The sequence below is a fragment of the Moschus berezovskii genome, chromosome X, assembly GCF_049115385.1.
Source record: "Moschus berezovskii isolate FMDL1 chromosome X, NW_MosBer_1.0, whole genome shotgun sequence".
In the NCBI taxonomy this organism is placed as follows: Eukaryota; Metazoa; Chordata; class Mammalia; order Artiodactyla; family Moschidae; genus Moschus; species Moschus berezovskii.
The window spans coordinates 122,449,750-122,593,928 of record NC_142488.1 but is presented as its reverse complement, the minus strand read 5'-3'; the positions used below and the strand labels follow the sequence as shown (position 1 = coordinate 122,593,928).

Sequence of the window (144,179 nt, the reverse complement as noted above, 5' to 3'; positions counted from 1 at the left end):
TTATGACCAACCTAGTTCAGTTCAGTTCAGTCGCTCAGTCGTGTCAGACTCTTTGCGACCCCATGAATCACAGCACGCCAGGCCTCCCTGTCCATCACCAACTCCCGGAGTTCACTCAAACTCATGTCCATCAAGTTGGTGATGCCATCCAGCCATCTAATTCTTTGTCATCCCCTTCTCCTCCCATCCCCAATCCCTCCCAGCATCAGAGTCTTTTCCAGTGAGTCAACTCGTTGTATGAGGTGGCCAAAGTATTGGAGTTTCAGCCTAGATAGCATATTAAAAAACAGAGACATTACTTTGCCAACCAAGGTCCGTCTAGTCAAGGCTATGATTTTTCCACTGGTCATGTATGGATGTGAGAGTTGGACTGTGAAGAAAGCTGAGCGCTGAAGATTTGATGCTTTTGAACTGTTGTGTTGAAGACTCTTGAGCGTCCCTTGGACTGAAAGGAGATCCAACCAGTCCATCCTAAAGGAGATCAGTCCTGGGTGTTCATTGGAAGAACTGATTTTGAAGTTGAAACTCCAATCCTTTGGCCACCTGATGTGAAGAACTGACTCAGTTGAGAAGACCCTGATGCTGGGAAAGATTGAGAGCAAGAGGAGAAGGGGACAACAGAGAATGAAATCGTTGGATGGCATCACCGACTCAATGGACATGGGTTTGGGTGGACTCCAGGAATTGGTGATGGACAGGGAGGCCTGGCGTGCTGCAGTTCATGGGTTCACAAAGAGTCGAACACGACTGAGCGACTGGACTGAACTGAACCGAACATGCCCTTGAAGAGGCGGGGCTGTAATCGAAGGGGCAGGGCCGAAGTTTCCAAGGCGGGCCCCCGGCTAGGGACGGGAATCAGGGGATGTGCTCTAGAGTTTGTTTTTTGTAAAGTTCATGGGTTTCTCCTGGCAAGTATACTGGGGTGGTTTGTCATTCCCTCATCCAGTGGACCATGTTTGGTGGCTCAGGTGGTAAAAAATCTGCCTGCAACCCTGGAGACACAGGTTCGATCCCTGGGTTGGGAAGATCCCCTGGAGAAGGAAATGGCAACCCACTCCAGTATTCTTGCCTGGAGAATTCCATGGACAGAAGAGCATGGCAAGCTATAGTCCATGGGGTCACAAAGAGTTTTACACGACTGGGCGGCTGAACAACAACAGCAGCCTAAACTTTGTGCTGTAGGGCCCACAGCACATGGAGAAGAAAACAGTTCCTCTTCTTGGAGTTGAACAGTTTTTCCTTTTCAACCCATCTTGTCCACTCACTCCAGTATTCTTGCCTGGAGAATCCTATGGACTGAGGAGCCTGGCATTTTACAGTCCATAGGGTTGCAAAGAGTCAGACACAACTGAAGCAACTTAGCTAGCTAGCTAGCGAGCCCCTCTGCCCTAGCATATCCTTTGCCCACCTTCGGACTGGGACACCACTTGGGTGCAGTTCTTTGAACACATTTTCTTACTTATCCATGCATCTCTCAGCTGGAGAAGTATCTCACCACTGATTGTAGGTGTGGTTGCTTTTCGCCACACCAAATATTAGTCAACATAGTTCAGAGTAGCATATTCAAGGGCAATGTACCATGACCAATGTGAAGAGGGTCAAATGATACAAAAATCTCTTAATCTGGTATATTAAAAGACCAAAAGAAGTTTATCAGTATAGAAACCGAAAGACAAAAGAGGTGTTGGATGCTTTCCAAATATGATGGCATACATTTCCATACATGAGAATAAGGGGAAAAAGTAACTAAGACATTAACCAATTGAAAGAGGGAAAACTAACCATTACAGGTTATATCTGAATTCATTTGTATGGCTGAGTACAAAATTAATATATATTCCATACACACTTTCATATAATTCAGTAAATAATCAATTAAAATAGATAGTTCTGTTAATGACTCAATTCAGAAAAGCAATTCAAAAGAAATAGTGCCTAGGAATATACTTGAAATATCCTAAAAGCCACTTAAAGAACATTTTGAAATGTGAAAGGAGGGATCCCACTGCTGGGCATACACACTGAGGAAACCAGAATCGAAAGAGACACGTGTACCCCAGTGTTCATCGCAACACTGTTTATAATAGCTAGGACATGGAAGCAACCTAGATGTCCATCTGCAGACGAATGGATAAGAAAGCTGTGGTACATATACACAATGGAACATTACTCAGCCATTAAAAAGAATGCATTTAAATCAGTTGTAATGAGGTGGATGAAACTGGACCCTATTATGCAGAGTGAAGTAAGCCAAAAAGAAAAACACCAATACAGTATACTAACGCATATATATGGAATGTAGAAAGAAGGTAACAATAACCCTGTATGCGAGATAGCAAAAGAGACACAGATGTATAGAACAGTCTTTTGGACTCCGTGGGAGAAGGCGAGGGTGGGATGATATGGGAGAATGGCATTGAAACATGTAAAATATCGTATATGAAATGAATCACCAGTCTGGGTTTGATGCATGATACAGGGTGCTCAGGGATGGTGCACAGGGATGACCCAGAGGGATGGGATGGGGAGGGAGGTGGGAGCGGGGTTCAGTTTGTGGAACACATGTACACCCGTGGAAGATTCACGTCAATGTATGGCAAAACCAATACAATATTGTAAAGTAAAATAAATTAATTAAGTTTAAAAAAAGAATACTTAAGCAAACACAAATGCAAACTCGGGTCTGAAATAGGATGGCACAACATCTTAAAGATGCTAATTTTTCCTGTGTGAGGAGATAGAGGAGGTGTGAACTTGTGTGCTGCCTCATACCAACAAGGTGATAGCAAATTTGTCTCCACTTGTTTGAGTTGCAACAGTGCTTGGTGATCTCATGATCTTCAAGTGTAAAATCTCCTGTGGACCAGGCTATTCCAGAATTATCCACAAGTAAAAAAAATTCAAATTATATGAAACACTAGTTTTGTGACATTGGACATCAGGCAGCCACAGTAATATTCCTAAGTGTGAAAAAAATACTTAAAGTGAACCCTAGTATTGCCTCAGTTTACAGTCAGGAGCAAACATCCAACTTGCCTGTTTGTTTATGAGTGTGCATTGGCTTGTTTGTTTACTCTTACTGATCCCAAATGGAAAGCAGATGTGAAAGGTCCTCCAAGGCTCCCAAAGTTTTCTCTTGATTTTTGTCTTGTAGATCCTAACTTTCTTTTGAGGATGTTTAACATCCCCTTCCCATTATGTGTCTTTCCCCAAACCTGGGCTCTCTTCATCCAGAGTGGGCACTTCTTTTTGCCACGAGTCCCGCTGGGGGAGTTAGAGAAGGAGAGTGAACCAGCCCCAAGCTCTCCCTGGTCTGTGGACGGTGACAGCTCAGAGAATCTCCAATAACTGGGGGAAGACAACACACACTTGGCTGAGCAGGAGTGGATCCAGTCATCCAAGCCACATCTGAATGATGACAAAGATTCATTCCTGGATTCCCATCACATGCTCGGGAAGGCCATCTGTTGCCACCTGTGGCTGTTCTAGGCTGAAATGGAGTATAGTTGGTAAGAATACCCCAAATGTTACTGACCATCTGCTCATCAAACTCATTTCCTTAAAAGCTGCTCACCACCCAAAACAGCATTTCTGAAAATCTCTAGAGAGGTATACACACTGAAACGGAGCAGGACCCTATAGTCCTTTCCCCCGACTCCATGTCTTCCACCTAACTTTTGTCTTTAGAAAAACTTTAGTCAAAGAATAAATTTAATCAGAGAAGTGAGAAAATGTAAAAGCAAAGGAAAACAATCTAAAAGGACAAAATAATATTAATTTAGTCAAAAGTCAAGGACCTTTATTTCCTCCTCAAGGATTGTAGAGAATATTCTGAGCCATATCCTTTGAGCTGTCTTATAGATATACTGAAACCCCAACCAGGTGGAAGAAGTTAAGTACACGATGACAAAACTGCTGCTATGACATAAGCTGCCACAATTCTGAGAACTGGTCTCAAAGATATGGTAATAAACTAACCTTGGAACTGACAGTAAAGTTGAACCTAATCAGACCACTGCATGACAAATTTAAAGATTACTGTTAGAGCTGATTGTGCTGTTTCTGCATGTAGCCCCATCTGTCTGCCTATACATCCCTGAAACTCTGGTCCACTGATTATCAGTGGTGGGGAGTCAGCCTTCGGACAAAAGTGCCCCGCCCCTCTCTGTTGCCAGCCTTTGAAATAAAACAAACTCCTTTCCACCAACCTTGCCTCTTTACTGCCTTCAGAGCAGTGAGCAGTCAGACCCCACTTTTGATAACAACACCATGGAGACAGTATACAGTTGGGGGTGCAGTGACCATAAGCGAGTGGGAGTATCTCACACACTCATTCTTTAACACAGAGTTTAATAATAGGGCTAGAAATAAAGTTCCAAGTGCTATGGGAGACCAGGGGAGCTTCTCTGACTTCTGCATGCTGAGGAACCACTCGGGCAGGACATGACATGTTATACCTATCTTGGGGCCCTCTAGACTGGATGACAAAAACTGAGTTGTGGATACCTGCAGCCTAAGATCTTCATAAAATCCCAGGGAGAGACCCGTGCCTACTCACCGAGGACATTTTCAATCAGGACAGACCACAGAGGTCTTGCTCTTTTTCCCTAGAAGAAGATTTTATGGTCTATAATATAAACAATACTTTGTTGTTGTTGTCATTTAGTCTTTAAGTGGTATCCAACTCTTTTGCAACCCCATGGACTGTGTAGCCTGCCAGTCTTCTCTGTCCATGGGATTCTCCAGGCAAGAATACTGGAGCGGGTTGCCATTTCCTTCTCCAGGGGATCTTCCCGACCCAGGGATCCAAACCCACATCTCCAGTGTCTCCTGCATTGGCAGGAGGATTCTTTACCATGGAGCTACCTGGAAAGCCTATAGGCAGCTGAAAACTCATCTGACAATTCTCTGGGACTGGGGTTCCTGAAACTTGAATACATGCTCAGCTTGAGAGAGGAAGTGTAATTCCAGTTTATTGAAAATTTTACACAGACAGTAGGTAGAGTATTGCAAACAATGTCAAAAAGATTCTGACCTTGACTTATGTATTTTGATTCTGGTTCTTCAAAGCCAGGTCTCACCTCAACTCCCACTAGGCTGCTTTCTACAATCACTCAGGACTCTCCACTTCAGGGTTTTTCTCCTCGCCATTGGCACATGCTGGATGTGACCCAAAGTCAGTTGGAAGTGTGAGAGCTTTATTATCCCTGGAAGCAGCTTTGTTAAATAATGGTTGGGGTTTTGGTGGCTGCATACTCCAGCTTCCTTGTCCCATACTTGAGATGGATTTGAGGTGCATTCTACAGTCTCCCATCATACTCCCCCCATGAATAAGCTCTAGTTTCCCCTAGTGCCAACCTGCTAGATCATCCCTCTTAATTGGCCGCCTTCCTTATAAGTTTCACTTCCCCACACACTGCTCTCTAAGGTTCCCTCTCAAGTAAACTATTTATATTCACAGGTTTGTCTCAGGGTCTACTTACTGGAAATGCACACATAGACACTGTATACATGAAAAATGCATTTAACTTACTCTCATACTCAAATGTTTGGCTGGAAGTAGAATTCTAGGTTTCAAATTATTTCCCACCAATATTTGAAAGATAGAGCCTATACCATTATTTTTCTCTTGGGTGTGACTGCTTGCATTTTTGATATATAAGGTCTCTGTGTGTACATTTCTGGAAAGTAGACCCTGAGACAAACCTGTGAATATAAATAGCACTTCCAGCTGGCCTTGGGTCATGTCCTTCTCTATTGATGAAGTACATCAGGAATATGGAAATGTATGGAATGTATGGGAAACAGTATAAGAAATGTCTGTATACTCATCTCCCAGCTAAGGAAATAAAACTTCAAACACAGTGGCTCCATCTGTCCCTCATGTAAACACTATCCTGGATTTGGGCTTTGCCATTCTCATGTCTGTGGAATGATTATGTAGAGCAAGTAGGGGTCAAAACCCCAAAATTATGGAGCTTCCAGATTGGTGAACCCATGGAGATGCAGGGAGAGTGGCCTTCCTGGCGAGGGCACAGAAGCTCTGTGTCCTTTCCTCATACCTGGGCCTATGTATCTTCCATCTGGCTGTTCCCGCATTATATTCTTTTATTTATTTTTTTTTCACTTTCTTTTTTTTTTTGGATTTTATTTTATTTTTTTTATTATTATTATTTTACAATATTATATTGGTTGGTTTTGCCATACATTGATATGAATTTGCCCCGGGTTTACATAAGTTCCCCCTCCTGAACCCCCCTCCCACCTCCCTCCTCCCTTTATCCTCCCTCTGGGTCATCCCCGCATGCCAGCCCCAAGCATCCTATAACATGCATTGACCCTGAACTAGTGATTCGTTTCACATATGACAACATACGTGTTTCAATGCCATTCTCCCAAATCATCCCACCCTCACCCTCTCCCATTGAGTCCCAAAGACTGTTCTATACATCTGTGTCTCTTTTGCTGTCTCGTATACAGGGTTATCATTTGCATCTTTCTAAATTCCATATATATGTGTTAGTATACTGTATTGGTGTTTTTCTTTCTGGCTTACTTCACTCTGTATAATAGGCTCTAGTTTCATCCACCTCATTAGAACTGATTCAAATGTATTCTTTTTAATGGCTGAATAATACTCCATTGTGTATATGTACCAAAGCTTTCTTATCCATTCGTCTGCAGATGGACATCTAGGTTGCTTCCATGTCCTGGCTATTATAAACAGTGCTGCAATGAACATTGGAGTACACGTGTCTCTTTCAATTCTGGTTTCCTCGGTGTGTATGCCCAGGAGTGCGATTGCTGGATCATATGGCAGTTCTATTTCCAATTTTTTGAGGAATCTCCATACTGTTCTCCATAGTGGCTGTACTAGTTTGCATTCCCACCAACAGTGTAAGAGGGTTCCTTTCTCTCCACATCCTCTCCAGCAACTACAGGCCAATATCACTGATGAACATAGATGCAAAAATCCTTAACAAAATTCTAGCAATCAGAATCCAGCAGCATATTAAGAAGATCATACATCATGACCAAGTGGGCTTTATCCCAGGAATGCAAGGATTCTTCAATATCCGCAAATCAGTCAACGTAATACACCACATTAACAAACTGAAAAATAAAAATCATATGATTATCTCAATAGATGCAGAGAAAGCCTTCGACAAAATTCAACATCCATTTATGATAAAAACCCTCCAGAAAGTGGGAATAGAAGGGACATATCTCAACATAATAAAAGCTATATATGACAAACCCACAGCAAACATTATCCTCAATGGTGAAAAACTGAAAGCATTTCCCCTAAAGTCAGGAACAAGACAAGGGTGCCCACTCTCACCACTACTATTCAACATAGTTCTGAAAGTTTTGGCTACAGCAATCAGAGCAGAAAAAGACATAAAAGGAATACAAATTGGAAAAGAAGAAGTAAAACTTTCACTGTTCGCTGATGACATGATCCTCTACACAGAAAACCCTAGAGACTCTACCAGAAAACCGCATTATATTCTTTTAAAATAAACTTCATCTAGCACTGAAAACCTCCTGTGTTTGGTGGTTATGAAGCAGAGAGACACTGGGGAGAAATTACTTATAATTTACCAATCAAACAATGGTATTTTAACAGCAGTGATAAAATGTACAGTATTGGAGACTTGATTATTCACCTCTTAAACCTTACCATAGGCTTCCTGGTTAGCTCAGCTGAATCTGCCTGCAATGCGGGAGACCTGGATTTGATCCCTGGGTTGGGAAGATCCCCTGAAGGAGGGCGTGGCAACCCACTCCAGTATTCTTGCCTGGAGAATTCCATGGACAGAGAAGCCTGGTTGGCTATAGTCCATGGAGTTGCAAAGAGTTGGACATGACTGAGCGACTCAGCACATATCCCCAAACAAATATACAAATGTTAACAGTACTAAAAGGTTTGCTGAATTTTTGCTATGAATGAATGAAATCATTTTCAGAATCATGGAATTACTGGAAAGGAAATGGTGAAAAGTCACTGTTGTCCACACAAAATAAATATATATGGAAACCAAAGTCCAATGTAGTCTTTTATTTTCTAACTATTGAGTGATCAAGACATATTTTAGCTTTACAAAGCAGAGAAATTAAACTGTGTTCTATTTCTAAGAATGCTGATATACATGAATGCAATTAAATGATAAATTTTCTTAAATTTAAATCTAAGTGATTTAAGTGAAGCCTTTTTAATTACTCATGATCTTTAATTCTAAACTTCCAGAATCATTGTTTAAGTTAAACGGCCTTATATAGGATTTCATCCTCCTGTTCTTTTATTTAATGACATGGTTCAAAGTTACCACTGCCATAAGCATTGATTCATGCATGCTTCATGTTAACTTGGCTATGTTAATTCTGTATCACTCTAATTAGCCAAAATCCATCTTTACTATTCAGTTAAAAACAATAAATTCATGTTGTTCCTATGTAAAAAATGTGTTTTCTTTAGTCCCTGTGAGAAAGAGAAAACAATCATTTTTCCATTAAAAAAAAAACAATAATTTTGTTCTCTAACCCCTCCCAATGCCCTCAGGTTCTTCTTTCTCTGCTCCCCATCATCAGTCCCAGGGTCAGCCTCATGATTTTTTGGAGCACTCTCAGATAATAGAATGTCTTTGGTGACCTTAGTATTCCACACAATCAGTGTTCAGTAGTTTATATGTCCTGTTCAAGGTAATAATCATAACTCTAGTCAGACTTTATTTTTTTGGGCTCCAAAATCACTGCGGATGCTGATTGCAGCCATGAAATTAAAAGACACTTACTCCAAAGTTATGACCAACCTTGATAGTATATTAAAAAGCAGAGACATTACTTTGCCAACCAAGGTCTGTCTAGTCAAGGCTATGGTTTTTCCAGTGGCCATGTATGGATGTGAGAGTTGGACTGTGAAGAAAGCTGATCGCCAAAGAATTGATGCTTTTGACCTGTGGTGTTGGAGAAGACTCTTGAGAGTCCCTTGGACTGCAAGGAGATCCAACCAGTCCACTCTGGGGGAGATCGATCCTGGGTGTTCATTGGAAGGACTGATGCTAAAGCTGAAACTCCAATACTTTGGACACCTCATGCGACGAGTTGACTCACTGGAAAAGACTCTGATGCTGGGAAGGATTGGGGGCAGGAGGGGAAGGGGACGACAGAGAATGAGATGGTTGGATGGCATCACCGACTCGATGGACATGAGTTTGAGTGAACTCCAGGAGTTGGTGATGGACAGGGAGGCCTGGCGTTCTGTGATTCATGGGGTCGCAAGGAGTTGGACACGACTGAGTGACTGAACTGAACTGAACTGAATCTTCTTTAAGTGTCAAAGCCTCTCCCTTCTCAGGCCTGGCCCAGGCTGCAGCCTGCAGGAAGGGAAAGGGAAGCAGGGTGTAGCATGATGCTTCCACTGGGGCTCAGCCAGTATCTGCTTCCTTCCCCCTTTTCACCTACTTGTCCCCGAGGGTCTGTTGCACACAAGAACAAGGTCAAGATTGCAACCAGTCCCCCTATCTGGATCAAGTTTGTGGTGGTGCGGTGTTTAGTCGCTAAATTGTGTCCTACTCTTTGCAACACCATGTTGCAAACCCCATGTTGTAACACTGTTAGGCTCCTCTGTCCATGGGTGTGAAGTTTAGCTGCTGTTCAAATCTGACTGTTTAAATTTTTTCCCTTGGCAGGGTCTTTCATAGCTACTTTAAAGACCACGTCTCTGGGCCTTGATGTATGTAGTTCCATATGTATGATAATGTACATATGTAGTTCCCTGACATACAGCTTTCACACAGAGGAGAGCTCCCCCTATCTTCCAAGTCTCTCCCATTTTAAATTAATTTGTGGTTCTGACGTCTTCCCAGTCTCCCTCACACCTCAGGGGAGACAATTCAAGACCCCCCAAGTGGCCTTCTTGAAGCCCTACTGCTACTGCTACTGCTAAGTCACTTCAGTTGTGTCCGACTCTGTGCGACCCCATAGATGGCAGCCTACCAGGCTCCCCTGTCCCTGGGATTCTCCAGGCAAGAACACTGGAGTGGGTTGCCATTTCCTTCTCCAATGTGTGAAAGTGAAAAGTGAAAGTGAAGTCGCTCAGTCACGTCCGACTCATTGAGATCCCATGGACTGCAGCCTACCAGGCTCCTCCATCCATGGGATTTTCTAGGCAAGAGTACTGGAGTGGCTTGCCATTGCCTTCTCCGTCTTGAAGCCCTAATCCCCCCTAATAAATTAGGCCATTTTTCACATGTAAATGCAACAGATTTTCCAACTTCTCTCAAGAGGGCCCCTCTAAACTGAAATCCCCTCTAAGTGAGTCAACATTCTCCAAAGGTGAGTAACCAGACTTCACATGTTTGTGGCCTTTGGGTAGCAGGGAGAAGGGTCAGAGGTACAGGCGGCCCATGAACAAAAAACACATCAAACCAGAAGAGGTGAAAACACAGCTTCAATTTTAATGGTCCCATCAGGGGAAAGATTTGTTGATCCACACCGTTTTCGAGTGTTTTTCATAATCCTCAGGGACCATAGGTGGGTAAGTCACATGATGTTTAGGTAAAGGCCAACTCCACCCTGGTGTTTTTTGTGTCAGCCCCCACAGCCACTTTGTCAGTGCTTCATCATTTCTGTGCCTCCCTAGTTGCCTACCAATTAAAAACATCAGCATGTTTCTGGAGGCCACAGTGGATTTTAGGTATTCATCTGCTATCCTTCTGATGATGGGTGTGGGCCTTCTAGGACTGACTTCAGAAGCTCCTTTATCCATGACTGGTTGATGCCACAGATGGGCTTCAGCAAGAGAACACAACTGAGAAAATCTGTGAAAGATAATGGAATCCAGAATTACCAGTAGGAAAAATACCAAGTGGTTCCAGAAGCCCCTCTGCATTTCCATCTTCCCCAACAGACACACGTGCCCATGCACACACACACACACACACACACACACACACACACAGTCATAAAAAACTGCCTTGAGGCAACATCTGATTGCTTTATCATTTAATTCTCACATATATATGAAAATATTTTTAGAATCTCTATTTTGTTCCATTAACATATTTATTAATTCCTGTTTCAACTGCTAATTCTATAGAGTAAATTTTAATATACTGTATGGCACATGCCCCCACCCCCCACCCTGGACTAATCCCTCACATTTTCTCTTCAAGGTATTTTTATCATCTAGTCCTCCAGTTCCACATACACAATCAAAATCTTGTGATTTATGACTGAGATTGCACTGAATTCATAGATTAATTTAGGGAAGAATTGATATCATTCCAAAAATTAGTTTTCCTTTCCAAAAGAAAGTTACTTAAAAATATTATGAAGTGTCCACATAGGAAATTCATAAAAAGTTTCATGTATGTTTTCCCTATGTTTTTTAAAAAGTTAATTATATTTGTAGATGTTTTACACTGCTTGATACCATTTGAATAGGATACTTTATTTCTATTATATTTCCTAATTATTAGAAGCATTTGCAGAATCTATTTTTTATGTGTTTAGCTTATATCAACCATCTTTCCTGTTCTATTTGCCTTGAATATTCCAGGAAGGCAATACCTTAAGAAAAAGACAGTTTGCTACCTTTTTGTTAATAAAATACTGTACACCAATAATAGCTCTCATCCCTCTGCAATTTCTTTTAGTCTCTTTCCATGACTCTATATGAGATGGGAGGAAATCTGGAAGACAGAGCCTCTCAAAGAAGGGTGTGTGTGACCTGGGTCCATCTCACAGACCTCCCTGCCTCAGTTTCTTCAGTTGTCACGTGAAATTGACCACAGTAGGGTCACCAGTGTAGGAATATATCAAATTTCTTCATAATACTCATGCTAGACTCTTAGGAAAGCACTATAAAAACAAAAACAAAAAACACTACCACCACCACCAACAGAGGCCTGTCCTCACAATTACCCCTCTTACAGCCTGTGAGAACTAAACAATACCCACTTGGATCACTCATCAATGTCAACTATATGGTTGTTCTGTATCAAAGACTTGCAAGGTAATATGGTATGAGAAATATGGCTACTCATTGTCAAAATTTCTACAATTAGACACCCCACTTATGATGTAAATTGTGCATTTCAGAGTTGTGGCCAAGGCTGTATCTAGAGATTGAGAAAGAAGCATAAAATTCTACCAGAGGCCAAGTTCCTGTTTGGCACTTGAGGCCAAAACTGCTGAATACTGCCCAGAAGACCTATGGATATGCAATGGGTGTTTTAACTCCTAACACAGGAAACGTTTCATGGGAGAGATTTTGAATGAGCCAGGAAAGATCTCTGAGGCCAAGAGAACTGAGTATCCTGTCAGGGAACAGATATGAAGATGGTACCCAAATATGGGTAGTATTTTCCCCTTTTTCTAGCACCTCTTAGTCACTCACTGTTCAGCCTTGCACCAGAGATAACCTAGCTGGTGGTATCCATGGCACCGAAGTCAGAAAGTTCTGAGAGGCATTGTGAGTCATCATGACTCCTCCTGGGGCTGACCAATCAGGCTCTTACACAAGGTATAAGACAGGGAGAAGAGAACATACTTCGGTTAACTTCTGGCAGTCTCTTCAGGACTCTCCTTCCAGAGAAACTCGAGTGGTCTGAGTGATCAGCTATCCAGACATACCGAAGTAAAGTAACATTGTTTTTTACCATCACCTTACTAGTCCACCTGATAAACTCCAACCCTACAAGTAGGGGAGGGTATGGGACTGTCATTTGCTCTATAGAGAAGTGATGTGGAGCACAGGCTCTAGAAACAGGCTTGGTTAGTCCCAATCCCAGCTCTGTGTAACCTTGGACAAGTCAGACGAGACCCCAAAGGAATCTTTTATGAGCACTGCTGGGAACGTGTGTGTGTGTGTGTGTGTGTGAGATTGTGAAGGGAAGAAGACCCTGGGTCCACTGGATTAAGTGCATTTTATCATCTTTTTCAGGCCTTCTCGGTTGTGCTCTCTTGCTGAAGACTGTCTGTGGCATCAACCATTCATGGATAAAGAAAGCTCTGAAGGCAATTCTAACACACCTACATTGGACACCAAGAAGGAAGAAAAACACCCAAAATCCCGCAGGGTCCCCCAAAATGTGCTGATCTTTTTACTTGATAGGCAACTGGGGAGGCACAGAAGTGATGTGGATTTGTCCAGATGGGTGTGGATGCTGACATAAGCCACATCCAGGGTAGAGTTGGGTATTGCCGAAAAGTCATAATATCTGTGTGGTTATGCATGCCCATAATTTTAGGAAAAAAAACACAAAATAATGTGGAATAACAAACTCCTCCTTTGTTTCAGCTGTTAAAATAAAAGCTAAATTTTCACCCCTTTTGACTCAATATGTGTTTATGCCGATACAGTTTTCCTGGGTTACACTGGAGGGGGGATTCTGTTCATCCTAACAGTCTATGCAGAGGCTCTCAGACATAGCAGAGATGGTGAGATCACACTGCATGTCCGATTTCTTTCACTTTTAATTAAAAAAAAATCAAGGGACATTATATAGTTCTAAGACACTCAAGGACCCAAGACTCCCATCCCCTAGGCCTTTTGGAAAGACACCCACTGTGTTGTGCTCTAAAACGTTTGCTTACTTCACTCTGTATAAGCCAGAAAGAAAAACATCAATACAGTATACTAACATATATATGGAATTTAGAAAGATGGTAACCTTAACCCTGTATACGAGACTGCAAACGAGACACAGGTATATAGAACAGTCTTTGGGACTCTGTGGGAGAGGGTGAAGGTGGGATGATTGGGGAGAACGGCATTGTAGCATGTATATTATCATAAGTGACCAGCCCAGTTTCGATGCATGATACAGGATGCTTGGGGCTGGTGCACGGGATGAGCTGGAGGGAGGATATGGGGAAGAGGGAGGTGGGAGGGGGGTTCAAGAAAGGGAACACATGTACACCCGGGGCGGATTCGTGTCAATGTATGGCAAAACCAACCAATATATTAATGTAAGGTAATTTGCCTCCAATAAAATAAATTAAAAAAAATAATAATAAAATAAAATACACACACACAAAAAAACCTGTTTGCTTATCCTGGTGAGAAGACACTGTTCAAGAACACGCCATGAGGTGGGGAGTGGTGGCATCTAAGACAGTATTTTAAAAATGTTGCTGCTTATATCATTTAAATATTCTGCAGCATCAAATCGTCTTTGTTGGCTCTATTTACTATAAAAAAATCACAACACAAGGCATTTAAAATGGGAACATACATTAAGAGCTTTCTAACGGTACTACTTGTCATTGTCCCCAAAGAAGTGGAATCCTCAGGTCCCTTATCTGCACCATGTGAAGTATACCTGTTCAGGCCACAGCTGGGTGAACAGAATCCACTGTACTGAAGTGATGCCAGCGAAGATAGCTCCCCAAGAGATGTGCTGGGAAAGCCATGATGCCCACTGGGGTACATTGGAAATGGGAAGTTTGGAAATTGGGCACTCAGAGTGGGAGCTAAGCTGAGAGGAGGACAGGTTGAACTGAGAGGCAGGAGCTGTGGGGGTGTGGGAAAGCCTGCTGACCAGTTCGGCTGGGACTCTTGCCCTTGTTGGACTTGGCAGACTCCCCAGAATGATCAGTATCCATACTGCACATCTTCCAAGGGTTGTCTGACCATCCACGGAAGACTGACGGCTGACAGGGGCATCACATGCACTTATGTGACCTCTGACTTCTCACCCATGGAGGGGCGGGCTATGGACTCACATAAGAGTCTAGGGGGCTTCAAGCCCAGAGAGGCCCTCCTCACAGAGGTTCAGAGATGTGCTGAGTTTAAAAGAGGCAAATATCCCTTATGTACTGGGAGCATGAGCTCTCAAGATGTCCGCTTGGAGGGCTTGATTTGTTTCTCCAGAAGTCAGAATCACAAATACGAAGTTCAAAAAAAGGTAGAAAAGGGTAGAAAATACTAAATTCAAAAAGGCTGGCAGAAAGAGAGACAGAGAGAGACATACACAGAGATATGGCTGGGATCCTCCTAAAGGAGTTTTTACCATGAGATGTTTGTGGAGGCTATATGCAGCTTTAACAGAGGATCAGGATGCAGGTGAGGCTCAGAGACTAGGCTAATTGGAGAGCGCCTCACACAGTGCCACAGAGAGACATACTGTTTCCTTAATTTCTTCATGCTGCCTCTCATTGGCCAACGTATCTGCTAGCCAGAGAGAAAGAAAACCATGGTAACAGCAGTCTATGGATGTCAGCCTTCTAGGGCACAGAGCAGTGGAGAGAAGGGAATAGGATTTATCTGGGTGGACAAACAGAATAAACAATCTTCCACTTTTTCCACAGGCAGCATCTACCATTGGTTTGCTCAGGTGAAGGAACACTTTGCCCAACATAGCCACCTTATCACTGAAAGGTGAGATTAATTTGGCCTTAGTCCTGCCTGGAAGCTAACATATAACCTTAGTGGCCAGCTGTTAGTTTTGTAGCCCAAAGACCTAAAAGTGGACAGTTAATGATCCACCGACCAGGGAGTACTTAGAGCTCGTTCACCCTGCTACCCTGACTCCCCCATGGAGACCTTAAATGACAATGAGAGGCTCTCAGCCCGGATGGAGAAGGGCAGGAACTGGAGAAAGAGAGCACAGGGGGACAAAAGGTGTGAAACTCCCTCAATACATTATATTCCCTGTATACATATTTTCCAGATATAGTTAAGTTGGTACCTTAATTATTGAAATAATTACTGATAATAACAAACTCATCATTTCATTCAACACATATTTCTTGACAATTTGGTGTGCCAGCCACACAACAATGATCAAAAGATATAATATTCCTGCCCTCATTGAAAGAACTTCCCTGATAGCTCAGTTGGTAAAGAATCCGCCTGCAATGCAGGAGACCTGGTTCAATTCCTGGGTTGGAAGCTTACATTATAATTAAGATTTATTGATTTCTCAGGTCCTGTGCCAAACACTTCATGGGTACTGTATATTCCTTTCAGTAATGCTGTGGAGTAGGTATTCTTAGCTAGTCTTTCAGCTAAAGAAGTTATAATTCAAATAACTTCAACAATTTGCCTAAGATGAAACACACTACTGCAGTGGGTAGCCTATCCCTTCTCCAGGGGATCTTCCTGACCCAGGAATTGAACTGTAGTCTCCTGCATTGCAGGCAGATTTTTTTTTACCAACTGAGCTATGAGAGAAGCCCGTATTTTGCAAAAATAGATTTCAAACCCAAGCAGAGCTTCACCTAAAATCAGTGCTCTTAAATACTATGTTACTATTTATATTCAAATTAGCTTGATAGTATATTAAAAAGCAGAGACATTACTTTGCCAACAAAGGTCCTTCTAGTCAAGGCTATGATTTTTCCTGTGGTCATGTATGGATGTGAGAGTTGGACTGTGAAGAAAGCTGATCGCCGAAGAATTTTGATGCTTTTGAACTGTGGTGTTGGAGAAGACTCTTGAGAGTCCCTTGGACTGCTAGGAGATTCAACCAGTCTATCCTAAAATAGATCAGTCTTGGATGTTCATTGGAAGGACTGATGTTGAAGCTGAAACTCCAATACTTTGGACACCTGATGCGAAGAGCTGACTCATTTGAAAAGACCCTGATGCTGGGAAAGATTGAGGGCAGGAGGAGAAGGGGACGACAGAGGATGAGATGCTTGGATGTCATCACTGACTCAATGGACATGGGTTTGGGTTAACTCCGGGAGTTGGTGATGGACAGGGAGGCCTGGTGTGCTGCAATTCACGGGGTCGCAGAGAGTCAGACACAACTGAGCGAATGAACTGAACTGAACTGATAGCTTAATATCAGAGAAGGCAATGGGAAGCCACTCCAGTACTCTTGCCTAGAAAATCCCATGGACGGAGGAGCCTGGTAGGCTGCAGTCCATGGGGTCGCTACGAGTCAGACATGAATGAGCGATTTCACTTTCACTTTTCACTTTCACACATTGGAGAAGGAAATGGCAACCCACTCCAGTGTTCTTGCCTGGAGAATCCCAGGGACAGGGGAGCCTGGTGGGCTGCCATCTATGGGGTCGCACAGTCAGACACGACTGAAGTGAGGCAGCAGCAGCAGCATAGCTGAATATATGGTCATAGAATATCCACATGACTACTGAGTATTTAAGTTTTATTCAATAAATGAATAAAAGTATTTAATGAAACTATTTATTTAATAAATTGTCATTCCTCAGAGTCAGTCATTCACATGAATATTAAATTGTAGAACTCATTTTGTATTGCCTTTGATAGATTCTTTCTGTACTTTGTAAATTTACAGGTGGCAATGTATGACAATGTATGACAACATAGATAAGTTTTCAATTAAACTTGGAAGAGACACAGAGATATTTGCTAAAGTTTTGTGAAGATAAGAAGAAATTATATCACATATCACTCAGTTAAACTTGCTAAAAATAAACCTCTAGTTTCCCAAATTTCATCTAACTACTGCTAGATTTATCGCCCCAGTATCAGTGTCTTCTCTCTCACAGGTTCCCCCAACCCTCTCCCAGGCCACTTTACACCCTCAGAATTTCCCTAGTCCTTTATAGCCTCTCACCAAAATTTGCTTTGCCAGTCTACCTATTAATAATAGGACTCATGCAAGCAATGAGATTTCAGCAAAGCAGATATGCTTGGCAGGCACTCTCTTTGTGTCTCAGGCTAGTTTCATCTTAACACATTACATTTTACAAATATTTTTACAGTTTGAATTTAATAGCTTGACAATTATATCTTATGTTTTAAAATAATTTTATTTCAATGGAAATTTTAAACAGTGAAAAATGTAAAAAAGGAAACTTCTATAATTGCATCCATGCTCAAGAATTAACCAGAATTAAAATTCAGAAATATATTGTGGCCATGTTTCCATATGATTAAATACTTTCCAGATCACACAGTCTTTTACTGACTGAGTCAACATATATTCATTGATTCATTAAAATATATTTTAAAAATATACTTTTAGACCTCTACTTACGTGCTCTTAACATGTGTATGGTGTTTTTGACAAATTATATAGAGTAAATAATAATTTTTAAACAAAATTTCAGCCGTATACCTTTATATTGATCATTTGTGATTTAGTACATTAGCTTTGGATTTTATGCTGCCGCTGCGCCTACTGCTAAGTCACTTCAGTCGTGTCTGACTCTTTGCAAACCTATGGACTGTAGCCCTTCCCCCCAGGCTCCTCTGTCCATTGTATTCTCCAGGCAAGAATACCGGAGTGGGTTGCCACTTTCTCCTCCAGGGGATCTTGCCCACCCAGGGATGGAACCTGTGTCTCCTGTGGCGCCTGCATGCAGACAGATTATTTACCACTGAGCCACGGGGAGACCCTTAGAGTTTATAGAACTAATCAAATGAAAATATTAAGATAGAGTATGGAAAAACCATTGAATACATTTTTAAAAACATGGTTACGTAATTAAGAACCAAAATATTTATTTTTGTTGCAGATTTTGATTTTTCATTAAGACAGTAAAACTAGTCTCTGAAATATGTACCTTTGAAATGAAAGTCATCTTTGAAAAACATTGTCATTTTTGTTGAGAACATGTATGCTTGGGGAAAACATAATTGTTTTGTTTTGTTTCTAGGCAGCATATTATGCTCAGAGACTAAGATTGTCTTTGACAATTTATGTAACACAGGTTCACTGCAGGAGATAGAGTAATTTCACAATCCAGTAGCATACAGGATAATGTCTCTTAAAAAGCCAATAAAGAAATAAGTAATTAGCCTACAATTAAAATAAATAAATTAAAAAAATAAATAAAATTCAACATTCAGAAGACAAAAAAATAAATAAACAAAAATAAAAAAGAAAGCAAAAAAAGAAATAAGAGTTCAAATCAATACTAGAGTAATGACACTATGGTTCTGGACAAGAGGGAGATGAATAAAGTCCAAATTTAGTTGAGCTGCACCTTTCTACAGCAGGCCCTCCAGAGAGTGGGCTTAGTCAACCACAAGCAGATGCCCAGCTGCCAGGGCAAAATGTTGCTAGACCACGTTGCTAGGGAAGGTAGAAGCCATGCTGGAGGACAGGGCACGTTGCTAGGAAAGGAAGACACTATATTGGCAGCCAAAGCGATCTCCTTAGGCTGCTGAATGCAGGCAGAGAGCCATTTCGTCCAGGCAGGAGCTTTCATTCACCCATACCCAACTCCTACCCACCCCTCAACACAAAGTCTTCAGAGAATTATTTAGATCCGCAAAGAGCTCCCTTGCCCAGACCGAACACTCTGGAGATACTGTTCACACCTCTTGGTGTTTAAAGCTTAAATAGTTCAGTCCAAATCTGAAGGTCAGAAAAGATCAATGTCTCAGCTCAATCAGGCAGAAGGGGTTCTATCTCTCTCTTTTTGTTTTAGGAGGAATTCCCTCTTACTCATATGAGGGTCAATGGTTTTGTTCTATTCAAGCCAACCACTGATTAGATTATGGCCACCCACATTATGAAAGGCAACCTGCATTACTAAGTCTACCAAATTTAAATGTTAATCTCATCCAAAATACACCCTCACAGACACACCCAGAATAACGTTTGACCAAATATCTGGGTAGCCCATAGTTCAGTAAAGTTTGATACATAAAATTAACCTTCGTATTTAGCTTCTGTTGCATCACTCTGATCTCTGCCTTCATCTCCACATGGTACTCTCCATGTGTACAGATATGTATCCAAAGTTCCCCCTTTTATAAGGACACCAAGTCATATCAGATTAGGGGGCCACCTTAGTCCAGAATGACCTCATTTTAATTAATTACACCTGAAACAACCCTATTTCCAAATAAAGTCACAGTCTAAGGTACTGGGGGTTTGGATTTCAACACATGAATTGGGGGGGGATCAAAATTAAACCCATCACAGAAGGCATATCAGTGACTTTTCTCAGAATTAGGAGAGAGGAAATATGTGACACAGAAATTGTAAAGCTTTCTAAGCAGGGTCTTGAGTTGTACAACTCCAGAGGACACAGTCTCAGAGACTGCAAGGTGAGTTGTGTTTCTGGAGGCACCATGCACACCTCATCCTAGGTGACAAATGCCCCCTGGAGTTACATACAATGGGCATTCGCCTGTTTTGCAGGCAACAGGAAATCTCAAACATGCACTGACACAGAAAACACAGGCACCTGTGAACCTGGCTTGCAAACCAAAATCAACCACTACCTAAAGGAAAATGATTTATGACTGGATGAACAATTATATTAAAAGGACAATGGTATAGTGGTTGGAATTTTGTAGAATAAAAACTACCCTTTACTTTATAAAAGTATATACTGTTCAAATATTTTTATATTAAGCTCATTTTATACTCAAAAGCCAACTTTAAAAAGTCATTTTGTTTTATTTTATACTAAAAACCCAATTTTTAAGTCACTTTGTTCAGTTCTTATTTGAGTTAATGATAGTAAATACAAGTCTCTATAATTCAACACTATTACTGTTTCCTTTTGTTGTTGTTAGTCACTCAGTCTTGTCCAACTCTTTGTGACCCCATGGACTGTAGCCTGGCAGGTTCCTCTGTCCATGGGATTCTCCAGGCAAAAATACTGGAGTGGGTTGCCATTTCCTTCTCCATTGTTTCCTTTGAACAACATCAAATATCACCCTAACAATTTATATTTGTATACTGCTACAGAATTTAAAAAATAATTTTATAGCATCATTCTATTAATTCTCACAGCAACCTAATTTCATTGGAGCATGTATGTTATTTCTGTTTAAAATATCTTGCCTCGGGCTTCCCTGGTGGCTCAGTGGTAAAGAATCTGCCTGCCAATGCAGGGGATACAGGTTCAATCTCTGGTCTAGGGAGACCCCACATGCCATGGAACAGCTAAGCCTGTGTGCCACAGCTACTGAGCCTGTGCTCTAGAGCCCAGGAGCCACAACCACTGAGCCCATACGCCGCAACTACTGAAGCCTGCACATTCTAGAGCCTGTGCTCCCCAACGAGAGAAGCCACCACAATAAGAGGCCCATGCACTGCAACTAGAGAAAAGCCTGTTTAGCAGCAAAGACTCAGCACAGCCAAAAATAAATAAAATTATTTTAAAAATAATAGTGTTAGGAAAAAAAAGAAGAAGCTGGCCTTATATAAGGTAAGACCTCAGATCATCTGGTTATAAGACATGAACCCAGAATCCACTTGGTACATAATTCATTAAAATATGTTTAAAATATTTTGCTGAATTTATGACTGTGAAAGTCTTGGATAAAATAGAAAATTTTGGCTAAAAAGAATATCCAGAAATGTATCTCAAGATGCTAGATGTGGGTGTGGGTGGACATCAGTATATAAAAGTTAACTTTAAATCAGCATCCAAACATTCTCTCTTCCGTAAGTCTTTTCTTGGTTTGGTTTTACCACGTTTTTTACTTCTGTTGAATTGCAACCTTATTTCAAAAAATGGAACAATTTGAATAAACTCATGTTTGTTAAAGAAATGTCCATCTTTGAAATAAAACTAAATTGTCTTTAAATATGAACTTTACACAATCCCGAATCTATCTCTCCCCTGTGAATACCAAGGAAACAGTGCCCTAAATTCAGTTTTTAAATTATTTTGTCATTTTCCAGGATGTTTAGATAGTAAGATATAGGTAACTGAGGATTAATATACAAATTCAGGGCAAAGAAATGAAGATGATAAAGGTGGGATTTGCTAGACAGGCTAGTGGGATGGATCTTTTGTGTTGCACTAACGGTGTTGGTGGGGATCTAATTCACTGTTGTCATGGAGACCTTTGCACCTGATTGACATCTATTATTTTCTTTATTGAGATGGCAATCACTTAGCTTGTGGGATCTCTGATGCATCTTGCTTTGCTTTCTCTTAAACTGTTTGTGAATGAAAGCAGACATTAAAATATGCTAATGCAGTGTCCTGCCTTTGGGAGCTGTTTTTCCACTACATTCGTAGTGGAAAAGCTCACCTATGGTTCATTTTAGCCATGGTATTGGGAGGAAGAAGCAGACAAGTAGGATGCCTGAAACTGCCTGCACTGTTGCCTGGGGGACAGGAAAGTGACCTTTCATCTTTGTTTGCCTAGACTATAGTTTTCAACTGTTTAAAGACCATTTCTTTCCAGACAATACAGCGAGAGTCAAAAATAAAAGTGAAAATTACATTATTTCATTTTTAATGTTGTTATGATGATTTTAGCTTTATTTTAATAATTCAAGCTGAGGGTTATGTGTAGGAAACAGTAATAATTTATTTCTGGCCCCATAGCTGTCAGTTCACCTTAGTCAGTGACTCACATATTGATAAAGTAAAAGCCAAATAGTCAAATTAAACAAAAAGCAGTTTTAAGGAGGATGTGCCATTTCCCATGAGCCAGTTTTATCAAAGAAACATTGTAAATATTTATAAATGTTTTTAATAAAAATTGACAGGTTATAAATACTTTAGATTTTATGAAAGTTATGATTATCCATGGTTAAATAGCAATTTATAACTCAGTAAGAAGTCATCCAACTAGTGTCAGTGTTTAATTTGATAATGCTTTATTATACAGCATTTGGTGCTACATTAAAGAAAACCAATTTTCTCTTCTGCATTACTATATCAGAAGCAGAAAAAGCATCTTTCCTATCTGTCTCTACATCTATTGTTTCAATATCAAGAATATGGTATTGTTGCAAGAAGGGGAACCCCTTCCAGGGCCTGAAAGTGGGCTCTTGTCTAACACTCAGAAATGAATTGTCCGAGGAGATACATGTGCTGACAAAGCAAGAGATTTTATTGGGAAGGGGCACCCGGGCAGAGAGCAGTAGGGTAAGGGAACCCAGGAGAACTGCTCTGCCAAGTGTCTCTCAGACTCAGGTTTATGATGATGGGATTAGTTTCTGGGTTGTCTTTAGCCAATCATTCTGACTCAAGAGTCCTTCCTGGTGGTGCATGCCTTGTTCAGCCAAGATGGATGCCAGTAAGAAGGATTCTGGGAGGTGGTTAGACACATGGTGTCACTTTTGACCTTTCCTGAACTCTCCCTGTTGGTGGGGGCTTATTAGTTCTGTGTTCCTTACCAGGACCTCCTGTCATAAAACAACTCATGCAAATGGTGACTATGGTGCCTGGCCAGGGTGGGAGGTTTCCTCAGTGTGCTTCCCCTAACAGTATGCAGTTGTTTTGCTTAGCAGACCTTCAACATAAATGCAAGTAAGTCAGGTCCCACAGCAGCATAATGACTTGTAGTCAAATACAGGTGTGACAAAGAGAACTTTTAACACATCAAAGCAGATTCTTGCTTTTGTCCATAAAAAGGGAAACTTTTACAAGCAAATACCTAACTGTTGGTCACAGCAGAAAGCCAGACTATTTTTTTTTTTTTTTGGTAGCTAAATTAGTCCCTGACAATAACTCTCTATAGAAAATAGTATTTTATATATTACTTTGGTAAATCTAAGCCCCATAAGTCATAGGGTAAAATTGAGGACCTTAAGACAAAGTTATATACTCAATAATATAACTGTGTCACCTTCCTCAATAGCTAATGCCTACAAAATATTAATAAAATTACCCTTCTTTGCTCACCCATAAAACCAAGGCATAATTACTTACCCATCCTTATTTTCTGGGGTTCAGCCCACTCAAAGAGTTATCAGTGGAACTTCCAAAGTGGTCCAGCGGTTAAGAATCTGCCGGCTGGCCGCGGCCTCCCGGTCCCCAGCCCGTGGCCCGACTGTTCTGCTCAGCCCGGGCATCGGGGGCCCGCGACTCTTCTGCCACGTGAAGCTGCGTCTCAGCAGCCCAGGGCGCTGGAGAGCAAGCGGCCCGGCCTCGGGTCCCTTTTCATTGTCGCGAAATGCCGTGTGCCCCGTAACCGGGGCGATGGGTGCCAACGAAGACCAGGAGATGGAACTGGAGGCATACGCTCTATTTATGAAGGAGATGAAAGTTTCCGGGAATTAAATCCAGTTTCATTTCAATACAGGGTGAAAAAAGGGATCCCAAAGCCTTCCTCATAGAGATTTCCTGGACAGAAACCTATCCTCAGACACCTCCCATCATATCCATGAGTGCCTTTTTTAACAATACCATATCATCAGATGTAAAACAGAGCATATTAGCCAAATTACAGAAAGCAGTGGAAGTCCACCTCGGGACGGCCATGACCTACACGTTGTTTGAATACGCCAGGGACAAAAAGGAGCAGTTCATGGAGAACGATCATCCCGTTCATTCTGCTACATCCATAAGCAATATCATCTCAGTTGAAACTCCTAACACAGTTCCATCAAGTAAGAAAAAAGATAAAAAGGAACAACTTTCAAAAGCCCAGAAACGTAAACCGGCAGATAAAACTGATCACGAAGGAGAACTTCCTCAAGGATGGAACTGGGTTGATGTGGTGAAGCATTTGAGCAAAACTGGCTCTAAAGACGATGAATAACCCTTGGAATCTGAGACGAGGGAAGAGCATCCTTTAGTAAGTAAAGGGGGTTCAAAATCTTTCATTACTCTTTTCTGGTACTGACGTGGATTTTTTATAAAACAATTGTTTTGTATGTTTCTCAGCTTGGGTCTGAGTTTCTAACGAATAGTCAACTTTTAAAGACGTTTCCTTAGTAAAAGAGCAGATTGTTGTAGCCATGGTTTTTGCTAGGTTCACATAGGCGTCAGTTAAATCACTTGAATTCTAACGTAAGTATAACTACAGTGAAGAAGCTCAGTCTCATTCTTAAATGCTGAATCACATTTTTATTGCTTGGATTAATCCAATAGAGACATCAAAATTCAGGATCACTGGAATACACTAACTTTTGTTTTCATGTTGTGTGCGTTTTTGTTGCGCCAATTTGCTTTGTTTTTTTTTTTTTTTTAGAAACTGAAACTGCTACATCTGCTAGTAGGAAAAAATGCTTTGTTCTATGCAGAAGATTCTGAAATTATTCAGGTGTGTCGTGGTTCATAGATTACAAAGAATAATGCTAGTTAAATGCCAATGAACTATTTTTACTCTTTTTATATGAAATGTACAAATTCTGGGGGCCGGGGGGGAGGGGGGCGATGATGGCAGTGGTGCCTCTTACTACCTTTTTAAAATACTTGAACATCCTCATCAAGGTTGCCATCATCCCAGTATATTTTCTCAAAGTCTGTTTACGTAAAATTGTATGGAATGATGTAATAAGCAATAAAACCTGAATTTCACCCAGAAAAAAAAAAAAGAATCTGCCTTCTAATTCAGGGGACACGGGTTCAATCCCTGGTCTGGGAACATCCCACATGCTACAGATCCCAACTATTGAGCCCACACTCTAGAGCCTGTGGGCGTCAACAAGAGAGGCCTGTTGCCAGGCAGCTAGGGAAGCCAGAGCATGGCAAGAAAGACCCAGCACAGCCAAAATAAAAACTAAATACAGAAGTATATTTTTTAAGTGTTTCCATTAAGTATTCCTGAGCATTGAGAGTGGGACCTGCTCACCTGTGCTCTGGAACATGCTGCTTCGTGGCTTGCCTGGACTTCTATTGTCCCCAAGCCTCTGGTGCTGTTGATAAGGCAGAGACGTGCCTGATCTTCCAAGAGCAGCTGTCGTTCCTCCACAGTGGATGGTCACTCATCCTCCAATTCCAAGTTGTGGGACAAGTCGCTGCTCTGTTGAGTTTCTCACAGCACATATTTCAGGGAGCTGAGTGTTTTAAAGACCTTGCTAGTGGCTTAGGGAAGACCCCCATGAAGAAAACGGCTTATATTCACTCCCAGACATGGCTGCTCACTGACCACCAGCCCGGTTCAAGCAGCCCAGTTCAGCCTTGAGGTGGGGAGCACTGGCATGCCACATCACCACGACCCCAGAACCCAGAACATTTCGCCACAGAAAAAGAAGGAATTCTTTCCCCCTGAAAACAACTCCTTTTCTGCCTCTGGATGATGGAGTTAATACTTTCATTTTTCTTAGAGGGAGCCCCATGCCCATCTCCACGGAATGGACTCTGGATGCTATGGCCTAAACAAGACCACTCACAATACACAGCATTTGGCCAATGTTTGGCCTATTCTCAATCTAAATTACACCACAAAGGGCTCCTATAGTCCAGTTCTATAGTCCAGTGCTGTCTATTGTGATGGTCTTGTTCAGGCCAGGTTACCTGGGATCAATGCAGTCTAATTTCTAGCCACAGGTTTTCCTTTAGTGACAAGTCAAGGTAAGATCAGACCTCTTATGCTCCCCAATTTGCTGAAAACTGTTCAGAATATTTATGGACATCTTTCAAACTCAACAATGATCTCAGGCATAGGACGCATTTTGTCTATGTGTGACTCTGCCGAGGTATAATCTATTTTTATTTTTTTTTATATTTACAAATTTTATTATTTTTTATTCCAAAAATACATATAAATGAAAACCTGCTCCTCAAATGCAGGGAGGCCTTTACCTATAATATTGTGTTACATTTACGTCACAAAACATTCTCATAGGAAAATCAGTATGCGGCTCTTTCACACACAATTTTTAAAATATGTACATATATACATACACACAACAGATGTAAGCAGTTGTGACTTTTCTACTTACACATAGTCCTCTGGTGGAAAATTAGAAAACTGGGCAATTCCCATACTTTTCAGCCTTGGGAAGGTAAATACAACCTCTCTGAATGTTGTTTTAAAAAGATGAAACATGTAAACTACATAACCGTCTTTTGACATGTATATGTTGTTAGGATAAAGCAAAGACCCTGCTACATAAATGACTGTTTCTCTCAAAGAAGAAAGAATGGAGATAATCTCTAAATAAAAATGTGAAGTTCAAGAACAGATATGATGATCAAAATTGTTCTGTACATGTTCAGTGGAGAAATCAGAGTTCTCTCCCAGGAAACAGATCCATGACCCATTTCGGCCTCCTGTGACATGCAGTCAGCACCTGCTGGCAGTGGCCATGGTCCTCCTGTACAGTCATGAGCTGAAGCAGGCTCCATAAAATATCTGTTTGAGTCCAACAGTCAATAATGAGGTCATGTGGTAAATCCCACCCACCCACCCAAACCAACCAAGTGCAAAATCAATTTCTGTGACTCAAGAGCTCAACCAGGTCAAAGCTTTGGTATACTCTGGAGGCTATTTTGGTGATAACCAAAGCTTAGTAAGATTCTCTGTTCAGGGGTTTGCCCCTGAGATAAAAACAAACCCGGGCCACAAAGCTTAACAACTATATAAATAAAGTAACTGAACAAAGAAAACAAGCCACAATTCCCCCTTAACCAAGGGTTTATAGTTTCCTCGGCAGCAGTTCTGAAAGCACCAACTCAGGCCATGATGCTTCTACTAAAACACGATGTGTCGGTGAGACTGTTCGGAAAATAAATGCCCACAGGCATGTGGCCAACGTGTCACAGAAAGAAGTTCAACCAAACGTGAGTCATTTTTTTTTACACTGAAACATAAGCTGGTCAGCAACAGAAGAAAGACTTAAGGCAGTAAGAGGCATTACAGAGAGCACAGTGGTGCCCCGTGAGTCAGTCCCAAAGCCTCTGCCGAAAGAAAAGGTCTCTCTAGAGTCTGGGTTGCTTTCAGTTTGCTAGCTGTCAGACACCTCCTCCTCTTCCTTGTCATCCTCGTCTTCTTTCCTGTCTACTTCAGAGGTGTCAGAGGACTCGTGGAGCAGAACATACTCTCTACTGCTGAACCCAAACTTAAGGACATCCTTTTCCTTCAGTTCATAGTATCTCTGTGGCTCAATTCGCTTGTTGTTCAGGAATGTTCCGTTGCCTGAGCCAAGGTCAATGATGTAGGGCTTCACCCTGCGGCCAACTGTCCCATCAGCACGGGTATACTCCACAAGTCGGTACTGAAAGACAGCATGCTGCTTTGAACAGGAGGGGTGATCGATGGGAATGTCTGCGATGCGGCCCTGCTGGCCCAGGAGATAAGCGCTCTGCCGGTGGATGTACATCACTGGAAGCACTTAATCATTTTTAAAGGGGTAGAGACGCCACCGTTTTTTGGGGATACGTGCTTCTGGGGGCTCGCTGTATTTAATAACTACACCCCGAAAGGTGTTAGTGTCCTCAAGAAGTGCCCCAGAAAGTTCGAAGCTTGGCTTCTCTTTAACAGGCACCTCTTTGTCTTTGTTGTTGCCTCCAGGTCCAGGCCGAGGCAGTGCGTCCTGAGACGCATTACCGCCAGCGCTAACTTCATTCTTCTGGCGGTGCTCGCGGCGCCGGGTATTGTGGAACTCCCGCTCTGCTTCCTGAGCCTGCAGGTTCTGAGCATCTCGATCACGTCCCTGAGGCTGCCCGCTGTCAGGCCTCTCGCCTGAGCTTCTCCTCTGGTGGGAATGGCCACGGTGCCTGTCTCGGTCACTGTTCCGAGCTCGCTTGTGTTCCTGTCCTGAGGGTTCTCGGTGTGGCCGATCCTCCCGGCCTCTCCGAGGATGGTCCTCACGTTCCTGCTTTACTTTGATTGCTCAGTAGTGAGGACTTCGTCTTCTCTTACTCTGGGGAGACTTGCTTCTTCTCCCTGAGGATTTGTTTTTCTTTTTGGCTGGGGACTGGCTACCTCCTCGGGCTCGGTTCCCGCGGTGACTTGGGCGGCCCGACTCGCCGGCCGGTGGGGACGGGCTACCGCTGGAGGAATCTGGATGGTGGTGGACCAGAGGCGCGGACTCCGGGCTGAGTCGCTCCTGCTTCACCACTACCGCCGGCGCCATCCCCACCATGTCCCTCCCGGTGCCTTCGCCGGCTCCCCCGCTCCCGTTCGCTCTTCACCTCCTTCATGCCGAGAGATCTTTTAAAACGTGGGAACTTCAGATGCCTTCCACTGAGAATCTTCCCCAACCCTTCGCTAAGGAGTCAGACGACTCCCCATTTTGCAGATGACAAAATCGAGGGTCAACGAAGGTGGTAAGCATCTAATTCAAATTGCGAGCTAGACGCAGCACAGGGATTCAGAACTGATGTCTTTCTCCCTGCTTCCAAGAGTACCAAGGCGACCTGTTGAGCAGGTGGTCTGATAAAGTGAAAGTGAAATCTCTCAGTCGTGTCCGACTCTTTGCGACCCCATGGACTGTAGCCTACCAGGCTCCTCAGTCCATGGAATCTTCCAGGCGAGAGTACTGGAGTGGGTTGTCGTTTCCTTTCTCCAGGGGACCTTCCCAACCCAGGGATCAAACCCAAGTCTCCCGCACTGCAGGCAGACGCTTTAGCACCTATAATCTGTTTTTAAATACACCAATTTATATTACTAAACAACACAAAATCTTGTCTGCAGTACCTTCTGAATTCATACTTGCCTACTGTCTAAATGACTTATAAGACTCACCAAATTGATCCCACCCTAAAAAAAAGGAAGGCTTCTGTAAAATCAAATTCCGTTTGTCAATGTAAAATGCTGGAACTGTAATCTTTATAAATGCGGCATTCCAGCTTAAAAAATTCCAAGATACCAGCCCCAACAGGCCCCTCATTCGTGACAGAACCATAAAGTTATAATTATCTCAGAATATAAGTCAGTCATACCAAAAGAATGACTGTATGCTCCAAAGGGAACTTTAACAAGAGTGAGCAACCTAAAAATGTGTCTATAAACTTACTTTTGTTGCAGTAGTTGATTTTTGGATGTCTAAGTCAATTTTTATATGTATAAGTTTATACTATCAGATCAAATATTTGATCAAGTTTTATGGAAAAAAATGGCCTTTTAAAGTTTTGTTATATATTTCTTAAGTACTGTAAATTAAATATTTTCTATTTTATTTGTTTCGAAAAAGCAACCAAATGGAAACTTCCATTTATAATAAGGAAACTAACTTCACTCTCTTTCAGGTCATTTGTTTCATTTAATGCAATTTTAATCAAGGTTCTTTTTTTACTCATATCTATTTTTCATAAAAATCTCTTTTTTGCATAAGAATCTTTTAAAAATCTTTTTACTTATCTCTGAGACAGTGAACTGAAAGTTACTTAGTACTTACTCATTGGTATGCAGGTAAATAGTTGCCAACTGGCTCTCTTTCTCTATATATATATATATGAAGGCCCTGATTTGTAATGTTTGCCAATATAAATACTTTTACTTTGGTCAATTTCAACCCACCAACATCACGTCACTAAATATACAATCAGTTCCTGGCCATTGTGAAGTGGTATACTCTCAAAAACTAGTGTCAACTAGTTCCAGCACATTGCAAGATCCACTCTCTAACTTTCCTGAATAAAACTGAAAACACTCACAAATATATCAGTTTCTGCAAGTAGAGGGTACAGAGTGTGTATATTGTTATTAAGAGATAATCTGGTTTTTTTATGACAGCAGTTCTGATCTATTGCTGATTTATGGACAAGAAACACAGTTTTCTTCCTTTGTTCTCTTAAGATTGTTCAGTCCGCACAGAATACCTGCAGATGAGATGGGAAAATGTATTTTTTCAAAATACTAGTCATTTTTAAGTACACTCTTCCCTTTAAATTGAGGCTATATGCAGTGAACATGAGTTTGAGTAGGCTCCAGGAGTTGGTGATGGACAGGGAAGCCTGGCATGCTATGGTCCATGGGGTCGCAAGGAGCTGGACACGACTGAGCGACTGAACTGAACTGATTTTTTACTTGTAATAATGGAGTCAGAAAGCAAAACTAAATGGTTTTTAAGTTCTTGAAAAGCATTATCTTTCTTTCTAAAAACGTGACTGAATCTTCAAAAAATGAAAATCAGAGCTACCAAATGATTCAGCAATCCCACTTCTGGGTATAATCCAAACAACTGAAAGCAGGGTCTCAACAAGATATTTGCACACCTATGTTCACAGCAGCATTATTCACAATAGCCAAGGAGAGGAAGCCACCCAAATGTCCATTAGTGGATGAATGGATAAAACAAAATGTGATATATTACATAATGGACTATTACTCAGCCTTTAAAAAGGAAGGAAATCCTGTCGCATGCTGCAACATGGATAAAACTTGAGGACAATATGCTAAATGAAATAAACCAGTCCAAAAAAAGCAAATACTGTATGATGATTCCACTTATATGGAGTTTTTAAAGTAGCCATATTCATAGGAACAGAAAGTAGAATGGTGGTTACTATGGGCTGGGAGAAGGGACAAATGGGGCATTGTTCAATGAATATAGAGTTTCAATTTTGCAAGGTAAAAATTCTGGAGATATATTGCACAGCAGTGTGAATATACTTAACACTGGTGAATTGTACATTTAAAAATGGTTAAAGGACAAAATTTATATTTTGAGTTTTTTACCACAATTTTTAAAAAGGTGATTGAAATGTTATGATTTGTAGTGCTCTGGTTCTTTTTCTAATCCATCAGTCTTCAGGAAGACAAGGTACCAAGTTCATGGAGAGAGTTTGGTCTCTGAAAATTTGGTTTAGACACAATTTGGTTGTCATTATGGCTGCACTGTGTGGAGGCAAGGGGATAGATCTAAAGGAAAAAGACAAGTCAAAGTGTCAAGTGGGCCATCACTTGAGCTGTGGACTTTAGGGCTTATACAGAGAGGAAGAAACTGCCAGAAATGGAACAGGACTGAAATAGGAGCAGTCAGAAGACAGCGAATGCTCAAAGTCAAGAGATATGAGAACTTGAAATAATTCTCTTGTAGGCAACAGGACATTTTACATGATTCCTACCACTGTAATAGGAATATGTGAATTATCCCACACAAAATGAGCACACTTTTATCCCACACACTTAATTCAAACTCATTTGAACTCTGGTCTTTATATTTTTGACTCAATAAATTTATTTAGATTAAAAAATTTATTTAGATTATAAATGGGTCAATGCTAACTAACAACTTTTGGGTTTCATTTTGCATGATTTTGAAAAATGTATTTTCTGTCACATATTTTACAGAGCATTTCAAACTTCCATTATTCATAATTTAATTTATATACTAGAATACATTCATACATTTATTCATTCATCTTTTAACCTATCAGCCCTATGATTTATATCAAGGTAAGTAAAGTCTTCAATTAACTTAATCTATTAGAAGAGACAGACATACACAAATAATTATTAAACATAGACAAATAGGTGTTTTAAGCTAGTTTTAAAGAATATCACAGAAACTTGCATATTTGAGTGTAAATTATAGTCAGGGACTGAATTATCTTTGCCAATAATTTATCTAACACAGGTTCACTGTGGGGATTATAATAATTTCACAAGCCAATAGAATATAGACCAAAAAAAGTCTCTTAATAAGCCTGTGAAGAAATTATATACTCCAAACCAATATTAGATTAATCACACTATGGTTCCAGGCAACAGGGAGATGAAAGGAATAAAGTCCATATTTAGTTGAGCTGCATCTTTCTTCTATAAGTTGGATTTTCTACAAGTAGGCTAAGGCAACCAAGGACTGACATTCAGCTGCACACACACACACCCCGCCCCCGCCCCCCACAGCTGGGAGGGAATTTGCCATGGTAGCTGGCAAGATGATCTCTTTCTAGGGTGTTGCTGCAGGGTTTTCACCACTCCAAGCAAAGAGTCCTTCCCTTCCCCCATCTCCTCAAGGTTTTCATAGAACTATTTAGATCAGCAAAGAGTCGCCTTGCCCAGAATGAACACCCTCAAGTTACTGTTCACACCTCTTTGTGAAAGTGAAATGACTTTTGTGGCCCCATAGACTATATGGTCCAGGGAATTCTCCAGGCCAGAATACTGGAGTGGGTAGTTTTTCCCTTCTCCAGGGGATCTTCCCAACCCAGGGATCGAACCCAAGTCTCCCACATTGCAGGCAGATTCTTTACCAGCTGAGCCACAAGGGAAGCCCAAGAATACTTGAGTGGGTGGCCTATCCCTTCACCGGCGGGGGGTGGGGGGGAACTTCCCTACCCAGGAATCAAACCGGGGTCTCCTGCATTGCAGGCAGATTCTTTACCAACTGAACTATCAGGGAAGGCCTTGGTATTTAAAGCTTAAATGTCCCCAGCCATAGTCCCTCCTCCATGTGTTCTTATCGATAAACTCCCAGCAGTGCTAAAGCTGAGCAATTCAGTGCTTATAGTCAACCACAGATATCAGTGATGACACGCTTCCTTAATGTAAACAGCTTCTCTCTTAGATCAAAACAAGTGGGTTGGAAATCATATTAACAAACACACAGCACTGGAGAGGGAGCTCTTAATTCAAAAGAAGTTTATTAAGAAAACCAGGTTGAAGAATTGGTACAAAATTCAGAAACTGAAACAGTGTATTCTACAACTAAAGAATACCAGAATACTAGACTACCAGAACTGTGAGAAAATGTGCCAGGTACAGGGAAACAGTTGTCTTCCTGCACCTGAGAAGCCCGCCCAGTGAGAGAGGAAAATGAAAGTGCGGGTTGAGTCAAAATCTGAGTGTTCAGAAACCCGCACTTGATTCTTTAGGCAAGAAGGAATCAGTGAAAGTTTGAGTCATTTAAAACTGTTCATATTAAGTAGGAACATTATTGGCAACAGTCTGATGAATGTATTACAGGTAAAGGGAAACTATTACGGGCTAGCAAGCTACAAGGCAATCCAAATACAATATCCCAGTTAGAGGCCTATCAGTGTGGTCCAGGTGAAGGATGATGAGAACCCCAACTAGGTTGATGACTATATGAAAAGAAGCAGGACACAGTTCAGTTTTAAGATTTAATGAAAACAATTTTTTGGACAAAGGTTAGCAATTCATTAGACTCAAGGATTTAGAAGAAAGTGGAAAATGACTCAGAAATCAATTACTAGCCTCAGTGGCTGACACCGTGGGTATTTATTTAACTGAAGTAGGGCACAGAGAAGAAGAAACAGTTTTTGAGTTTAAGGTAATAGAGGAAGTTTTGGACAGATTTAAGGTGTTTGGGAGACATCAGTGAGGCAATACCTACCAAGCAGTTGAACAAAGGTGTTATTCATAGAGGGATTACTATGTGTTGAGCACTTTGCTAAGCCCTTGACATGCATTATATTACTTAAAACTTACAATAGCTTTACAAAGCTTCTTTTGCCATCATCTTCCCTGGTAGTTCAGAGGGTCAAGAAACCACCTGCAATTCAGGAAAACCCGGTTCGATTCCGAAGTCGGGAAGATACCTTGGAGAAGGGATAGGCTACCTATTCCAGTATTCTTTGGCTTCCTTGGTGGCTCAGAGTCTGGTAAAGAATCTGCCTGCAATGCAGGAGAGCTGGGTTTGATCCCTGGGTTGGGAAGATCCCCTGGAAGACCATGGTAACCCACTCCAGTATTCGTGCTGGGACAGTCCCATGGACAAAGAAGCCTGGTGGGCTACTGTCTATAGGGTTGTAAAGAGTTGGACACAACCTTAGCACACACAGCACAGTCTTATTTTATAGCTCACCGCATTGGCCACCGCCCTATATCAGCTCCCTAAAATGTAGATTTGGAGCTTGGGAGAGAATCAGGGCTAACAAAGTAGATTTGGAAGTTTATTCCACAAGCCTATATTGAACTCTTGCCAAGGTCCAAGCACAGTGCTCTGCGTTGTAAGCACATGAATGCCATCAGTATGACTTTAGAGTGGAAATTAAACAGTGGACTGAATCAATGAGTGTGAGCAATAGGAAGAGAAGAGGCTGAAAGTTGGGCATATGAATAGGTAACAGTCAAGAAGAGGGAAAATAAGCAACAGTCCCTCTGTATCCCTCCGTATCTGTAGGTTCTGCATTCACAATTACAGAGGGCTAACTGTACTAGCTGCAGTCCATGGGGTCACTCAGTCGGATATGACTGAGTGACCTCACTTTCACTTTTCACTTTCACGCATTGGAGAAAGAAATGGCAACCCACTCCAGTGTTCTTGCCTGGAGAATCCCAGGGATGGGGGAGCCTGGTGGGCTGCCATCTATGGGGTCGCACAGAGTCGGACATGACTGAAGCGACTTAGCAGCAGCAGCAGCAGCAACTGTACTAGACCATTTTATATAAAGGTGGATTTCGGTCTCCACAGGGCTCCTGAAATCAACCTTCCTCAGATAGAGGGTTGACTGTATAGTTACTGAGGTTTTGATAAGTTTACAAACTTATGATAATTACACAGAGTAGTCATTTTTTCTACAAGCATTATATGTGAACTAAGAATTGACTTCACCCTCCTAAATTGTGTGCTGGGCCTTCAGCCTTTTGAGTAGCTTTGTTGTTTGTTTTTATCAATTTTGGGATACCAGACAATCAGAAAATTCTCTAGAAGTTGAAATTGTTTGTGCCAAAGATAGGAAGGGATATTCTTATTCCGTCCCAAATACAGAATGTGCTGTGCTGTGCTCAGTCCCTCCAGTCATGTCCCAACTCTTTCGCGACCCTATGGACTGTAACCCACCAGGCTCCTCTGTTCATGGGATTTCTCTAGGCAAGAATACTGGAGCATCAATCCTTTGGCACTCAGTTTTCTTTATGGTCCAACTCTCACATTCATATATGACTACTGGAAAAACCACAACTTTGACTAGAGGGACCTTTGTCAGCAAAGTAATGTCTCTGCTTTTAATATGCTGTCTAGGTTGGTCATGGCTTTTTTTTTTTTTTGGATAAGAAGATATATTTCTCACTCTCAATGAGGCAATAGAATTCTCACAGACTCTTGCTCCTCCTTTATGTTTTGCACTATTTTACATACACATTATCTCTAATTCCCAGCTTCTATGATAACATGAAATAGAGGAACAAATAACATGATGGCCTCAAGAAGTAACTGGTCAAACTCAGAATGTGGGAGATTCTTTAAGAATAAAAATCTCATTCTTTTTTAAAAATTTTTATTCATTTTTAATTGGAAGGAAAAAAAAAAACTCATTCTAAAACCAAATCAATAAAAAGGGGTATCAGGAGCAAATGACTGAATGAATGAAAGAGAGGCAAAAAGCAAAGTAACTATGTGGGTGTTATTTGGATCTTCATTTGGACAAAACAAATAAGAGAAATTTGAATATAAACTTGGGACTTAAATGATATTAGGTGATTTCTTTTAATTGGCCAGGGAATCACTATTCATTGGAATGTGGCATATCCTTATCATTAAGTGATACATAATGCAGTGGTCATGAATAAAATAACATAATGTCCTGGATTTGTTTTGAAATACTTTGTCAAAAGAAACCAAATGTTCATCAGCAAATGAATAGATAAAAAATATGTGGTATGTATATACAATGGAACATTATTCAACCACGGTAGAGGAAGTTATTTTCCATTTGTGACAGCATGGATGGCTTTGAGCACATTATGCTAAGTGAGATTAAGCCAGAGAGAGAAAGACAGCTATGGTATGGTATCACTTATAGTAGAATCTAAAAAAGTAAAACTTGTGGAAAACAGTGAAACTGTGGATATGAGAGAATGGAAGGGGGTTAAGAGTGATGGTATTTAAGGGTATAAACTTATAACAGGTATAAATAAGCCATATAGATCTAAAGCACAGTATAATGAATACAGACAACAATATTGTACTATAGTTGTATAATGTGATAAAATATAGTCACACATATTCAGTTCGGTTCAGTTCAGTTCAGTCGCTCAGACTCTTTGCGACCCCATGAATCACAGCACGCCAGGTCTCCCTGTCCATCACCAACTCCCAGAGTTCACTCAAACTCATGTCCATTGAGTCGGTGATGCCATCCATCCATCTCATTCTCTGTCGTCCCCTTCTCCTCCCGCCCCCAAACCCTCCCAGCATCAGAGTCTTTTCCAGTGAGTCAACTCGTCGCATGAGGTGGCCAAAGTATTGGAGTTTCAGCTTTAGCATCACTCCTTCCAATAAATACTCAGGACTGATCTCCTTTAGGATGGACTGGTTGGATCTCCTTGCAGTCCAAGGGACTCTCAAGAGTCTTCTCCAACACCACAGTTCAAAAGCATCAATTCTTCAGTGATCAGCTTTCTTCACAGTCCAACTCTCACATCCATACATGACCACTGGAAAAACCATAGCCTTGACTAGATGGACCTTTGTTGGCAAAGTAATGTCTCTGCTTTTTAATATGCTATCTAGGTTGGTCACAACTTTCCTTCCAAGGAGTAAGCGAAATTATAAATGTATGTAATCTTAAACTTGAATGATGATACATGTCAAATTTATTCAATTAAAAATTTTAATTGATTTTCAAAAAAGAAAGGAAAAAAAATAAAGGGAGGGATAAGTGAAACAAAGTGGTCAAATGTTGACAGTTATTGAATCTGGGGAACAGATCCAGGAAGCTCGTTAAACTTAACTTTTAAAAATTATGAATGTTTGAATTTTTATATTAAAAAATTAAAAATTAATTGAAAGCAAGTTAATGAATTAAGCAGTAATCATGCAATCACCCAGGCTCTCATTTTATTTTTGGCTGCCACTAAGTCCATAGGACCGGAGAAGGCAATGGCAAGCCACTCCAGTACTCTTGCCTAGAAAATCCCATGGATGGAGGAGCCTGGTAGGCTGCAGTCCGTGGGGTCGCTAAGGGTTGGACATGACAGAGCGACTTCACTTTCACACATTGGAGAATGAAATGGCAACCCACTCCAGTGTTCTTGCCTGGAGAATCCCAGGGACGGGGGAGCTTGGTGGGCTTCCGTCTATGGGGTCGCACAGAGTCGGACACGACTGGAGTGACTTAGCAGCAGCAGCAAGCCCATAGGACACGGGAGCATTAACTAGACAAGGACAGGGAAAACTGATTCTCATTTTCTAAGAATCATTTTGAGACTCATAAGGTGTCCATAGATGTTTCAGGATAGTCTGAACTCTATGTAATTATACACTAAATTTTTATTTGAAATTGTTTCTAGGGAAGTTGTTTATAGGTTTCACTGCATTCTCAAAGTCATTAATGATTCAAAGAAGTTTAAGATATACTATATTAGAAAGTTTGCAAAGCCTCTTCCAGGTTTAAAATTCTACAAACCTGAAGGGGATGAGAACATGCCACTCCAAATATGCCACTTTGGCATAAGAATTACTGTGTGTGTGTGCGCTCAGGTGTGCCCGACTCTTTGCAACTCCACGAACTGTAGCTCGCCAAGCTCCTCTATCCATGGGATTTCCCAGGCAAGAATACTGAAGTGGGTTGCCATTTCCTCCTCCAGGGGATCTTCCCAAAACGTGCATCTCCTGCATTGGCAGGTGGATTCTTTACCACTGAGCCACTTGGGAACCCCAAGAATTATTCTGAGTTTCACACAATTGAGAAAAAGCAAATACAGGAAGAGCTCTTTGCCTTTCTCCTATGTGCCTAAAGCAGGACATAATTTTTCCTTTCGAAGGTGTCCCTTCTCCTCTAGTACTAGGAGGAGGAAAACAACCCTTATCACTGGACATGAAACATGGCATTGAGATGAGTCTGCACACACAGAAAAGAATTCCTTACTGAAATACCTTTATCTTTATAATTTCCCATATATTTCAGTTCAGTTCAGTTCAGTTCAGTCGCTCAGTCGTGTCAGACTCTTTGCGACCCCATGAATCACATCACGCCAGGCCTCCCTGTCCATCACCAACTCCCGGAGTTCACTCAACCTCATGTCCATCGGGTCGGTGATGCCATCCAGCCATCTCATTCTCTGTTGTCCCCATCTCCTCCCACCCCCAATCCCTCCTAGCATCAGACTCTTTTCCACCGAGTCAGCTCCCATATATTTCAGTTCAGTTCAGTTCAGTTCAGTCGCTCAGTCGTGTCCGACTCTCTGCGACCCCATGAATCACAGCACGCCATATATTTACCTTCCTCTAATTTACTGCCCCTAGAGCCCAACACCCCTCCCCAACTTTCCTTTGTCCAGTCACTTCATAATTTATCACTTTTTGTTTCCATGATATATAAACTGCCAAGTCTAACAGCTTCCTGGATTTTTCACTTCCTTTCTGTCAAACCTCTGTGCACATATAATTAAAATAAGTTTGCATGCATTTTCTCCTGTTAATCTTGCTTTTATCAGTTTAATTTCTATGTCCCAGTTACAGAACATAAGAGAGTAGAGGAAAAGTTTTTTTCCTCTACCAACCCATGTAAGAACAATGTAATTGTCCTATAAGAAAAACTCCCTGCACAGTGGAAAGGACTCTAGATTTCATGAACAACTCATTTAAAATGCATTTATGTTCTTATCTTACAATGATGCTTAAGTGCCATCAGATATATTTTAATGAAATCACAGATACTAGACCAGTTCAATCATTAACAAATGGCAGTATATCAATGTAATTTTCTCTTTTGTAGATGCTTATCAATGTCACCCAAAAGTCTGTATGGTAAAATCTCACCTTTAAAAGTTTTGTTTCCCAAAAGCTCTTAAGAAGTGGGAAGCATTACAGCAACAAAAATCCCCTGGCTAAATAGTAGAGGAAATATAATGTTTGAGTGCCATTATCTTATTGACTGTGAAGAAAAAACATATTCTAGATAAGACCTGAGGTTTCTCTAAGCCATAAATTGAGAGCATGAAGGTTGTAGCTTGTCAGTGCAGTTCTATTTGCTATTGTATTGTGCTATTATCCTACCTTTTTTAAAAGTAAAATAATTTTGCAGGATAACTGAAATATGTTGTATAATGACTTTATTAAAAAGTCTGGAGCAGTGCAGCCAATAATAGCAGCCTGGTTTAAATTCAGAGACAAAATTACTATCCAACTGCCTATCATCTAGTGTTATAGTTAATAATCATGCTTTACATCCTGCATAGACTCCTAGTCATCATTTTCCTGTTCTTGTTTTAGTCAAGCCTGATGATGAACCAGTGCAGAGCAGATAGTGTGTGCATGTGTCTGGGTGTATTAGTGAGGGTCACTTATTTCTGTTAAAAGTCTGTATTAGCTATTGCAACAGTAATGTCCCAAACTCAGTGGTCTATGATAACTAGCATTTATTTGTACATTTACAATTCTGCACATTGCTCATGAGCTAGGGTTTCTCAGTTCTTGCCTAGGGAGCCATGTTGCAGATATGAGTTGTCTGGGTTTGGCTCCAGCTGCAGCCTGGATTCAGATCAGCTGTGTGCTATCACTCTGGGCCTAGGATGAACTAGGCATGCGTTTTGCATGGTGGATCACCAGAACATCAGAGGCACTTACATCATGTCCTCTCATATCCCATTGACTGTATCAAGTCATTTGGCCAATCCCAAGGCTTTTCAAGTCTTTAAAATGCACCAAAGGACTTCCCTGGTGGTACAGTAGCTAAAACTCTGCGCTTCTTATGCAGGGGGCCCATGTTTGATCCCTGGTCAGGGAACTAGATCCCACGTGCCACAGCTAAGACATGGTGTAGCCAAATATTTTTTAAAATGCACCAAGCTTTTTTCTGCTTCAAAATCTTTGCATATATCACCCCCTCTACTCAATATGGTCTTCCCTGACACCTAAACTTACATGGTCCCCATCACCACTATTATATCACTTTCAGAGCAGCCTATTTCTTCCTTCCCAGGCCATCATAATTTTTACTTTCATGGTTACTTAAGTGATCATATTTACCTTTCACATTAGATCAACAGTGTCATTGACCAAAAGGCTAAGCCACAACCTCTTTTTCTCAGTTTTGCATTGGGTGTATTGTATCCAGCCTGTTATTTTAAAAAGGCCAGTTAAATGAATTAAGTGAAAACCATTAGACCCCTGCAGGGAGAATTTCCACTTTTCAAATGTACTGAGTTTTCAAGGTTGGAGACAGACAAGCATGATTGATTCCCAATTCTATATATTTGTTAAAAGGCCTCTGTCCTTTATAAAATCACTTGACTTTTCTGTGCCTGTGTTTACTAACCCTGTACTCCCTATCTCTGACTGTGCTTTTGAGGATTAAATGAGATTGTGGATTTAAGTTCCTAGCCCAATGCTGTGAGGATGTTGTCTGTCAAAATTCATGACCATTTTGCTCTCTTCACCCCACTCCCTGACAGCAGAGCCCCAGTCCCATTCTCATACCAAATGGCCAGCATTTTAGAGTGTTTGTCATACATTCTGGTTAATGTAGTACAAATAGTGCTCTTAGATACTATAAGAAAGCAATATGATGTGTGGAACTTGGAACTAATGAACAGTATCCTAACTGATACTCTGTTTACATGTCTATTTCACATATGTTTCCCTTGAGCCTAAAATAGATGTAATTTTTACAGGCAAAAAAAGGAACTGTAAAGATTGTAGGGATGAAACTCTTAAGAGTGAACAGCATCAGCAAGAATAATGCAAAAGGAAACCATGAAGCATGTTTTAAGAGTAGTGCATGTCACCTGTGAATGAAGAATTTGCTGGTCCTAGTCACTAGGACATGGAATATAGTGAATCCAAGGTGTTGCTCCAGAGATGGCAGGTGAAAAGTTGTTTATGACAGTTGAGTTTGAGCTCCAGATAGACTGCAGCAGGTGATTGGTTACACATTTAAGGAATGTAGGCAGCATACCTGGGTGGGAGCGGACATTTGAAATTCAGATTTTAAGTGGCATCTGATACCATCTATAAGTGTGACCACTTGAACGTTTGCAGTTGGGCCTCAATGCTTATAGGGTTTCAGAACCTCTTGAAGAGCTACCTTTATTTTTTAAATTTACTTATTTTTGGCTGTGCTGGGTTCATTGGCTTCATTGCTGCATGCAGGCTCTCTCTAGTTGTGCCAGATGAGGGATACCCTGTAGTTGTGGAACGTGGGCTTCTCATTGCAATGGTTTCTCTTGTTGTAAAGCACAGGCTCAAGGGCACACAGGCCTCAGTAGTTGTGGCACATGGGTTCTAGAGCACAGGCTCGATAGTTGGGGTACATGGGCTTAGCTGTCTTGTGGCACATGATGGGATATTTCTGGACCAGGGATCAAACCTATGTCCCCTGCATTGGCAGGTGGATTCTTAACCACTGGACCACCAGGGAAGTCCAGAGCTAACTTTAAGATGTCGTGAATGGAGTGAATGTGTCTATGACTGTATCAAAAAGGTGAAATATACAATCTGATTTTTATTTCTGATATGGGGTGTTTTTAAGTAGGGGTGAAAATGTCCTAAAATTGAGATTGTGGCAATGGTTGAATACCACTGCACATATACTACAAACCACTGAATTGTACACTTGAATTGGGTGAATTGTATATTATGTGAATTCCATCTCAGTGAAAGTGAAAGTTGCTCAGTTGTGTCCGACTCTTTGCGACCCCATGAACTATACAGTCCATGGAATTTTCCAGGCCAGAATACTGGAATGGGTAGCCTTTCCCTTCTCCAGGGCATCTTCCCAACCCAGGAATCGAACCGGGGTCTCCTGCATTGAAGGCAGATTCTTTACCAGCTGAGCTACCAGGGAAGCCCTCCATCTCAATAGAACTGATTAAAATAAAAAAGGTTTTAGTTCAGATTTGGCCCAAGGACTGTAGTTGGCAGCTCAAGATGATTGCCTTATTTCTTTTCCTGTTGCTTGTATCCCCTGAATGAGCTGAAGGGAATCCGCATATCAGCACTTCTGGTTGGGAAGCTCTACCACACAACACTGGAGTCCCAGAAGTGTGTGGTGACAGGTCCCTGTGTTTACATGTAACTTATTAAAAGCCCATTTCTAATATAAGCCAGACTCATACTTTCTGCTCCCCAGTCCCAGCACCACGATGTCATTCAGTTAGGGAGACCAGGTGTTGCACTGACGAGAACCAGATGATCAAGGACCCTGTATCCTTGGTGGCAAAGACCTCAGAGATGACACAACCCTGAAGCACAATGTCCAAAGTAAAGGGCTGCTGGGCCAGCTCTGTGAAAGCGGACACATTCTGGAGTTTGCTAAAAGGATGAAGGAAAAGTATTCTGCTCTTTCCCCTACTCCCACCACTGCACGCCAGGCGCTGACATGATTCACTCACTCCATTGAGGAAGTCTGTGAACTAGCAACTAGGATCGAATCACCAACAACCAGATTTACAACAATCCACTGTCACTCTCCAAGAACAGTCTTCTATGTCAACCAAACAGGAGAATTCAGTGGGGAGCTGGCAGAATCCATGGCCCATGCGTCTTTCAAGTCCAGTGGTGGGCTTTTCTGGAATTCCCACAATGTGTGGTGTTGCTTTGGAATAACCACTTTCTTAGGGACCTGGAGCCACAGCAGCACCCACTGGCCCCTTTCTGTCTCCAGACTCCATAGGTCAGGAAGCCAGGTGGGCATTCACAGAACACAAGTTCCATCAGGGCACAAAATTTTGGCCATTGTATTCAAGGTTATAACCCTAGCACCTAGGAGTCAATCACTATTTCTGAAGTGGACCAATGGGTGACTATCTAAAATCTAGAAAATATTGACTCTAACTACCCAGTCATAAAATGGGGAACTAACCACTAGATGGTAGTCCCACTGGACCTATAATACAAGCACATGAGTTCTAAAGAAACACTTCTTGGATTAGAAACTCTGAAAGGTGAAAAAAATCACAGAATGTAGATTAATTTTTAAAAATAAACACATCCACTAAAAACAGAAAATCATGAACATAAATTATTACAAGGGATGAAGATGAAAAGTCTTTAATCAATAATGAAAAATGCTAAACACCCTCCAGAAGATGCATTCCATTTAGCTAGACCACAGAGGATTTTAAAGGTTGTCTTTGAAGTAATTGTTGAGGTTTACTAAACTATTTTTTTTCCAGAACACATTTAAACCAAGCCTTTTACTGCCAAGAGAAGAAAAGATGCACAGGGAATAAAAACGTTGCTTTCTAATTATCCCCTTTTCACTAGAGTCATAGAAATTGCTCTCCAAACATAGCAGGACTGAACACTCTCCACCACGACTGCATCGACCATGTCAGACACTCGAGGTACGTAGCCATCAGGAAGTTTCAGAGATTCCAGGGTGAAAAAGATAGTATCATCTAGCACCCCATTTCTTCCCTGCAGGCTAGTAATGCAGACCTGTAATTAAAAATAATGCAAATGTTTATGTAAAAGGCTCGTGCACTTTCACAAGGTCTGCACCTCCTCACTTAGGATTTAATCTGTTGTTTAGTCACAAAGTCCTGTCTGACTCTTTGCGACTCCATGGACTGCAGCACTCCAGGCTCCTCTGTCCATAGGATTCTCCAGGCAAGAATACTGGAGTGGGTTGCCATTTCCTTCTCCAGGGGAATCTTCCTGACCCAGGGATCGAACCAGTGTCTCCTACATTGGCAGGCGGATTCTTTACCACTGAGTCACCTGGGAAGCCTGGATTTAATCTGTAGGTCACTCCAAATCAGTGATTCCCAACATGGCTGGCACATTTGAGACAACAGAATGGAGCGCTTTGTAAAACTACTCATGCCGAGACCCCATCTCACATCAATTCAGTCAGAATCTCTGTGGATTCAAGCCTAGTATTAGAAACCCTGCTCTAAATATAACATACTCTGTCCATTAACCTCCACAGTTACAGTGGTGAGAGTGAAAAGGATTGAGTAAGAAAGGAATGTGGTGGCAAATAGAACAGGATTTCCCCCACTTCCTCTGTCACATTTCAAGCTTCATCTATGAAAAGTGAAAGTGAATGCCGCTCAGTCGTGTCCAGCTCTTTGCGACCCCATGGACTATACAGTCCATGGAATTCTCCAGGCCAGAATACTGGAGTGGCTAGCCTTTCCCTTTTCCAGGGGATCTTCCCAACCCAGGGATCGAACCCAGGTCTTCCACCTTGCCAGCGGATTCTTTACCAGCTGAGCCACCAGGGAAACCCTGAAAGCTGAATTCCTGTTAGTCTCCACGACCCAAACCACACCCAGCGTTTACTGCAAGATCTAGTCCCTTCACCCATGCCATTCATTCTTCCCTAGCAATTCCCTGAACATGATTTGTTTTCTGTTCTGTTGCTCTCAACATTTTAATACCTCTCATATAAACTGTATAATTTAGATCTTAATTACATATGTCTTCTATATTATTAATTATTTCCTTTCAGAAGCACCACCTTTTCAATAAAAAAATAAACTCTTTGGCAAAGAATGTTTTTTCTTTTAGATTTCCCAAGCCAACCAATAGAATCCCAAGCAGCAAATTATCACCACAAGCAGGCTAAGCCAAAACAAACAAGGGCAATATCAGATGAATTACCTTGTCCACGTGCTTGTGTCTCAGAGGCTTCACTGAGAGGGCCTTTCTGCTTTGTGTGTCTGGCTGGATGGAAAATACAACTTCTACTCGATCACCCTGATAAGGCTCAAAATCTAAAACCACCAGGGAGAGAAATCAAGTTGGAATTATCTCACAATGTTGTCATGTGAAATTTCACAAGTTACTTTGATGCTGGAATACCCTAAAGTAGATTCTATGACATTGAAGGTCCATTTTAAACATTTAAAAATGGATAACCTGTAAGTCTTCCTTTCATAAAGGAAGTTTATAATCTTTTAGGCATTGATTCTCTTTCCTGATTTCAAGTCAACTGGGGAAAAGCATTGACTGTGCATCTCAAAGCAATCTTTGTTGAGAGCAGCACAGAACCTGATCAAACTGTTGGTCACATTCACACTCCTTCTGGAGAGGAAGGAAAGTATGTAAGAATATGTCTACTGCTGCTGCTAAGCCACTTCAGTTGTGTCCGACTCTGTGTGACCCCATAGACGGAAGCCCACCAGGCTCCCCCGTCCCTGGGATTCTCCAGGCAAGAACACTAGACTGGGTTGCCATTTCCTTCTCCAATGTGTGAAAGTGAAAAGTGAAAGTGAAGTCGCTCTGTCATGTCCGACCCTTAGCAACCCCATGGACTGCAGCCTACCAGGCTCCTCCATCCATGGGATTTTCTAGGCAAGAGTACTGGAGTGGCTTGCCATTGCCTTCTCCGAAGAATATGCCTGCCTGAGTTCAAACCTTAATACTGCCCCTTCCTCAAATGACTTAATTCTCTGGGCCTTGATTTCTTCATCTGTAAAATGAGAAGCATAATAGTAGTACTTACTACATAGAATTGAAGGGACAATTAAAGCTCATATAATAGTATTTGGCACAGAAGCAACACCAAATACATGTTGATTGCTATTAGTGGGGCCACAGCAGAAGATGGTTGGATGGCATTACCAACTCGATGCACATGAATTTGAGAAAGCTCTGGGAGTTGGTGATGGACAGGGAAGCCTGGTGTGCTGCAGTCCATGGGGTCACAAAGAGTCAGACACAACTGAGTGACTGAACTGAACTGATAGCAGAAAGAACTTGCTACAGGAAGAAACAATTTTCTCAAGTGTTTTGGACCAATGATGAACTCTATATAATAATTTACATTTTCAACTGTCAACAAATCTTTACAGATTTTACACAGGTTAAAAGCGAGTCACAGGACCCAAATGTACCATGGAGCATTTAAAGACAATAGAATTCTCAAATACTGCTACTGAAAGTGAAACTTGATATAACCACTTAAACATTTATGTACCCTATGATCCAGCATTTTCTAGTTCCATCATAACCCTTTCTTTGTTCTCCTTGGTTCCATCACAACTAAATTTTAGAAGGACCGGAGACTACACGAGGGACCTCTTGTCTCCTTTCTCTCCACATTTCCTTTGTGAGGCTTTCTATAATATCCATAGGCTGATAATTCCAGTAACTGGAGCAATTTCTAAGCAATTTCAGATTCATATATCCAAATGTTTACTCAAATTATTATGTCTAAAGCTGAACTCTTGCTAGTCTTCTCATGCACCCAGTTTTGCTCCTTGGTCTTTCCATATCTCAAAAATGGAAACTCTACTCTTACCATTGTTCCAGTGAAACACTTAGGAGTAACTCCTGACTCCACTTTCCTTCACACCAAATGTCCAGTCCATCAGCCAACACTTTCGTTTCTAACTTCAAAGTATTTCTAAAATCAAAGCAATCCTTACAGACTTCCTTTCTACCAATCTTAGCCAAGTTTCCATCATCTCTCACCAGGACTATTGTAATAGATTCCTGACTTGTATTCCCAATTCCATCCTTGTCCCATGTAACCTGTTCACAGCATGACAGCCAGAGAAAACACCTTAAAACATAACTCACTTCATATCACATCATTGTTCAAAGTTCATCCCCCCTGCAAAAGGCCAAATCCTTAATATGATCTATAAATCTCTGTGTAGCTCACTTCCTCACTCTTCTCTTTAAGGTCTTTATTGAAACTTTACCTTTTCAGTAAAACCATCCCTAATTTTTCAACCCATAGCTCCCTAGATTTATCATTATCCTGAAACTATGATTCAGCAGTTTCAAGCCTAGTCCTAAGAATCTAGCCCTGACAAAGAAAATCATAGGTTCACAAAAGACTTGTATAAGAATGTTTTTTAGCAGCTTTATTCATAATAGCCAAAAGCTGACAGCAGCCAACATGACCTTCAATAGGAAAATGGAGAAACTGTGATATACAGAATGAGCTACAGACACATGCAACAACATAGATGAATCTAAAAATATCCGAGTAAAAACGTAGTAAACAAAGAAGTATATGTGTCTGATTTCATTATGTCTGTAAAATTCTAGACTGGTATATTAAATATATGGTGGGAAAAAAACCTCAAAACTGTATTTTGCCTTGGAGATGGGGGCAGGGGTTGACTGGGGAGAGGCATGAGGGTAATGTTTAGGCACTGGATTTGTAAAAACCCAAAGACACTCCGAAAAAAACTAAAACAATGGACTTGAGCTGCTGACACACATGTTGCTGACACAGATATGATGTCTACTCACGATGCTCCAGCCATCCTGCCCCTCCTTCTTTTCCGAGGAAATGCCAGAATTTTTTCTGGAAATGTCAGGACTTTTCTCACATTTCTTCCCTGTGAAATATTTTTCCCAGGTGGTTCCTTCTTCTCCCTCAGGTCTCAGCTCATGTGTCACCTCCTCAGAGAGGCCTCCAGTAATCTGCTGTCTATAGTAAAGCTCACCTCACTCTACTCCCAGTTTTACTCTCACAATGCCTTCCTCAAGTCCTGGAGAGCAGAAAACAATCTGTATCTCTTTTGGGAGGGGGGCTGGGGGAGGTTCACTTGCATATTGTCTGAGTTCTACCTCCTTCTACCTCATTAGAATATAAGTATTATGAAAACTGTACCTGGAACAGAGTGAGGTACTCAAGAATCTGTTGAATGAACATAAACAAGGAAAAAACATACACAGACTCAGCATGATGTGGAACAAACAAAAAGAATCAACACAATTTTTCCTTCTTTTAGATTCCTATTATGTTTTAAATTGTAACAATTTTTTACCATTTTCATTGGGTTTTATAATTAGATTAAAAACAGCTATTCTGACATTTCTAAATATGACTGGTTAGGTGCTCAAGTCTTCTTTTTCATCTACTCTCTTTCACCTTAGACAGTCTATTACTTCAATTCACTCGATTTTATTTTGCAGCAGTAAATCCCTCCACCTGTGCTTTGAGTCCCAGCCTCTCTTTACAACCAGGGACTGTGTTTTATCAGTCCTTCCTGCTCTCTTCTTCACTCTCAATTAATCCCTTTGGCATTACCAACATGTTCAAGTGTTTCCCATCTTGAGAAGAATTCTCCTAGCAAGGGCTATCATTGGTGGTGACTTCCTATTGACATGATTTATAGAGACCAAGAGATTGCCTTTGGAGCTTAGCAATCCAAGGGGCCTCTTCTCTTCAGTTCAGTTCAGTTCAGTCACTCAGTCGTGTCCGACTCTTTGTGACCCCATGAATCACAGCACGCCAGGCCTCCCTGTCCATCACCAACTCCCGGAGTTCACTCAAACTCATGTCCATCGAGTCGGTGATGCCATCCAACCATCTCATCCTCTGTCGTCCCCTTCTCCTCCCGCCCCCAATCCCTCCCAGCATCAGAGTCTTTTCCAGTGAGTCAACTCTTCGCATGAGGTGGCCAAAGTATTGGAGTTTCAGCTTTAGCATCAGTCCTTCCAATAGGTATTTCTGACTAAATGCGTCTTAAGATCCTAGCTGCCACCAGACAATTATTTTCGGGGACTTATCTTTGGACTTAGGTACAATAGTTTTACTTATATTCATCTTTCAAAATCCAGCCTGGCAAGGGGTTGCAGGGGTACGGACACCAGCTGGGAAAGCACCTCACCCAGGCAGCCTTTCCCAGTTCTCTCCATACCAGTCAATCATTCTCTTTCCTCTACTCAGTAATGTGTTTTTTTTAAAAAAAAAACAACATTCTTTTAATGTTGGTTTCTCACAATTGAACTATCAGCTCTTTGCAGGCAGGGTTTAGTAAAGTCTTAGTTATCTTGGTCTTGCCAATATCTAGCACTCTATCTTGAGAAGAATTAATAAATTGAAATAGCATCAACAAACTAACAAATCATTGCTTTAGGCATAAAATAACAAAATGTTACACCTGATAGTTAATGGACACACACATACACACACGTTTGGAATGTGTTGGAGGAGGTTACTGAGAAGATGTAACCACAGTTGACCCACAAACTGGACCTGGGCACTTGGAGGCTCATCTCTTCCATGGTCCTTGGAATACACGTTCCACCTACTGTTCCCATGTTTCAAGGATACAGCCTTGACAGAGTAAGGTATCACTGAGACCATTTGGGTGGTATTCGTGACTGAACTCTGTTAAGGCCTCTGTATAAAGTGTTGAAATTATGGCAGGGGAGGGTATAGATCTACTTGGGCACTCAAAACAAGGCTCATATGTTAAACTCCCTTGCTTATTAAACTTGCTCCCTACCCATCTAGAGTGGCGTGCCTCTTTCTAGGTCTCTCCTTGTTTTCCATGTACAGGGCCAGTTTGTGAACCAACAGAAAGGTACAAAGCTACTTCCAAACCTTATTTTAAAGCTTTTGAAGAATAAAAAAAACATTATCCCTGTATACTTGTATTAATAATATTTTTCAGTTAGATTAGAAATTCAATGCCTATAGGAATAGAAAAATTACACAAATAGTAGTGATTACATCTAATAAATGACAATGCAACAAATGACAGGATGAACTTATAAAAATATAACACATCTGTCCCTTGCGTTATATAACTCCAAAAGTCCACCTCAAGTATTAAAGAGCTTCCAGTTGGAGTGAAGGACAATGGAGAGGTAATTAAATCCTCTTACTAAGTAGTGTTAAGCATGTCACAAATTTGACCCTGGAAATGATGCCTATAACCATCTTCAAATGCAATCTATAAAATTAAAAAATAGGTAAAACCTAATTTTAAATTTTTAACTTTTTTGGCTGAGTCCCTTTGCTGTCCACTTGAAACTATCACAGCATTGTGAATCAGTTATACCCCAACATAAAATAAAAAGTTTAATTAATAAAAAAGACAAAGTTGGAGCATTTCAGAAGAGATGATTTACAATGTTTGAAAAGTCTTTGTGAAAAGTATCTTGTGTATACATTTGGCATTTCCAAAAATCTCTTTTGCATTGCTTATTAAAGGAACATTTCAGCAATCTAGTAAAAAATATATATAAATTGTACCTTTACAAACAACATCTAGAGAGAAGTAAGCTGTATGATGAATGAACTCAACACCTCCCATCAGAGAGTTCATACAGCCAAGTGAGATTCTAGTACAGGAGTCTGGCAGTTCATCACCGTGGCTATTATCACAGAAAGCATCCACCTATGAGAAGAAGAAACACTTCACACATAACAAAAGTTTAAAAATCAGAAACATATGCTTAAATCATTGTTGTTTAATAGTTTAAATAACTATAACAAACAGTGGTGAATATATTTTACGTAGCAAACACATCATAGGCATGAGATGATAATCTCATGAGATTGATAATAAATAATGCCTGAGCTTCATATATTTTTAATTTTATATTTTAGAGCAGTTTAGGAACATTAAGCATCAGTTCAGTTCAGTTCAGTCACTCAGTCGTGAGCTTCCCATATATTCCTTTTCTGTACTCGCAGTTTCCCCTGTTACTAGTATCTTGCATTTGTTCAATCAGTACATTTGTTTGATTGATGAACCAATATTAATTATATTTAATTAAAGTCCATAGTTTAAATGAGGGTTCACACTTTGTGTTATACTGTCGTATATTTCTAAAAATGTGTCTGAAAACATTATTGTGCACCAACAAATTAAATGCACTGACCATATTAGATGCAAAAATAAAAGATACTATTCCTGTCTGTACGAATTCGTAACCAAAGGGGAGTAAAATGCAAAAATAATGAATTCAAAACAAGTTATGACAAATAGTAAAAATATATGCAAAAACTGACTTTTGGGAATTCCCAGTAAGGAAAGAATTTATGATTCAGAGAATACAGGACAATTTATTGGAGAAAGTGGGATTTGATCTAGGCTGTGAAAGAAGAGAAAGATTTTACTAGCAAATGAGAATAGGGCTGAGGACAAGGGAGATAGCAAAGGAGGAGAGAAAACATATGGCAAAGCAGTGAACAAGGAGGAAAATCGTAAGATTTCAGATCATGGCACTTGGTGGGAGAGTGTTATAAAACATGACACAAAGTTGGGAAAATAAAGGTGGGGGCATAGCTCCAAAAGACAAGTCAAATTAGGACTTAATTTATCTATAACAGAGAGTCATTCAAAAGTTTTATTATTGAAAATGAAAAGGTCTTTATATTTTTCTTTGCTAATTATACTAATAATACCTGTTCATTGTACAAAAAATATAAGGTAGAGAAAAGAAAAAAGCAAAAACCAATTATACATAATCTGTAAACCCAATACCTTTCTAAAGATAAGCATTGACCATTTTATATTCTGGTACTTACACTGCTCCAGATGTTTTTACTATGCATAAATATCTATGCACTATTTGAAGGAAAATTAATAATATATATATTACTAATGCACCCTCAAATGATCACAAGTATGTCAACAATTCATAAAAGCACCATGACTAAGGAATAAAAGTTGCCCAGGAGGGCATGAAAGGGGATTTTTGCTTTTTCATCCTAGAGTTAGAATTATTTCTGTATTATTTTATGTGTATATAAAACTTTCCAAATTTAGAGAAAGTTTATATTAAGCATTCAGTTGAGAGCTGCTATCTAAATAATAAAGATACTACTACTACAAATAACAACATATATCTTAACCATTTAAGAAAGAAAGGCACAAAGGAAATTTCAATGTTTTCCATCAACCAAGTTACATAACAAAAATCCATACTTTATAGTGAAACTAAGCGGGACCCTGTGGGCCTTTCCTGGGAACAGACCCTCTGTCCCCCACTCCCTGCACCCTGCCTCTTGTTTGTAGAAAAGCTTTAGCTTCCTAAGCCTTCTCCAACTTCCAAAGAGCAAATTTAATCAGAGAAGTAAGAAAACGCAGAGAGGAAAACAATCAAGTAAGACAAAATAATTGTTTAGCCATAAAACAAGGCCCTTCAGTTCCTCCACAAGGACTATAGATAGTATTCTGAGCCATATCCTTTGAGCTGTTCAGCAGATACTGAAACCCCCACCAGCTGGCAGAAGTTAATTGCATGCTGATCACCAGCATATAGACCTCAGACCAGTTGGAACCATAAGGTTAACAATGTTGACTTCTGAAATACCACCCAGTTCTTCATCACCAACCAATCAGAAGGATGTCCATGAGCTGATTAGGCACACTGCTCCCCCTCTTCCCTAGTGTGAAAGAAACTTGAATTCTACTCTGAATTACGATCGTTCCTTAGGGCATTAGTCTGCCATCTTCTCGGTTTGCTGGCCTTCCAAATAAAGCCGATTTTCCTTGCCCCAACACCTTTTTTCTAGACTTACTGGCCTGTCATGGGATGAGTAGAATGAGCTTGGATTCAGTTACAGTAGGAGACAAAATTGGTTGGAACACATAATATATATAAATACGTTGACAATGGTTTAAATTATCCTAAAAGCAAAAAGCTTATTTTTTAGAGTTTATTTGTCCACGCTGAGTGGCTTTTGGGATCTTAGTTCCCCAACCAGGGATTGAACCTGGGCTCCTTGCTGTGGAAGTGCTAAATCCTAACCACTGCTCAGACAGTTTGAATAAATAGAAACAAGGTTGGAATCCCCCCAGGAAAAAAGACAGTCCCCAAACTTATCTTACTTTGATTGCTTTCAATCCATGAGATGTTTTATTTTCCTCCACAACTGCAGTAACCTTTTGCCCAACTTTCAGAAGCACATTGCCCGTCACAACATCACTGCTGAAGTAGATCAACTCATCGATCAAGCCATAGTTACTACAGAATTTTGTCACGACTCCTTGCACAGTTTTTGACTTGGTGTGATCTAAGAAATGAGTAAAGGTTTCATTATTCTCAAAAGCAAACACACATTATAAATAAGCCCTCCCAGAGGAAGATGGGCTTCCCAGGTGGCTCAGTAGTAATGAAACTGCCTGCCAATGCAAGAGACTCAGGAGGTGCCTGTTCAATAGCTGGGTCGACATCATCTGGAGAAGGAAAAGGCAACCTACTCCAGTAGGTTGAAAAACCCCATGGACAGAGGAGCCTGGCAAGCTACAGTTCATGGGGTCGCAAAGAGTCAGACACGACTGCGTACGCATGCGTTGCTGCTAAGTCACTTCAGTCGTGTCCGACTCTGTGCGACCCCATAGACGGAAGCCCACCAGGCTCCCCTGTCCCTGGGATTCTCCAGGCAAGAACACTGGAGTGGGTTGCCATTTCCTTCTCCAATGTGTGAAAGTGGAAAGTGAAAAGTGAAAGTGAAGTCGCTCAGTCGTGTCCGACCCTTAGCGACCCCACGGACTGCAGCCTACCAGGCTCCTCCATCCATGGGATTTTCTAGGCAAGAGTACTGGAGTGGCTTGCCATTGCCTTCTCCGCAACCTTTACCCTAGTGAGGGAATAAAAAGTGAGCCAACCCGCTTTAAGCAGAAAGGATTAACCCTACAACCTCTCAGTTTTTCAGCTGCAGATGCTCGAACTCTGAAATACTCTCAGGGGGACGCATGCGTAGATGACACCAAAAGAAGATATAGCAGAAAATGAACTAAATCTAGAAATAAATTGGGTTAGATTTAAGATACAGATGACAGTGAGAGTAGAACATAGTGGTAAAGTGTGCAGGATTTGGGAGATAGATTGCTTAAATTGAAATGCTGTTTCCACCATTTATTTCTGTTTGGCACACTGGCTCCATGCCCAAGGCAGTGGGGCTCTGAGGTGAAGGAAGCTGAGTCTGGAGCCTGACCTGATTTCGAATCACACAGCTCTTCCCGCTTACCTAAATCTGTGTAACCTGGGGTTCATTTCTTACCCGCTCTGAATTTGTTTTCATCTGTAAAACCAGGGCAATGACAATGCGAATTCACAAGGGTGAATCTTAAATGGTCTCACCTTACTGGCCAGGGATCTTGGCCTCCCCAATCAATAGAAATAGACTAGACACCAGACAAGAAATTCAGGCAAGGCTTATTGGGGCCCTTAATGCAGCAGCGGTGGGGATGGGAGGGTGAGCAGCTAAGGAAACAAACAGGCGTCTTTACTTCCTCCCTCCTAGAGCCCGGTGGCAAGCAGGCTCCTTCTGTGGGGTGAGGGTAGGGAGTGTGTCCAGGGGTCAGGCCTAAGGGGTGGCTTAGGTAGTTTGCCCACCCTTCTGGTGATGCATGCAGGGGGCAAGCACAGTATCCTGCTTTTGCTCCCAACCCCCTGCTTGTGCTCCAGGCTCTTCAAAACTGGCAGTTGGGATTTTTTGGTCTCTTTGTATCTTTTGGGTCTGTAATTTGCCCCAACTGCACATGCATGCAGTTATTTTTAGCCCCATACAGTTTCTTTTCATTTTGTTGCTCAAGGAGAGGTGTGCACAGCTGCAAACACTGCACACTGCAGCAGCGTGGGTCCCAGGTTCCAGCCTATCTCATCACCACAAAAATAAGACAATTTGATCAGGTAATAGAGGCATTAACTAGCCTTATTGTGGAAACATTTCACAATATATACATATATCAAATCATCCCATTTTACACCTTAAACTTACAATTTTATATGCCAATTATATCCCAATAAAGCTGGTGGGAAAAGGTTGCTATAAATATTAACTGACATACACATATCAACTGCTTAGAACTGTGAGTGCCTCCCACCGGTTAGAGCTTATATGTTAGTTGCTATCGTGGTATCTACATCTAGACGGTCTAATGTATCAATTATTGTTATATAATTTTACTGTAATCAACAACAGCATGAACAGCAGCTGATCTGGAAATTCTTGAGCAACTCATCAAACAAAGCAGATAAAGAGATCTGGGGATTTAAATGTGGCCCAAATGTGCACCTGAATCACTCGGGTTTATTTTATTTTATTTTTGTGAACAAACACAGCTAGTAAGACATAATTTGGGATCTGAACCTAGAGGTCAGCCTGCAGAACCCATGCTATGAACCACAATGCAGGTGCTTGACCAAAGACTTGGGTGAACTGACGGGAAGGCTAGGGAATACCTTGATTATAATAGATTATAGAATCACAACCCAAGAAAATCCTGAAAATTTGAAAAAAAAAAGAAAAGGAGGGAGTCACATTTATTACTTTAAATCATAGCACTGAAAAAAGAGGAATACAAAAGAGACAGCTTCCACTCAGGCACATGATTACTTGTCAAAGACTCCTGTGTTGTTCCTTGGGTAAAAGGGAGGGGAATTAATGGATGATGCAGTGTCAGCTAAAAGCTACACAGCAACCTCCCATCGCAAACTTCGCTAAGACTCAGCCACCTCTCTGGGTCTCAAACTCCTGCAGAAGCTGCAGGGAGATTCGGGCACCTGGAAGCTGAGGCCCTGATGAGGGAATAATGATGCTCAAGAGCCGTCTCTGGCAAACTGCCACCCTACGCGAGCGCACAGTGGATTCACTCCCATGACATGAAGCGCCTGCGGCAGGAAGCGTTTGCAGGGCCTGGAGTCCGGGTGACACTGGCTGGTGTCCTCTCTTCCCTGCCTGTGTCTCTCTGACCCCGCTGTCCAACGGATCGACAACCCTGCGACTTCTCTTGGGGAGATTTTTGAAGATTAAAGCACTTGGATGCCCCTCAGCCCCTGAGCCCAGTGCTTGGCCACAGACAAGCACTCAGTACACAAGAGAATTAATGCAACCAGAGGAGGGACGCCACTCTCCCAGCAAACCTTTTCATTTTAACGGATTCCCACCAACAAAATGACGCCTTCTCAATGCTCCCCGAGTCATCCCCTCAGTGCCAGACCCTGGGGCAAGTTTTTAGGTCACAAAGGTGAGCAAGTTAAACACGGTCCCTGCCCTCCCACCGGGGACAGATGTATGATTCGTCCACTTGCCTCCAAACAAGCGCTTTTGTGAAACCATAGCAGATTTACCCTCAATTCAGGGTGATGCCCTGTATGGAAAGGCAGTCGCAACACACTCGCATAACACAGGCACAAATTCCAAAGGCATTTGGGGAAATGCAAGGGTGGGGCACAGCTACCCCGGGAGTTTCTCAATCAACATATTAACTATAGACTAGGGGCTCGGAGAAGGCAATGGCAAGCCACTCCAGTACTCTTGCCTAGAAAATCCCATGGATGGAGGAGCCTGGTAGGCTGCAGTCCGTGGGGTCGCTAAGGGTGGGACATGACTGAGCGACTTCACTTTCACTTTCCACTTTCACACATTGGAGAAGGAAATGGCAACCCACTCCAGTGTTCTTGCCTGGAGAATCCCAGGGAAGGGGGAGCCTGGTGGGCTTCCGTCTATGGGGTCACACAGAGTCGGACACGACTGAAGTGACTTAGCAGCAGCAGCAGCAGCAGGGGCTTCCCCGGTGGATCAGCTGGTTAAGAATTTGCCTGCAATGCGGGTGACCTGGGTTCGGTCCCTGGGTTGGGAAGATCCCCCGGAGAAGGGAAGGGCTCCCCACTCCAGTATTCTGGCCTGGAGAATTCCATGGACTGTATAGTCCATGGGGTCACAAAGAGTCGGACACAACTGAGTGACTTTCACTTCACAGGGGCTTCCCCAGTGGCTCAGAGGTTAAAGCGTCTGCCTACAATGCGGGAGACCCGGTTCGATCCCTGGGTCGGGAAGATCCCCTGGAGAAGGAAATGGTAACCCACTCCAGTATTCTTGCCTGGAGAATCCCATGGACGGAGAAGCCTGGTAGGCTACAGTCCACGGGGTCGCAAAGAGTCGGACACTACTTAGCGACTTCACTTCACTTCAGGGACTCTGGGTTGTGTTGAGGGATTCGGACTCCCCTCCCCACATTGAGGCGCCGCCTGGGACACACAGCGCCCTTCTGGGTTCAAGCGGCCTAGAACTAGGAGTGGGACGCACCGCTAAGTACTCAAGGGGAAAGAAGGGATGAGGTGAGTACCTTCCAGGAAAGAAGGGATGAGGTGAGTACCTTCCAGGAGCCTCTGATGCTGCGCCCTCTCTGATTCCGACGAGTCCACCTTCCTCCAAAAGGCAAGAGCCCTGGAAATAAACCGGAGCATAGTCCTGTAGTCAGGGCGGCCTGGGCTCCGCGTGACACTGGGCACGAGGCTTGCTTCTGTCTAATCCTCTGCCTCCAAGCTGCACTCTGATCACAGCAGCTGCCCAGAGGCCGTGCCTGCCTCTCTGCACCGCCCAACTTCTAGTAAGTCCCTCACACAGGACTTGACTGAGGCTGCTCTTCGAAGAATGTTACGGTTCCCACCCTCCAGCCAATCCGGGCGTAGACCCCTAGGAGGAGGGCCCTGAGATGTAGCGGGCTAGTGGGCGGGACTTCGTGGCTCCTCCCATTACAGATGTAGGTGGAAACCTGGAGGCTATGCCGGAGGTCACTTCCAGTCTAATCCTTTTTTGCATCTCTTAGGGTAGACGAATTCGCCCATGGGCTTCTGCAGAGAGGGCCTGGTGCCTGTTTTGGAAGATGGCGCTGCAACTTGCCCTGAGGATGGAGGCGGGCTCCCAAGTGTGGAGCCCCATTCCTCAGGGATTGAGTTCTTTTCCTTTGCTTCTAGAACCCCTCCACCCACCCACACCCCAACAGCACCACCTCCTCACCCCTACACACGCTCCACAGAGGGTTCCGTGATCCGCTCTAAGCAACAGTTTTCTGTTTAACGGTAAACCAATACCATCGATATTGCAGAAAAGTCAAACTTTTGCATCAGCTTGGGCCTCAAAACACAGAGTAGGGCATGGCAACCCATTCCAGTGTTCTTGCCTGGGAAATCCCATGGACAGAAGAGCCTGGCGAACTACAGTTGACAGGGTCTCAAAGAGTCGGACACTATTGAGCAAAGCTACAAAGCTGCTTGGAAGCTGGAGCCAACTGCTGCTTTATAGCGAAGCACTCATGGTCCTGAGAGACACTTTTAAAGTGTGAGCTGGAGATAAGGGGGGCTACATGAGGAGGATCAAATGATGTAGCACCATGCAGGGAGTCTGGATTGCATCCCTACTAGTATTTGGCTGTGCAGGGGTGGGGGTGGGGGGGAACATTAAGAATATTAAATAAGGATTTGGGTTGTCTTCAGTAAACCACCGGAGAAGGCAATGGCAACCCACTCCAGTACTCTTGCCTGGAAAATCCCGTGGGTGGAGGAGCCTGGTAGGCTGAAGTCCGTGGGGTCGCGAAGAGTTGGACACGACTGAGCGACTTCACTTTCACTTTTCACTTTCATGCACTGGAGAAAGAAATGACAACCCATTCCAATGTTCTTCTCTGGAGAATCCCAGGGACGGGGGAGCCTGGTGGGTCGCACAGAGTCGGACACAACTGAAGTGACTTAGCCGCAGCAGCAGCAGTAAAGTGAAGTGAAGTAGTGAAGTAAAGTCGCTCAGTCGTGTCCGACTCTGTGCGACCCCATGGACTGTAGCCCACCAGGCTCCTCCGTCCCTGGGATTCTCCAGGCAAGAACACTGAAGTGGGTTGCCATTTCCTTCTCCAATACATGAAAATGAAAAGTGAAAGTGAAGTCGCTCAGTCTGTCCGACTCTTAGCGACCCCGTGGACTGCAGCCCACCAGGCTCCTCCGTCCATGGGATTTTCCAGACGAGAGTACTGGACCCTCACCCTATATAAGGAACAAGCTTGCCCCAGCTCGAGGAGTGAGCAAGCATATGAACTTGTTTGTTCTTGCTCCCCGCTACTGCAGCAGGGAGCCCCAGTAAAGTCTTGCCTAAATTTCTTGTCTGGCCTCTAGCTAGTTTCTATTGATTTGGGAAGGTCAAGAACCTGTAAAATCTGTTACTTTTCTCAATATCTTTAAAACTGTTACAGGCTGCACCTGACAAGCTTCAGAAATAGCCCCAAACTCTGGAGTCTGGAACAGTGCACACTATCTCCATGTGCAACCTTCCCTGGACAGTGGGCAGCTTAATATGCATGGCATCTAGTCCAGCAGTTCCCTTCCCATTTATCCAGCTGAGGTATTTCCACTCTATTCTCAGTTTTTCGAGTGACTTTATCATGAAAGTTTGTGGGATTATGTAAAATGCTTTTTTAATTGAGATGATCATGTGATTTTGGCCTTTATCCTATTAGCATGGTGTACAACATTGATTTTCAAGTTTAATCAACCTTGTGTTCCTGGAATAAATCCCACTTGGTCATTGCTATGGACTGAATTCTGTCCCCTAAAATATATACGCTAAAGTCCTCAGACCTCAAAATGTGACTGAATTTGGAGATAGGGTTTGTAAAGGTGTAACTGGTTAAAAGGAGGTCATTAGGATGACACTGATTCAATATCAGTTCAATATCAAATTCCTCTTATCAGCCCTCATAAGAGGAAAATTTGACACAGATTCAGATAGAGGGATGGTGACGAAATAAAATAACCATCTATAAGGGCTTCCCTGGTGGCTCAGAGGTTAAAGCGTCTGCCCCCAATGCGGGAGACCCGGGTTCGATCCCTGGGTCGGGAAGATCCCCTGGAGAAGGAAATGGTAACCCACTCCAGTATTCTTGCCTGGAGAATCCCATGGACGGAGAAGCCTGGTAGGCTACAGTCCACAGGGTGGCAAAGAGTTACTAGAGAAGGCCCTTATTGAGATATAATTCACATACTATTGAAAATTGGTCAGTCATGTGTAACTCTTTGCGACCCTATGGAATTCTCCAAGCCAGAGTACTAGAGTGGGTAGCCTTTCCCTTCTCCAGGGGATCTTTCCAACCCAGGAATCGAACCCAGGTCTCCTGCATTGCGGGCAGATTCTTTGCCAGTTGAGCCACAAGGGAAGTCCTCATATCCTCTAGTATTGACCTATTTATACAATTGAATGTCTATTTCTTCTTTGGTTAGTTTTGAACATTTTTGTCTTTCTAGTTCATCTAATTTTTTAGCATACAGTTGGTCATATCATCCTCTTATAGTCCTTTTTATATATAAGGATGTCCTCTCTTTCTTTCCTGATTTTAGCAATGTGAGTCTTCTTTTTCTTTGGTGAGTCTACCTAAAGTTATATTGATTTCCTGATCATTTCAAAGAACAAACTTTTGATTTCATTTATATTCTCCCTTTCTTCTCTATTGTCAACTTCATTTATTCCTGCTCTGATCTTTGATTTCTTTCCTTCTGCTTGCTTTGGGTTTAGATCGCTCTTCTTTTTCTAGTGTCTTATGGTAGAAGGTTAGATTATTGATATGATATCTTTGTCCCTACTCTGCAATTTCTAAATTGATTCTCACTTAATACTCTTTAGTTGCTCTCAGAATAAGGCCCAACACCCCAGTGGGCCCTTGGCTTGGCAACTTTGTCTTGGATCGCTTACACTGGGTCAGCTGTCAGGGTGCCCAGACATACCACAGGTGCTCAGAGACATCAGCATTCAGAAAATCTTCTGTGAACATATACTGCCTTGAATTGTTTATTCATTCTTCGTTGTTTGTTTGCTGTCTCCCTTTCCTCCAGACACTGAGTCTCATTTCTCCATTTTTCTTAGCATAGTGCTTGGCTCTGGTGTAAGCCCTCATCAATTTTTACAGACTGACTGATAAACTGACCAGTGGACCCATCATGCTATGTGGTAACTGCCTATTCCCTTGGCCATATCCCTCTTATTAGAAGTTCAATGAAGGCAGGACCTTGTCTGCCTTGCTCCCTGAATCAGTCAAGACCAGTCAGTTTAAAAGAAAGCATTACAGGCATTTCAAGAAGGAAAGAAACCTAATGCTGGAATTAGAACTGTGTGGATCACAACAAACTGTGGAAAATTCTGAGAGAGATGGGAATACCAGACCACCTGACCTGCCTCTTGAGAAACCTGTATGCAGGTCAGGAAGCAACAGGTAGAACTGGACATGGAACAACAGACTCGTTCCAAATAGGAAAAGGAGTAGGTCAAAGTTGTATATTGTCACCCTGCTTATTTAACTTACATGCAGAGTACATCATGAGGAATGCTGGGCTGGAAGAAGCACAAGCTGGAATCAAGATTGCTGGGAGAAATATCAATAACCTCAGATATGCAGATGACACCACCCTTATGGCAGAAAGTGAAAAGGAACTGAAAAGCCTCTTGATGAAAGTGAAAGAGGAGAGTGAAAAAGTTGGCTTAAAACTCAACATTCAGAAAACTAAGATCATGGCATTTGGTCCCATCACTTCATGGGAAATAGATGGGGAAACAGTGTCAGACTTTATTTTTTTGGGCTCCAAAATCACTGCGGACGCTGATTGCAGCCATGAAATTAAAAGACACTTATCCCTTGGGAGGAAAGTTATGACCAACCTAGATATTATATTAAAAAGCAGAGACACACCGAGGAAACCAGAATTGAAAGAGACACATGTACTCCAATGTTCATTGCAGCACTGTTTATAATAGCCAGGACATGGAAGCAACCTAGATGTCCATCTGCAGATGAATGGATAAGAAAGCTTTGGTACATATACACAATGGAGTATTTCTCAGCCATCAAAAAGAATGCATTTGAATCAGTTTTAATGAGGTGGATGAAATTGGAGCCAATTATACAGAGTGAAGTAAGCCAGAAAGAAGAACATCAATACCGTATATTAACGCATATATATGGAATTTAGAAAAATGGTAACCTGAACCCTGTATAAGAGACTGCAAAAGAGACATAGGCATTTAGAACAGTCTTTGGGACTCTGTGGGAGAGGGTGAAGGTGGAATGATTGGAGAGAATGGAATTGTAGCATGTATATTATCATAAGTGACCAGTCCAGGTTCGACGCATAAATTTTCCTCTGTTCAAAAAAAAAAAATAAATAAAAAATAAAAAGCAGAGACATTACTTTGCCAACAAAGGTCCGTCTAGTCAAGACTATGGTTTTTCTCGTGGTCATGTATGGATGTGAGAGTTGGACTGTGAAGAAAGCTGATCGCCAAAGAATTGATGCTTTTGAACTGTGGTGCTGGAGAAGACTCTTTAGAGCCCCTTGGACTGCAAGGAGATCCAACCAGTCCATTCTAAAGGAGATCAATCCTGGGTGTTCATTGGAAGGACTGATGCTAAAGCTGAAACTCCAATACTTTGGCCACCTCATGTGAAGAGTTGACTCACTGGAAAAGACTCTGATGCTGGGAGGGATTGGGGGCAGGAGGAGAAGGGGACGACAGAGAATGAGATGGCTGGATGGCATCACCGACTCAATAGACATGAGTTTGAGTGAACTCCGGGAGTTGGTGAGGGACAGGGAGGCCTGGCATGCTGTGATTCATGGGGTCTCAAAGAGTCGGACATGACTGAGTGACTGAACTGAACTGAATATGTTTAAGGTCTGGAGGAGCAAAGGTCAAGGACTATGGATACCACAAAGAAATTAGCACAGTGCAAGAAACTGTGCCGAACCCATAGAGCTTTCCTGAAACCCCAGTGCTGGAGACTGACAGGTAAGGGTGCAATTCAGGAAAGTTGCAGGAACCTCCACCCCTTAAGCCTGCAACTAGTCTGCCACCACCAATATTAGAGAAAGAATGCATTCCTTCTGGCCTCCACATCTTGCAGCAATGCCTCTCAGAGAGACTGTGATTAGAACCTTACCTGCAAGTGGTTATGGGCATGAGAATGGGACCAAATGCAAACAAAACCCAGAATTAATGACTTGCTTGAGTAAAGTGTGTGTGGTCCTATGAGCATGCAACATTTTAGGAATGGCTGATACCTGCCTTTTATATTCTGACTCCCTTTATGGATCCCAATCATGGACTTATTTCTTAATCACTACTACTATTTATTAAGTACTTACATCACTATGCCATCCAGTCACTCTGCCAAATACTTTCCATTTATATATTCATTTAATTAATATTTGTTGAATGCTATGAGCCAGATAACTGTTCTGAGCACTTAGAATAAATCAATGAACAAAGAGACATAAACCTTGGTACTTAGAACTAAACTTCTCGTGGTGGGGGAAGGGTAAATGATAAAAGCAAAAAAAAAAAAAGTAAAACGTGGTATGTTGGAAAGTAACAAGTGCCATGGAAAAAAATATATCAAGACAATGAAGTTCTGGAGTGCTGGGGAGGATTGGTGAATCATATTTTAGAATAGGGTAGTCAGGGTAAGCTTCATTAGGAAATAATAATTGAGCAAGGGCTTGAAGGAAGCTAGGGAGGTAGATATTTGGAGTAAGAACTATCCAGGGTCAAACTTTAAAAGCATATTCTTTAAGATCAAGATAAGGACAAGGGAAACTCCTGAGACTAAAGGTTTTAACAAGGTTTATAATGCAACAAAAATCAGTTTTAGGGTTGGAAGGAAGTTACAAAACAATCATTCTTTACAGATGATAGCATTTTCTACTTAGAAAACACAAAGAATCAGATATTAATTTTTGGAATTAATAGGAAAAGTTAGCAAGGGTGCTAGATGTAAAGTCAATGTAAAAATAAATTTTATTTCTACCAAACAATCCAATAGAAAACTGGATAGAACAAATGAAAGAAACAGTTGTTAGAGGAGGAAACCCAATTGCCAATAGACATTGACAACACACTCAGCTTCATCAGTGACTGGAGAAATGGAGATTAAACTGACAATGACAAGCCAATTCACATGTCTCAGATTGGCACAGATTTTAATTTGGTTATATCATGAATAGGAAAGAATATGTTGGTACAACTCTCATCCACTGATGAAAGGCATATCAATGCTGTAGACACTTTGGAAAACAAATTGGAATTAGCTGTAAAGTGTTGAGATGCATACGCATTTTGACTGTGGATATCAGTCTTCAGTGTGTGCCATAGAGAAGCTCATGTATGCATCAGCAGACAAGTAGCAGCATGTTCACATCAGCACCGTTTGTACTAGCAAACACTAGAAATAACCCGTATGTCCATCAATAATACCCTAGAACAGTGCCTGGCACATAGCAGCACCCACTAACTCTAGCAAGAGGAGCTGCATAGATACATAAACTACGAACGATTCATAAACTGACATGTTACTTAGCCTTCTACTCCAAGTGTGGTCCAGGACCTCAGGGTTTATTCTTGCCTTCCTTCTTGCTTACTTGCAACTTCTTTTTCCGACAGTGAAGAACCTGACTTCCAACATCCTGTGTAGGTAGTTTTATTTTTACCAGAATTGTGTTTTATTATAGGTCTCATCCTGTTTATTACTTGTTTTCATTTGCACTGGTCAAGATCTTCCTATGTTACTGTGTGTACATCTAGTCTTTTACTTCCAACTACAGCATACTATTTCATCATATGTATCCCTCTGTCTTACTGACTTGCATCATTCTTTGCAGAAAAAAATATGTTACCACCATAAAGACCTTAAGCAAAGAACTTATCAACAGTCCCTAGGGAGAATCAACCTCAATGCCTTTGCAATCGCTGTTTCCTCAGCCTGGAATGCTCTTCCTCTAGCTTTTCCATGGCTATTTCTTTCCCACAATCCCTTGGATTTCAGCTCAAATATAATCTTAGAGTTCTTTTCCCTGACAGGATTCTATATAAGTGTTCTCTCCTCCTTCTACCATGAAACATCCTATCATATACACAAATACTGCTCTATTCTCTTTATATCCCTGGTCACTAGCTGCAAAATCTTATTTACTGATTTACTTACAAATGTACTGCCAGTCTCCCTCAACTCAAATAACGGCTTCTTTAAAAATTTCATTCTTACACTTTTTAATGTTTCAGTTCAGTTCAGTTCAGTCACTCAGTTGTGTCCGGCCCTTTGCGACCCCATGAATCACAGCACGCCAGGCCTCCCTGTCCATCACCAACTCCCGGAGTTCACTCAAACTCATGTCCATCGAGTCGGTGATGCCATCCAGCCATCTCATCATCTGTCGTCCCCATCTCCTCCTGCCCCCAATCCCTCCCAGCATCAGAGTCTTTTCCAGTAAGTCAACTCTTCACATGAGGTGGCCAAAGTATTGGAGTTTCAGCTTTAGCATCAGTCCTTCCAATGAACACCCAGGATTGATCTCCTTTAGAATGGATTGGTTGCAGTCCAAGGGACTCTCAGGATTCCATAAAATGCTGAGTTTCCAGAAAATAGGGTTAGTCTCAAGGCTGTCACGTGAAGCTCCTTGGGTTGTGTGCTGCATATTTACATCGTATTCTGTTGTGACTGCATAGACTTCCAGGGAAAATTGCTAGGAGGCCTGGAGATGTGACTCTTGACTGGTCCTTGAGGAGCAACTCTCAGAGTCACATCTCCAAACCTGCCCATCTTGGAAGCTACCTGCTCTTGCCAGTCAGGAAGGTGTGTGTGTGTGGAGGGGGGAATCCACTGGATTTGTTCATTGGAACTTTCATCTCAGGACCTGGAAGCTGTGGCTTGCCACCACCACCGTACAAGCCTCTCAGCTCCCAGGGAGCTAATGGTTGGTCACTGAGAAACTGCTACAGAAAAATCAACATCTCCATGACTACACTTGCCAGCATAAAAAAGAATGTCAATTTCTTGAGGGCAAGGATTCTGTTGGCATTTTTCTCTGCTATGTTTCTAGCACCTAGAACAATTCCTGGCATTAAAGAAAAATTGAATGAAAGAAAGGTAATGTTCTGGGCAATTCCAGATGACCTATGGGGAGGATATGTTTCATAACCAAGGTGAGTCAGACCAAATCAGAATATTTTACTTTCCCACTTGTCCCTTTCTCAACAGAATTCGTCCCTACTCCTGATAGTGTTAATGTTATACAGCTGGCTGTAAACAGAGGGATATTTCTCAGAAGATAACGTGGTTCAGTCCTTAACCATTCCTCGTCCTGATTTTGTGACCTGCCCTTAGGGCTCAGGCTATGGCAATAACTTGCAAGTAAAATCACCCGATAACTTACAGTTTCTGTGATATTGGTGACATTAACTCCTCAGTGTAAGTGAAATGCATTCTGAAGTAAAATGGTGTTTTAAAGCTACAAAAGGTCTTTTGCCAATAAATATTTTACTAATGTTTACAGAAATAACTCTCTAAACTTACAGTAGCATTGCTTTTAACTTTATTTATTTATTTGGCTGCGTTGGGTCTTAGTTGTGGCATGCAGGATCTTTGTTGCATCATGTGGGATCTTTTGCAGGACACAGTCTCTCTAATTATGGCACATGGGCTCATTGTTCTGCAGCATGTGGTATCTTAGTTCCCTGACCAAGGATCGAAACTACGTTCCCTGCATTTAAAGGCAGATTCTTAACCACTGGACCACCAGGGAAGTCTCTCTCCTTCACTTCTGAAGGATGTATTCACAAATATAGAATTTGGGTATACGTTTATGGGTGGTAAACTGAACCACAGATTAATCCTGGTCCATACCACTTCTTTCGGTGTCCTTGATGCTTCAGGTTTGCCTTTTTTCCCTTGACCATGTAGGTAGGACAATTGTCTAATCAGTGTATATAAATCTGTCGGGTTTCTTAAGAAGTCATATGGATGCCATCAGTCAGTTCAGTCACTTAGTCGTGTCCGACTCTTTGCGACCCCATGAATCACAGCACGCCAGGCCTCCCTGTCCATCACCAACTCCCGGAGTTCACTCAAACTCATGTCCATCGAGTCGGTGATGCCATCCAGCCATCTCATTCTCTGTCGTCCCCTTCTCCTCCCGCCCCCAATCCCTCCCAGCATCAGAGTCTTTTCCAGTGAGTCAACTTGTCGCATGAGGTGGCCAAAGTATTGGAGTTTCAGCTTTAGCATCAGTCCTTCCAATGAACACCCAGGATTGATCTCCTTTACATCAATGGATGCCATAGAGATGTTCAAATGTGCTGACCAGGCATTTTGAGAAAGCCTTAATACTCAGATCAGCCCTCCTTGTGAAACTGGGATGGAGTCGTGGTGACCCTACCTCTTGCAGACAGGTTTTTAAAAGTTATGACTAAAAGGAGACATGAGGATTTTTCCACTTCTTTAAATAGTCTTGAAAACATGGTCAAGTTTTGGTTGGACCTGGTTTAGAATAAAGATGAAATGAAGCTACAAATGGGCTTTTAAACACACCAGTAAGAAATGCCATGTATGAGGGCAAATGAAAACCTGAGTGATTTCTGTGCAGTATCCAGGGCAAAAAAAGGATTAAGACAAGTGTTTAGAAATCACTATGAGGTATGAAGAAGTTTAGTACGTGCCACCTCAAAACATGCCACTTCAGTTATACTGATTATTTTTAGCTGAAGTCATCTGAAAAAGGAGAAGGCAATGGCACCCCACTCCAGTACTCCTGCCTGGAAAATCCCATGGATGGAGGAGCCTGGTAGGCTGCAGTCCATGGGGTCGCAAAGAGTTGGACATGACTGAGCGACTTCACTTTCACTTTTCACTTTCATGCATTGGAGAAGGAAATGGTAATCCACTCCAGTATTCTTGCCTGGAGAATCCCAGGGACGGGGGAGACTGGTAGGCTGCCGTCTGTGGGGTCGCACAGAGTCAGACATGACTGACGCAACTTAGCAGCAGCAGTATTTGAAAAAACAGCGTTTTCTTAAATCCCCTTATTTGCCTAAAGACAGATCTTCTAAAAGGAGATCAATTGTCATAAATCCCCTCCTTGGAAATTTCAACAACCAGAAAATATTGACTCTTACCACAGGAGAACTAGAAGTCCCTCAGTTGTGTCTGACTCTCTGTGACCCCATGGACTGTAGCCTACCAGGCTCCTCCGTCCATGGGATTCTCCAGGCAAGAATACCGGAGTGGGTTGCCATTTCCTTCTCCAGGAGATCTTCCTGACCCAGGGATTGAACCCAGGTCTCCCGCATTGTAGGCAGATGCTTTACTGTCTGAGCCACCAGGGAAGTCAGGGAAAACTGGAAGTCAACATCAAACCCAGACAACTCTGTCAAACTATCAAATCTCCCATCTATGCTTCTAAGGAGTCATTCATTTTTCTATAAATTATTTACTGTCTCCTAGACTGCCTATATCCTCCCTCCCCTATCCCTGGCAAAGTGGCATTATAAGATTTTAAATCTCACTGTCTTTCTGGGTATTTTTTTCTTATGATGCCCATTCTGAAATAATATTAAAAATCAAGAAATGGATATACATTTTCTGTTAATCTGCATGTTGTCAGTTTTTTTTCATTGACCTATGAATTGTATATAGCTAAGAGAGTAGAGGGAAAGTCTTTTCTCCCCAACAGGTAAAAGGTAAGGACAACGGGGCAATTCAAGAATAGAGAAATACACAGCATCAAGCAAATATACCAGAAAGGGAAAAAATGTGCGTGTGGATTTGGTGAAACTCCATAGTGCAGAGTTACCAGGGAGAAAAATATGAATTAAAGGAAAGTTGGGGCTTCCCTGGTAGGTCAGAATGTAAAGAGTCCACCTGCAAAGCAGGAGACCTGGATTCCATCCCAGGGTTGGGAAAATACCCTGGAGAAGGAAATGGCTACCCACTCCAGTATTCTTGCCTGGAGAATTCCTTGGACAGAGGAACCTGGCGGGCTATATACTCCATGAGGTCGCAAAGAGTCGGACACGACTGAGCGACTAACACACACACGCACATAAACACACAGTGGGTTGACTGCCCTGGTTTTCTGCGGAGACAGAGAGGGAAGGGGATGGTGTAAAGGGGCGGAGCACTCCGGGTGGGCTTTTCTTGCAGAATAGCGCATTGTGCAAAAGGATGCCAGGGGGGCAGCACCTTGCAAAGAAAGCATTTAGGCCCTCCGCCGCTCTTGGAGCCCGGGAGGAGGCGGGGCTTGTCGGAGGGGCGGATCCTGGGGTGGGGCAGAGTCGCCCGCAGCAGCTCTGTGGTACCCGGCAAGGGGCGGGGCCACGTTACCGGGGGAACTGTGCCGGCCGTCGCCAATGTGCGTGCAGGCGAGGGGGCGGAGCTGTCCCTGGGCAGCTCAGGTGGGGCCTTGGCTGTGGCGGAGGAGTCATCGGGAGCCCAGCCCCTGCGGGGAGACCGAAGGCGGGGCGCGGCGGGACGGGGCGGGGTGGGACGCGACTGCGGTCTGCCCGCGGCTCCAGGCCTGGCGTCCACCTGTCCGACAGCTCGTGCTGAGGTCGGTCGGCGGGGCCCGCGCCGGCCCGGGCCCATGGCGGCGTCGGGGGCTCTGTCTGCGGCGGCGGCAGCAGCGGCCCTGTCGGGCGTGGCAGTGCGGCTGGCGCGCTCAGCCGCGATCCGCAGCTCGTACGGCGCCTTCTGCAAGGGACTCACGCGCACGTTGATCACCTTCTTCGACCTGGCCTGGCGTCTGCGCATGAACTTCCCCTACTTCTACATCGTGGCCTCGGTGATGCTCAACGTGCGCCTGCAGGTGAGGATCGAGTGAACGCCCGCTACCACCTGCGCCCGGCCGCGACGGCTGGGGCATCAGCATGAAGGATCACCGGGCCGGGGGCCGCCGGGACGCTCCGGGGGACGAGGAAGGGGCGGATCAGGCCTCCGGGCCCTAGACCTCCGCGGAGGACGCAGCCACCGAGCCCCGGCTCCGGCCAGCCCCGTCGCGGCCGGTGACGAACTGCACTGAAACTCTCAAGACGGGCCCTTTCCATCAAACTCGAGAAAATTATCCGCATGCAGCTGACCTGTTGCCTCACTGTGGCCGAAGCGGGGAGCAGAAGGAAGAGATTCTTCAGTAGGAAATGAATGACTGACCCCGACCGAAAAGGTAGGAGGCCAGAGGTTGGACTTGCGGGCTGGAGGGAGGCGGTGGCCGTGACATCTAGATGTCCAGGCTGCCGGGCGGCTTGGGGGAGACGAGGAAGGGACCTGAGGAAGCCAGCCTGGAAAGCTGCCGGGACGAGAGCAGGCAAGGCAGGATGCACGCAGGCCCTCGGGACTCCCCTGTCATGTATCCAACTTGGGGATGAGGGGCGGCTGCCTGGGCATCTCCGAGGGTCAGCCCATCACCTCGGCCCCCGGCCCCGGTAATGTCACCTGGACACGGGGGAGTGGAGGGAAATGGCCCCGGAGAGGCCCGGAGAAAGCCCTAGAAGAGAGCGGATGCTGGCCCCCTTGTCCTCCACCCCTCGCTCGAGAGGCAACCTGGAAGGATGGTTGTGTTCTTGGCCCAAGTCCAGGTCTGTCTCTTTCTCAGCCCTTCACAAGACTTCCTCCTGCTGGGTCTCTGGGACTGCTCTCTGCCTGCTCCTGCTGTCTCTGTTGCTGCCCTCCCCCCTCCAAAGCTTTGCATCAGGGGACAGGGAAGAGTGGGAAAGACGTGTTCCTCCCAGCCCTGCCCCGTCTCAGCCACGCTCCCTCCACCTCCTTCCAGGGCCCTCCTGGTGCCCCCCGAATGCGCTGCTCCAGTCCCGGATGGCCTCCAGCAGCCCCTGTGTCCCAAAGGATTTGGGAAAGTGGGGGTCTCCTTGAGTGGAGGGCAGCTGTCAGGCTGGGGTGGGAGAGCAGATGGAGAAGAGGCTTGTAGGGTAGGCGACAGACAGTTGGGGAGACGGGGACGTCTCTGGGTGAGGAGGCAACTCTCAAGTCCCCCATGTTTTTCTTTCAGGAACTGGTGTTATAGAAGGTGAACCGCCCCTTCTGTGGTCTTGTCGCCAGAGTCAAACCTCTGCCTGGGGCACCCAGGGGAGCAGCCAAGAGAAGGGCCTGACCCCCCGAGGAGAGGAAGGGCTTTCCAGGCAGAGAGCCCGAGGGAGGGCTGACCCGGTGGTCCGGTTCTGGCACGGGGAAGGAAGTACGGAGCTAGAGACACTCTGGCGGAGCTCTGTTCTCCCCATCAGCCGGGCTCTGGGAATGGAGACATGCGCCCTTGTCACATAGATCAGAGGTGGGGGAGCTGGACCTGCCTCCGGGTCTGCACTGCCTACCTGTCCCCAGTCTCTGGGAGACCTGGCACAGTGGGATGGGAGAGGGGATCACAGACTCCCAAGGGACCTAGAGAGAAAGGCCCATAGCAGGGAAGGTGGGGTGTATCGCAAGTAGTCACAGGGAAGAACTGGGGGACAGTCTGAGCTAAGATGGTCATGGGAGAGATGAGTCCCAGAACCCCTTGGGGAGCAAGGTCCTCACACACAGTCAGGCCTCCCCACCCCAACCCAAGCCCCACCCAAGGCTTAACCAGGGGTTCCTTGGTGTTGAGTGGCACAGCCCTCTCAGTTTGGGTGGGGGATGTTGGCTGGCTCCTGGGGCCGAGTGTAATAGGAGGGAAGGGATACACGTGGGTGGGGTGGAGCTGAGACCCATGCATGACCCCGTGTCTCTGTCCCCAGGCTGCCCCTCCTGCTAGGATCACACAGGAGCATCTGCTCTGGATGGGCCTGCAGCGGTCCTGGCTGTGCTGCTGACTGGGGCACCGGGCACGGCACTGAGGGGAGCCGGGAGAGGTCCTGGCCCTCACCCCCATCCCAGATCCACAGCTGCTCCCTCACTGATTGCTCGGAGTCCTGGTCCCCAGGTCCTGGGACTAAGAACCACAGCAGCCTGGTTGCCCCTGAGACAGAGGGGCTGAGCTTCACACCATGTGCCCTCCTCAGCCACCCAGGTCCCAGCTGAAGATCTCTGCCTGCCTCACCCCGAGGCCTGAGGCTGCACCCGGGCCACCACGTGCCCCCTACAGATTCCCACAGACAGAAGGGCCCTTGTGCCAAGTTACCTGGAAACCCCTGGTCCTGGTGGCCCCTCCTCCACCCCAACTGTGTTCCTCCAGGACCACTTCCGGGAGACTGTCAGCCTTCGGATTGTATCCCTGGAGCTCTGGGGACAGCCTCTGAGAGACTGTGCACGGGGCTGCAGGGGAGGAGAGGAGCGGAGGACCAGGGGCCTCCTTGGGGCTGATGCTTAAATGTGCCCTTTTCAAGTTCATGTCTCACCCTCTGGGTGACTGGATCCTCAGCCGCAGCCTCTTCCTGGGCCATTTTGAGAGGGCCTAAGGAGGGCACTAGGGAGGGTCTTTACTTAATATGTGTGTGCCAGTGTGTCAATGTGTGTTTGAGTGCACATGTGAGTGTGGGATGTGTGGGGGAATGTGTGTGCGTGTGTATGCACATGCATGAGGGCTTGAGTGTGTGGGTGTGAGTGTGGATGAGTGTGTGAGTATGACTGCAGATGCTTGAATGCGCAGATGTTTCTGTGTGAATGTGCGGATGTGAGTGTGTGTGTGAATACACATGTGTCAGTGTGCATTTGTGAATGGGTGTGTCTGTGCACAAGTGTGTGATTGCTTGTGCACACATGAGTGACTATGCGCTGCAGAGGGTGCAGAGCTGTTTAGCGGGTATGCAGTGCAGGTCGGGCTCCCTGTCCTTCCCAGGCTTGTGGCTCTGTTGGAGCTGCCTGGCCCCTGGAAGGCTGCTTCCCGAATTGGAGAAAATATGTTGGAGATTCAGGGGCCTCGGGCTCAGAGACCCCTCTTCACCTGCAGAGAATCCCCCCTCCTTGTGGGGCATTGGCTTGGGCTGCCTGCCCCCAAAGATATTGGCCGTGGGAAGGGTGGGGACACATCCTCAGCACGTATTCCTGCCACTGCTTTTCTTACCATTTTGATCTTGAGTAGTTTGCTGCTTCTGCTCTCCCACCTCTTCCTCATCTCCCGACTGGGCCCCTGCTGTTTTCTATGCACTTTATTTGCAGTCTGTTTTTCAGGCAGTGGAGCTTCTACACAATCACTGACTTGAATAAGACAACTTTTCTTTTCTGTGTGTGATGAACTCAGCGCAGTCTGGTCAGAGAAATGTTCTTGTTTCCAGTGTTGTCAAATCTTGCGTCTGTCTAAGTTAATTAAAAAATTATTTGAATTGAATAAAATAAAAACTGGAGGCCTCCTGTTTCTGGTGTGGTGCCCCCTTGGATGAGAGCGGCTGGTGGTGAGCTCACCCTACTCTGGTGGCCAGAAGCTGGGGGAGGGGAGCATCCTGAGGGCTATAAGTGGGTGGGGTCATGGCAGGGGTGGTGGCCTGTTCAGAAGATGCTCTGAGACAGGACTTGACTTGGAGCGCTGCCCACATGATGAGAAGTCAGCAGCATAGGCCTGGCCTAAGATGTGGCAATTGTCCCAGTTTGTCCCATTCACAAACTATTTGAATAACCAGACAGCTAAACGTTTTCTTTATTTTAAAGCCTGGTGTTAGAAAGCACTTGGGAGTGGGGATGGGGCAAAAAAAAAGAAAAGAAAGCACTTAATTCAGTTGAACCCCAAGGATGGGCTGGGGTAGATGAGGTGAAATGGACTGTCTGCTGATCATTTTGTGTCACCTGGAGGCCCCTCTGCAGCAGCAGGTGGCAGGGACCCATCACTTCCCTGGCAGCCAGGTTGGTGCCCAGTTTTGGAGATCAACCTTGGGGACCAGAGACCAGCTTCCCTTCCCTCCACCTTAGACTGAAGCTGTTCCGTTACAGGGCCCGGGGTGGGGTCTCTGAGACTGCTGCAGAGGGAGGGTGGTAGTGGTCAGAGGCTAGGGGAGGGAGGCCTGCAGAGGAGCACAACACCCACCTCAGAGGAAGGAAGGTAGGGCCCTCTTCTGCTCACAGAAACAGAAACGTCAGGTCGTAGGGTGGCTGAGACCTGTGCTTAAGCAGAGTCCCATGACAGGACCAAGGTTCTGAGCTACTGGCAGATCTTAAGGCCTGGCCCCGACATTCCCTGAGGGTCCTGTCACCCAACTGGAGGGACTCATTCTCTGCTCCCCATCCTCCCTGTCTGTTTCCTGACTCTGCCCTTAGAACAGGATCCAGCTCAGACCCCACCTCCACACCTGCACCCACCTACCCAGGCAGGGAGGAAGAGCACACAGCCTCCCCAGCCCTCATCTAGGCCCTCAGCCCCCCAAGAGATGATTCCGTCTGCTCTCCCTCCTTAGCCTCAGCCTCTGGTCTCAGCTAGACCTCTCCTGCTGTGTCTTTCCTGCTACCTCCTGATCTGCTCCTTCACTTCCACCACCCTGAGCTAAGGGCTCACTCAGTATCTGGGCCCAGGCACAGCCTGTGACTTCCGGTCCAATGTTCTCACTGCCTCTGGGTCTCCTTCTTGGCACCCGTGATTGTCCTGGGCTTGAGACTGCTTCTGAGCCTGCACCCTGCACCCCATCCAGTTCTCAGCTCCCTGTACCCACTTGCCCAGCCCCTCTAATGAGGCTCATTTCAGCCCTTCTGCTGCCCCTCACACCCAATCAGGCAGGAGAAAGATGCCCAGACAGTGCCTACCCATGAAAGCCAGTACGGTGGGGCTTCCCCTCTGGCCAGAGAGCCTCCTGGTGCCTGTGACTGACCTTCCTAACCTCCACAAACAGTAGGCCTCCATGGGCCACAGCTCCCCACCAAGGCACTGGGTATCCCCCCCAACCCTGCACACTCAGAGACAATTTCACTCCCCACAGCCCCGCTGACAGTGGCAGAAGCTCCTGATTATCCTGAGGCTGTGTTCCACCTCAGCACTGGAAACCAGGCTGAACCTGGGAGCCTCTGCCTCTTCTGCAGAGCAGTCCCCAAGGCTACCTCAGTCCAGCTTCTCCCTTGCCTGGTCACCAAGCCTCTCTCGAGGCTTCCCTCATTGGCTGCCATGACAGCCCTCCCTCTCTGTGGCCACCACAGGGTCCATCTGCAGCAACCGCCACTGCTCATCCACCCACAACACCCCTTACCCAGAAATCAAAGGTCTCCTCAGGAACCCCTCCTTCCCCTGCCTCCCAATTTATGCCACACATCCCCTGTAGCTCATTAACATTCACCCTGATAATGGGGTCACAGTGGCACCCAGAGGGCCTCAGGGAAGGCGACTCTTCAGAGACTCTCAGCCGCTCATTTGGCAAGACATATTTCCTGGGCTTCTCTCCATGCCCGACCCCAAAGTAGGCCCTGAGCACTGAACCCATGGACCAGTCAGAGGAGCCCACACAGACCATGTGAGAGCAGAATAGGTGCAAGGCTCATGGGAGGGTTCAATCAGGAGGAATGCGACCCCTCATGTACCCAGGAAGTAATCCGGGGTGTCGTTGCTATGGCCAGTTCCAGGTCCAAGGTTAACTCAGAGCAGCCTGGCCACCCAGACCAGCAGAGCCATAGGTGACTTTCCCGGTTCCTAGAGACTGGTAGCCTGAGATTGAATTTTTACATGGTGTAGATTGAAAAGAAATGTCAGGACACATGTGGCAGGAATTCCAATGAATGCACCAGACACAACTGGAAGGTAATTCCATCAATGTTCTCGAGGCAATTTTTCTGAAAAGTCTTATCTAAAGTTGTTTCCAGGTGAATACCATGGCAGATCTGAGCACTTTTTAAAGCATTTTTTTATCCAGATATTGTGCACATCCTTAACTCAGACCCTGTGGAGTGTTCTCCATCCTGCTTTTCCTACCTCTCTCTACAACAGGGTTTTGCACCCAGGAGTACAGAGGGCAGAGCCCCAGCCCAGGAATCAAAGGCCAGGTGAGGTTCCAGCTCTCCAGATCGCCAGCTCTGGGGACGTGGGCATGGCACTGTGCCTCACTGAACCTGTTTCCTGGCCTACAGGCACAGGAGTGCAGGCCCCAAGGAAGCAACATCTCAATTCTTTTTGATATTTTGAGACCAGTAGACTATTTTCTCTATGTTCTGTTTTCTCATTTTCTATGACTTCATGACGATGGCAACTCTCCATGTACATGCCCCCTGCGAAAGACTTCAGTTTGACCTTGCCCTGCTGGGCGCCCTTTCTGCAAGGTCAAATTTAACAGAGAGCCAGTCTCTGTCACCCTGGGAATCCCAGTGATACGGCTAAAGCAGAGGCTCTATAACCTCATTTTGACACCCTTTCCTCCCACTCCCTTTCTGTGCCCCAAGACCTCTCTTCCCATCCCCTTAGCATGTGCCTGTTGGCCATCTATATGTCTTTTCTGAGAAACGTCTGTTTAGCTCTTCTTCCCTTGATAAATTAGGAGTATGGCATTAACGTATACACACTACTATATATATAATAAACATGGATTTACTGTAAAGCATAGGAAATGATATTCACTATTTTCTAATAACTTAGAAAAAATTTTAAAAGAATACACATATATAAAACCGAATCACTTTGCTGTGCTCCTAAAACTAACACAATATTGTATATCAGCTGTACTTAAATTTGAAAAACAAAACTGACTGTATATGGATGACTGCTTCTGTCGATGAAGTTCTTGGTCACACAATACCCACAGGGTTTTCTGATGTAGTTCAAGGGATCCACCAGCACTGGCCAGCCTCGGACTGGAGCATGGAGCCTTCACCAAGTTTTGGCAGAATTTGCTTTCTGCAACGAATAAACCATGAGGATGAGATATACAGGTTTTCAAGTTATAGGAGTTGCAAGATCTTGAGTAAATAAGAATCTATGAACTGACTATGTGCTTCAGATTTCTATGCACACCACAAGATTTTCAAATACATCTGGGATGTAGGGTACCCCCTTAAGTCACCAGGGACTTTTCAGAACACCAGCAGTACTGGAAATTGTCATTACCTTTTGTACACCAGGCACATGGTGCTTGGAGCAGACTTGGGAGGGGAAACTAGCTGGGTTCGAACCCAGACTCTTGAGCAGAGTCACTTTGGCCAGGTCCTTCAGACTCTCTGGGCTTCCCTGGTGGTTGAGTGGTAAAGATTCTGCTTGAAACCCGCTTGAGAGGTGGGTTCGATCCCTGGGTCAGGAAAATCCCCTGGAGAAGGAAATGGCTACCCACTCCAGTAGTCTTGCCTGGAGAATTTCATGGACAGAGGAGCCTGGCGGGCTATGGTCCATGGGGTCATAAAGGGTCAAACAGGACTGAGCAACTGAGCACATTCAGATTCTCTGTAGTTCACTTCATCTGCGAGATGGTGAGTAATTCCGTGGTTCTCTGAGGAACATGCGAACCAATACATGTCAATCACTGAACACTGAGCTTGGTGACTGACTCATGGAAGTGGTCTGTACACAAGACCCCGTCTTTGTTAGTGATCAGCTTGATTCAGAGCTGGTTAGAAGAGCTGCTCAGTCTCAGGACGTCAAAAGACAAGCTGCTCTTGCTGAAGTTGGGGAGGGGCTGGTGACTAGAGTCCTGCCTCTGGCCTTCCATCCACACCAGCAGTGAGAGCCCTTGAGCCACTTCTGCAGTGTACGCTTGCCTGCAACTCAAAGTGTGGTCCAGGGACCAGCAGCATCAGTATCACCTGGGAACTTGTCACTCTGAGGCCTCCACCACAGACCTATTGAATCAGGACTTACACTTTCATAATAACTGGTGATTCTAGTGCACATTAGAGTTTGAAAAGCACTACTCCCTGGTATCTTGAAAGTCGAGAGTTTGACATAAGTAAACTGTATTTTAAGTGAACTAAAAAAGACTTACAGTGATGTACTCAAATCCACAAAACTAATGGGTGGGAGAGTCAAGATTAGCATCCAGGTTTCCTGACTTTCAGCTCAGACTTTTCTGCACTATTCTGGTCAGTTGCACCCTGTGGCAGATTCCCCTATCATCCCAGAGGGCACGTTCATGCCTTGTTTCTGCAACCAAGCCCCTGTCGTATGTCCTTGCGTCTAAATCCATGACTTGTGAGACTTCCTTGGTGATCCAGCAGTTAAGATTTCACCTTCCAGTGCTCCCTTGATGGTTCAGTGGTTGAGAATCAGCCTGCCAATTCACTGCACAAGGTTTCCATCTCTGGTCCAGGAAGATCTCACTTGCCACAGAGCAACAAAGCCAGTGAGCCACAACTATTGAAGCCTTCTGGCCCTAGAGCCTGTACTCCAAAACAAGAAAAGCCACGGCAATGAAAAGCCCACGTACTGCAACCAAGAGTAGCCCTGACTCGCTGTAGCCAGAGAAAAGAAGACCCAGCACAGCCAAAATAAATAACCTAGGAACCGATTAAATTCTTCCGATTTCTGAGTGGAACAGCGCCATCTGCTGGTTCATTCCTTGAACTACCTGAGAAAGCCCTAAAGGTGTGTTGCCAAGGCCTTCAGCGACAGGGACAGTCATCCGTTCACAGCCAGTTTTGATAAGGGCAAGATAAGGAAGAGAAGAGAGGCCTTGGGAGATACGAAGGAAGTGGGAGGAACATATGTCAACGTGAGGGTGCAGAGCCTCGTATAACTCGAAAATCCAGTGGAGCTGCGCCATCTACTGGTGGATTCTTTGAATTACATCAGAAAACCCCGGGGCTGTTGGGTTGGCAATCCACATCACATGAATCAGTGGACCCTGAGCACAGTGGCTGAAGCGTAGAAGCGGTCTATCCATGAGGACCCGTCTTCGTTAGTGATCAGAATCCAACAACACATTAAAAAGATCATACATCATGACCAAGTGGTCTTTATCCCAGGGATGCAAGGATTCTTCAAAATCCGCAAATCAATCAATGTAATACACCACATTAACAAAATGAAAAATAAAAACCATGTGATTATCTCAATAGATGCAGAGAAAGCCTTTGACAAAATTCAACATCCATTTATGATAAAAAAAGAACTCTCCAAGTTGAATTTGTCTTTTCTAAAAACCCAAAATACTCTTCTTTTCTTTTTTGGTTCCCTAACTTGTGTGGTGTCACCAGTATCCACTCCAAAATCAGGAGTCGTCTCTGAATTGGCTATGTCCTTCTCCCCCATGCATCCAGTTAGTAAGACTCCACTTCCTGTTGTTTCTTGAATCCATCCCCCTATCAGCCTTGCTTTGGTTTAGATACAACTTATTTTGCTGTTGACTCTCTACAAGTTTTCTGTCACTGTCTACCCATTCCCAGGTTTTCAGCCCCACCCCAACCAATGCCAAGTTCACCCTCCTTCTCCTAGATAATGTGGTTCAAGGAAACCATAAATATAACTATTCCATTCTTCTCTCAGTATGTTTCAACAAATCTCAAAGTTTAGGATTAAACTGCATCTCCAGAGCACCTCTGACCCCTTCTCGCTGATGTACATTGTGCACTGTGAGGTTTGTTTTCTTGCTCTCCAGAGAATAATGAGCTTAAAAGAGCCCTTCATGTGCAGAAGGGCCTGAACTTGTAGTTTCTTGCCAAACAGATTGCATTTCACAAACTTCATGACAATGATCAAAACACATGGAAGTTGAAAAATAATACAGAGAAACTGCATGTTATCATCTATGAGCAATAAGTATCAACCCATAGTCAATCAGAATTGATCTCTGCCCCCTTCTCTTTCCTACCACCGTGCAATTAATTCAAAATCAATCCTATATATCCTATATAAGTACGTACAGGAAATTGCTTTCAAAAGGTGAACTGGAAAGCCTTATGAATCACACTAAATAAGCAATTTTTGGATCTGTTGTATTCATCAATTTTATTGGCTTGTGAGATAATTCAGACATCCCCCATGCAGGAATAATGTTTTGAGTTTCTAGGTCCATGAACGATACACAGCCTTATAGAAACCTTTGCAGGTGACTCCAGCTGATGCAAGCGAGTGTACTAGGCCATGTGGTGTGGTGCATGATGGTGCTGTAATGCATATCAGGTGGCTGTAAGAAGCCTATGTCAAGCCAATAGATGAGAGTATTCCTGGCATATACTAGAGGAACTGCATGCTCTCTTCATCTTTTCATTGCCTCCCTGATAATAGAAGATTAAATGCCCCTCTGTGAGATACCAGGTCTCTCAAGCTGCCCTGCATAACTGGTGATTTCTGAGGCTTAACAATTCATTAAGGAAAGAAAGAGAGTACATAAATAAATAGAAGGTAAATAAATAGATCCCTATGAGAAATTATCCTTTGGGCCACAACACAAAGGCCACACATACATATTTGAGGACTATAAGAATGTTTAAAGAAATTTCCTGACCCTGCTAAGGTAAGGCAGAATTAGAGTGATTGGTATGGTCCTGTGCATGGTCACAGAAGAAGTCAGGAGGTTCTGACACAAAAAGAAAAGGAATAAAAGCAAAATATTAGCAAGTGGGGCTATATTAAACTAAAAGGCCTCTGTCCAGCAAAGGAAACCATCATTGAAATGTAAAGGCAACTACTAAATCGGTGAAAATACTTGCACGTCATATATCTGATAAGGGGCTAATATCCAAAAAAATATATGGGAACTTCCCTGGTGGCTCAGATGGTAAAGAATCTGCCTGCAACTCAGGAGACCCAGGTTTGACCCCTGGGTAGGGAAGATCACCTAAAGGAAGAAATAGACTATATAAAAACCTCATACAACTCAAGAGCAGAAAAGTGAATAGTGCTATTAAAACTGGACAGAGGATCTGAATAGAAATTTTCCCAAAGACATACAGATGACCAGTGTTACTCGCTCAGTTGTGTCCGACTCTTTGCAGACTCCATGGACTGTAGCTGGTCAGGCTTCTCTGTCCATGGACTTCTCCAGGCAAGAATACTGGAGTGGGTTGCCATTCCCTTCTCCAGCGGATCTTCCCAACCTAAGGATCAAACCAAGGTCTCTCACACTGCAGGCAGATTTTTTGTTTCTGAGCCACCAGGGAAGCCCAGATGGCCAACAGGTACATTGAAAGATGCCCTCACCACTATTATTCAACATCGTTTTGGAAGTCCTAGCTACAGAAATCAGAAAAGAAAAAGAAATAAAAGGAATCCAGATTGGAAAACAAGAAGTAAAGCTCTCACTGTTTGCAGATGACATGAAAACCTAAAGATATTATCAGAAAATTACTAGAGCTAATCAGTGAATTTAGCAATGTTGCAGGATATAAAATCAATAAACAGAAATCACTTGCATCCCTATACACTAATAATGAAAAATCAGGAAAAGAAATTAAGGAATCAATCCTATTCACCATTGCAACAAAAATAATAAAATATATAGGAATAAACCTACCTAAGGAGACAAAAGAACTGTATCCTGTATACAGAAAATTATAAGACACTGATGAAAGAAATCAAAGATAAAAAAACAGATGGAGAGATATTCCATGTTCCTGGGTAGGAAGAATCAATATTGTGAAAATGACTATACTACCAAATGCAATATACAGATTCAATATGATCCCTAACAAATTACCAATGACATTTTTCACAGAACTAGAACAAAAATTTCACAATTCATATGGAAACACAAAAGACCCCGAATACCCAAAGCAGTCTTGAGAAAGAAGAATGGAGCTGGAGGAATCAACCTTCTGGACTTCAGATGGTACTACAAAGCTACAGTCATCAAGACAGTGTGGTACTGGCACAAAAACAGAAATATAGACCAATGGAAAAAGAAAGTCCAGAAATAAACTCATGCATCCATCTAGACCTTATTTTTGACAAAGCAGGTAAGAATATACAATGGGGCAAAGATAGCCTCTTCAATAAGTGGTGCTGGGAAAACTGGACAGCTGCATGTAAAAGAATGAAATTAGAACACTTCCTAACACCATACACAAAGATAAACTCAAAAAGGATTAAAGACCTACATGTAAGACCAGAAACTATAAAACTCTTAGAGGAAAACATAGGCAGAACACTTGATGACATAAATCAAAGCAAGATTCTCTATGATCCACCTCCTAGAGTAATAGAAATAAAAGCAAAAGTAAAGAAGTGGGACCTAGTTAAACTTAAAAGCTTTTGCACAGCAAAGGAAACTATAAACAGGGTGAAAAGACAACCCCCAGAATGGGAGAAAATAATAGCAAATGAAACAACTGACAGAGGATTGATTTCCAAAATATACAAGCAGCTCATACAACTCAATACCAGAAAAACAAACTACCCAATCAAAAAGTGGGGAAAAGACCTAAACAGACATTTCTGGAAAGACATACAGATGGCTAACAAACACAAGAGGAGATGCTCAATATCACTTATTATTAGAGAAATGCAAGTCAAAACTACAATGAGATATCACCTCACACCAGTCAGAATGGCCATCATCAAAAAGTCTACAAACAATAAATGTGGATAAAAAGGAACCCTCTTGCACTGTTGGTGGGAATGTAAATTGATACAGCCACTATGGAAGATGTATGGAGATTACTTAAAAAACTAGGAATAAAACCACCATATGACCAAGCAATCCCACTCATAGGCATATACCCTGAGGAAACCAAAATTGAAAAAGACACATGTCCCCACTGTTCATTGCAGCACTATTTATAATAGCTAGAACATGTAAGCAACCTAGATGTCTATTGACAGATGAATAGATAAAGAAGTTGTGGTACATATACACAATGGAATATTACTCAGCCATAAAAGGAATGCATTTGAGTCAGTTCTAATGAGGTGGATGAAACTAGAGCTTATCAGAGTGAAGTAAGCAGAAAGAGAAAGATAAATGTCATACACTCACGCATATATCAAGAAGGTCAAGGTCACGAAGCAACAGTTAGAACTGTACATGGAACAATAGACTGGTTCCAAATCAGGAAAGGAGTATGTCAAGGCTGTATATTGTCACCTTGCTTATTTAACTTATATGCAGAGTACATCATGAGAAATGCCAGACTGGATGAAGCACAAGCTAGAATCAAGATTGCCAAGAGAAATATCAATAACTTCAGATATGCAGATGACACCACCCTTATGGCAGAAAGCGAGGAAGAACTAAAGAGCCTCTTGATAAAAGTGAAAGAGGAGAGTAAAAAAGCTGGCTTAAAACTCAACATTCAGGAAACTAAGCTCATGGCATCTGGTCCCATCACTTCATGGCAAATAGATGGAGAAACAATAGACACAGTGACAGACTTTATTTTCTTGGGCTACAAAATCACTGCAGATTGAGATTGCAGCCATGAAATTAAAAGACACTTGCTCCTTGGAAGCTATGACCAATGTAAACAGCATATTAAAAATCAGAGACATTACTTTGCCCACAAAGGTCCATCTAGTCAAAGCTATGGTTTTTCCAGTAGTAATGTACAGATGTGAGAGTTGGACAATAAAGAAAGCTGAGCGCTGAAGAATTGATGCTTTTGAACTGTGGTGTGGGAGGAGACTCTTCAGAATCTCTTGGGCTGGAAGGAGATCCAACGAGTCAATCCTAAAGGAAGTCAGTCCTGAATATTCATTGAATGATGCTGATGCTGAAACTCCAATACTTTGGACACCTGATGCAAAGAACTGACCCATTGGAAAACACCCTGATGCTGGGAAAGATTGAAGGTGGGAGGAGAAGGGGACGACAGAGGATGAGATGGTTGGATGGCATCACCGACTCGATGGACATGAATTTGAGTAAGCTCCAGGAGTTGATGATGGACAGGAAAGCCTAGCATGCTGCAGTCCATGGGTTCACAAAGAGTCGAACACGAATGAGTGATTGAACTGGATACATATACATGAAATCTAGAACGATGGTAACAAAGAATTTATTTGCAGGACAGCAGTGGAGAAACAGACACAGAGAACAGACTAATGGACACAGGGAGAGGGGAGGAGAGGGTGAAATGTAAAGAGAGAGTAACATGGAAACTTAAATTACCATATGTAAAATAGATAGCCAATGGGAATTTGCTGTATGTTTCAGGGAAATCAAACAGGGTCTCTGTTTGAGACCCACAACCTAGAGGGATGGGATGGGGAGGGAGATAGGAGGGAGGTTCAAGAAGTAGGGGACATATACATACCTATGGCTGATTCATTTTGAGGTTTGACAGAAAACAACGAAATTCTGTAAAGCAATTATCTTTTAATTAAAAAATAAATAAAAAGAAAAAAAAAAGATACACTATGCTGTTAACCATCGGGGAAATGCAAATCAAAATGATAATGTGATATCACCTTACACTTGTTAGAATGGCCATTATGAAAAAGATGAGCTATAACAAGTATTGACAAAAATGTGAAGAAATACTAATCTTCCTACATCACTGCTGGAAATGGAATTGGTGCAGCCACTATGGAAAACAATATGGACGTTCCTCAGAAACAAACAAAAAAATAGAGCTACCATATGATCCAGCAATTCCACTCCTGGGTACATATCAAAAAAGAAAAAGAAAAATGCTAGCTTTGAAAGATACATGCAAGCCCTTTCCCAAGTATCTTAGAGGAGACAAACCCAGTTGCAGAAGAATTTGTAAAATACTTATGTTTTTCAGTAAGATATGTATGTTGAAAAAGCTCCCACTTATAGATGTTATTATTTGTGATGACTACAAGCATGATCAATGAAGATGTGACTCTGTGTGTGCATCACACCAGGTACCGAGTGGGACTCTGGGCTCAGTAATCTGGGCATTGATGAGAGGTGGTGGGTGGCAGGGGGAGGGGTCTCCAGGCCAGAATTGAAGTTCTCCCCTTGTTAAGATAAGAAAGGTGGTAGGTAATCTGACACGGTCCTATGTGAAGTGATCCTTTTGCCTACTACATGAGGGCCACAATACATGTTCAGTTATTGTGGGGGTGTTGGGCAGTTCCTGCTAGAGTGAGGCAAAGTTAGGGTGACCAGCACGGTTCTGCAGAACATCAGTGCAGAAGTCACAGGGAACAAAACTGAACTAGTGAGAATGCAGTTCTCTCTGGGTAAGATGGTAATTGATGTGAATGGTAAGTCTCATAAGGATGAGACCCTCTCCCCACTTCAGCCACTGTAATAGCCCCATACAGACCTTATGATGTCACCAAACTGATGTTGCTCCTACTTGGAATGTTTCCCTTGAAGCTGGAGCAAAGAGGAGGCCCATATAATTGCTCTAAGGCACTAAAAAGGCATTCCAACAGGGATCTTCACCTAGTCCCCAGTTCAGCCCGGCTTCTGGTAAGCTTTCACTAGTGGTAAAGAACCTGTCTGCCAATGCAGGAGATGTAGGAGACACGGGTTCCATCCCTGGGTCAGGAAGATCCCCTGGAAGAGGACATGGTAACCTACTCCAGTATTCTTGCTTCCACCTATAAAGTTGTTTGCTGCTCAGGATCGCATCTTGATTCCTTGGGTGACTCACAGTTGAAGTGTTTAGACGAAAGAAAATCCTTTTTACACAGATTTTACAGTTTCTCTTTTTTACTTAGTGTTTCAAACATATTACCCAAAACATAACTATGGATGGGATCTGTGTGTTATGGATTTAAATTATAAGTAAATTATAAACCTTTAATTATGTAGAGTTTTATAACAGAAAACATGGGTCAATGTATGCTTAAGCCACTAATCATATTAATAATATGTAACGAAATTTAAGTGAATTACAACCTGTCTTCCTGGAGTCTATAGTCATTTAAAATTTTTTTTCTTTTCTTTGAAGCATATAATCATATAAGCCATAGTAGGTTATAAGGAAAACTGAAGAGATTATTATACTTATTTCCATATTCATTCTAAATGGCTAACTGTATAATCTAATTTCTATTGAAGACAATTATAAGGAATAACTTTGAGCAGATTAATATTAAAATTTCACATGGTTTAAAAATCTTACTACTTAAAAGAGGAAAAAGAAAAGAAATAGAAAGTGCTTTTATTTGACCATCCTCATTGGTTAGTGACTCAGCTGAAAGGTAAGCCTGGGAATTATCCAGAAGCGACAATGCTCGGACTTCTCTTCCATTGACATAAAACCTTCGGTTGAAAATGCCTGACCTCAGGAACACAGCTTTGAAAGAATCATTCTGAAAACGACTCCCTGGTGAAGCAAACATCTTTACTAGTTTACAATCACAGATAATGCACTGTGTCCTCTCACATTTTTGGGCAGCTTTGCTCTGCAAATAAGGATTAACCTTATCGTCTGAGTGTAATCTTAGTTTGCATGTTAAAAGGCAGACAGGCGCTCATTGTTTATTTTCCTCCTTGGGATGCAGATCTCTAATATCCTTGCCAGAGTAGTTTCTCACACTGATTTTCACACTGACGTCAGTTTCATCTCCACTGTACAACTGAGCTACACAGTTTCTCCTCTTCAATTCTTATAGATAACTTTTGTCCAAATGGCTCAATACTAGGTAAACAATGAAAGTTTGGAGACACTGACAACCCGAGATATCCGGGTTCTTAGAAAGATACCTTCTCCAAAGAACTATGCTAAGCACTACAGGACGTGTACGATGAAACAAGATTCCTGTCCTTCAGGGAAGCATAATATAGTAGCAAAAGCATGGAGTATGACAAAAGGAGACCAAAATTGGTCTAAAATCTGCCACCTGTAATCCACGTGACTCTGCGGACGCCGCGTCCTATATCTGAATTTCTTTATATGTCAAAGAGAAATATAAATGGAAGGGACACCATGAGATTACAACCTACCTAACCTGAAGACTCTTGAGAGCCCCTTGTACTGCAAGGAGATCCAACCAGTCCATTCTAAAGGAGATCAATCCTGGGTGTTCATTGGAAGGACTGATGCTAAGGCTGAAACTACAATACTTTGGCCACCTCATGCGACGAGTTGACTCACTGGAAAAGACTCTGATGCTGGGAAATGTTGGGGGCGGGAGGAGAAGGGGACGACCGAGAATGAGATGGCTGGATGGCATGACCGACTGTGGACATGAGTTTGAGTGAACTCCGGGAGTTGGTGATGGACAGGGAGGCCTGGCGTGCTGTGATTCATGGGGTCGCGGAGAGTCGGACACGACTGAGCGACTGAACTGAACAAGAATAAACAATAATAGTTGGAAAGCACGTGCCCACAAACCAGAAAAGGATTTTAAAACTATCAGGGACTGCTGCTCCTGATCCAGCGAGGGGTCTGGCCAGGAGGACCAAAAGCCTCTTAACTCGAGTCCCAGGACAAGCCTAGTGATGACTTTCAGAGATAGGGGTCCTAACCAGGCGAACTTCCCAGTAGAAAAGGCCACCGGCTGTTGGAATGCGATGCAGTAGTAATCTGGACGCAAGACACGCGACAAGTCGGGGGGTCCGAGATCGCGGCGCCAGGCGTCAGCCTGCTACAACGCTCGCAGGAGACAGCCTCCTTCGCGGCGCCGCTAGGACTCCCGTGAGCCTGAGACTCGGTGATCTGAACTGTCTTTTTTTTTTCTGCATCCGGGGCTGAACCCAGGATGCTGCGGACCTGCGGGACACTTCCGGACTCCCGCGCGTGCGACTCCGCAGGTGGAGGGAGGGCGGTGATGGGCGTGGCTGTCACGCAGCCACCGGAAGCGCATTTTCCTTTTCCGGTCGGCGCCCGGCCCACAGCACGCGACCCCAAAATGGCGAGCCGGGGTACGGTCTCAAGGCGCTAGAGGGATTGCGCCAGGGACTGAACTTCCAAGGCCCCTGAGCTCCCGGGGCCTCGCGCCTTCCCGACACCGTTCCCGGAGGCGCGGGAACCCGGACCTGCCTTCCTCCCCGCGACGACGTGAGGTGTGGTGACTTCATAGCCGAGCCCAGAAAGAGGGAAGTGGCGTCCACAGAAGCCAGAGCTGGGTGGAGGTAATCGAGAAGCTGATTTTCCCTCTGGGTTTGGTCAGGAGACCCCCGAGAGATACCGAGGGATACCCTTAGAGATACCTCACGTGTCAGCTGCGTTGCGGTGAGCGGGGGTGGGGGGAAGGGCAGAAGTTAGCCGGGGCGCAACCTTTTCGTTTTCGCTGTGGCTTCTCTGCCGGGCGGCGGGTCGGTCTGAGAACCGGCGGGACCTGTTCTTGAGAATGCCGGTACTCAGGCAGGCACCTCCAGCCACATCTAACCACCAGAAGCAAACTTTTGTACACTGTGTGCAAATAAAACCGAGGGATGCTGTTGAAGTTGACTCGGAGGCTGCTGGTGTGTTGAGAGCTTCTGGTACTTTCGACTCAGAAGGTGTAGGTGGGGCATAGGGCAGTAAGGCCTACCAGTGCACCCAGCGAAACTTGCCCGTTTCTGCTGGCTTATGAGCATATTACTGGTGAAAGTGAAAGTCGCTCAGTTGTGTCCAATTCTTTTCGAATACAGTCCATGGAATTCTCCAGGCCAGAATACTGGAGTGGGTAGCGTTTCCCTTCTCCAGGGGATCTTCCCAACTCAGGGATTGAACCTAGGTCTCCCACATTGTGGGCGGGTTCTTTACCAGCTGAGCCACAAGGGAAACCCAAGAATATTGGAGTGGGTAGCCTATCCCTTCTCCCGGAGAAGGCAATGGCAAGCCACTCCAGTACTCTTGCCTAGAAAATCTCATGGATGGAGGAGCCTGGTAGGCTGCAGTCCGTGGGGTCGCTATGGGTCGGACACGACTGAGCGACTTCACTTTCACTTTTCACTTTCACACATTGGAGAAGGAAATGGCAACCCACTCCAGTGTTCTTGCCTGGAGAATCCCAGGGACAGGGGAGCTTGGTGGGCTTCCGTCTATGGGGTCACACAGAGTCGGACACGACTGAAGTGACTTAGCAGCAGCAGCAGCAGCAGCCTATCCCTTCTACATCAGATCTTCCCGGCCTAGGAATCAAACTGGGGTCTCCTGCATTGCAGGCGGATTCTTTACTAACTGAGCTATCAGGGAAGCTCCGAGAAAGGGGTCATTTCAGCCTCCAAGACATTCGTTTCTGCTGACAGAGAAATGCAGGAAGTGTCCCTGTGCCTTTCGAGCCTAGATAGGCAGCAGGAACCCACCATTTCTTTGAATACCTGTAGCTTCCTTGAAAGAGCTTTGTTGTTGTTTCTCTTGGATCACCTCTGAGAAAATCAGACTCTCAAGGCAATCCTCAGCCTTGCTTAAAAATCTCTATGACCCTGAGGAAATGTAAAGTCAAGACAAGGGTTACCTTTTCTAGGATCTTTCTTGTTTCCGAAGAACCTTAATCGTCACTGTTTCTCCTTTTTTTTTTTTTAACAGTGTGACGTTTGGATATCTTGTAAACAAAACCAGCTGTCAGTTTTTCTAGTAAAGTGAGCAGAAATTTTCATACATAGGTAGAAAGGGGCACACTGACCTTTATAGGTGTTCCCAGGAGGTGCCAAAGAAGCAGTGTTGATGCCCTCTGATGGCTTAGTGGGGGGAAACTTGCTGAAAGGAATAAGGTTACTTTTTCTCTAATTCTTTTCTGATCTGGGAGTCTCAGTTTCCCTTCCAGTATTAATATGATGGAAAAGAGAGTATAGGTATTCCATGAAGCAAAGGAATCAGTCTGCATAAGAAGATGAAGGGACAGAGAAGTTGTCCCTCATCTCACTGAAGATAAGAAACTGGAATGATCTATTAAAATGTAGAGAAAGTCAAATACCCCCGTTTATAAAGGTGGGACAGGAAGTGCACAGATTAAGTATTGGATAATATCAAAGTTCCTTTTAGCAAATGCATGCAAGTTTTTCCATCCATCAACCATAAAGAAAAAGTGATGAACTAACATTTGTCTTTCCAGAGCTGTAAATGCGTTTCAAAGCTGGGTGACAAAGGAAAGGGTGAAAACATGTCCTGAGTCTTGAGTCTTCAGGAGTGGCAGTTAATTTTAAAGAGGAGGCAGAGCAGTTACTTTCTGTTCCTTCTTTTCTGATAACTTTCTGTTCCTTCTTCTCGGATAACTACAAATAGGAAATGTGTGTCATGTGGCTTTCTTCTTGATGTGTACTTTTTTTTTCCTCCCCTCTCTCAGTGCCCTTGGGGAGAAGATCCACTCATTGGTTTTGTACCAAACCTGACAAGGCCTCAGTTATCAGGTGGCCCCAGGAGGATGTCACAAGTAGGAGAAAAACTGTGCCTAGAGCAAATAATGATGAGCCATGTGAAGGCGAATGCATGCTTGTACCCACATGTGGAGGTTTTGCAGGGGACTAAGAGGTCTGTGAAAGAGAGTTCCGATAAGAGTAAGAAATCCAGCCCACAGATGGGCAGTCTTAGTCCTGAGAGTGCTCGCCAGCACTTCCGGAGCTTCTATTATCATGGCACACCTGGACCGTGTGAGGCTGTCAGCCAACTGCAGGAATTATGCTGTCAGTGGCTGAGGCCAGAGATCCACTCAAAAGAGCAAATCTTGGAATTGCTGGTGCTGGAGCAGTTCCTGGACGTTCTGCCCAGTCATATCCAGAACTGGGTGCAGAAGTATCATCCACAGAGCATCAAAGAGGCTGTGGCCCTGGTAGACCGCTTTCAGAGAGAATCTGGTGGAATAAGCAATGAGGTGAGCAGAAAGATTCCTTACATGTACACTGTGAAAGAGGGTGAAAGTGGGGGGCAATAATTGGAGAATGAGATGGATTAAGTCACTCTTCTGTTGTTCCTTTAGAATAACTAAGTGCAATCTGAAATCACAGACTTGCAGTGACAGCTTCCAGGTTTGGGAGTTCCTGAGAATCTTTTCCTGGCCTTAGAAAAAAGAAATGCATTTTGCCCTCTTTAGGGCCAGGGTGAATTGAAGGTGGTGGGCCTGGCCTAGCATAGCCAAGGAGACAGGACTTAGCAGCCAAAAAATAAAAGGCAAGAAAATGCTAGGAAGGGAGAAAAAAAAATCTCTGAATGCAGGGTTTTAAAGGTCAAAGGCAGGAGAGAGTAGCAGCCAAAGTATAAATCAAACCTTTCTGGGGAGACTGCAAAGAAAGAGAAAAGGGAAACAAGGATCAGAAAGAAGAAAAAAGCTAACAGAAAAATGGAGAAAATCTGAATGCTGAGGGGTGGTGCTCTCTGGACTGGGAACACACATCTCAGGGCCAGGAGAAAAGAGCCTCCATGGCCTTCCTTCATGCTTTGCCTTGGCCTTGCTGGTGAGTGGGTAACCACGTCTGCTCTGGGGAGATGGCAGCATACTTCCTCTCCTTGAGAGCCCACCTTGAGGAGCACAAGTGTCTTATACACCTGAAGTGTATGGAGGAAAGTTGAATCCAGCTCTTCCCCCATTTTTTCCTCTGCTGCATCCCCTTTCTCCATGAAATTGTTCCCTGGACGTGGGAGGATTGGAAAATCTAACTGACAGAAAACCCTTTTTTATTCATTTTCTTATTCTTTAGAGAAAACTAGAAAAGTCCACTAAATCAAGGATCCAAATCTAGAAGGCAAGAGAGTGGAGGCAGTGAGAGAACAGGCATCCTGCCCCTACCCTGCTCTTGGCCTGAGCCGTGGCTGTCTGAGGAGGTGTGGAGGCCAGAGGCAGTCATAGCTTCTCTCATTTTAATCTGATTTTCCCAGATCATGTGTACAGTTCCTTATGAGAAAATCATGGTGCAATATCTCTTCATTTTTAAAAATTACTTCCTTACACACTCCCCAAACCTGGACTCTACTCTTGTTTGTTCTTCCATCACCACCCCAAAACCAAAAGCTCTTTGATAATGAGGATGGGGATTATTTCTAGGTCACAGCCCATGAACTGGGAAAGGACACAGTGCCCTTGGGAGGAACAGCAGTGGCCCCAGGCTTTAAGTGGAAGCCAGCAGAGCCCCAACCAATGGGTGTGTTCGAGAAAGAATGTTGGAATATATACCAAATACTGCAAGAGCCGGGCTGGAATACTCACAAAGAAACCCAGCCTGTGTCTGAAAGAGGTGAGGAGTTTCATCATAATTATCTTCTCCTGGGAGCTGTGATAGAATTGGTTTAGGTAGCATGTCATGGGAATTTTCCAGGTGCCCAGTCATGCTTTCAGTTAGGATGTCTTTCTAGTGGGAGTACAGTAGGTCAGTGGTAGGTGAAGGTGAAGGTCATTCTGGGGTACAGAAGCATCCAAACCACAGAAGCCTGGTATTCACAATGTGGACCTTTCTCTATAGAAATTTGAGAGGAGAGAAGAAGGTAGAGCAGGGACAAGGGGGGATCATCTCACCGTTAGAAGTTAGAGGAGAAATTGGGATCAGAAATGGGCTGTCAGTGGCAGAATGGGAAGAGAATTGTATACCAGGAAAATAATGAAATCTCCCATGTTTCCCACCATACACTGGAGAACCTGAGGTTTTAATTTTCAAACACCTCTAATGCTTGCCCAGCTCAGTGAACAGTTTCTTTAATGAGAGGAAAAACAATGGATTTCCTTTTATTTAATGAAAACTGGGAACCAATTCTATGGCGTGGTGGCTTTTTGGTTCTATTTTACAAGGAGAAGGCCACTTCTGGTGCACATGTGCGAGTATGTGCAAGCACGTGCACACACTCATGTGAAGGTGAGCTGTCTTTACTGAAGGAGTCCTAAACTGTAGAAATTGGCTTGGGGTATTCATAAACAGAAAAAACATTTTTTTTTCTGGCTGCTTCCCCACAGCTGTGCCAGATGAAGAGACTCTAACCTTTTGTGAGCAGAAAAGCACCCCAAGCTGGAAGATGGCATCTGAGCTCACCTTGCCTGAGTCCCAGGTGAGCTGTACTTTACAAGCTTTCTCAGGCAGCCCTAATGTGGCCTTGTCTGCTTTTCTGTGCTGCCCATGATCCTACCTTACACAGCAGGTGCTCTGAGGCACATTAGCCCCAGGAGTTCCCTAGGCAACTAGGATTGGCGCTGTGGGATTGGGCACCTCCAAAGCTGTGTACTGATCTCTTTGGCATCTGTTATGTTATCTCACTTCTTTTCCCTTGAATCTTCTCTTAACTTTTTTGGTAACTGGCCTCCCATGTAATTCAGAGATGAGTGATAGGACGGCTTCTGTTGTAGCGAGTACTGAACTACAACTTACTCTCTTCTTTAGAAGCCGTTGACATTTGAAGATGTGGCCTTGTATTTTTCCGAGGAAGAATGGCAAATAATGGACCCTAATCAGAAGACCCTCTACATTGATGTAATGCAGGAAGTCTATGAGACTGTCACCTCTCTAGGTAAAGAGTCTTCCTTTCCTTTGTACAGCAGTTGAGCAATCTGTTACATCCTCAGTTCATGGAAAATGCACCTCTGTGAGAGTGTCCCAGTGTCCCAGCAGTGGGTTGGTTCTCAGCTTGATGGTGTGAGGGAAAGGGAAGGCAGATCCAGATTGCCTGGAGGACTTTTTACAAATACACATCTTTCTCCTAAGTAGACTGCTTGATCTATCATACTCTTGCCCTACCCTGCAAGCCCACTCTTTCCAGATCGTTTCCATGTCAGTAGAAAGCACAGTTTACCCAGTTCAGGCCCCAAACCTCTCAGTTATCCTTTTTTCCAGTCCTTTTGTTAAACCCTACCCACCAGCCAATCAGTGAGCAAGTACTCTTAGCTCTGTTTTCAAAATAGGTCCTGAATACAACCATGTCTCAATCTCTTCTGCTCTTACCATCCTGGTCTCAGCCACCTCATCTCTAACCAGGTCTGCTGGAATACCACAGGACTTCCAGTCCCACGACGTTTCCATGTGTCCTTAGGTTTAGTTCCTAGCTTCCTCATTGCACATCCACCCACAGCCACAGTAGAATATAAAGAAGATACTGAGTTTAAGGTTCCACCCATTTAAATGTTTGGGGTAAATAAAAGTTACTTGCTTTTTCTGAAAATAGTCTGGAATTTAGATGGCAGTCCATGACCTCCAAGTTTTATTCTCAGAGCATTATCATTGCACCCTAAACTTAAAGTGATCTGTTTAGCACAAGGGCAAGAACCATAGACCCAACGTCCCTAAGAGTTCAAGGACATTCTTGGAGAGTCTCTTTGAGGTAAATGTACATACAGGAAGAGGAGAAAATTCCTTAACAGGAGCCTTTATAAGGGCTTAACATTTTTAAGATTTTGTTCCTATATATTTTTAAAAATTAATCTCTTTACTGACTTATTTGTAGACTCATATGCATATTTAAAATGTAATACAAAGAACCCATATACACTTTACCTATTTTCCCTCAATGATAACTTTTGCAAAAGTATATAATATCACAACCAGGATAATAAAATGGGTACAGTCCACTGACCTTGTTCATATTTCCATTTTTTCTTGTATTCATTTGTGGGTGTGTATGTATTTAGTTCTATAAGGTTTTATCACATGTGGAGGTTTGTGTATTCACCACCCCAATCAAGATACATTACCACAAGGATCCTTCCTGTTGCCCTTTTATCAGTATAACAATGCACACTTCCCTCCCACACCCTACCTTATCACCAACCTATGCCAACTACTGATCTGCTTACAGTTTTTAAATTTTGCCATTTCAAAAATATATGATTAGAGTCATAAAATACGTAGCTTTGGGAGATTAACTTTTCTCCTTCACAATAATTCCCTGGAAATTCGTCTAAGCTATTGTGTGTATCAGTAGTTCATTCATTTTTACTGCTGAGAAGCGTTCCATAATATTGATAAACCACAATTTGTTTAACCATTCATCCATTGAAAGATATTTTTGCTGTCTTCAGTCTTGGGCTATTGCAAATAAAGCTGCCATGAACATTCCTGTACAGAATTTTGTGTAGAGACGGTAAGTTTTCGTTTCTTTGGGACAGAGAATGAAATAGTGAAATTGCTGTTTCATATGGTAATTAGATGTTTAACGCTAAACTATTTTTCAGAGTGGCTGCATCATTTTACCTTCCTAGCCAGCAATGGATGTGATCCAATTTCTCCACATTCTTGCCATTGTTTAATAGTATTACCATTAAAAAAAAATTTGGCCTTCTGTTAAGTATGTAATGTTATCTCATTGTGGCTTGGACTTGCATTTTGCTAATAGCTAATGATGTAGTTTTTCATGTGCTTATTTGCCATCTTTATATTATCTTCAGTGAAACGGCCTTTGCCGTGGTTTTCATTAGGTTGTTTTTTAACTGTTGAATTTTGAGAGTTCTTTTACAGATTGTTGTGTGCTTTCTTGGGTGTATGGTTTGCAAGTAGTTTTCCCAAGTCTGTATATTTTTCTTTTTATCCTCTTCCCATGGGTTTCCACAGAGTAAGTTTTTTATTTTGATGCCCAATTTTTCATTTTTCTTTTTACTGATTGTATTTATACTATCAGGGCTAGCCATAGATCCCTAAAATTTTCTATGTTTTTCCTAAAAGTTTTTTAAGTTTGCATTTAAGTCTGTGATTCATATTGAGTTGATTCTATATAAGATATGAAATTTAGGTTGACGTTCATTTGTTTTTTTGCCTATGTAAGTCCAGTTGCTTCAGCCTTGTTTATTGAAAACGCTGGCCTTCCTCCATTGAATTGCTTTTGCACTTTTGTCAAAATCAGTTGGGCATATTGTGTATCTGTTTTGTTCCATCGAGTTATGTGTCTATCCCTCTACCAATATTGCATTGTCTTGATTACTGTAGCTATACAATATAGAAAGCCTAAATCAGATAGAGTCTTTCTTCCTACTTTATTCTTTTGTCAAGATAAATTTTATTTTAAGCTATGCTAGGGCCTGTTCCTTTCCATGTAAGTTTTAGAATAAGCTTATCTATAGGAAACTTTTTTGGAATTTTGCTAGAAATTACATTAAACTATGTTAATTTGAGGAGGATTGATACCTTTACTGTGTTGATTTTTTCCAAACAATGAACACAGTATGTTTGTTCAAGTTTTCTTTGATTTCTTTCATCATTTAAAAATTTTTATTTATTTATTTATTTGGCTGCACTGGGTCTTTATTGTGGTGTGCAGGCTTCTCTAGTTACAGCTCGAGGGCTCTCTAGTTGCAGCGTGCTAGCTTCATTGCCCCGGGGGCATGTGGGATTTTAGTCCCCCAACCAGGGATCAAACCTGGGTCCCCTGCATTGGAAGGTGGATTCTTAACCACTGGACCACCAGGAAAGTCCCATCACCAACTTTTTGATAGAGAAAAAAATTTATTTTATTTATGTTTTTGTTGGAGTATAGTTGTTCATCTACTTTTTATAATTTTCAGTGTGCAGATCCTCTATATGTTTGCCAAGTATATGCAGAAGCATTTAATTTTCATTGGCACAACTGTAAATGGTGTTATTTTAAATTTTTGTTAAAACAAATGTTCACTGTTTTTGTATAGGTATGCCTCTAATTTTATGTTTTCCTCTTTTATCCTGTGACCCTACTGAACTTGCTTATTAGTTCTAAGAATGTTTTTTTTTTTTTTGGAAAATTTCTTGGGATTTTTATACATAGTCACATGATCTACAGTGCTTTTATTTATTTTTTTTACCTTGTTGCAATAGGTCCAACTTCTGGTACAATGTTGAATAAGAATGGTGAGAGCAAGCATCCTTTCCTTCTTTCCAATTTTATCATGGAAACGTTATGTCTTTCACTATTACATGTGATGTTAGTGCAGGGCTTTTACTGATACTTTATCAAGTTGATATTATTCCTAACTTTCCTAGTGTTTTTATTCATTTATTTTTGGCTGTGCTGGGTCTTCGTTGCAGCACTCGGGATCTTTAGTTGAAGCATGTGAACTCTTAGTTGTGGCATACAAATTTTTAGTTGCGTCATTTCAGGATCTAGTTCCCTGACCAGGAATTGAACCTGGGCCCCTTGTATTGGGAATGTGGAGTCTTAGCCACTGGTCCACCAGGGAAGTCCCTCTTGAGTTTTTTTTTTTTTTATCGTTAATGGATGTAGGGTTTGTCAAATACTTTTCTGTGTTAGTTAATGGGATTATGATCTTTTAAAGCTTGTTGATACATAGTGGGTTATGTTGATTGATTTCAAATATCTAAATTCTACTTGATCATGGTATATAATGCTTACATATTGTTACATTCAGATTGCCAATATTTTGTTGAGGATTTTTGTGTTGAAGTTCATGGGAGCTGTTAGTCTGTAGTTTTCCTTTTTGGTACTGTCTTTGTGTGATATTGTTATCAGGGTAAATACTGGCCTTATGAATGATTTGGGTAATATTTCTTCTTTTCTGGAAGAGATGATATAAAAGTGATGTTAATTGTATACATATTTTGTAGAATCATCCAGTAACACTATATGAACCTGGAGATGTCTGTTTTGGCAGCTTTTTAAATATGAATTCAATTTTTAATTTTCAGAGTGCTATTCAGATTATCTATTTCACACTGGTTGAATTCCGGTAGTTTGTAGATTTTGAGAAATTCACCCATTTCCCCCTAACTTTTAAAATTTGTGAACATAAATCGGATATAGTATTCCCTTATTATCTCTTTAATTGCTGCAGAATGTATAGTGATAGACCCAATTTCCTTCCTGATATGGATGGTTTGCATCTTCTTTCATTTTTGCCCAAGTTAATACAGGTTTATCAATTTTATTAATTTTTTGAGGAGCAAGTTTTTTGTTTAATTTCTGCTGTGATCTTGATTATTCCTTTCTTCAACTTTTATTTTTCTTTTTTTCTAGTTTCTTGATGTAGAAACTTAGATTATTTATTTGAGAGCTTTCCTCTTTTCTGTTTTGTGCCTTTAGGGCTATACATTTTTCCTCTGAGCATTCCTATAGTTGCATTCCACATATTTTGATATATTATAATTTCATTTTCATTTAATTATGTATTTTTAAATTTCCCTTGAGACTTTCTCTTTAATGGGTTATTTAGAAGTATATTTCCATTTGTTTCCATATATTTTAGATTTTTCTATTGTCTTTCTGGTTTTGATTACCAATCTGATTCCATTTTTGTCAGATTGCGTTTTCTCAATCAAGTTGTGATTTTTTTTTTTTTTTTTGGTTCTGGGTGTGCTGTGTGATTTATTTTTTGTATCCTGATCACTTTGTCTATTACATTAGAAGAGTGTGGGTCCTATTTAAATATTTTAATGGGCAGTCACTCTGTTTTAGTTTAGAATGTAAGTTCTTTCCTACTTTGTGGAATATGTGTCTAGTGACAGCTTAATTTCAGAGCCTTTATGGTATTATTTTGGTCTCCTTGATTTATGTGGTACTGCTGGGATTCCCCTATGCTCCTGCTCATGCTGCCAAAGAGTGAGGAATGAGGACGATCTTTACTTAGGCTAGAGTATCTCTCAGTGGGAATCTCTGACCCACAGGGATGAAGAGGCTTCCTGGGGCAGGCTGCTAGTGGCTGGTTAGCTAGGTCCGTCTTGCTAGTTCTGCATGACAAATCTGATGTCTCCGACTGGAGTTCTGGTGTTGTCAGAAGGTTTCCCATTTCAGATTGGGGGTGGAGTAAGCCTAATCAGGTAGCCTTCTGTTGCTCAGTTGAGATTTGGAAAACACTAGATCTGGGTTGCCTACATTTTTGGATGTGGGGATGTAAGATACCTACTGTGTTACTCTTCTAGTCCTGGGATCCCAAACCATTTTGCCTTCCTCTTTCCACTTTTTAGAATTCTCTGTTCATTGTATCTTGCATTCTTGAATGGATTTGTTGCTGTGCCCAGCAAGGAGGACCAGGGAGAAATGGGTCTGTGCCATTTTGTCCAGAGTGGACCAAAAATCCCTTGTTCCTATATTTTTAAAAAGCTGTCAGCATTGATTTTTCTTTCCATGCCTACAGTTTTCTTGTTCTGGGAAACAGATGGCTGATTCTTCTGTTTATTCCAACAGGGTTAAAGCTCAAAAATGACACTGGAAATGACCCACCTGTATCTCTTTCTGCATTAGAAATACAACCATCAGGATGCAAAGTATTAAGAAAGGCCAGAATGAAAGTTGCTCAGACAACAATGGGCAATGAAAATCCCAGTGGTACATGCAGTGTACGGAAACGACATCGTGCTTTTCCAGGGAGGAAAAGAAGGAAACTTAAAACCTGTAAACAAGAGCTTCCAAAACTTGTGGATCTTCACGGGAAAGGCTATGCGGGAGAGAAACCTTTTAAATGTCAGGAGTGTGGAAAAAGCTTCAGAGTTAGCTCCGACCTTATTAAACACCAGAGAATTCATACTGAAGAGAAACCCTATAAATGTCAACAATGTGATAAGCGGTTTAGATGGAGTTCAGATCTTAATAAGCACTTATTGGCACACCAAGGAATTAAACCATATAGATGCTCATGGTGTGGAAAAAGCTTTAGTCATAACACAAATCTACACACACACCTAAGAATTCACACTGGAGAGAAGCCCTTTAAATGTTATGAATGTGGGAAAAGATTCATTCAGAATTCCCACCTTATTAAACACCAGAGAACCCACACGGGTGAGCAGCCTTATACTTGTAGCATATGCAGGAGAAATTTTAGCAGGCGTTCAAGCCTTCTTAGACACCAGAAACTCCACAGGAGAAGGGAATCATGTCCAGTGTCTCCAGTCTGAGGAAGGTCACCATTTAGAGCTAGATCCTGGATGGGAAAGAGTGCATAATGTTGAGGTAGCCAATGATAGGAATCTATCATCAACAATGTTTTTAGGAGGGGCACATGGGATGTTTCACAAAAAGGAATCTAAACTCTCTCTTTTATGTAGCATTGTATCTTCAGTGCCTACCACCAATACCTGGAAAATTCTTTATAAATAAAAGAATGGAATCATTCTTGTATATCTGAAGTTACCTGTTTGTATCAGTCTGGTTACTCAGCCTCCCCATCCTCCATGATCTAAATTCTTCCAGTATCAGGTACTCAGCAAATATATGATGGCGAGGAATCCTACTCCCATTCTTTCTCAGGAGAGATGGATCATAAGAGTATTCAGTTTCTCTGAAGGGAGCTCAGAAGTTTGAGACAGTATCTGTGGCTATCATCCTATCTACATGAACAGCCTAAGCCCAGGGTTCAGGGAACTGTATCCTGAAACAGGAAGAGGAGTTTCAGTGTGTGCCCTGGGAGAAGTACCCCCATTCTAGTTGCCTCTCCCCTGAACACCCACTACTGCAGTGTTTTCTGTCAAGGAATTCCAGCATTAAGCAAAGGCCTAGGGGCCTTGGAAGCACTTGATACCTTCCTGCTGAGCCTTTGACACTGAGGTATTTAGACTGAAATGATGAAGGAGGCAGCCTGGGCTCTCATCCGAGTACCTGTCTGTAGAAGGCATAGGGCATGTGAGTGGCCTTTTTTTTAACTTTCATTATATGGACTGGAAGACTTTCAAGTTGATGCCGCCCTGCTCCAGGATCTAACAGGAGGCCAATTTGTATGGCTGTTCAGGCATTGCTTCATACGTATGGATGCTTTGCAGGAAGATCTGGAGATTTTGCAAACTGATTTATTCAGAATGGTAAGGAGAGCCCTGTGGCCTCATGGTTTTGTAGCCTCGGTGAACACTGGATGCTAGGAGGGGAGGTCCAGTCAGAGCAGGAAAGTGATGGCTCACTGAAAGCCAGATCAGACAGAAACTGGTTTGTTCATGTTGGGATTTTAGTTCGTGGACCAGGGATCAAAGCTGTGCCCCCTGCAGTGGAAGCGTGGTGTCCTAACCACTGAACAGCCAAGAGAGTCCATGTGTAGCATTTAGAAGAGATGGACTCAAAAATTGAAGGAAGTACTGTGTAGATGGAGCCAGCAATTATTGCCCATTCACCAAAGTTCCTGAGAACAGGTTGGCAAAAGGGCACTCCATCTTCCCAAAACTGCTGTCCCCACTCACAACACTTGTAGCTTCAGAGTTCCTATTGCAGGTTCTCGTCTATACTAACATTCCCAGGAGAGGTGAAAAACAGGAAATGTGGGTCTTCTTTTAGAGATTAGTTTTTTTTTTTAATTGGAGGAAAATTGTTTTACAATGTTATATTGGTTTCTGCTGTACAACAATGCAGATCAGCCGTAAGTATACATATTTCACCTCCCTCTTGAGCCTCCCTCCCCTCCCCCATCCCTGCCCTCTAGGTCATCACAGAGCACCTGGCTGGGCTCCATGTTATACAGCAACTTCTCACCTGCTATAGAGATCAGTTTTTTTTTAAAGGCATAAATGGCAGGAAGACCTTTTAGATGTAAATGGAAACAGGAAGAGGATTGGGAATTCCTGGTTCCAAGTTCAGATATTCCACTGCTCCAGGAAGAAAGGACATTCTTGTCCTAGTGGAATAGAATGTAGAAGTTGGGTCTCCTGGCTGACTCATTAGTACCTATTCTTCCCTTTCAACCCTCTGCCATGGCTTCGCAGGGCCCCCTTCCCCATGCGTCTTGACCACTCATATCAGCCCTCACAATCTCAGAAAAAGAAGTGGGCACTAAGGGAAGAAATGGCAGGATGGAGTGAAGGAGAGATGTCATCCTGCTTCATACTCACAAGCCATCTCCCGGCATGTGGCTAAAGAGGCGAGAACTCCGATGCTTTTCTGAGGACAACGGAGACATCATACAAAATCCAGGGGACTGGAGATGCAGACTGGATATTCATTCAGGGGACAAAATGGAGAGGCCACTTAAGATCCCACAGGCAGAGATGGCACTGAAGAGACGAAAGATGACCAGAGCCAGGTGTGAGGGCTGTGGACTTCTTCCACCACTGTGCTCCGACTCACAGCAAGTGAGGGATATCAGGGAAAAGATGGGCTGAGAATGGAGCCAGGAGAGCAGCAGGCAGTGGTCTTTTGCCCTCCAATCTCTGTGATGCCTGAGGTTGGGAGTCAAGGCCTCAGGGAGCAGAGTGCCACTGCCCACTGTGACCAAGGTACCAGGACCTGTCCTCCTGTGCAGGTCAGTTCATGCAAGACATGTCTCTTCAACTTCCGCCCAGAAAACAGTGATGTGGCTGCTACCAAAGAGCCTGTGGGGGGTCCTTTCCAGCCCTTCTCCCATCCCTTCTTCCTCAATCACCGCCTTGCTCCCTTGGCCATGGCCATGCCTGCTTCAGCCACCACCAATTGTGAGTGTAAATTGTTCCTCTGTCCCCAGGGGAATGGGCACAGTGACTGAGAATGGGCAGGGAGAGAAGAAAACAAATTATGGTCTTGGCGATGTCAGATTCAAATGCTCTCTTTGCTACCTCTTCTCTCTAGTGTTTGAAAAACATGAGATGTTAGGTTGTTGGTCACCATGATGACCCTGTTGGGGTGGGATGGAGAAGCTATTCCTAATGTGAAGGAGGGGACTCCCTACAAAATCCTGTCCCAGGCTGAGTGGCCAGACATAGTGGCTGTGAAGGCCATCCATTCCTGTCACTGTCTTTGCCTTCTTCCCTCCCTCTGCCACCTGATCCTTCCTACTGTCATGGGCCAGGCAAGGGATGCAGCTGTGGACAAAGTGAAGGGGAAGGAGGGCCGTCCTCCCGAGGATCAACCGTCATGAGCATGTGAGGAGGAAAGGAGTGGTGGTGAGCGCCTGTCACCTCTTGATCTTCCAGACCACCTGGGGGAAGGAGGGAGGGAGGAGGCCAAGCCAGCTCTGGGAAGCAGTTCTGCTCCAGGGTTGGCATCTCAGGTGAACTAGAGAGAAAGAGCCAGGAAACGCCAAGAGAGGTTTCCCTCATCCATCCTTAGGCTCTGATGTGTGGCCGGGGTGACAGGAAAGAACTGACTCCAACCCCTGGGCTGCAGACACCTCAGAGGAACTTGAGTTTGGTGACAGATCTCACGACTGAGAGTGTTCTCTCTTCAGGTAGTACCCATATATCTGCCATCCCCAGGCCTCCCTTGGGGAGGCCCTTAGCTTCCCTAACAGGTGTTATTCTGGGTTTTCTTCTTAACCTTATGCCCCATTCACTGAAGTGTCAGCACCATAATTTTGGGCATTCCCCATGCTGGAGCCAGTGCAGGTTCTCACATAAAGTTGAGGAAGTACAGGCACAAGCTATCTGTGCATTGTGTGTGTGTGTGTGCGTGTGAAAAGTAAACTTAAAGGGAAACATCTAATCCCTTACCAAGACTGAAAACTAGTCATCTTAACTTTGTCTATTGTTTGCTTTTAAGGAATAGTTAGGGAGTTTGGGATGGACATGTATGCACTGCTGTATTTAAAATGGATAACCAACAAGGACCTACTGCAGAGCACAGGGAACTCTGTTCAATGTTGTGTGGCAGCCTGGATGGCAGGGGAGTCTGGGGGAGAATGGATACATGTGTATGCATATGTCTGAGTCCCTGGGCTATGCACCTGAAACTATTACACATTATTAATCGGCTATACCCCAAAAGAAAAGTTAAAAAAAGCCCTTCTTAAAACAGGTAAGCAGGAATGTGAGCTGAGAGAAATGTAACAGCAGGGGGCACTCTATGTTGATCATATTCTGCTTTGTCCAGCCCTTACTCCCACAGATCCTGACACAGTGGGTGAAACCTTTCTGTAAATTCACAACAATGGAGGAAATTCTCAGGTCTTCAGGCTCAGTGGACACAGGCCTACCCAGGCCCAGGCTCCTAATGGTCCTTGTACAAAGACTCGCCCCTCCCTTGCCAACGCCTTTCTGCCCGTTGTGCTGGCCAGGGCCCCTCTGGGAGCAGGCATCCCCACGGGATAGATCAGCATGAAAACAATATATCTTCCCTTCAGTGGTCTTTGACAAGTCTGGGAAGCAAGGCTTCCTTATCTGTGGTCCATGGATGAGTTCAAAGGACTTTCAAAATTCTGAGTATGTGGGCATTTCTCTGAGAAGCTAAGTGGTAACTTTTTGGAGTTATTGAAAGTCTTCGTGACCCCTGAGCCTTTAGGCACAATTACTACTGCAGTTACTTAAAGCTGTGTCCCTGACTCCTCAAGTCTTGTAGTGCATTAAGGCTGAAGGGCCCTTGGAAAAGCCAGGGAGACCATTCCCCTGGTTTTACAGAATAGGCAACTGGAGCTTAGGTGGTTTCCTTTCCAGGGTTTTGAGGCAGAGAGGGAATAGAGTCTCCCAAGCCTCAAGCCTTGAGACTAAGTTCCCTCTCTCCACACATCACAGTACCTTCACCCTGGCAGTGGCATCTCAGGAAGTGTCATCACTTTCAAAAGGTGATCTCTTGGCTATCTCCCATGGGACTAGGAATTCATTTTTAGTAGTGGTCTGTTTTGTTATTGCTTCCCAGGTGGCTCAGTGGTAAAGAATCTGCCTGCCAATGCAGGAGATATAAGGGAGACAGGTTCGATCGCTGGGTCAGGAAGATCCCCTGGAGGAGGGCATGGCAACCCACTCCAGTATTATCGCCTGGGAAATCCCATGGACAAAGGAGCCTGGTGGGCTACAACCCATGGGGTTGCAAAGACTTGGACACAGCTCAGTGACTAAACAGCAACAATATCCTTGCACAGGCAGGTCCAAAATCCTCTGATAAAGGAGAACACTCTCCAGAAGTTGGGGGTGCTACAGTTCCCTAGCCCCACCAGTCAGCAGAAACCTGGGTGCTCGAGGCCCAGAGAGGCCTCTTGGAGATGCTGTCTGAGGAGCTACCTCTGATGAGTCCTTTAGTCCAACAGGCTGCAAACCAAGGTTCACTTATGCCTGGGGGGGCACCCGAAGACTGCCCAAGGGAGACTGGGGCACAGATAGTTTTAAAGGAATCTATTTCTGGGGCCTCCTTGGTGGTCCAGTGGTCAAGACTCTGCACTTCTAATACAGGGGGTGAGGATTCGATCCCTGAATAGGGAACTAAGATTTCACCTAGTGTGGCAAAAAATAAAAGAATCTATTTCCGAATCCTTAGTTTCATATCTTTTTCTTTCTAAACCTGATCTGGGGAGACCCAAATGACAGTATTCTGTTCCCACCTTCCCTTCTCCTCAAGCCTCCCACAACCCTCCCCTGCCCTGACCTCACCATGGTACCCCACCCCAGAGTGAAAAGTGTTTGAGGAGCCAAAGAAGCCTCATTATTAGTGCTGTTGGAATCTTGGTGAAGAAATCATCACCTGCCCCAAGGTCATGAAGATATTTTCCCATGTTTTCATTTACAAGTTGTATTATTTTACTTTATATATTTAGATCTATAATTCATCTGGAATTGATTTCTTAAACAAAATGTGGCATATCCATTCAATGGATAATTATCTAGCCAAAAAAAGAATGAAATATTGACACATGTATAATGTGCTGCTGCTGCTGCTGCTAAGTCGCTTCAGTTGTGTCTGACTCTGTGCGACCTCATAGACGGCAGCCCACCAGGCTCCTCTGCCCATGGGATTTTCCAGGCAAGAGTACTGGAGTGGGGTGCCATTGCCTTCTCCGATGTATAATATGAATGAACCTCAAAAAACAATATGCTAAATAAATCAGGCACCAAAGGTCACATATGATTCCACTTACTTGAAATAGCCAGTAGAGGTAAACCCATAGAGACAGAAAGCAGATAAATTTTCCAGAGCCTGAGGAGGCTGGAGTTTGGGTTGATGAGATTGTTTTCAAAGTTGATGAATGTCATGGATGCACAGCATAGTGAACGTACCAAGTGCTACTAAACTGTAGCATTTTTTGAGGTACACTTTTTGAGGTCCATCAGTGTTGTAGCATGTGTTAGTTCCTCATTTCTTTTTATAGCTGGATTAGATTCCATTGAATAGATAGGCGTATTTTGTATCCATTCTTTCACTGAAGGACATTAGGGGTATTTTGATCTTTTGGCTATTGTGAATAGTACCATATGAATATTCATGTACATGTATTTGTTTGGATGCCTCTTTTCAAAATAGGGATTCCCTAGTGGCTCAAATGGTAAAGAATCAGCTTGCAATGAAGGAGACTGGGTTCGATCCCTGGGTCAGGAAAATCCCCTCGAGAAGGGAATGGCTACCCACTCCAATATTCTTGCCTGGAGAATCCCATGGACAGAGGAGGCTGACAGTCTCCTCAAAATAACTGAAAGTACCAATTCTTTTAGGTATATACCTAAGAATAGAATTCCTTGGCCACATGGTAGTTGTATGTTTAACTTTCTGAGCAAACTCCAAATGGTTTTCCACAGCATATGCACCATTTTACATTCTCACCATCCAAGTACAAAGGTTCCAATTTCTCCACGTCTTCACCAAGTCTTGTTAATGTCCATTTATTTTTCATTATAGCCATTCTAGTGGATGTGAGGTTGTACATATCATTGTGGTTTTGATTAGATTTCCCCAATGACTAATAATTGAGCATCTTTTCATGTGCTTGTTGGCCATATGTGTATATTCTTTGAAGAAATGTCTGTTTGAGCCCTTTGCCAATTTTTAATTGGGTTGTTTGTCTTTTTGCAGTTTGTTATTTATATATTCTGTTTATTTTTATTTATTATTTATATATTCTGTTATCTATTATTATATGTAATAGTTATTTTTACATATTCTATATATAATAAATAATAGTTATTTATATATTCTGGATGCTTGAACCTTATCCTGTATGTGATTTGCAAATATTTTCTCCCATTCTGGAGAAATGCATCACTTTCTTGCACAAAAGTTTTTACTTTCATGAAGTCCTATTTTTTTAAATTGCTTATAATTTTGGTGCTATATCTAAAAACCATTGTCAAACACAAGGTAATTATTTGACCTATGTTTTCCTCAGAATTTTTATGTTTTAGCTCTAACATTTAGGTCTTTGATCCATTTTGAGTTAATTTTTGGTTGTAAGGTAGGGGTCCAACTTCAGACTTCTTCATGTGGATATACAATTTTCCCAACACTATTTTTTGAAGAGCCTATTTTTCCTCATCGAATGATTCTGACACCCTTGTCAAGAATCATTTGACAGTAGATGTATGGGCTTGTTTCTGAACTCTCAATTTTATTTCATTTGTCTATATGTCTGTCTTTATGCCAGTACCATACTGATTTGATTACTATAGCTTTATGACAAATTTTGAAAAAATCAGAAAGTGGGGGTCCTCCAATATTGTTCCTCCTTTTCCATGTTCTTTTGATTATTGGCATGTCTTGCAATTCCATAGGAATTTTAGGGTTGGCTCTTCTGTTTCTGCAAAAAGGGCTGTTGAAATTTTTATAGAGATCATATTGAGTTTATAGATTGCTTTGTGTAGTATTGTCATTCTATCAATCTTTCAATCCATGAACACAAATACTTTGCATAATCAAAGAAGGAATTACTTTGATGATTAACGTCTGTTTAAAAATGCAGATTTTAAGTAGATAAACATCAGGTAGATCTGGGTGGGCCATATTCCAGGCCTTGTGAAATCCACTATAAGACCAATTGTAAAGAAGGCAGAGAAGAAAAAGGTAATAGGCAAGAAACTTCTAATTGCATATTAATTACTTGATCATATGTAATATTTACTATGCCTGGAAAGCATCTCCAAAAGGTATATACTGTAATGACTGAATGGTATTGATTTGGTTAGTGTTTTCATTTGCAACAGCATCTCTCCAATACTAAATAAGCTTATTCTAAAATTTTAAGTTCTAACTAATATTTTAAGAAATATTAGACTCGATTATACTTACCAAAGGAACATTAATATTTTCCTTTGTGTTAAATATGGATTTAGACTTTTACTTAAAAAAGAATTAATGTGATCAAACTGATTAATTCCAGTCATCATTGTTGTGTCATACCTAGTACCAATCAGTCTCTGAAACTTTTGCTTCTGTCTTCCCTGTCATGGCATGGTTGCTAGTCAATGTACTCAGTTGAATTTGGGGGCAGACCACTAGGAGGCTTCACAAAAGCCATAAAAGTTCCTTTCCTCAGGTGGCCCTGGCATTCTAGGAGCTCTGGGTCTGCATAATGGCTCATTCTGGTAACTGTGTGTAAGGATGATCCCAGGGCAGGGTACACTTATGTCCTTGTACATTTAACTTATAATTTGCACATGGCTGTACACAACTGGCAGGAAATTACAGACACAGAGGGTCAGCATTTCCACATATTTTGGTGGAGGGGGTGGAATTCAACCCATAACACCTGTTTTAATTTATATTGGACTGTATTAACTATTTTATGTGAGATTGAAGTTTCAAGGTCTTCCATTTTATAGAGCCAATTGTGTTAAAGACTTTATTTTTCATTAAATCAGAGCATATTTTAGGGTAATGGGCTATGGGGGAATTTATGCAAGGCAACAGTTCTGATGGTTACAGCGAGGCATAGTTTTGGCCTCTATTTTTGTGTTTGGTAACTCTCTCCTAAGAGTATAATAGGTTCCTTTTTAAAATTTAGTGAATTCATTGGAAAGAATGATGCTGAAGCTGAAACTCTGGTACTTTGGCCACCTGATGCAAAGAGCTGACTCATTTGAAAAGATCCTGATGCTGGGAAAGATTGAAGGCGGGAGGAGAAGGGGACAATAGAGGATGAGATGGTTGGATGGCATCACTGACTCAATGAACAAGAGTTTGAGGAAGCTCTAGGAGTTGGTGATGGACAGGGAGGCCTGGCGTGCTGCAGTTCATGAGGTCGCAAAGAGTCAGACACGACTGAGCGACTAAACTGAACTGAACTGAGTAAGAGTAGATGCACTCTTTCAGCGAGGTTAATCTTGAATTTTTATAGTCTTCCAGAACCTGAGCTTAAAATTATTAGCATCTTCTAAGAGCTGTTTAGTCATCTAGACAAGAGCTTTCCAAATGATACTGCCAAAGCATATTGAATGTATATGTACATATGTACATTGACTCCCCGCCAATCCTAGAATCACTGAATCCTAAAGCCTAGTGTGCTTGTGTACTAAGCATCTTGTCATTTTCTGTGCATGCCATTTTATGAAAACGTGTGAGAGGCATTGAATCTGATCTTGTCTTTGATTATCCCATTGGAATAACTGATAGTGAATCTTAGGATACAGATTCTTAGCCTTGGGATGTGAGGAGTTTCTAAACAAAATTTTTGTATTTGAGGTGAGAGCAAAGGCATCTTTTATTACGGAGCGAGGAAGGTGTGCTTTGGGCTCCAGTTCGCATTTACATTTCTGATATACACACAGAGTGGGTCTGGTCTGCAGTGTTAGTGTTGCTAATGCCACCAAAAATCATTGGTGTATATTTGAAATGGGAGTATATCATTCTGCTTATCCTGTATATATGCCTTCAGTTTGTTAAAATTTTATTGTACTCTTTATTCATCTAGTATAAGATCTTGTGAGATGATTTCCTAATTGACCTCCCTCTCACAGTTGCTTATAAGGATTTAATAAATGAACATTTTGCTGACTTGAAAAAAATAAAAATAAAAAAAAAATAAAATTTAGTGAAGACCCCCAGGTATAACTGTGTTTGTTTCCTCAGCCTGGTGCTGATTAAGGCTATGAAGCTTTGCCAATTGGTGCATGTGAACAGATCCTAAAGTTAATTTAGAACCTATATTGTAGAGGTACAAAAGCCAATTAGTATAATTTAATCTTTTGTTGAATAAAAATTCTTTTAGTAAATTTTAGATTTTAAATTGGGTAAAACATTGGAAGGACTGATGCTAAAGCTGAAACTGCAATACTTTGGCCACCTCATGAGATATGTTGACTCACTGGAAAAGACTCTGATGCTGGGAGGGATTGGGGGTGGGAGGAGATGGGGACGACAGAGAATGAAATGGCTGGATGGCATCACTGACTCGATGGACATGAGTTTGAGTGAACTCCGGGAGTTGGTGATGGACAGGGAGGCCTGGCGTGCTGTGATTCATGGGGTCGCAGAGAGTCGGACACGACTGAGCAACTAAACTGAACTGAACTGAATGGACCTCTATTTTAATTTTTTGTCCTCTTCACTATCCAATGTTTTGTTTTTTTGAACAGTTACTGGATACTTCCAGGGTCCAATCTATCCTGATCAACCCCAAATTTGGTTTAGATATCAAGACTGATGATGCCACACATGCATTAAAGCACAGCCATGAAATTAAAAGACGCTTACTCCTTGGAAGGAAAGTTATGATCAACCTTGATAATATATTAAAAAGCAGAGACATTACTTTGCCAACAAAGGTCTGTCTAGTCAAGGCTATGGTTTTTCCCGTGGTCATGTATGGATGTGAGAGTTGGACTGTGAAGAAAGCTGATCGCCGAAGAATTGATGCTTTTGAACTGTGGTGTTGGAGAAGACTCTTGAGAGTCCCTTGGACTGCAAGGAGATCCAACCAGTCCATTCTAAGGGAGATTGATCCTGGGTGTTCATTGGAAGGACTGATGCTAAAGCTGAAACTGCAATACTTTGGCCACCTCATGCGACGAGTTGACTCACTGGAAAAGACTCTGATGCTGGGAAGGGTTGGGGGCGGGAGGAGAAGGGGACGACCGAGAATGAGATGGCTGGATGGCATGACCGACTCTGTGGACATGAGTTTGAGTGAACTCCGGGAGTTGGTGATGGACAGGGAGGCCTGGCGTGCTGTGATTCGTGGGGTCACGGAGAGTCGGACACGACTGAGCGACTGAACTGAACTGAATTGAACTGAACAGGGTTACTACTGACATATTGAGGCTTTCTCGAGAGAACAGGGCAGCCTCCGTAGGCAGATGTGAAAATGGCTTGAGTGAATACGGAAAGAAAATTGACTTTGGGGCTTTATTGGGCCTAGGAGATAGAGCTGGGGTGAGGGATTTTGCTACCACTGGATGAGGCTGGCATGGTTTGAGCTTCTGGCTTGCATCAAAGGAGGGAATATGTGTCCCAAATCTTCTTTAAGATGATATGGTCCATATATACAATGGAATATTACTCAGCAATAAAAAATAATGAAATAATGCCATTTACAGCAATATGGATGGACCTAGAGATTGTCATACTGAGTGAAGTAAGTCAGAAAGAGAAAGACAAATATTGTATATTGCTCACATGCAGAATCTTTAAAATATGATACAAATGAACTTATTTACAAAACAGAAACAGACTCACAGACTTAAAGAATGAATTTATGCTTACCAAGGGGGAAGGATAAGGGAGAGATAGACTGGGAGTTTTGGGTGGACATGTACACACTGCTATATTTAAAATAGATAACCAACAAGGACCTACCGTATAGCACAGGAAACTGTTCAATTTTATGTTACAACCTAAAGGGGGAAAGAATTTGAAAAAGAATTGATACGTATTTTAAAAAGTTGTAATAAGAGGGAGGAATTGGGAAATATATTCCACAATGAATGCATAATCCATGTACACAAAATGCTAAATAATAACTAGTTAAAAATAGACACATAAAAAAGGAGGGAATACTCAGGTGCTCTTATCAGCTTGCCCACACATGTCGGAAGAAGGGGAAGGGGTAGTAGCAGGGCTTGAAATCTGTCAGCAAACATTAACACTGAAGTGATATCCTTTGCTATCAACATTTTCTTGACAAACTCTGGGATGGGAGCAATTATGATCTTCACTTTACAGATGAAGAAATGTGACTTAAATTGAATCCTCAATGTGAAGGGATTTGAACATACATTTATTTTATGTCAATCAGTGTTTGTGTCTTTGATATAAGGTAAAGTGGGGGAGCATTTGCACTAACAAGTTGATTTCCAAAGCAAGTGAACAGAGTGTTATTATGTCTGGATTCTTGTAAATTAATGAAAAATGTTGTACTAATTGTTTACAGTATACAATTACCCTTTAAATTTCAGGATGTTACTGCTGGTATATGAATCCTTATTCCATTTGGACACAAAGCTCACCTTTACATCAGTGCCTTGTACTACATTCATGAAAATGTCCTGGCCTGAGGGCACATGTCCCTCTCTGCCACCAGCAACACTATAGACATAGACCATAGTTGGTGTGTCTGTAGGCTGTGTGACTTCATGGTCTTGTGCCTGACTTGGGGCAGTGACTCCTTAATCAGGGACTAATGAGCACTGTTAGTAACACCAGCAGCAGTGCTTCTGGCCTAGATGCCCAGACTGGCTCACATCTTGGTCACAGACAGACCTCGGGATCCCCAGCCCCAGTGAGAACTGGAATTGAGCTCATGCATGGCTGCAAGAGTAGATGTCCTAGCTCTCTGGGACTATGGCCCATGCTGAGTTATTCCAGAAATGCTTCTCAAAGATTGTAGTGGAACTTTCAGGGATACAAATGGAATGTTCTCTCTTGAGAGAATACAACTAATTGCATAACCAAGGACTTGACCATCAGCATGACGTTGAGACCAGCTTGAAACTCAGGAGCCCCGCCCCTTCAGATACTGTGAGGAGCGTGAACTTTGCCTTGCGCCAAGACCTCTTCTTTGGAAATGGGACAAAGAGGAGGGGAACAGTGTCACTGGGGAGGTGAACTTTGAAGGGATTCAATATACAGTGTATCCAACTAAGGCTGCATCAAATCGTTGTGGCTGAGATGACCACAATGATGAATGCTAAGGTCATCCGAGCACTCCCTGTGTGCTAGGCACTGTTCTGAGCACTTCAGTAGTATCATCTCATTCAATCCTCACAACTCGAAAGGAAGGAAGTGTTGTTGTCCTCTTACCTTTACAGAGGGGGAACCAATGGATCAGAGAGTTTAAAGGACTTGTCCAAGTTCCTACAGAACTGGCACTGGAAATTAAACAGCCTGCCTTCTGAGCTTGTACTCTTAAACACTACTATGTGCAGCAACATTTTCCTAATGTGGGCAAATGGTAGTCACATAACTTTTACCCAGCAGGGCTGGGGTTCATCAAGCCAATTCATTTTGTGATGGCAGCTAAAGATGCTACATTAGCTAAATGTATCTCAATGTTTTACCACGGAGGTTATTCTGAGAGACCACGTTTTTCACAGGAGTAACCATTGGTCTGGAAGGGAGAGCAAAAAAGGGGAAGAAAATGATTTTTTCCCTTCTCCCACTACCTTTCTCTAAGTCCTAGTACCTGATTGGTTAGGCACCAAGAGGAGTCATGGTGACTCACAATGGCTCAGAACACTCTGGTCACGTGCAATGGTAAGATCTGACCAGGCTGCCACCACCTGAGTTACTCCATGTTCAGGCCTGAATACAGTGAATTAGAGGTGCTGGAAGACAGGGCAGACCATCACCTATGTTTGAGTACCATCTTTGTATCTGTTCCCTAGACAATCAGTTCTCTTGTCTTAAGCTCTTTCTTTTTATTTATTTTTGGTAGCTTTTTTTTTAAAATTATTTATGTGGTTGTGTTAGTTAAAGCAGCCTGGCTCTTTATGGCAGTGCACAGGCTTCTATAGTTGTGGTGGGTGGGCTTCTCTCTAGTTGGGGCCTGTGGGTTCCAGAGTGCATTTGCTCAGTAGTTGTGGCATGTGGGTTTAGTTACCCCGCAGTATGTGGGATCTTCGTTCCATGACCAGGGATCAAATCCCTGTCCCCTACATTGGAAGTCCTGACTCTTCCTTGACTTGAGCAAAATCTCTCTGTAAAAACTTCTCCCATGGGAGGAATTACAAAAAGTGTCCTAACTATGTTCATTGCATTTCAACAGGTCTTCTGGGTAATGTCAGCGATTGTGGTCTCAAGATCCAATCATCCAGTGAAAGCTTTAAGGCATTTCAATTCAAGGTAGGATTCTCTACAATTCCTTGATCTCATTGCCAGCCTTGGCAATGAGTCTCAAATTACTGCTTTTTGTTAAATACCAATTCACATAAATGGGGTGTTAAATTGTAGAAAATATAGTTGTGAGTGGTCAGACTTCTCATGCTGTATTACTTTGTGAGTCTCTGATATAGAACAACTAGATAGTGAATGTTAAAAGTGTGTGACCCATGTGGATATTGTCTCAAAGTAGGACATAGATTTCTACAGGATGTTTTTATTAACAGTGAAGACCAGGCTTTGTGTTTTTTTACAGTGCTACTGTTTAAAGAACTAAAATGACTGTTATGAGGAAATGTGACTTGGCCCCACACTGGCTGCCCTGCTCAGTCTCACATGACAACTGAGGAAATCGAGATATGGATGCCTGGACAAGGGACCCAGGCCATGTGCCCCCTTTCTTGAGTGGCAGGGAAGGCTTGGCCATCCCGGTTTCCTCTCACCCATGTAGAACCATGTAAAGGCACGAAGATACTGTTTTCAATGTTCAGAACAAATAGAGGGATGGGAATTGTTTCCTGGTCTTCTACAAGGATCAAGAGGAGGCAAACTGAAGGGGTAGAAGACTGGGGCCCTTATGCCAAACAAATTGGGTTCACTTCCTGGTTCTGCCACGTACCACCTGTATGACCTTGGGCCAATAACATTCTTTTCCTGTACCTCAGTGTCCTCTTCTGGGTAAGTGGGCATGACAATGGACCCACCAAAGCTGTTATGACATTACACGAGCCAGAGTATGTTAAGCCTTTTGGAGAAGTGCCTGGCAGACAGACACCCTGAGCAGAGGTCTGCTGCTGCTGCTGCTGTTCTTATCAGGAATGTATTCCTTGTAAAATGGAAGCCTGAAACTGGAGAATGCATATCATCACCCTCTCTTTCTCTCCTGAATGAGAACCTCTTAAAGCCACTGACTGGTAGAGTCTTCCCTGGCAAAGTCTGTGCCCTTGCCTTGAGCTCTAGTTACAGGCTGGTTCACTGTTTGTTTGTTTGGGGGTTTTGATATCTTTCTTCTGAGCCCCAATGCTCTTTTCTTGGAGAAAACAGGCTGAATCTGGGCCAACCTGCCTTGATATTTGCACCTCTCTGTGTCTCAAATTTATGCTTCTAGGAATCTTTCTTTATTTAAATAGTTTTATAGAATTGACTCACGTTTTTAGATTCTTGTTGTAGAAAATACAAGAATTACATCTACAGAGATCAACTAATAATCCATCTCTCCACCCCTTTTCTGTATTCCCCCATCTTACATTTCTACCCCAGAAGAACTGCCATTTGCTTGCTGTAAACATTTCAGATTTTATTCTTTGCATTTACTTTTATCAGTATAGATGACTCTGAAGAAATACAAATGTGATACTTAGACATATCTTGTTTTTCAAGTTTCTTTCTTTAGCTATCATTTCTTGGATATTCTTTCCAGGTCAGTACATAGAGGACCCCCTCACCATATTATTGATATACTATAATTTATTTACATAAGGAAATTAGAAAAACTGCCTTTGTCTTAAGTGGGTGTCCCTTTGTAATAACAAGTCATTCACCCATATATTTTATAAAAACTATTGGATATAAGTTAAATACATAAAAGAAGATATTATGTGCTCTAAAAATAAAATATGAAATAGCAGAAATGATGTGTCCATTTCACACTGACTACAAAACACACATGAATATCATTTTTAAAATTAGAGAGAAATGTGCTTGAAGCTTTTTGTTTTCTGTTTTAAGACTAAAAATACCATTTCTTGCATGACAGGAAAATTAATTACTGCCACCCTAACAGTTCTTCCCAAAATGCATCTTTGAATTCAGTGCAAGCACAGTCATGAACCTCAACAGGATTTTGCCATGAAATGAACAGATTATTCAATCAAATAAAAGAGAATCGATGTGAAAGCTTCCCAGGTGGCTCAGTGGTAAAGAATCCTCTTGCGCGTTTGATCCCTGAGTCAGGAAGATCCCCTGGAGGAGGAAATGGCAACCCACCCCAGTATTCTTGCGTGGAGAATCCCAATGGAAAGAGGAGCTTGGTGGGTTACAGTCCATGGGGTCACAAAGAGTTGACATAACCGAGCAACTAAACAACATGTGGAAACAGCCATGATTGTGAGCTGTTTCAAGATGTGAAAATCTACACTATAGATTTAGTGACTAAAACAAGAATCAAAAATATGTCAATGGAACAGAACAGAGATTCTCAACACAGACCCATGTATATGACGGAATGAAGGAAATGATAAGGTTGACATTTCAGATTATACTATGGCCCAAAGCAATATCTCATGACCACTTGCTGAAAGCAAGTGTGTGTGGCAGGGAGGTGGCAGGGGTATGGGGCAGAAGCCCCTCGGTCCACTGGGTTAAGTGGGTCTCCTCATCTTTTTCAGGCCCTCTCAGCTGTGCTCTCTTCTGAAAGCTGTCTGTGGAATCAACCAGTCATGGATAAAGGAACCTCTAAAGTCAGTCCTAACATGCCCATACCAATTATCAGAAGGCTGGCAGATAAATACCTGAAACCCACCCTGGCTTCCAAAAACGTAGTGAGTTTTTTACTTGGGAGGCAACTGGGGAGGCACAGAAATGATCTGGACTTGTCCAAATGGCTGTGGGTTCTGACACGAGCTGCACCAGGGTGGAGTTGGCCATTGCCAAAAAGTCATATAACCTACCTGCTTATGCCTGTCCATAATCTTGGAAAATGCAAAAAAAGGTAAAATAACAAAATCCTCCCTTGTTTCACTGGTTAAAATAAAAGGTGCCTGTCAGTCCTTCTAGTTTGATATATTTTTATGTTGATATAATTTTCCTGGGTTACACTGGAGAGGAAATTCTATTCATTCTAACAGTCTTTGCAGGGGCTCTCAGACACGGTGGAGATGATGAGCTCACACTTCATATCAGATTTCTTTCAGCTTTAATCTGAAAAAAAAATCAAGGGTAGTGATTTTTTTCAAGGACCCAAGACTCCTGTCCCCTAGGAAAGACATTTACTGCCATTCACTGCTAAGGAAGCGCATTGCTTCTCTGCTGGGCCTGAAACTGCCCTCCCCACTTCCCCAAGAGACACTCTGCTGCTGGGAGGCACCAGCAAAGGGAATCAGGCCACAAAGAGCCCAGGCCCAGGAAATATTCCCCATCCCCACTGGTCCCCGCCTCTTACCTCCAGAAGCTCCCCACATAGCAAGCATTCCTGTCTCTGGAGGCAGCAGGGGGAATCCTTTCCCTCACCTAGAATCCCAAGGTGGCCTGGCCTGGGAAAACTCCTTCAATTTCCCTAGGCAGCATCCCCAGGAACTCAAGGAAGCCCCAGTAGCCTGCAATAAACGAAGCAAGGCAAAGGCCCCACGAAGGCTCTGAAAATCATGCTGTCCTCACAACCACAGCCCAGAGTAGGAGGCCAGGGCCTGCTCTCCAAACCCAAACAGGGAGACTGCCTGCTACACTACCAAGCTTCCACAGAACCCAGTGTCTCCTAACATGACACCAAAAGTCGAGGACACGATGGAAAATTACCCTTCATACAAAGAAGCAGGAGATTCACAACTTGAATGACAGAAGACAACCAAGTGACACTAACTCCAAAATGAATTAGGTATCAGAATTATCTGACTGTGAATTTAAAGCAACAACCATAAAAATAATTTAACAATTAAATGTTCATACCAGCTTGTTTGGGGCTTCCCAGGTGGTGCTAGTGGTAAAGAACCCGTCTGCCAAATCAGGAGACATAAAAGACAAGGGTTTGATCCCTGGGTTGGGAAGATCCCCTGGAGGAGGGCATGGCAACCCACTCCAGTATTCTTGCCTGGAGAATCCCCATGGACAGAGGAGCCTGGTGGGCTACAGTCCATGGGGTCACAGAGTTGGATACGAATGAAGTGACTTAGCACACCCACATGTACCAACTTGTTTGTAATAGCCAAAAGCTGGAAATCACCCCCAGGTCCTTCAGTGGGTGAGTGGTTCAACAAACTGTGATATATACATACCATAGCATGCTACTCAGCAATAAAAGGGAACAGATATTGTTACACAGAAGGATTTAGATAAATCTCTGGAGAATTATGGTGAATGGGGAAAAAGCCATCTCAAAAGGTTACAAACTACGATTCAATTTATAAAACATTCTTAAAACTTCTAGAAAAGGAGAACAGGTTGGTGGTTGCCAGGGGTGAGGGGTTTGGGAGTGGGTAGGAGAGGGGTGGATGGGAAGGACAAGATGAGAGTGAGTCTATGAAAGAAAAGCAGGAGGGCCCTTGCAGTGATGAACTAATTGTTCTGTATCCTGACTGTACTCATGTCAACATTCTGGGTGTACCTTGTGCTGCAGTTTTGCAAGGGATTACCATTAGTGTTTCCTAGGTGGCTCAGATGGTAAAGAATCTGCCTGCAATGTGGGAGACCTGGGTTCAATTCCTGGGTTGGGAAGATCCCCTGGAGGAGGAAATGGCAACCCACTCCAGTAGTCTTGCCTGGAGAATCCCATGAACAGAGGAGGCTGGCAAGTTACAGTCCACGAGGTCTCAAACAGTTGGACACAACTGAGCGATTCTCACTTCACCACTAGGGAAATGAGGGAAAGGGGAAAGAGACATCTCTATTTCTTTCAACTGCCTGTCAATCTACAGTAACATCAAAATGAAAAGTTTAATTTAAAAGAGGGACTCGAAGACATGCTCCTCCCTTCCAGAAAGACCCCAAACCACCATTTCTGAGGTCTTTCACTCCACACTCACTCCACCTTGACTTCAGAAACTCTCTCTTGTTAGCAGCCATGTTCCATCCTGCCCCTGTCAGTGAGGCCATTCCACAGCCCTGACTGCTGACCTTAATAAAACAACTAACAACTTCGTTTGTTTGTTTGTTGGGGGGGGGGGCGCGGGGTCTCGCGATGTTGCCCAGGCTGGAGGGCAGTGGCTACTCACAGGCATAGTGTGGTACTGATCAGCAGGGCAATTTTGACCTGCTCCATTTCAGACCCAGGCGGCTTCACCCCTCCATAGGCCATGTAGTGGTCCCCTGCTGCTGGGATGTTCCCTTGTGGATGATCACAGAGTGCCCTGGATCCCAGAAGTCCTGAGCTCAAGAGGATCTCCTGTGTCAGCCTCAGGAGCAGTAGCGTGTGCCATAAGCAGAAATCGCACCAGGCCTGCTCAGTTTTAAGCATCGACTATGTGATCCAAATGTATATGCTGCTGCTGCTGCTGCTGCTAAGTTGCTTCAGTTGTGTCTGACTCTGTGCGACCCCATAGATGGCAGCCCACCAGGCTCTGCTGTCCCTGGGATTTTCCAGGCAAAAACACTGAAGTGGGTTGCCATTTCCTTCTCCAATGTACACGTTGCTGCTGCTGCTGCTGAGTCACTTCAGTCGTGTCTGACTCTGTGTGACCCCATAGACAGAAGCCCACCAGGGTCCCCCGTCCCCGGGATTCTCCAGGCAAGAACACTGGAGTGGGTTGCCATTTCCTTCTCCAATGTGTGAAAGTGAAAAGTGAAAGTGAAGTCGCTCAGTCGTGTCTGACCCCTAGCGACCCCACGGACTGCAGCCTACCAGGCTCCTCCATCCATGGGATTTTTTAGGCAAGAGTACTGGAGTGGCTCGCCATTGCCTTCTCCGAATGTACACGTTGGTCTCCCTTAATTCCTCAAAATCCAAGATGCCATTTTACCAAAAGGGAATTGAGGCCCAAAGAGGAAAGTGATTTGCCCCAAGTCACGTTGCCACTGAGGTGCAGGCAGAGACAGGATCCAAACTCCTCTGATCCAAGATGACACTGACTATTTGCAGCAGTGACCTGCCTCCCTGTGAATACAGGCACTCTACACTGTTCCTCTGTGTGCTTGGGTTGGGGGTGGAATCTGGAGGATGAAAGTTCCAGACTAAACTACAAAATCACTTGCCCATGTCGTTCTACTCAGCAGACTCTTGAGGGGAAGTAAGACATTGTGATGTCCCAGTTGGGGCACCGAAGCCCACATAAAACATCTCTCTCTCAGTCACCTCTTCCCTCATTCTCGAAAGCTCTGTCTGCATGCATTTTAAAAAGTCACAGCTTCTTGGCAAGTTTATAGGATGGTGCAGAAGCTGCATGTGCACCCTGCTGTGGGTCTCCTGGGACAGGATGGTCAGGAACTGCTCCATCACCAGCAGCTTCAGAACTTGTTCCATGCGCTTCTCCAGCCAAAGGCACACATCCATGGCAAAGCTCAAGGAGCCGCCTGAGTGATTCCGGGGACCAGCAGCAGAATCCACAGAAGCTCAGATGAGAGGCCGTGGAGCTGGGCCTCCTTTGGCTCTAGCCGCAGAAACTACTCTGGTTTCACAATGAGGACCACTTTTTGCTCTTGGGAGTTGTGGTCAAACGCAGACCATCTTGGCTGGGAAACCATCCAAAACAGCTGGTGAAGGCACCTGGCGCCCCATGCAACAATACACAAAATCTGCAGGAGTCAGCATGTCGCTGGTGCCAAGTCCCAGTCCATAAGCCCAACTCCAGCTCAGACAGAGCTGTTTGAAGTGCTTTGGCCTCTGTGGGTTTGGGATGATGGGGTGCCTGCCTCCAGTCTAGCTTCCACCAACGCCTCTGGGAGGCACAGTTGTCGGCAGCTCTTTCCTCTCTGTCTTGGACCAACACCAAAGTTTGGCGTCCAAAGACACACACACACACACACACACACACACACACACACACACACACCCCTAGCTCAGGTCAAATGTGAGGACACACACACAAACTAGCTCGGGTCAAATGTGAGGACTACATCTTCCGGATGACATCATCGCCTCTGGCCTGGCCAAAACTCACCCTGACCACCCAGAAGTGAAAGAAGTGAAAGTGACTCCGGGGGCGGGAACAGCGAAAGACCAATTGGAAGACAAGAGGCGGGGCATGTTGGCGACCTAAAGATCCAAGAGCTCTCTGGTGGCGACAGAAATCAGAGAGGGGTATCAGTCCTGAATATTCAGTAAAGACTGATGCTGAAGCTGAAACTCCAATACTTTGCCCACCTTATGCGAAGAACTGACTCATTTGAAAAGATCCTGATGCCGGGAAAGATTGAAGGCGGGAGGACAGAGGATGAGATGGTTGGATGGCACCACCGACTCAATGCACATGAGTTTGAGTAAACTCTGGCATTTGGTGATGGACAGGGAGGCCTGGTGCGCTACAGTCCATGGGGTCGCAAAGAGTCAGACACGACTGAGCGACTGAACTGAACTGAACTGAACTGAGCGTTGTCAAATCCTAGTTCTTTAAAGAGGAAAATACAAAGATAGCTCAAGGGCAGTATGATGCGGAAGGGAAAGACCAGGGTCATTATCCCCAGGAAAGCTTATTAAAATGCGAATCCTCCAGCTCACGAGAGATTCAATGCGTACAGGTGTCGGGGGAGAGCCCAGAAAGCTGAATTTTTAACAGGTCCTCACAAGAAATTCTTCCTAAAAAAGAGGTTTGAGAAGCATTGATCCAGTCATAACAAGTTTCAGGAAGTCGCCAGCCGCTCCAGTTACTCTAGGGCTGATGGGAGAGAAGCCATCGCTAGGATCTAGAACAGCGGCATGCCCCACCCAATCCCCGGGAATTTACAGGCGTTTAAGACCGGAAATGGGGTCGCTTCCAAAGCGGCCTCATCACCGAGGGAGGCCAAGGAAAATCCGAGCCTCTTCCGCCTCAGCATCCTTGGAGACTGAGATCGCTGGGAGAGTGGCTTGGAGCCTGCCGGAAGTTGTAGTCCGCAGCGCGGCCGCGCGCCTGCGCCATGGGCAGCTGCACCGGGTGAGCCTGGGAGAGCCGCGGGCGCTGAGGCGGTGAGTCCCGGAGCGGCCAGAGGGCGTGGCCGTCCCTGGGGCGCGGGCGCGGGGAGCCGGGCTCCCATCTCGCTCGGGCTGAGCTAACCCGCCGCCTCCAGTCCCGATCGGGCGGCGGGCGCGGGAAGGAGCGACAGGCGGAGGGCCCATGTCCGGCCCGGGTCCCCGCCGCCGTCCCCTGCTACCCGCCGGGCCTTCCCGGGCTTCTCTCGGGCGGGGAGCGCAACATCCTCCCTGGGGAGCGCGCTGGGGCCGCGCCGCACCGCGGGTACCCGATTTTCAACCCTCTTTTTGGCTTGTCCCTCGATCCTTTTCCTGAGTGCTCTCTCTTTACACTCTTATTCATCCACGGGCCCTGTGGGCCCGGGTTCACTCAAGAGGGTTTGGGGAGGAGCCATCCGCCCTAGGATGGAGTGAAGTTTTTCTCCGGAGGGGCCGACGTGGGGGAAACCCGGAGGGTCAGTTCCCTGGTCGACGTGGTGTAAGGTTTGGGACCATCGGAGGAGGGCTGCCCAGCTACGAGGCTGGAGCACGTTCAAGGCACGTCCCTGGATGTCCCCAGAGACATTTAGGTGCCTTGGCAGGGGAGGTTAAATAGAAGCTTCCTAGGAAATGACCTTTCCTGAGCGCTTCCTTTGTGCCAAGCATGCTGCTGTTCCCTGCAGTGGGCTCTGCCGAGGGAACTTCTAGGAAAGAGATGCTGTGATTATCTCCTGTTAACAACAGAAGCCCTGGGTGTCAGCATCACACGGCTAGCAGGTTATCACTAGAGGGGTCTGACGCCAAAACCCAGACTACCATCAAGATAAAGGTGAGATGGTGACTGTGTCCATTTGGGATGACTGGCTGGAATCATGAGTATTTTTTCCTTGTCCCACTCCAAGAAGGGGGACAGGTACATGAGGTGTCCCCGAAAATACAGGCAGAGAAGAGCCACAGTGCCCTGGTGCGTACTAGGGTTGACATCTGTGGAGACATGGATGTGAGGGCCTCTGAGACCTCAGAGATAGCACTGAGAACATTTGGATGTTTTTAGACTTTAGCATTGCAGTAGTATGTCGATTCCAAACTCCTTGCCACTCCCCTCTGGCATTTACCGTGTGACTTGGAGCAAGTTATTCAGTCCTCCTCATCCTTACCTCAGTCTCTCACCTGTGTTCAGGACACGGTACTAGAGCCCACTTCCTGATGTTGGGTAAGGGCTAAATGAACCAATATATGTGGGAGGCGTAGAACAGTACCTGGCACAAGGCATGACAAATGTGAGAAATGTCCTAGGTTATTAATGCAGACCTGATTCCTGCTGGCCTGCCCTGTTGCCATGTATTTTTCTCATGAGAAAGTCACTTAGAATGCTGTTTCAGGGTGAGGGTCATGGTGATGTTGGCTGAACTGCAGGTGACCCCTAGCAGGAAGGAATAAGGGATTGGTGGTTTACTGTCTTTGCAAGGCATGAGTCTAGCTAAGATCCCCATGGTTGAAGATGACTAAGGGCTCCTCAAAGGTAGATGAACTTTTAGGGTTCTTCACCATTGTAAATATTGCTTGCCATGTCTTCTGTGGCCTAGCGTATTCAAAACCACAAGACAGTGGGAATTAGGTTGAAAGTGGGTTCAGAAGCCACTAAATCTGTAGGGGTTCATTTAAGGGAAGGGTTTCTTTACTTTAGGTTCATGGAATTCTAGAGCAGAGCTATCCAATAAAACTTTCTGCAGAGATGTCTCTCCTTTTTAAAACAAATTTTATTGGGGTATAGTTGATTTCCAGTGTTGTGTTAGTTTCAGGTGTACAGCAAAATGGATCAGTTATACATATATTCACTCTTTTTTTAGATTCTTTCCCCATGTAGGCCATTACAGAGTATTGAGTAGAGTTCCCTGTACAGTAGGTCCTTATTAGTTATCTGTTCTGTATATAATAGTGTGTATATGTCAGTCCCAATCTTTCAATTTATCCCTCCCCCCCTTACCCCCTCATAACCATAAGTTTACTTTCTACATCTGTAACTTTTTGTTTTTTTGATAAGTCATTTGTATCATTTTTTAAGATTCCGCACATTTGATATCATATGATATTTGTCTTTCTGTGTCTGACTTACTTCACTCAGTATGACAGTTTGCAGATCCATCCATATTGCTGCAAATGGCAATATTTTGTCCTTTTTATGGCTAATAATATTCCACTGTATATATGTACCACACAGAGATTTCACTTGAGCACTTGAAATGTGACTAGAATGAATGAGAAATTTAATTTTTAGTTGAATTAATTTAGACATCCATGTAGGCCTGCTTTTTTCTATTGAAAGTGAAAGTGTGAAAGTCACTCAGTCATGTCCAGCTGTTTGCAACCCCATGGATTATATAGTCCATGGAATTCTCCAAGCAAGAATACTGGATGGGTAACCTTTCCCTTTGCCAGGGGATCTTCTCAACCCAGGGATCGAACCCAGATCGCCCACATTGCAGGCAGATTCCTTACCAGCTGAGTCACAAGGGAAGCCCAAGAATACTGGAGTGGGTAGCCTATCCCTTCTCCAGCGGATCTTCCCGACACAGGAATTGAAGCGGGGTCTCCTGTATTGCAATGGCAAGCCACTCCAGTACTATTGCCTAGAAAATCCCATGGATGGAGGAGCCTGGTAGGCTGCAGTCCGTGGGGTCGCTAAGGGTCGGACACGACTGAGCGACTTCACTTTCACTTTTCACTTTCCACTTTCACACATTGGAGAAGGAAATGGCAACCCACTCCAGTGTTCTTGCCTGGAGAATCCCAGGGAAGGGGGAGCCTGGTGGGCTTCCGTCTATGGGGTCACACAGAGTCGGACACGACTGAAGTGACTTAGCAGTAGCAGCTCCTGTATTGCAAGTGGATGCTTTACCAACTGAGCTATCAGGGAAGCCCATTTTTTCTGTTGAGGTGTGGTTAATTTACAATGTTGTGTTATAGGATATTACAAGATATTGAATATAATTCCCTGTGCTATACAGTAAGTCCTTGTTGTTTACCTATTTTATATATAGTAATGTGTATGTGTTAATCCCAAACTCCTAATTTATCTCTCCTCCCAACTCACATGGGACTATTGAATACCAGATTGGAGAGTACATTTCTAGAGAATTCATTGATGGTCTTGAAGATTTTGTAGCCTTATTGAACTTAAATGCAGAATTTCATGTGATGTGTATTTTTCTAGAAGAGAGTTCAAGGCTTTCATCAGATTCTCAATTACCCCCTCCCCCCCAAAGATTGATTTGCTTCCTTAGGGCTTTGGAAAAAAGTAAGCAAGTTAAGGGAGGTATATCTGCCCTCTGGTAACCACTACTGTTTCTCTTTTCTCATTTTGTCCCAACCTCAGCGTCTACATAGGTGGCTCCACCCCGAGGATAACAGAAGTAAAGAAATTTGAATCTGCCACTTCAAGTTCCATATAAATTGCACATTGCTGGAAGAGGACGATGGCTGTGGCCCTGGGTTGTGCAATCCAGGCCTCCTTGAATCAGGGCTCGGTGTTTCAAGAGTATGATACTGACTGTGAGGTCTTCCGCCAGCGCTTCCGGCAGTTCCAGTACAAAGAAGCAGCTGGGCCTCATGAAGCTTTCAACAAACTCTGGGAGCTCTGCTGTCAATGGCTGAAGCCAAAGATGCGTTCTAAGGAGCAAATCTTGGAGCTGCTGGTGTTGGAGCAATTCCTAACGATTCTCCCCACAGAGATAGAGACTTGGGTGAGGGAACATTGCCCAGAGAACAGAGAAAGAGTTGTGTCACTGATAGAAGACTTACAGCGAGAACTTGAGATACCAGAGCAGCAGGTGAGAAAAGAGGTTGGGATCTTGGTAATTAGACCCAAAGAAGTAGCAAGGCAGCTGGGACTGGATCAGACCTTCTGACTGGTACCATAGCATTTCCCTGCTGGAGCTTTCCAATTTTTCCTTCTGCTGGAATCAGCATAGGTTCCAGACAGTCTCAACTATTAAACCCAACTCCACTTCTATAACAAATATTTGATAATGTCCCCTTTACTATCCTAAAATGAAATTTATAATATAAATTACATATACAAAATTAGGAAAAAAAATCAATACAATAAGTGCCCTGTGGGCCAAATATTACACAAAGCCTATTTTTATACAACCCACGAAATAGTCATGGTTGTTACCTTTTTTGAAGGATGGTTAAAAAAAGAAGAGACGATAGACCAGTACTCCAGTACTACCCACAAAGCCTAAAATATTTACTGTTTGTCTCTTTACAAGAAAATATTGCCAACCCTGAGTTGAGTCTAGAAGGAATATAAAGGAAAAGGAATGTGATTTCTTATGAACTAATAAGCATTTCATTGTGCATGTATTTGGGCTTGATTGCACCAAAACTTTAGGGAATTGTCATTTGCTTGAATCTACGCATAGCTACACTGGGAATGTGATAGCCAGAACTTCTGAGTGATATGGTACACTCAAACATTATGAGTGGTATTGCTGCTGGTCATATGATTTTTCAAAGTGACAAACAACTCTTGGTCAGTTGGAACAATAAGTAGTATAGTCTTTCTTTGATTGCCAAAGTAATGCTTTTCTAGAAAATCCAAGTCATGCTGCTGCTGCTAAGTCACTTCATTTGTGTCCGACTCTGTGTGACCCCATAGACGGAAGCCCACCAGGCTCCCCCATCCCTGGGATTCTCCAGGCAAGAACACCAGAGTGGGTTGCCACCTCCTTCTCCAATGTATGAAAGTGAAAAGTGAAAGTAAAGTTGCTCAGTCGTATCCTACCCTTAGCGACCCCATGGACTGCAGCCCACCAGGCTCCTCCATCCATGGGATTTTCTAGGCAAGAGTACTGAATATGCAAAAATATTTTGTGTTTATATAACCAATAGGGTGAGATCCTTGACAGGTTCTTTTTACCTACGTGAGTGTTTGAGGGAACATTCCTAAATGGTTTGGGAAGTGGAACAATTCTTCCCTGTGAATTATATAGACTCCCATCTCTGGCTTAGTACATACATTCTGATAGCCACCACCTACCATCCTAGGCAAAATGCCCCATAGGGGTGGTGGCATTGGTCTCTGTTCAGAACCGTCGAGTGAAACCCATAGCTGAGCAGAGACAGAATCTTTGGGAGAAGGCAGGAAGTACTTGTGGGTGGGCATTAGGGGCACTCCAGCAGGGGGTGTCAATGGGGCTCTGTAGTTAGCCTGCCTGAGCAAGAGTCATCCAAGGTTCCCTGCCCCCTAGGATAGGATGAATTTATAGGTTTCCCTTTCTCTGTCTTTCTGGTTTACCTTACCATATAAGATTTTATCTTTGTATGGTCTAATCATGTACCACCCAGCACAGTAGCTAATAGCCAAGTGTGGCTCTTAAGCACTTGCAATGTGGCTATTCCAAATTGAAATACGCTGTAAGCATAACATACACAGCACATTCTGAATGCTTAATATGAAACGAGTAGGTGAAATATCTCACTAACAATTGTTTATATTGATTACATTCTGAAATTATGATATTTTAGATATATTGGGTTAAATACTGTATGTTGTTAAGATTAATTTTATTTCCTTTTTTGTTTCATATGGCCTCTGGTAAATTTAAAAGGACATGGGTAGCTTGCATTTTATTGCTACTGGGCAGGGCTGGTCTGGACTTTTAGTGATGGTTCTGGCATTTCCTCCAGCTCGACAGGCAGGAAATGCTCTTGGAAGAACTGACACCAGTGGGAATGGCACACATACCACCAAACATCCACCTGGAGTCACCCCCACTCCAAGTAATGGGACCTGCCCCAGAAGTCCCAGTGGCAGAGGCATGGATCCCACAAGCTGGGCCGCAGGAGCTGAGCTTCAGTGCTGCTGGGGAAGGCCAGCCCTTTCTCGACCCTGGTAAGGCAAGGGTTTGATTTCCTTTTTTTTTTGGTTTCTGTTTTGAGAGCTCAAGAGCTCTGTAGAGTTGGGGAAAGTCTGATGGAAATGGGCCAGTCTGATCAAGAGTAGAAGGAGGAAATAACTCTCTGGGAATAGCTGGTCGTAAAGCACATTAGATCGAGAGGGATTGAAAATCCCTTAAGCTAATGGCCCTGCTCAGGAATCCTATTTTTCTCTTTTCATTTTTTTTTATCATTATAAAATACCCACAACCTAAGATTTGCAACCTCAGCCATTTTTATGTATACAGGTCAGAGGTATTAAATACATTTGTAATTTTGTGGAGCCGTTCCCAACATCCATCTCCATAACTGTTTTCATCTTGTAAAATTGAAACTCTATACCCATTTACACAACTTCTCATTTCTTCATTCCACACTCTGCCCCCCACCCCATCACCAGCTCCTGGTTACCACCATTCAACTTTCTGTTTTAATGAATTTGACTACTCTGTGTACCTCATGTAAAATAATGCAGTGTTTGTCTTTTCGTGACTGGCTTATTTCACTTAGCACAATGTCCTCAGGGTTCATTCATGTTGTAGCATATGTCAGAATTTCCATCCCTTTAAAGGCTGAATAATAATCCTTTGTATGTATATATCACATTTAGCTTATCCATTTTCCATAAATGTGTACTTGGGTTGCTTCTATATTTTCAGTTCAGTTCAGTCGCTCAGTCGTGTCTGACTCTTTGCGACCTCATGGACTGCAGCATGCCAGGCTTCCTGTCCTTCACCATCTTTCAGAACTTGCTCAAACTCATGTCCATTGAGTCAGTGATGCCATCCAACCGTCTCATTCTCTGTTGCTTCCTTCTCCTCCTGCTTTCAATCCTTTCTAGTATCAGGGTTTTCTAATGAGTCGGCTCTTCGCATCAGGTGGCCAAAGTATCGGAGCTTCAGCTTCAGCATCAGTCCTTCCAATGAATATTCAGGATTGATTTCCTTTAGGATTGACTGGTTTGATCTCTTTGCAGTCCAAGGGACTCTCAAGAGTCTTCTCTGCCACCACAGTTCAAAAGCATCAATTCTTTGGTGCTCAGCTTTCTTTATGGTCCAACTCTCACATCCATACATGACTCCTGAAAAAACCATAGCTCTGACTATATGGGCCTTTGTTGGCAAAGCAGTGTCTGCTTTTTAAGATGCTGTCTAGGTTTGTCATAGCTTTTCTTCCAAGGAGCATGTGTCTTAATTTCACGGCTGCAGTCACTAGAGGATGGGAACTCAGGTCAGAAGGGTGGGAGACAGGTCAAGGGGAATGGTTAGTGGACTCCACTGACATGGGCTTTGAGCATAGGTTGGGGAATACAAACTGGTGATAGTGTCAGAAGCAGGGCTCTGAGAGTCCAGGAAGAGGAGACTGAGTGCACCAGAGGCATAAGGATCTGTGTGTTATGCAGGATAATGGAGTGGGTAGGGGTGGAGTCGGTATATAATTAAAAATTGCATGACGTTAACATTCAGGAAGAAGCTCAAGTTTGAGCACACATTTCCTGTCTGCATCCAGGGTATGGTGTAAGGTGTAAAGTTAGGTTATTGAGATTTTTCTTCCTTTTTAATATAGGCATTCATATATTTCCCTCTAACTAAACACTGGTTTCACCTCCCAAAGTTTTCATTTTCATTTACCTCAGAATATTTCTAATTTCCCTTTTGATTTCTTCTTTGACTGATGGGTTACTTAAGAATGTGTTGTTCAATTTCTTTATATTTGTGATGTTCCCAATTTTCTTTCTGTTATTTATAATGTCATTTTCGTGGGGGAAATGTACTTTGTAATTGTGATCCTTTAACATTTTTGAACTTTTGTTTTATGGTATAGCATCTCGACTGTCCTGTAGAATTTTCTCTGCACCTAAGAAGCATGTATATTCTCCTGTTGTTCACTGTAGAGTGTTGTCTATAAATGTCTGTGATGTTTAGTTGGTTTATGGTATTTTTAAGTCTTCTATTGTTGATATCCTGCCTAAATTTTCTATCTAGTAGTGCAAAGTGGTATTGAAGTCCACAACTATTGTTATCAATTGTCTATTTCTTTTTACATTTTTTCTTCATATATTTTGCTACTGTGTTATTAAGTGCACATATGGTTATAATTGTTAAATCTTCCTGGTGGATTGATCCTTTTATCATTATGAAGTGGTTCTCTTGTTCTACTGTCTATTTTGTCTGATATTAATATAGTCATTCTGGCTGTCTTATGGTTGCTTGCTGCTTGCATGACATATCTTCTTCTGTTTCTTTACATTCAATCTGTTTGTATTTTTGAATCTGAAGTGTGTTTCCTTGGACAGCATCTAGTTGGATTTTTAAAAATCCAGTCTGACGATCTCTGCCTTTTGATTGAGTTGTTTAATTCATACCATTTAATCTTATCTTTGATATGGTTGGATTTATATCTGCTATTTTAGTTTTCATTTTTGGATATGTCTCATATCATTTTTGTCCCTCTATCTGTCATTTACTGCTTTCTTTGACACCAAGTAAATATTTTAAATGTAACATTTTACTGACTTTAATGAATTTTCACAAATTTTAAAGTTATTTCCTTAGTGGTTACTCTAGAGTTAACATGTACATCTTGACTTATAATCAGCTTCAGATTTATACTGACTTAATGTCAGTGAGATGTAGAAATATTTCTCGTATGTAACTCTATTCCATTTTCCCCCTTCTGGGGGTATTAAAAATAGATGTTTCTTAATTTTCTAGACTTTAAATGTTTCTTGTATCATTTTAAATAATTTTTACCAGTTAAACTGGGAAATAGGTCTACAGAGCTCCTCATGGTATCATACTGGAAGTCTGTCTCCCTTCCTGAATGTAGGTTATACATCAGTATTTCACATGTAGGCCTTTGCTACTCTCTCTGCTTATTTCAAGTTTCAATTTGCTTCCATTTTTAATACATAATGGCAGCTTTCCTTTGACCTGTGACATCCAGTTTATTTGACCTTGGTCTCATTGCTCTCTCATCCTATTCTTAGCTTTGAAACCCAAACAAAAACAATATAGTGAATTTAAACAGAATTTTATATGATGTACATTTTTGTTTCTTAATCTTAAAAGATCTTTTTTTCCATGAAAATATAAAATAAGATATTTTAGTCCACTTCCTATGTTTTGATATAATGGTTAAAATTCATCAAATTAACCTGCTAATATTATTTAATGGTGCTAATATTTAAACATCATGCTGCATTTCTATACCAAATGAGCTACTTCCAACCCACACTTGATGATGGGCCAGTTAACTTGGGCAGAGCAGAGAAGGCAAGGAAGGGGTGTGCAGAGAGACTGTGAGCCAGAGAGGCTCTCAGTAAAGAGAGGGTAATAGGACACGGCAGGGGGCACTGAATGGAGAAATTTCTTTGGTTGTCCTTAGCCTGACAGTGAGAAACACTCTTTAATGGTTACTTGGGGGTAAATTCAGGAGAATCAGTTCACTTCCAGATTTCAGCTGAAGCAAACATAAACTGCTTTTCTGGTTGTCAACCCAGTCAGTTTCCATTATAATTTGGAAATCTCAATTGAAATTTTTCCAATAAGCAGTTGCATAACTTCTGGCTTTACCTCTATCTCTTCACATAGTACTCAATATCAGCATTTCTCAGTTTCAATGCCAACTTTATGAGGATTTATTTCATATTTTGGCTCTAACCTAGGGTCTACCCTGGTGGCTCAGTTGGTAAAGAGTCTGCCCACAGTGCGGGAGACCTAGGTTCAATCCCTGGGTCGAGAAGATCCCCTGGAGAAGGAAATGGCAACCCACTTCAGTATTCTTGCCTGGAGAAGTCCATGGACAGAAGAGCCTGGTGGGCTACAGTCCATGGGGTCACAAAAAGTCAGACACAACTGAGTGACTAATGCTTTCACTTTACTTTCTTGGCTCTAACCTAAATCAGTCTATTATCAAAATAGATAAAGTAGCAATTTAGTGTATTGATTTCAGCACAGAATTGATTCACTCCCCTTCCATAGGTTAGAGGAAGAGTGCCTTAAGTTGAACACAAAAGGTTCTTCTCTCATTTTTTGTTCTTATCTTTAAAAAAAAAAGACTCTTGCAAGAGATTCCAGGTGATGTAATAGTAATTGAGGAGGAAGTGAATATTAAGCAGCCACATGTCAAAGATATCAGGCTGAACTCTGTAAAAACCTTTGATGACCCAAACTATTATGCTTCTCATCTTTCTTCTGGCAAGGATACCCAATACCAAAACTTGACGTGAACTTTCCATTGGAGCATAGAGAAGAGGCATGGGTGAAGGAACTGCAAGATTCCAAAGAAATTAAGCAATTACTTGATTCCAAGTTAGGTAAGTAATTGTTCATTGATACCACACAAGAAAGAAAAGAAAAAAATCAACCTTGATCAGGGTAAAGAGTTTTGGATTCTACTAAGGAACGTCTCTATTTCTATGAATGGTTTAATATAAACTCTTCATTTTCCCTCATGTTCTTTTCCATGTGGGACATGGTGAGATCTGTATTCTGTTTCTTCTCTCAGGTTTTGAGATTGGAATAGAAAATGAAGAAGATACTTCAGAAAAACAGAAAAAACTGGAGAATATGTATCCATTTATTGTTACTTTAGAGGGGAATGCTCTTCATGGCCCCATTTTGCAAAAAGACTATGTACAGCTAGAAAATCAATGGGAAACCCCTCCAGAGGATTTACAGAGAGATTTAACAAAACTTGTAGAGCATCAGAACCCCTCAGCAGGAGAGAAACCTGAGAGCTCTAACTTGGAAGAACCACTCAACCCAAGACCCCATAAGAAGAAGAGTCCGGGTGACAAACCTCACCGATGTTCTCAGTGTGGGAAATGTTTTGCTCGAAAGTCACAACTTACAGGGCACCAGAGAATTCATTCAGGAGAGGAACCTCATAAGTGCCCTGAATGTGGAAAGAGATTCCTCCGTAGTTCAGACCTTTATAGACACCAACGACTTCACACAGGGGAGAGACCCTATGAATGCACTGTGTGTAAAAAGCGATTCACTCGGCGGTCACACCTTATAGGGCACCAGAGAACCCATTCCGAAGAAGAAACATATAAATGTCTTGAGTGTGGGAAAAGCTTTTGTCATGGATCAAGTCTTAAAAGACATCTGAAAACTCATTCGGGTGAGAAACCTCATAGATGTCATAATTGTGGGAAGAGTTTTAGTAGGCTGACAGCTCTTACTTTGCACCAGAGAACACACACTGAAGAGAGACCTTTTAAATGTAATTATTGTGGGAAAAGCTTTAGACAGAGACCAAGCCTTGTTATTCATTTAAGAATTCATACAGGGGAGAAGCCATACAAGTGTAGTCATTGTTCTAAAAGCTTCAGACAGAGAGCAGGCCTTATTATGCACCAAGTCACTCACTTTAGAGGACTTCTTTAAGGATTGTTAAAGGAAACAAATCCTACAGAGATTGATAACTAACCCCAAAACAAAATCTTAAACATGCAGCAGGCTGTTTGTCTTGGAAGAATTCTTTTGTTTGAGCTTGTAAGAAAAGAAAAGCTTTTTTTCATATTCCAAGTTATATGAATTCTAGAGTATCTACCTACTCTTGCAGTTTTCATAGATTTGATTTATTCTGTCTCTGCAACTCATTTTTTAATACATTGACAATTTTTGTGAACCAAGCCAACCATATCATAAATGTCAGCATAAAAATAATGGCAGTCCTTTTCAGGGTAGGGTCAACATAATGGATTATCATATTTATCTGGCATATCTATTACAGTATTACCATAATTATTCTGCTGTCATTATTAAAGGTGATCATATTAGTTTAAAACTTTATATGTGTCCCAGGTGGCAACAAAAGAGACAGTGTATTTTATGAAATAATAAAAATGTGTTAGGAACACATGGATGAAGAGGATTTCGTTTGCCTGCTATGAACTGGGTTCTTTCCATTGAAAATTTTGTTTTTGAAGAAATTAGAATTTTAATCTTTACTTTTGAATTTTGCAAAGTTGACTAATCTGCTTAGTTGGCAGTCTGGGGTGATGCTGCTCAGAGCTGAGTGTTGGTTTAATGATCTATTTTGTTCCCAGGATAAGTCAACTCTTTGTGGAAGAACCCATTTGCCAGTTGAAGTCATTCAAGTAGATTCTAATTTAAGTTACACTGACTGAGGAACCAGTATCCATTGCTTTTCACTCTCCTTTGCTGTTCAACTGTGTGTCTCTCAGTGCTTTAAAATTTTACCCATTCTTTAATTCAGTGTCTCCCTAAGTGTGTGTCATAGAACACCTATTTCTATAATATAGTTTGCAAATAAGTCTGGGAATCCCTTCCTGCTGTTTCTGCTTTGTAGATTCACAGTGCACATCAGCCTATGAGGATTCTGAGAGGTCCTCTCATGAAGGTGGAAAAAGTACCTCTTTTGGCTCAGTGTTTTGCAATCCTGTTTGACCCCAGAACCCGTTTTCATGTACACCCAATAATAACCCACAGAGCTCGTATTCTGCAAATATTCTTGGAACACACTGCCTTTAACACATATTTCTATAGCTATCTGTATAGCCTGATTGTTCCCAAGCCTAGCTATTTCCAGTTGCTTCAAGGGTGTTGTGAAAGAGTCTTTACACTTATTTTTTTTATGTAACATACACACATCATTTAAGGAGAATCAGTAATTCAGATATTTACGTGTTGCTCAGTGATTTGTAACCTCTTTGAATTTTACTTATAATCTCACACACACATTGCTACTTATATAAATGTTCTCATATACTAGTGGTAATGACTCAAGTTCCTATAGCAAAGGAAGAGCTCTCTTTGTCAGTTAAAGCTGTTAATACATGAAAATATTCATTCAGCCTAGTTCCTTGTTAGAAATGCAAGCAATAGGACATTCAAGTATTTTCCTTTATGAAATACCAGTCATCCTTTCCTTAAACTAGAATTAAGGAAAGTATATTTTTTTCTATTCCATTAAAGTTCTTGCAACTGATATTTAGTATAAGCATTGTGGGGGTATGTACTGTGTGCCTAACTAGTCCTGTTCTAGGCTTAATGGAAACTATTAAAATTTAATTCATAAAGAGTTTATAATATCTTTAGTTAAACAAGAGTTGGGAAACAAATGGAGAGCAGCGCAAGAGAGTTTGTAGTTAAGTGTCAATTCATACCAAGTACTAGAGCCAGGATGTGTCCTTCATTTTTGTCATCCAGGTCCGAGTATGATGCTGCTATAAGTTTGGGGATAAAATTGAGATCCCAGTAGCAATAAACATGGAACAGGGGAGGAGTCTGAATGTAGAGGTAAATAATACTGAATGTAATGGCTTCTCTTTTCTCTCTTGTGGAATTGCATTCAAACCAGGACAGTGCCTTAGAATGGATGAGCCCAACTGCTCTGTATCTATGCATATTTTAATAAAGTGGAAACGTATGTGCTTTTCCTGCTTTGATCACATTAACTAATTGTTTGAACTTAGAGATGCTTCCCTGAGCAGTGGCAACAAGCACCACAATGGACTCCTGTCCCGACTTCAGTTGGAATCTTTTCTTTCTGCAACCTTGGGTTTATGTATCAGATTTAGCATTTAATGCAATCAATTTTAGCTAGTAGAGTTAGTTGCAGTCATAAAATGAGCTGTATCATCTACATCATGAACATACATGACTGGATTTTATAGGGTAGAGAACATCTATTCTTTATCTCTTTGTCATAGTATCCTGTGTATAATAAGCACTAATAAATATTTGTGGCATCAGATCAAGGATTATGTGAAATAGTTCTTAGAAACATGTCATAGTTAGAACATGGTATGGATGTGCCTAATTATACTTTTGAGTGTTTCAAATAGGGCAAAATATAGTACCTACCTCCTAAGTATAAGGGCAAAACATAGTACCTATCTCCTAAGTACTATGAAGATGAAATATATTTTGTTCAGGCCCTGCACAGTGTACACTTGCAATAAATATCCAGCATATTGTATCTTAAGGATTTGTTGTTTAACGATAAAAGCATTTTAAGGCTATGAATTTTCCTTTAAATATGGCTTTGGTCACATTCCATACATTTTATATATAATGCTTGTATTAGCCAGGATTCTCCAGAGAAATAGGGAGGATGGATAGATGGAAATGTATACATAAAATTTGTATATACATATATATTTTATGTATAATTAGATTTATTATAGAAATTCACCCATATAGTTACAAAGCTTCTGTCCCATAATCTGCCATCTGCAAGCAGATGGAAAAAGAAAGCTGGTGGTGTAATTCAGTCCAGATATGAAGATGTAAGAACCAAGGGAGCCAATGGTTTAACTCTCAGTCAAAGGTCAAAAGCCTGAGAATGGAGATGGGGTGGGGTGAGGCGAGACAAGGGGAGCTGCAGGTGTAGGTCCCTGAGTCTGAAAGCCAGAAAAGCAGGAGCTCCAATGTTCAAGGACAGGAAAAGATGGACATTCAGCTGAAGAGGGAATTCGCCCTTCCTCTGCCTTTTTGTTCTGTTCAGGCCCTCAACAGATTGGATGATACCTACACGTACCAATGAAGGTGAAACTCTACTCAGTTCACTGAATGAGTACAAATCTTTTCTGAAAATACTCACAGACATCTCAAGGAATCATGTTGTACCAGCAATCTGGGCATCCTTTAGTTCAGCCAAATTGCACATAAAATTAACCATCACCATGTTATTATTGATGATTTCAAAGTTATTATCACAGTTTTCATTATAATTTCTCTTTGACCCAAGAACTGTACAGCATTGCCATTTTCCTCTTAGTTTTTGGTTTTCCTACACTGTGATTAGAAAATGAGGTTCACTTTATTTCTACTTTTAAAGTTCATTTAGGTTTTTTTAAAGACACATATTTAATAAAATTTGCAAAGGGTCCTAAGACCGTAGAGAATCCAGATTCTCCTGGTTCTTTTCTAGGCCTCTGTAACAGATATGGAACAGATGAGAAGACAACTCATCTCCTAGTCTTTTCTCAGGATTAATAATCAGTTTACTCAATCCCCTAATTCTGGAATTTTAACTAGTGGTATTGAGGTGGGGGTGGTAGATTTTTTTCTTACTAGAGTGATGTATAAGTTAATCTCTATCTAGCCTTTTCCAGGTTGCATTGTCAGACAGGACTTATCAGAGGTCTAGCATGACCTAAGTTCACATTTTTTAAGGATTCACAGGTATTAAAATATTACATATCCTTCCTCTGAGTGAGTGAAATCCATTACAATCCCCAACATGATACAAAAACAATATTTTATCTCCAAGGAGTACCTGGAAACCTGATTCATATATTAGAGAACCACTTTACATTCAAAAGATATATAACTCCTGAGTCACTGAAGAATTCCCTTAGAAGTTTATTTCAAATAAACAATGTTAGTAGTCTGTGTGGATTGTATGCAATGACTTACTGCTGCACTGAGAGTTTTCTTTCAACATGATGATGATGAGGCTGTCCATGGTCTTCTGTCTCTTGCATACTCCTACTGATATCTTCACCTTTCAATGTGGCCTTCATTTTGAAGTACTTAGTACTAAAGGGAATGTTATCAAACTCAGGTTTGGCTGCTCACTGCTCAAAAAGTCAATATTCGAGAGACAAGTGTTGGTTGGAAAGGAAAAGTTGCTTTCATCAGGAAACCAGCTACCCAGAGTGAGGGTGGATTCATATTCCAAAATCAACTCCAGATTCAGCTTGGACATGAAAATTTTTAAAGGGATAAAGGGGAAACAATCTCAGTTAATCATCAGGGTAGGGGGATCGGATTCTGTCATTTTTCTGTTGTGTGCAGATCTGCTGATTCATGCTCTTCCTTTGAATGCTGTCTTGCCCACATGGTCCGCCTGCAAATTTGTGAAGGGGGATACTAGGGGTAGAAAGTCAGTCATTCCTCTACTATTTAATTCTTCATTCTTACTCCTTATAATCCGGGAAGGGACTCATGAAGTTAGGGAAGGCATTGTGTACATTCAGTAGAGCATAAGTCAGGAGTTAGGTTAAATGTTACCCAGTGATCTCATTTTTCTAATTAAGTTCTAAGGGGAGACAGAAAAGGGGCAAAAGAGCTGCTTACAAGAAGACTATGCAGGATGGATAATGTTCTGTAGTTCATACCGCACTTTATAGCCCTTAAACTTCTTGCTTCTTCATACTCCCTTTGAAAATAGCATTGTAAATTATCTATGCTTCAATTAAAAAAAAAAGAAGCATGAAGATGACCACTGGAGTAAGCTTACATTTTAGCATATATATGGCCACAAGATGGTGATGAATTCTGATAGAAGGCAATTATTCATTTCTCTGACTCCTAAGTAAACTGACCCAGAATGGATGCTTCTAGAGAATGCAAAAGCATGAAATAGAGAAACTATACCACCCTTCTTCATGCAACTTCAAGCTTATCCTTCAATTCAAGCTGCAGAAGAACTAAAGAAGTTAAACTCTTTGTGTCGTGTCTGCAGCATGAATATGACAACTTCAAAGGAGTATACTGCAGTATGAGACGAGATTCCCACTGCAATAAGGTCAAGTTTCAGTGTAAGACAACCAGCATGATGATGCCAGCTGGAAAATGTGTTAAGTTCAGTATCCTAAACAACAAGCTAACAAGAAGAGTGATGGCTTTTGGAATACAGTTACTGGTCAATGTAGACAGTAAACATGATGTTGACCACTTGTGTAAGGATAATGTTCAGTGTGAGACAAAAAGCATGCTTATGCCTACTGAAATAAGGTTAAGATTCAATGTGAAATAACCAACATGACAATGAAAACTAGGATAAGGTGAAGGTTCAGTGTAATGTAATAAGCATGAAGATGGCTACTGGAATGATTTCTAGGTTCATTGTGGGGCTGGAGAAGTGTAAGGTTCAGTATGTGACAAGCAGGAAAATGTCAGCAATAAGCTGTGACTTCAAATATGTCATGAATGCTGGAATAATCAATCCATCTGTAGAGATGGAGACAGAAGTATTGATAGTACTTATAGGATGTTTGAGAAGATTAAGTGAGATAGATGAAAAAAGGTGAGCACAGATCTTGGTCCTAGTAAGCTTTAAGTCATCATTTTCTTAGGATCATCACCTCCACCCCCACCAATAGCACCATCACAGTGGTTAGTGCCAGCAAACTGGTGCCTCTTTCAAAATGACTGTTGCTGCCTGTGTTCCTCTATTGGCTGGATTTAACAAGAACCCTTTTAGGAAAGTAGACACACAGTTACATTGATTTCAGTGGCTAATGACTCCCATCTGTGGTCAGAACTTAGGCTCCAGAGAAACCACACAGTGCCTGGGAGGACTGAAGATGGCGTTCAAGTTGGAAAGGAGAGACATGAAGTTTCCAACAGGGGTTGAGGGTAGGGTAGGGTACATTTTCTCTATCTGTAATTTTTTTTTTCCAATTAAGGCTTCTCCCTCCACCTGCAATGCAGGAGACCCCAGTTCGATTCCTGGGTTTGGAAGATCCCTTGGAGAAGGGAAAGGCTACCCACTCCAGTATTCTTGGGCTTCCCTGGTGACTCAGTTGGTAAAGAATCTACTTGTAATGTGGGAGACCCGGGTTCGATCCCTGGGTAGGGAAGATCCCTGGAGACGGGAACGGCTACCCACTCTAGTATTCTGGCCTGGAGAATTCCATGGACTATTCCATGGGGTCGCAAAGAGTCGGCTACGACTCAGTGACTTTCACTTTCACTTTCTGTTGCTCACACATACACAAATCCTGACTTTACAAGGATCCTGAGAGAGGCAGAGACTGAGCAGCCAACAGTTAAAACGATAAATTGGGTCTGTTGTGTACACAGTACATTTAGACAAGGAACAAAGCTATGGTCTGAGTGGGAGGCTTCACAGAGTCCTCTGTGCAATATGAATAGTCCTGCTTCTCTCACTACTTTTCCCACTGTGCTTCCAGCTGACATGTCTTACCTGTCTCCTTTAGTGAAGTTGTTGCCCAAACATCAATCACTGTGATCAGATGGAGAAGAACTGGAAGGAAAGCTCTAGCAGAAGCTCACAGCTCTGCTCTTTGGAAATCTAGCGGTTCCTAGGCTAGTCTGTGCCACTTTATACAACAGTACAGCAGAGACAACTAGACCTTCTTCTTTGTCTAGTCAGGGAGTTAGGAAAACCTAACAAGAAATACACTAAAATGCTAACAGTGGGTGTAATTCTAGGTGGATGGATTTTTTGGTGATTTGAAATGTCATTATACACTTCCAAAATCTCTAGACCTTTCACATCAGCACATATTTCATCTATAGTTAGACAAGTGGTTTCAAAAAGAATAAAAATTGAACACATCCAGCCTTTTTTGTATGTTCTGCTTTTTCAAGTACTAGCAAAATTGCATTCTACATAGATAATCCATAGAGTTGAAGTCAATGGCTTTGCCCCAAATTGGCAAAAATCTTTATCCAATCTTCAACTAATTAATCACTGCCTGGAAAAGAAGTAACTTTATATAGAAAGAGAGACTGTAGAGACCTTTCTGGCACTGGCAGGTAACAGGCACCCTCTGGCCTGCACAGAGTTCACACCCTGGAGAGTCCTCACAGGTGCGGATGCGAAGCCATGTCAGCCTCCACATGAGGTGTCTGAGTTGACCAGAGCAGAATGTCACTCCCAGCAAGGAAAAGCCTGGAGTCCTGGGCTGCCTCTTGCTTCACAGCAGGACTAAAGACATGTGATTTCCAAAGAGAAGCCCATGTAATCTCTGAGGAAATTTGCTGCTCTGGGAAAGAAAACAAACAATGAAAGGAAATGACGAATAAGTCTAGAAAGCTTGGAAGGAAGTGGGGAGAGGGATGAGGGATGGGAAGACAATCAGGGAGGAAAAAATGCTAAAACAAGTCCCATAATGTTCTCCAAAATAAGGATATGGCGTGCTAATCCCTTGAGCATCTCCTGTGTGCTGAGCACTTTACAAAGATAATCACACTTGATCCTTAGGACATCACTGATGGCAAAGTATGGTTCCCATCTTGTGGCTGAGGAAACTCAGGCTTGAAGATTAGATTTAGTGAGAGTGAGCCAAAGGTCCTTCTATTACCAAAACTGGGGGGTCTGTCTGCTCGCTGCTCAAAAACCAATAAAAAGGACAGGTGGGTAGAAAGGGAAGTTTGCTTTATTTTGGATGCTGTCAATGGGAGGTGAGGAGGTAGGAGTGGGAGGAGGGTGGATATCTGTCTGTCCAAAGGCTGACTTCCCCCCACTGACAATCACTGGGCAAGAGCTTTTATAGATGGAGGGAGGAAGCTACATACAGAAACAGAAATTGGCCATGCAGTGGTCTGACCAGCATCATCTTGATTGTTTTAAGTATAATTAATCTTTAGTTCCAGGCTTCCCAGGTGACTCTAGTGGTAAAGAACCCACCTGACAATGCAGGAGACGTAAAAGACGCTGGTTTGATCTCTGGGTGGGGAAGATCCCCTGGAGAAGGGAATGGGTACTCACTCCAGTATTCTTGCCTGGAGAATCCCCATGGACAGAGGAGCCTGGCGGGCTACAGTCCATAGTGTCACAAAGAGTTGGACATGACTAAAGTGACTTAGCACGCAATCTTCAGTTCCTGGGTCGATTTATTCCCATTTCCTCGAGGCCATTTCTCTGACCTGTGGCAGCTTATGTTATGAACCCATGGAGGAGGGTGTGGCAAACCACTCCAGTATTCTTGCCTGGAGAATCCAATGGACAGAGGAGCCTGGCAGACTACAGTCCATAGTGTCGCAAAGAGTTAGACACGAGTGAAGGGACTTAGCACACACATGCTATGGCTACAGTATGGTCATCATGTAGTTAACTTCTTCCACCTCCTGTGGGTTTCAGTAGCTACAGGACAGTTCACAGGATATGGCTCAGAATATTATCTATAGCACTTGAGAAGGAACTAAAGGTCCTTGACTTTGCTTACTGACAAACTGCTATTGTTTTGTCCTGTTTGACTGTTTTTCTTTGCTTCTGTATTTTCTCACCTCTCTGATTAAACTTATTCTTTGGCTAAAGTTGTTCCACAGACAAAAGGCAGGTGGAGTACATGGGGAGAAGGACCATAGGGTACTGCTCTGTTTCATTTCTGACTCAGATAATGGAGACTCATGGATGGACATGGTTTGTGATCTCAGCAATGTCTGCAAAGCAAGAATGGACAACAGTGTATCCAAGGTAAAGATGTGGAGTAATACTGGTGTATATATTACTTTGATTGTTGGTCTGTGCCTTCAGGACTCCAACCATATGCCTACCACACCATTGCAGGGGGAGACTTGCAGAGCACGGTCCCCACTCCCCACTAGGTGCATGGGTCCCATCTTTCCCCTTCTCCCTGAATAGCACTGGTTTTAAATAACATTTAGGCAGGTCTCTGGTGGTCCAGTGGTTAAGACTTTGCTTCCCAATGTGGGAGATGTGGATTCAATCCCCGGTCAGAGAGCTAAGATTTCACATGCCTTGCAGCCAAAAAACCAAAACGTAAATCAGAAGCAATATTGTAACAAATTCAAAAAAGTCTTTAAAAATGAAAAAAAGACTAAATATGGTCCACATAAAAAATTCTTTTTTTGTTAATTAATTAATTTAATTGGATTTTAAATTTAATTAATTTTAATTTTAATTGCTTTGCAACATTGTGGTGGTTTTTGCATACATCGACATGAATCAGTCACATGTACAGATGCATACCCCCATCCTGAACCCAATTCCCTCCTTCCTTCCCACCCCATCCCTCTGGGTTGTCCCACAGCACTGGCTTGGAGTGCCCTGCTTCATGTACTGAACTTGCACTGCTCATCCATTTTACATATGGTAATATACATTTTTCAATGCTATGCTCTCAAATCATCCCACCCTTGCCTTCTCCCATATTCCAAAAATCTGTTCTTTACATCTGTGTCCCTCTTGAAGCTGCCCTGCATATGGGATCATTGTTACCGTCTTTCTAAATTCCAATTGTGCATCAATATACTGTATTGGTGTTTCTCTTTCTGACTTACTTCAATCTTTATAATAGGCTCCAGTTTCATCTGCCTCATTAGAACTGACTCAAAGGCACTCTTTTTTATAGCTGAGTAATATTCCATTGTGTATATGGACCAAAACTTTCTTATCCATTTGTCTGCCAATGGACATATAAATTGCTTCCATGTCCGAGCTATTGTAAACAGTGCTGCAATGAACATTGGGGAACATGTGTCTCTTTCAATTATGATTTCTTCAGTGTGTATGCCCAGGAGTGGGACTGCTGGGTCATATGGCAGTCCTATTTCCAGTTTTTAAAGGAATCTCCACATTGTTCTCTATAGTGGCTGTACCAGTTTGCATTCCCACCAGCAGTGTAAGAGGGTTCCCTTTTCTCCACACCCTCTCCAGCATTTACTGTTTGTAAATTTTTTGATGGCAGTCATTCTGACTGGCATGAAATGGTACCTCTTTGTGGTTTTGATTTGCATTTCTCTGATAATGAGTAATGTTGAGCATCTTTTCATGTGTTTATTAGCCATCTGTATGTCTTCCTGTCTTCCTTGGAGAAATGTCTGTTTAGTTCTTTGGCCCACTTTTTGATTGGGATGTTCGTTTTTCTGGTATTGAGCTGCATGAGCTGCTTGTATATTTTGGAGATTAATACTTTGTCAGTTGTTTCATTTTGTATTATTTTCTCCTATTCTGAAGGCTGCCTTTACATCTTTGTTATAGTTTCCTTCATTGTGCAAAAACTTTTAAGTTTAATTAGATCCCATTGGTTTATTTTTGTTTTTATTTCCATTACTCTGGGAGGTGGATCATAGAGGATTGTGCTGTGATTTATGTCAGAAAGTGTTCTGCCTATGTTTTTCTCTAAGAGTTTTATAGTTTCTGGTCTTACATTTAGATATTTAATCCATTTTGAATTTATTTATTTATTTAATTATTTTTTTAAGTTAGTGCTTTTTTATTGTGGTAAAAAAACACGCAATATATGAAACCATCCTCTTAACAAAACCTTTTCTTTGTTTTTTATTTATTTTTAAAATTTCTTTATTTTTTTAATTGAAGGATAATTGCTTTACAGAATTTTGCTGTTTTCTATCAAACCTCAACATTAATCTGCCATAGGTATACATATACCCCCTCCATTTTGAACCTCCCTCCCATCTCCCTCCCCATCCGACCCCTCTAGATTGATACAGAGTCCTTGTTTCAGTTTCCTGAGCCATACAGCAAATTCCCATTGGCTATCTATTTTACATATGGTAATGTAAGTTTCCATGTTACTTTCTCCATACATGTCACCTTATCCTCTCCTCTCCCCATGTCCATAAGTCTATTACACATGTATCCCATTGTTCACTGCAGCACTATTTGCAATAGCCAGAACATGGAAGCAACCTAGATGTCCATTGACAGATGAATGGATAAAGAAGTTGTGGTACATATACACAATGGAATATTACTCAGCCATAAAAAGGAACACATTTGAGTCAGTTCTGATAAGGTGGATGAACCTAGAACCTATTATACAGGGTGAAGTGATTCAGATAGAGAAAGATAAATATTGTATTCTAACACACATATCGGAGAAGGCAATGGCAAGCCACTCCAGTACTCTTGCCTGGAAAACCCCATGGATGGAGGAGCCTGGTGGGCTGCAGTCCTTGGGGTCGCTAGGGGTCAGACATGACTGAGTGACTTCACTTTCACACATTGGAGAAGGAAATGGCAACCCACTCCAGTGTTCTTGCCTGGAGAATCCCAGGGACAGGGGAGCCTGGTGGGCTTCCATCTATGGGGTCACACAGAGTCGGACACGACTGAAGTGACTTAGCAGCAGCAGCAGCAGCAGCAGCAACACACATATATGGCATTTAGAAAAATGGTTCTGAAGAATTTATTTACAGGGCCGCAATGGAAAAACAAACATAAAGAATAGACTTATGGGCATAAGGGGAGGGGAGGAGAGGGTGAGATGTATGGAAAGAGTAACATGGAAACTTACATTACCATATGTAAAATAGATAGCCAATGGGAATTTGCTCTATGGCTCAGGAAACTCAAACAGGGGCTTTGTATCAACCTAGAGGGGTGGAATGGGGAGGGAGATGGGAGGGAGGTTCAAAAGGGATGAGATATAGGTACACCTATGGCTGATTCATGTTGAGGTTTGACAGAAAACAACAAAATTGAAAAAAAGAGAATGCATTTGAGTCAGTTCTAATGAGGTGGATGAACCTAGAGCCTATTATAGAGAGTGAAGTAAATCAGTAAGAGAAAGATAAATATCATATACTAATGCATATATGCAGAATATAGAAAAATGATACTTAAGAATTTATTTGTAGGGAAGCAATGGAGAAACAGACATTTTGAGTTTATTTTTGTGTATGGTGTTAGAAAATGTTTTAGTTTCATTCCTTTACACTTGGTTGACCACTTCTCCCAGCACCATTTATT

General features: G+C 42.8%; 5 protein-coding genes and 2 pseudogenes across 7 annotated transcripts; 5 read left to right on the top strand and 2 right to left on the bottom strand.

Annotated features, from left to right (window-relative positions):
• The first annotated feature begins 12,540 nt into the window (after positions 1-12,540).
• LOC148773445 (embryonic testis differentiation protein homolog B-like) lies at positions 12,541-13,330 on the top strand. The gene is made up of 2 exons (XM_088834229.1): positions 12,541-12,643; positions 12,950-13,330. Exon 2 carries the CDS (start codon positions 13,002-13,004, stop codon positions 13,179-13,181), a length of 180 nt encoding a protein of 59 aa, XP_088690355.1. The 5' UTR covers positions 12,541-12,643; positions 12,950-13,001; the 3' UTR covers positions 13,182-13,330.
• A 10,578-nt stretch (positions 13,331-23,908) lies between these two features.
• Positions 23,909-24,415, top strand: LOC129535129 (RWD domain-containing protein 4 pseudogene; annotated as a pseudogene).
• Positions 24,416-27,213: 2,798 nt separating this feature from the next.
• LOC129535120 (smad nuclear-interacting protein 1 pseudogene) lies at positions 27,214-28,746 on the bottom strand (annotated as a pseudogene).
• A 14,816-nt stretch (positions 28,747-43,562) lies between these two features.
• On the bottom strand, positions 43,563-57,308 carry CT55 (cancer/testis antigen 55). Its single transcript, XM_088834043.1, has 5 exons — positions 57,218-57,308; positions 52,943-53,127; positions 50,356-50,500; positions 45,009-45,121; positions 43,563-43,838 (listed from the first exon to the last, which is right to left on the bottom strand). Exons 1-5 carry the CDS (start codon positions 57,306-57,308, stop codon positions 43,647-43,649), a joined length of 726 nt encoding a protein of 241 aa, XP_088690169.1. The 3' UTR covers positions 43,563-43,646.
• Positions 57,309-69,194: 11,886 nt separating this feature from the next.
• LOC129564548 (small integral membrane protein 10-like protein 2A) lies at positions 69,195-72,911 on the top strand. The gene is made up of 3 exons (XM_055438623.2): positions 69,195-69,863; positions 70,704-70,889; positions 71,425-72,911. Exon 1 carries the CDS (start codon positions 69,288-69,290, stop codon positions 69,522-69,524), a length of 237 nt encoding a protein of 78 aa, XP_055294598.1. The 5' UTR covers positions 69,195-69,287; the 3' UTR covers positions 69,525-69,863; positions 70,704-70,889; positions 71,425-72,911.
• A 14,398-nt stretch (positions 72,912-87,309) lies between these two features.
• ZNF75D (zinc finger protein 75D) lies at positions 87,310-99,258 on the top strand. The gene is made up of 6 exons (XM_055438098.2): positions 87,310-87,450; positions 89,589-90,113; positions 91,281-91,470; positions 92,181-92,272; positions 92,602-92,728; positions 98,318-99,258. Exons 2-6 carry the CDS (start codon positions 89,667-89,669, stop codon positions 99,025-99,027), a joined length of 1,566 nt encoding a protein of 521 aa, XP_055294073.2. The 5' UTR covers positions 87,310-87,450; positions 89,589-89,666; the 3' UTR covers positions 99,028-99,258.
• ZNF449 (zinc finger protein 449) lies at positions 87,319-139,551 on the top strand. Of its 3 annotated transcripts, XM_088834132.1 has the most exons (6): positions 87,319-87,450; positions 112,917-112,993; positions 124,198-124,651; positions 126,516-126,720; positions 130,969-131,082; positions 131,274-139,551. In XM_088834132.1, exons 3-6 carry the CDS (start codon positions 124,298-124,300, stop codon positions 132,158-132,160), a joined length of 1,560 nt encoding a protein of 519 aa, XP_088690258.1. In that variant the 5' UTR covers positions 87,319-87,450; positions 112,917-112,993; positions 124,198-124,297; the 3' UTR covers positions 132,161-139,551. The 3 variants fall into 3 exon arrangements, with proteins under 3 accessions (XP_088690258.1, XP_055294075.1, XP_055294076.1); XM_055438100.2 differs by lacking the exons at positions 87,319-87,450; positions 112,917-112,993 and adding an exon at positions 120,098-120,839; XM_055438101.2 differs by lacking the exons at positions 87,319-87,450; positions 112,917-112,993 and adding an exon at positions 121,336-121,650.
• Positions 139,552-144,179: the final 4,628 nt, after the last annotated feature.

Excerpts from the sequence above, each read along its gene's own strand:
- LOC148773445 (XM_088834229.1), top strand. The coding sequence starts at position 13,002 with ATGGATAAAGAAAGCTCTGAAGGCAATTCTAACACACCTACATTGGAC.
- CT55 (XM_088834043.1), bottom strand. The coding sequence starts at position 57,308 with ATGCTCCGGTTTATTTCCAGGGCTCTTGCCTTTTGGAGGAAGGTGGAC. Across the intron at positions 50,501-52,942 it reads ATGGATTGAAAGCAATCAAA|GTGGATGCTTTCTGTGATAA; the intron begins GTAAGATAAGTT and ends TTCTTCTCATAG. Across the intron at positions 45,122-50,355 it reads TCTAGATGTTGTTTGTAAAG|ATTTTGAGCCTTATCAGGGT; the intron begins GTACAATTTATA and ends TGGTGGTTTTAG.
- LOC129564548 (XM_055438623.2), top strand. The coding sequence starts at position 69,288 with ATGGCGGCGTCGGGGGCTCTGTCTGCGGCGGCGGCAGCAGCGGCCCTG.
- ZNF75D (XM_055438098.2), top strand. The coding sequence starts at position 89,667 with ATGTCACAAGTAGGAGAAAAACTGTGCCTAGAGCAAATAATGATGAGC. Across the intron at positions 90,114-91,280 it reads CTGGTGGAATAAGCAATGAG|GTCACAGCCCATGAACTGGG; the intron begins GTGAGCAGAAAG and ends GATTATTTCTAG. Across the intron at positions 91,471-92,180 it reads CCAGCCTGTGTCTGAAAGAG|CTGTGCCAGATGAAGAGACT; the intron begins GTGAGGAGTTTC and ends GCTTCCCCACAG.
- ZNF449 (XM_088834132.1), top strand. The coding sequence starts at position 124,298 with ATGGCTGTGGCCCTGGGTTGTGCAATCCAGGCCTCCTTGAATCAGGGC. Across the intron at positions 126,721-130,968 it reads CCAGCCCTTTCTCGACCCTG|GATACCCAATACCAAAACTT; the intron begins GTAAGGCAAGGG and ends TCTTCTGGCAAG. Across the intron at positions 131,083-131,273 it reads ATTACTTGATTCCAAGTTAG|GTTTTGAGATTGGAATAGAA; the intron begins GTAAGTAATTGT and ends TTCTTCTCTCAG.